This window comes from Arachis ipaensis, chromosome B8 (assembly GCF_059453495.1).
Source record: "Arachis ipaensis isolate K30076 ecotype BB chromosome B8, ASM5945349v1, whole genome shotgun sequence".
In the NCBI taxonomy this organism is placed as follows: domain Eukaryota; kingdom Viridiplantae; phylum Streptophyta; class Magnoliopsida; order Fabales; family Fabaceae; genus Arachis; species Arachis ipaensis.
This window is the reverse complement of record NC_142443.1, coordinates 137203513-137324009: the sequence shown is the minus strand read 5'-3', so window position 1 is coordinate 137324009 and position 120497 is coordinate 137203513. Positions and strand designations below refer to the sequence as shown.

The 120497-nt window shown below is 34.7% G+C and overlaps 11 protein-coding genes and 2 pseudogenes across 21 annotated transcripts; 3 read left to right on the top strand and 10 right to left on the bottom strand.

Annotated features, from left to right (window-relative positions):
- Positions 1-7238: 7238 nt before the first annotated feature.
- Positions 7239-45011, bottom strand: LOC148549988 (G-type lectin S-receptor-like serine/threonine-protein kinase At4g27290). Of its 6 annotated transcripts, none has more exons than XM_088497451.1 (8): positions 10000-11334; positions 9785-9898; positions 9286-9428; positions 8982-9192; positions 8646-8883; positions 8396-8546; positions 8083-8313; positions 7239-7452 (listed from the first exon to the last, which is right to left on the bottom strand). In XM_088497451.1, the coding sequence occupies exons 1-8, from the start codon at positions 11285-11287 to the stop codon at positions 7345-7347; spliced, it is 2484 nt and encodes an 827-aa protein (XP_088353577.1). In that variant the 5' UTR covers positions 11288-11334; the 3' UTR covers positions 7239-7344. The 6 variants fall into 6 exon arrangements, with proteins under 6 accessions (XP_088353577.1, XP_088353579.1, XP_088353582.1 ...); XM_088497453.1 differs by having other exon boundaries at positions 7294-7465; XM_088497456.1 differs by lacking the exon at positions 7239-7452 and adding an exon at positions 44637-45011 and having other exon boundaries at positions 7849-8313; positions 10000-11223.
- LOC107613101 (G-type lectin S-receptor-like serine/threonine-protein kinase At4g27290) lies at positions 30649-38026 on the top strand. Of its 2 annotated transcripts, XM_088497458.1 has the most exons (9): positions 30649-30956; positions 31022-31184; positions 34670-35870; positions 35972-36085; positions 36275-36420; positions 36523-36733; positions 36862-37099; positions 37182-37332; positions 37409-38026. In XM_088497458.1, exons 3-9 carry the CDS (start codon positions 34685-34687, stop codon positions 37712-37714), a joined length of 2352 nt encoding a protein of 783 aa, XP_088353584.1. In that variant the 5' UTR covers positions 30649-30956; positions 31022-31184; positions 34670-34684; the 3' UTR covers positions 37715-38026. The 2 variants fall into 2 exon arrangements, with proteins under 2 accessions (XP_088353584.1, XP_088353583.1); XM_088497457.1 differs by lacking the exons at positions 30649-30956; positions 31022-31184 and having other exon boundaries at positions 34426-35870.
- On the bottom strand, positions 40892-44468 carry LOC148549989 (G-type lectin S-receptor-like serine/threonine-protein kinase At4g27290). Its single transcript, XM_088497460.1, has 7 exons — positions 43126-44468; positions 42874-42984; positions 42375-42517; positions 42071-42281; positions 41735-41972; positions 41474-41624; positions 40892-41391 (listed from the first exon to the last, which is right to left on the bottom strand). The coding sequence occupies exons 1-7, from the start codon at positions 44399-44401 to the stop codon at positions 41083-41085; spliced, it is 2439 nt and encodes an 812-aa protein (XP_088353586.1). The 5' UTR covers positions 44402-44468; the 3' UTR covers positions 40892-41082.
- A 9628-nt stretch (positions 45012-54639) lies between the features above and the next one.
- On the bottom strand, positions 54640-58381 carry LOC148549987 (isoleucine N-monooxygenase 1-like). The gene is made up of 3 exons (XM_088497465.1): positions 57780-58381; positions 56470-56824; positions 54640-55296 (listed from the first exon to the last, which is right to left on the bottom strand). The coding sequence occupies exons 1-3, from the start codon at positions 58379-58381 to the stop codon at positions 54640-54642; spliced, it is 1614 nt and encodes a 537-aa protein (XP_088353591.1).
- Positions 58382-61378: 2997 nt separating this feature from the next.
- Positions 61379-62472, bottom strand: LOC148549986 (uncharacterized; annotated as a pseudogene).
- A 1116-nt stretch (positions 62473-63588) lies between these two features.
- On the top strand, positions 63589-66733 carry LOC107612696 (isoflavone 7-O-methyltransferase). Its single transcript, XM_016314399.3, has 3 exons — positions 63589-64108; positions 65881-66194; positions 66283-66733. The coding sequence occupies exons 1-3, from the start codon at positions 63631-63633 to the stop codon at positions 66592-66594; spliced, it is 1104 nt and encodes a 367-aa protein (XP_016169885.1). The 5' UTR covers positions 63589-63630; the 3' UTR covers positions 66595-66733.
- A 752-nt stretch (positions 66734-67485) lies between these two features.
- On the bottom strand, positions 67486-70967 carry LOC110266116 (G-type lectin S-receptor-like serine/threonine-protein kinase At4g27290). Its single transcript, XM_088497459.1, has 7 exons — positions 69519-70967; positions 69304-69417; positions 69071-69204; positions 68758-68968; positions 68388-68625; positions 68153-68303; positions 67486-68073 (listed from the first exon to the last, which is right to left on the bottom strand). Exons 1-7 carry the CDS (start codon positions 70810-70812, stop codon positions 67771-67773), a joined length of 2445 nt encoding a protein of 814 aa, XP_088353585.1. The 5' UTR covers positions 70813-70967; the 3' UTR covers positions 67486-67770.
- Positions 70968-71907: 940 nt separating this feature from the next.
- Positions 71908-75013, bottom strand: LOC107611704 (G-type lectin S-receptor-like serine/threonine-protein kinase At4g27290). 5 transcript variants are annotated; one of them, XM_021110056.2, is made up of 7 exons: positions 73709-75013; positions 73508-73628; positions 73241-73386; positions 72928-73138; positions 72558-72795; positions 72292-72442; positions 71908-72213 (listed from the first exon to the last, which is right to left on the bottom strand). In XM_021110056.2, exons 1-7 carry the CDS (start codon positions 75011-75013, stop codon positions 71908-71910), a joined length of 2478 nt encoding a protein of 825 aa, XP_020965715.2. The 5 variants fall into 5 exon arrangements, with proteins under 5 accessions (XP_020965715.2, XP_088353587.1, XP_088353588.1 ...); XM_088497461.1 differs by having other exon boundaries at positions 73508-73632; positions 73713-75013; XM_088497462.1 differs by having other exon boundaries at positions 73508-73612; positions 73714-75013.
- A 5421-nt stretch (positions 75014-80434) lies between these two features.
- On the bottom strand, positions 80435-84284 carry LOC107612694 (G-type lectin S-receptor-like serine/threonine-protein kinase At4g27290). Its single transcript, XM_016314396.3, has 7 exons — positions 82664-84284; positions 82287-82427; positions 81877-82022; positions 81573-81783; positions 81206-81443; positions 80973-81123; positions 80435-80897 (listed from the first exon to the last, which is right to left on the bottom strand). Exons 1-7 carry the CDS (start codon positions 84045-84047, stop codon positions 80592-80594), a joined length of 2577 nt encoding a protein of 858 aa, XP_016169882.1. The 5' UTR covers positions 84048-84284; the 3' UTR covers positions 80435-80591.
- Positions 84285-91076: 6792 nt separating this feature from the next.
- LOC110266119 (uncharacterized) lies at positions 91077-92961 on the bottom strand. Its single transcript, XM_088495891.1, has 7 exons — positions 92494-92961; positions 92321-92407; positions 91985-92114; positions 91702-91727; positions 91500-91612; positions 91336-91429; positions 91077-91250 (listed from the first exon to the last, which is right to left on the bottom strand). Exons 1-7 carry the CDS (start codon positions 92959-92961, stop codon positions 91077-91079), a joined length of 1092 nt encoding a protein of 363 aa, XP_088352017.1.
- A 10222-nt stretch (positions 92962-103183) lies between these two features.
- Positions 103184-105145, top strand: LOC148549985 (uncharacterized). The gene is made up of 2 exons (XM_088495890.1): positions 103184-104607; positions 104782-105145. Exons 1-2 carry the CDS (start codon positions 103184-103186, stop codon positions 105143-105145), a joined length of 1788 nt encoding a protein of 595 aa, XP_088352016.1.
- Positions 105146-112492: 7347 nt separating this feature from the next.
- On the bottom strand, positions 112493-114503 carry LOC110266117 (uncharacterized). The gene is made up of 5 exons (XM_088495889.1): positions 113936-114503; positions 113475-113866; positions 113241-113306; positions 113051-113158; positions 112493-112960 (listed from the first exon to the last, which is right to left on the bottom strand). Exons 1-5 carry the CDS (start codon positions 114501-114503, stop codon positions 112493-112495), a joined length of 1602 nt encoding a protein of 533 aa, XP_088352015.1.
- A 154-nt stretch (positions 114504-114657) lies between these two features.
- Positions 114658-116313, bottom strand: LOC148549984 (uncharacterized; annotated as a pseudogene).
- Between the last annotated feature and the right edge of the window lie 4184 nt (positions 116314-120497).

Genomic DNA, 120497 nt, shown 5'->3' with positions numbered 1-120497 from the left:
CTCAGTCGAATCAACCATGTGCACCCATTCCCAAACTCGGAACACTTGCCCACATACCGGCGGTGATCGGACTCCACCACCTTGTACTGTACCCCTCACCGGATGCTGTAAGTCTTCACACTTAACAGGGCCTCGTCTTTATCCTGGAATTGCTGACCAACCTGGAACTCTGTCAGACCAGCAGTCCCTTCCGCATCTCTAGCTCCGAATCCAACAGCGTGCCCTAAAACCCCCCTCATGCCTCATGGCGTCCAGGTCCAACGAGGAAAAATGTGGTGGATACTGCTGTGTGCCAGAGCTAGAACCACCGCCCGCCAATGCAGGACCAGTCGCTCCAACCTCGTCGCCGCTGTCATCCTCAATCGTATCCGGCTCGACGTCGTCCTCATCTGCATCACCCAAGACTCCGTCTCCGACGCCAACCGATGGAACGCCCTGTAAAGCGTTCGGCAGAATATCAAAGGATCCTACCTCGTCGCCTACGCCGTCATTCAGATCAACAGCAAAAGACGGGGAGGCGACAAGTTGGACCGCTGGCTCGTACACTGGGACGGAGGAAGAAGCCACGGCAGCCCTGAAACTGGAACCAGCTGCCGTGCCTACATTGGTGGCATTCCGGTTCGAACCCCCTGAGCTGGATACCACATCAATCAGCTTTGCCAGCAATTCTGGTGTCCTCACCTCCGGAAATTACCTCCGACAAAGAAACATGACTTGCAGGTCCTCATCACTACCAATCGTGAGACAATCATACTTCACCGTATCGTGCAGGATCGTGACTGGAATGCGATAGAAAAACTTCTTAACCCGCTTCGCACCTTCCAGGCCAAGTTTCATCAACACAGATCTAACAAGGTCATCATAGCTTGTCGTTGGATTCACGACAATACAGAGAGGATCCTTATCTGTGAACTTCACTCCGGAACGAGTTTTCCTCTTAATGGATCCTCTGTGGTGAACTAGAACAACAAAACTCTCCTCACTAGCCATCTTACTCCATCTAATGAGACCAACTCACGCTTAGAACGGTTATATAGAGGTCTCTCTCCCACTAATTCGAACCGGCCTGGTTCGAATTATGGTTTGTGTAATTCGAACCAGACCGGTTCGAATTACTAAGGCCGGACTCTCTCTATAATTCGAACCTCCTTGGTTCGAACTATGTGCACTCAAGGTTCGAACCTACCTGGTTCGATTTATGAAGAAAATTCAGGTTGTAGTTCGAACTGTCCTGGTTCGAATTACTCTCATATGCAGTTCGAACCATATCGGTTCGAATTATATATATACAAGATCCTGCGCATTATTGAAACGATTTTCAGTTTGGCTTATATACGTCAATTTGAGATGGCATTGGCTTATAATGGTTTTTTACCCTAAATTTTAATTGAATATTTTTATTATTTATAGTCTAATTTATGTATAAATTATTGATTTTATAATTATTAAATTTTGAATTAATTTTTATAATTAAATTGTCATTTATCATCAACCGTTATAAAAATTAAATCAATTTTAATACATCACTAAATAAAATTTTAAACTTTTTAATTAATTAAATTTAATACATATCATTACACTGTTGAATTATAAAGTAATGGATAAATATCATTATTATCTATATTAAAACTGTATACTTTTTCTTGGTATACCTTTTTTTTGTTGAATAATAATATTGAATCATATATAGATTGCTAAATAAATATATTATATAATATTTTTTATAAGTTAGCTTCTAAGTTTAACATTAACTTACGTATTATCTAATCTATGTTAGGAAATTATAATTTTTTAATATATTTATCGATAATATATATAATTGATTATAATCACGTTAGTTATATATATATATATATATATAGGTAATTTTATTTATTGTTATAAATATTAAATAAAATAAATTATTATTATTTTTTATTTTGATTTAAATGAGAATAAAATTAAATATTTTATTTTATTATGGTTTAATGAAAAATAATAGTCAAATATAAACATAAACAAAGTTTCAGGATTTTGGTTTCAATACACTAAAATCATCTTACAACTCTTATCCAATAAGAATTCATAGATTTTAGTTGAGGAAAATTAAAGAACTACAAAAGTCAAACTCTCTCAATTATGCTCACGAATTTTTAGGTATTATTTTTGCTCTCACATATCTTTTTTTAATAATTTAACACTAGCGGCTCAACAAGCACGTGCCTGTTTAGCTGCTTTTCTATTGAGTTAAAAAAATATTTTTATATTTTTATTTTTAAAATTATAAATTTAATATCAATAATGAAAAAATAAATTATAAAAAAATAAAATATTTTAAATTATTTAATATATGTAGAAAGTATAAAATAAATAAATTTAAATTAAAAAATAAAAAAAGAATTATGTTGTTATTATGTGTAACAAAATTAAGATAAAAATTTACTAATATTATTTACAAATTAGTTATTTATATATTGAATTTACTTATTTTCTCAATCCTATTTAATTTAGAATAAATTTACAAATTTATATTCATATTCAAAACAGTCTTTTAGAAGATACACAATTCTAATAGATAAATTTTTTTTTAATCTTATATTGAACATCTTTAATTATTTTAAATTTTATTATTATTTCAAAATTATTAATTTTTATTTTGATTATATCATCTCATTATACTATGCACTATTATTTTCTCTTATTATTTTTTTACATGTATAATTATTATTGTCTCACCGTCACTATTATGTTGCCTTGTTTTATTGTTCTTCCTTATTTTCTTCTTCTATTAACCCCAATCGCAATCAATTATCACCATACCATTATCACAGCTCTCATTTTTGTTTATCACTTTGATTCATACATATCTATTGTGTTAACTTTTGAGTTGTTAAAGATTTATTAAAAGAATTATTTTCTTGTTTGATTTAGATATCTAGATCTATAACTATTATATAAATAGTTAAATACTTATTTTTCATACTTACTTGTTAAGTCATATTTTATCATTTTAAAAAAAATTTAAGATATCGAGCATTTAAAAATTTTGTATAAAATAAAAAATAAAAAATTTATAAGTTATTTAATTTTTTTAATATATAGAATAATTGGATTTAAATTAATTTAGATATAATACTAAAACCATTACGTTGTTACTATGTATAACAATGAAGATATAAATTTATAAATATTTGTAAATTTATTCATTTCTCAATTATAAATTTATAAAAATTTATATTTAAATCAATCTTTCTTTCGCATAATTTTAATAGCTAAAAAAATTTTATTTCTTATAATTTTATATTCAATATTTTAAATTATCTTTAGTTTTATTATTCTTTTAGAATTTTTAATTTTTAGTTTCATTATTCTTTTTTCTTACCATTATCTATCTATATATGCCTCATCACCATTCTTATATTAGCTTGTTCTCTCTTTCTTCTTCCGTTTTTTATTCTCTTTCTATCTTCTCTTCAATCACAGTTAGTTACCATCATATATTAGTTCATAATTATTACACTCAAAAGTGAATACTAATTTAAAATAAAATTCAAAAAAAAAAAATCTCATAACTCTTATGTGAATCATCTACACTCCTATAAATATAACGAATGAGTAAATTTAACGTTTTTTTATTATGAATATTTTTTTATTATCTAATGCATACAAAGTCACATATTTTCATTTATGATAAAAGTTAAAAATTAAAATTAAATGACATTAGTACTTTTTGGTTTAATAAAGTTAAAATAAAGTACAAAAATAAGGATAAAAACTAAAAAAAATAGATGGCTCTAGAAAAGGATAATGTTAAATTTTATGTCATTAAGTATGAGAACAACGATTTATTTTATTATATTTATTTTTATATTAAATAACAAAAAAGTTAAATTTTATGTCCATTTTTTATTATTTATTTTACTTATATATAGTTGTTTAGATTAGACTTTATAGCTATCGAGTCATGTTTCGTTTCAACAAAAAAAATAATTATAAAATCATTTTCACTTTTTTTATTGGAGTACATCTATTATATCATCATGATTTTAATAATTGATGTAAAATTTAAAAAATTAAATAAACATATATTTATTTTGATTAAATCCAAGAGTGAATTATATATATTTCTATAGTCAAAAAATAGATTTAACTTTTTTTAAAATAAATAGTTTTTCAATCATCTAGTTTATTAAAAAAGCCTCATCTTTTTATTTATCCTAAAGGTTAAATATTAAAACTAATATTAATACTTTTTTATTAATAAAATTAAAATAAAACATAAAAATAAACTTTGAATAAAATTAAAAATACAAAACTTTGAATCTCAAAATATAAAATGATTATAAGATAAAAAAAATTACTTAACTTTTTTCAAGCAAATTATATTAGGTTTTACGGTATATTTAAGTGAAATGAGAAGGATGCAAGAGAAGATAGATACAATTTTTTTTTTGATTATGCAGTAACAATAATATGAGAGGATAGATAGTAAGGGAGGTAAGAGATAATGAAAGAGGTTCCGTGAATGTGAATTAATAAGATAAGAGAGAATGTGAATGTATGTGATAAGAGAGAATATGAAGTAGTGGAAGTTTTTTAACGTAGAATAACTGATATATAGTGGGGTAGATTATTAGAAAGGGAAAAATTGAAAAAAAAATTGGACATCAAAACAGGTTTTTCCATTATATATTGTTATAGATGAATTATCTAGGGTTAAATAATCCATAAATTCCAACAGTCTATCCCTGAAGAATATAACACTTTAAATCTATACTATACACTACAATAAATTATCAGAATAGCGACTAAAAAAATTAATTGTTAATAGCGATTGATTTAGCGACAGATATAAGATTTCTAGGACCAGAAAAAATTGGTCGCTAAATTATATTTAGTGACCGATTTTAGCGACCAAGAAAATTGGTCACTCATAGCAACCAAATTAGTGATTGATAAGTTTATTATACAACCAGAATAAAGTTGGTCACTAAATCGGTCGCTATCTTGTAATTTAGCGACCGAATTAGCAACCAAAACAAGAGAAGTAACGTCTTTGGGATTTTCAGTCACAAAATCGGTCGCTATTTTTTAATTTAGCGACCAATTTTGCAACCGATAGAGAAATAGGGTGAAAATTATTTGGTCGCTAATTTGATCGCTAAGGCAATAGTCGCTAAATTAGTTGTCAATGGTTAAGATAGCAACCGATTTTAGCGACTAACAAAATTGGCCACTAATAGCAACCGAATTAGCGACCGATAAATTTTTATACAACCAGAATAAGGTTGGTCGCTAAAATCGGTCGCTATTTTTTAATTTAGCGACTGAATTAGCAACGAAAACAAAGAAGCAACGTCTTTAAGACTCTTGGTCATAAAATCGGGCACAATTTTTTAATTTAGCGATCGCTTTGCAACTGATAGAGAAATGAAAAATTGTTTGGTCGGCCGCTAAGACTATGGTCTCTAAATCGGTTACTAATTATTAAGATAGTGACGAATTTTAGCGACCAACTAAAAAATATTGTTATAAACTAATCAGTTACTAAATTGGTCACTAATTTAAATAAAATAAAATAGTTACTGAGTTACCTCAATAACTCTAACTCAACTCACCTACACCATTCTCGTCTTTTCCAAATAATTACTGAGTTATCCACCGGAAGCACAGTACCATTTTCTGAGTTACCCACACCATTGTCGTCTTTTTTGTCGCAGTGCCGTCTTCGTCATCTTCTGTAATACAATGATAAATTTATTAGATGAAATACAATTATGAATATTTTGATAATTAAAAAATAATATTCAATTTTCTAATTTTATTTTTTATGAATCATGACATAATTTTATTTTTTATGAATCATGACATCATGTATTTTTAATAATATTATTACAATTAAATGATATTAAAAAAATTAAATATAAATTGTAAAAAAAAGTGATATATAAACGACAAAAAAATTATATAACTAATAAATATAATTAAAAAAATAAAAAAACTAATAAATACAATCACAAAATATCTAGTAAATTCGTTTAACAAATTAATAAAAATAAAAAAATATAGTCATTAACCAAATTCTAGTTGTGAAAAAAAATAACAAGACTTGTAGAGAGAGAAAAAGAAAAAGAGATATGAGATTAATCTCGAAGATAAAAAAAAATATGTAAAGTGAATGTTAATTTATATAGTAAATATAAAAAAAAAGAAGGAATTAGATTTTAGATAAATTTATATCTATTAAAAAATAAATATTAAATTAATATTAAAAACAATAGTATAATACCTACATAAAAATAAAATATTAGAGAATATAAAAAATTAAGATTAATCATCAATTTTATAATGAAAAATAAAAAGTAATAGACTTGATATAAGAATAATAAAAAAAAAACACAACGTGTTTTCACTTTTCAAAGTTGGAAAATTCTGCTTTTCTTTTTCTGTCGAATTTCTAATGCTGAATTTTATATGGCTATGCTTTATGACACATTTAGCTTTCATTCATACCATCAGAACCAAAATCGAAACAATGAAGTAACTCAAAAGCTGATATTCAATGGACATTCCTTCTTTCTCAGTGATGCTTGCTTACATACTTTCTTCTTCTCTTGCCATAGAACTTGATTCTATTCATGTTTCCCAGTCCCTCAGTGATGGCATGACCTTAGTGTCACAAGGTGCAAAATTTGAACTTGGTTTCTTCAACCCTGGTAATTCTTCACACAAGCGTTACTTGGGAATTTGGTACAAGAAAATTCCAATTCAGACAGTTGTTTGGGTTGCCAATAGGGCCAACCCCATCAATGATTTCTCAGGAATTTTAACAATGAATAGCACATGCCAAAGAAAAACGTGATAATTGCTAGCACCATTGCTGCAATTTGTGCAACACTTCTACTTTGTGTTTATGTTATATATAGAGTCCGAAGGAACAGTATTGGTAACTGCTTTTCTTCAATCTTATATTCCCATTATCTCTAAATGGCAGCATATTTCTCTGAGTTTTTAAATTGGAAATTTGTTGAAATACTGCTAATTTTTAACATGTACATAATATTTTTATATAATTTAATAATTTCAATAATGTACCAACTAACATTTGCTTAAATGCGTTAATAAAATAAGAAATCTTTAAGTATTAAAAGCAAGCTAAGAAATTTTTCTCGCCAATAAATAAACACTCAGTAATTTAATAATTTTTTTCGCTGCTCCAAATTCTTTTATGAGAATATTTTTACGTTTTTTTCTTAATTTTTAATTCTAACAATACACATTTTGTCTGCACTCCAAGTTTTTGCAATTTTTTTTTGCACTCCAAATTTTCGCGGTTATAATAAATGCATCCAAGTTTTTGTAATTTCATCTGCACCTCAAGTGTCTACAGCTCCCAATACACCCCGAGTTCCTGCAGTTTCTGCACCTCAAGTTTTTACCGCTCCGAATGCACCTGAGTTCCTGCAGTTTCGTCTGCACCGAAATTCTTGTAATTTCGTCAGTACTCTGATCCTAAGTTTACACAACTCGTAATAGTTCTAAATTTTTAATAATTTTATTTAGGTATTATTTTAATTTTTTTATTCCGTTTTTTTAAATAAGTTACAAATTGAAGTTGTCACATAAATTTGAGAATAGATATTAGAATATATTTAAAATATTATATATTAATATAATATCTAAATAAATATATTAATATTGATGTTATATTTATTTAGTTTGATATTATATTGATTTTGTAATTATAATTTGGTTATGTTTTTTGCCTATAAATAAGCCCCCTTCATTGTATATTTTATGATATCAGCACTTGATATTCATTCTTGAATTCTTATAAGACGATAAGTTATAGAAACCCTGATATCTAAGTAGCCCAAATAGTCATCATATTGCAGAGCAAGATTGACATCTGCAAAATGTGCTCTTCAGTGAAAAGTTATATGCAATTAAATTTCATTTGCATATTTAGTAACAGGACTTGAAAAATAAGCTAATCATGCAATCAGTGTAGCTAACAAAGTGATTTCACCGACCATCTAATGAGGTAATAGTTAATTCATCATTTAAAGACATGATGTTATGTTGATCTGAGTGTGAACTCACTTCAGTGGGGAGCTTGCAGGAAAAGAAGCCAGGCTCTTTAGGATCAACTAAGTCCATCTTACTTCCTAACATGACAAGTACTGAGGCCATTGTAGGCCGATCTTCAGGGTGTTGTTGCACACATAAGAGACTAACATGGATGCACCGCAATACTTCTGGGATGACACATGACTCCTTTATGTTTGGATCGATCAGCTCCAAAGGCCTGTCCTCTTTCCAAAGCATCCAAGCCTATATCATATAAGATGAAAAAAGCTTCAGAATATTTGGAACATCTTTGTTAAATAAAACAACTATTTGATTGCTTGCTTACATAGCCAACAAGATTAAGAGTCTCATTTGCATGACAAAGCGCTCTGTTTCTGTTCCCACTTATAATCTCCATCAATATTACACCAAAGCTGAAGACGTCGGATTTTACTGAAAACAGCCCATTGATAGCATACTCTGGTGCCATGTATCCACTGCATGAAACCATGAAAACAAGTGTATTCATATCGCATATTATAACGAAAATAAGAGAGGGGGGTGGGTGGATACTATAAAGTTACATAGATACTCACTAAGTCCCAATAACTCTATTTGTGTTTCCATGAGTCTGATCAACTCCAAAAGCTCTAGCAATTCCAAAGTCTGATATTTTAGGATTTAACTTATCATCAAGTAAAACGTTACTTAATTTGAGATCTCTGTGGATAATTCTCAATCTTGAATCATGGTGTAAATATAGAAGTCCCCTAGCAACTCCAAATATTATGAGGAAGCGTTGAGGCCACTCCAGCAACTTGCTTTTCATTCGATCTATGTTTAGAAAAACAAATTTGTTAATTAATAATGAATATTCAAGTGGTAATCTTAGCCAAATTTAGGTCTGATCTAAGCTTTCTTGAATCACACACCAAAAATGAAGTTGTCTAGGCTGCCATTAACCATGTATTCATAAACTAACAACTTTTCTTGTCCTCGAATGCAGCAACCAAGAAGTTTTACTAAATTTCGATGCTGAAGCTTTGCAATAAGCTTCACTTCAGTTAGAAATTCCGTCATTCCTTGGCCAGAACTCTGTGAAAGTCTCTTGACAGCAATTTCTTGCCCATCTGCTAATTTCCCCTGATTTATCGCATTTATGTAAGTAGATGTTCTTAATAATGTCAAATTCCTCTACTTGTTTCTTTGCAACCAACTATTCATAGACCGAATTACCTTATATACAGTTCCAAAACCACCTTGTCCAATCTTGTTATTCAAGGAGAAGTTGTCAGTGGCAGTAGTAACCATTAGTAGATCAAACATGGGTAGATCCGTGTCATTTACATATCCTTCAAACAATTCTGCTTTTGACCATTCTGAGAAGCAAGAAATAGGAAAGATATTCAGCAGTATTATTAACTTAAAATTATAAATTTAAAGATAATGATAATCAGCAACATTTGCTTTTTCTTTTCTCTGCCTTTTTGGTTTTCTGGGATTGAGGGGAGGACATGGAGCATTGGAGCTGTTAAGAAGATAAATGCACAAGAAAATCTAGATGGATCTCAAGCTACTAAATCTCTAGATTGACCTCAAATTCAATGCTATCATTACACCAAGATTGTTTCCAAAGAACTAGCTATATTTAAACAAAATTTCAATTAAGTAATAGAATACATATATAGAAAGAATTGCCTTTTAGAGATAATGTGAGCGAAAAGAAAGTAGTTACCAATATTGTTCCTTCGGACTCTGTATATAACATAAACACAAAGTAGAAGTGTTGCACAAATTGCAGCAATGGTGCTAGCAATTATCACTTTTTTCATGTTCCGATGTTGAAGTCCTTCATGGTTGAAATTCATCAAACATGTAAACAAAAATGAAAGATACAATAATAAGAAGAATGGAAGAATCTATAAAGCAAGATGCACTTTTGTCCCTTACCTGATTCCAAAGCAGGCATTCGGATGTACAGATCCTGTCCACCAGATTGAAATATTTTGATGTCAATTAGATCACCAAACCACATGACGCAGCCACTGCCTCCTCCTCTTATGTCTGAATTGGCATAAGCCATACAAGAGCAGTTCTTCAAACATAGATTTCTGCATTCATCTAAATTAATATTCTCAAGCAGCTTAGTATGCTGAGTATCCGGCACTTTCAAGCCTGTGTATTTGACAAAACCATCAGTGCTTGTGACATTATTGCAGCTTAATGGTTTGTCGCGAATGCATCCTTGTGAGGAGTTGTTTGAGTTCCATGCTTCTGGTGACTTTGGACTGAACCCTTTGAAGCATTGGCAGACATGCTGTGGTTCTGTTACACTGCAATAACTAAAGGCTCCACAAAGGTCATATTTATCACACACATCAACTGGCTTTGATCCAAAACTTTTCCAATTCTGAAGATTGTCATCCCATATATACTGTGTAATAGATTGACTTGTTTGGTTTATTACAGCTCTTGCAAGGATAGAATCAATCTTGGTGTTAGAGCTGTAGGATATCTCATCCTTGTTTTTGACATAAGTGGTTTCAAAGATATATGTATAGGATTGATCCGGGTAGCCACTTAAGTAAAGGCCATTCCAAGGTCCAGCCCGATATAATTTTTTTGTGCCATTCATAATGGAAAACTCAGGATAATCATTGAGAACTAAACCAAGAGAAAAGCCTACAGGGGATGGATCATTTCGACTCTTCCAAGAAGTTACGCACCAATCAAAACCGTTTTGGAGGTCCCTTCCTAACTTCATCGATGGCAAGTATGTATCTGAAGGATAATCAAAGCTTTGCCACAAATAGGCCTTTGGATTTGATTCCCCTTCATTTCTTAACACAAGATTGCCACTGTCCAAGAGCTCCAATACCGGATTCTTTGCTTGTTTTCGAGAGATTGTGCTCCAAAAAGTAGTTTCAGTACCATTTTCTGTGAGTGAAAGATTGCCCGTGCTCTTCACTGTTAAAGTTCCTGAGAAATCATTGATGGGGTTGGCCCTATTGGCAACCCAAACAACTGTCTGAACTGGAATTTTCTTGTACCAAATTCCCAAGTAACGCTTGTGTGAATTACCAGGGCTGAAGAAACCAAGTTCAAATTTTCCACCTTGTGACACTAAGGTCATGCCATCACTGAGGGACTGGGAAACATGAATATAATCAAGTTCTGTGGCAAGGGAAGAAGGAGAAAGTATGTAAGCAAGAATCACTATGAAAGAAAGAATGACCATTGCATAACAGCTTCTGAGGTACTTAATTGTTTGACTTTGGATATTGATGATATGTAACAAAACTAAATGAGTCAATCTTAAATAAAAATTTTATTTATTTATTTTAAATTTTCAGTTCAACTTCCAAATTAAAAGTAAACACATATGGGATATGGCCACACGTCACTATTGCTAGCTTGACTTTTGTTGCTCTTGACTTTTCTAATGGAATGTGACTAAATGGTAGATAACAAGGGAACCAATGTGAGATCACAAGTGATAAATTCCAGACCTCACCTAACTGTGGAACATATCTGTCACTCAAAGTAAGAGACAAAGCAAATATACCACTGTTGAGTTAAAAAATTAATTAATATAATTGATAATGATAAACATTTGATTATAAGGTTAATCATCCGATTAGTTTTTGATTATTTTGATTAAGTGATGCAGACTAAAAATAAGTGTTGCAGCAGCCCAACATTAAACAAAAGAAATCTGCTGATGGGCTGAATGATAAGTAAAAATAAACTAAGCCCAAGTCATCCATCTCAAGCTCAATTCTTCAAGAAGCAAAGGCAAGGAACCAACGGGCTGAACTTGAGCAAAACCCGATCCAAGCCCGAGTTGATTTCAAATCCCTCCATCTTGCTTTCAAAGCAACGTTCTTTTCTCTTTGTCCCAATCAAATCACAGAAGCAAGAGAAAGTGCTTAGTTCCTAAACTATTCAAAGAAGAGGAAAGAAAGAGAAGGTTAGGCAAGAAAGGCTGAGGTCAAATCAGCTAGATCAAACTAAATCAAGCTTAGATAAAGGTTAAAGGTAACCTATTTCCTTATACATGCATCATATTTTCTTCTCTTCATCTTCAACTCTCTGCCACTCCATTTTGGGTTATATGAAAAAGAGGATTTATGTTCCTCGCTGCTGTGCATCAACAGTTGAGAATATGTCTTGGGGACCAAGTTGTGTTTCAATGGTCAAGATCTGTGTTTACCATTGAAGAAATCACTTTCTACTGATGATGTGACTTTCGGTCAAGATAGAGAAGTCAGAAGCAAAGTTCCTATTTTGAGGATTACTGAAAAAAAGTGAACGGCTGGGTTGGTGAAGCTCAAGACTCAAGAAGTTAACCTAGGAAGAGCAACCAAGCAACATGCAAAGAGATAAAAGAAGCTTGCTGCTCATTCAGAACGCAAGGAGAGAAAACCAGAGTTTGGTGAGTTGTGTTCCGTGAAGAGTTCCCTGAAGAAGTTTTTCTACTTGGACAATGTTTTCTTTCAAAGAAGCATTCTACCAATATTGAAGAACCAAATCAGAGGCTTGCGAATCTGGTTTATCACATAGCAAAGAGGCTGTTGATGAAGTCAATCTCCTTCATGTTTTACAGATTGTAATGTACTTTTCAATGTTTATCTTTCTGTAATTTCTTGAGTGAAAAGGCATAGTGAGAGAGCTCAATTAAAAGCCATGAGTGGAAAAAGGCCGAGTGATACACTTGAGAGAAAAGCCTAGAGTTATTTCAGATTTCTTTAGGTTGATTAAGTGTCTTGTATCTTATACCTGTGAGGTATCCCTTTCTTAGTTGGGTTAGCCCTAAGAGTGAAGAGTTAGGTATTAGCATAGCCAATGTCAAGTTGGGTTAGAACTTGAGTGTGAAAGGATTATGTCAATCCTGTGGAATTGGTGTATGTAATACTTTTAACTATAGTGGAAATTCCTCCATTGTTGTGGAGGAGACTGGATGTAGGTTGCATAGCACAAGGCAACCGAACCAGGATACATGCTGGTGTTAGTTTTTCTCTTCTCTGTTGTGTTCTGTTTTCTGATATTCATGAGACAAAAATAAATTGTCTCATAAATTTTTGCTGCTGAGTACAAACAGAATCAAAATTGAAAGTTTGTTTTAAAGAGTCATATCAGTAACTGAAAAGGAAGGCATGGATTCAACCCCCTTCTCTAAGCCTACCACAACCTTCAATTGGTATCAGGAGCTAAGGTCTCAAGAATCAAGCTTCATCGCTTGGAGCAAAGATCCAATGGCGAACAACATGGGCACAACCACAGTTGCCTACACCCTCACTGAAGTCCAGTTAAACAACCGGCCATCTTTCTTCAACGGGAAGAATTATGCCTACTGGAAAGAAAGGATAAGGATCTTCATCCAATCCATTGACTACAACATATGGAAGATTGTTGTGAACGGTCCCAAGATCCCAACAAAAACAAGTGCTCATGGAGTGGTGATTCCAAAAGAAGAAGCTGAACGGAATGAACACTATAAGAAGAAGATGGAGCTGAATGCTAAAGCTAACAACCTTCTTCACTGTGCTATCAGCTATGAAGAGTACCGAAAGGTGTCTAGATGCAAGACAGTCAAAGAAATCTAGGAAAAACTCCAGGTTACACACGAAGGCACTAAACAAGTCAAAGAGACAAGGATTGATATGCTGCGAAAAGAGTACGAGATATTTAACATGAAGGATGGAGAAAGCATTAATAAAGCGTTTGAGAGATTCTCAATCATAATCAACAATCTTGATACTATGGGTACAAACTACTCAGAACAAACCTTGGTGAGAAAACTCCTTAGAAGCCTCACAAAAGAATGGGAAACCACTGCCACTGTCCTAACCGAGAGCAACAACCTAATCCCCATAACCTATGATGATATGAGAGGAAAATTCCTTGCCTATGAATCCACACACGCAAACCCAGACTCAAAGAAAAAGGGAATAACCCTCAAGTCAAAAGTAGAACCCAAAGAGAGTGAGTCTAGTGATGGTATTTCAAATGATGAGCTCATGTTTTTTGTTAGGAGATTTAGAAGAATGATGAAGAATAAGGGCAAGTACAAGGGTTCAAGCTCAAAGGAACACAAGATGGACTTGAGCAAAGTGACGTGTCATCATTGTAAAGAGGTTGGACACTTCAAGCTAAACTGTCCAAAGCTCAAGAAGGAGGACAAAGGAAAGAAAGAAAGGAAAAGAGTGCTCATGGTAGCTTGGGAGGATCTTGAAAACGACTCAAATGAAGAAGAAGAATTTGAAGGTGAAGATAAAGACTGCTTCATGGCTGGAAACAACAATCTTGATGAGGTAAATTATTATGATTTGACATTGATGATTTACATGTTATTATTGATGATCTCACTCTGAACACATCAAAATTGTTAGATAAATACAATAAGTCCAGATCTGAAAAAGATGTCTTGAAAGCTGAAAATAATTTTTTAAAAGAAAAGGTGAAGGAAACTGAATGTGCTTTAGACATTATTGAAGAAAACAGATTTCTAAAATCTGAACTTGATAAATTAAAAGGAAAGCACATTATGGATCCTTCTCAAGAGTTAATTGTTGAAAATGAAAGATTAAATGACATGATTAAAAGGCTGAATGGCGGTGACTTAGCAAAATTTGCTCAAAGTTCTAGTAACTTAGACAAATTACTTGCAAGTCAAAGACCATTATTTGAAAAATCTGGTTTAGGTTATGTAACAAGGGAAAGTGCAATTTTAATGATTCCTCTATAAAATTTGTGGCCTCTTCATCAAATACTAAAACCACATCTAACAATTCTGGTATTGGGTATGTTCCCATACTTGAGGAGAAGTTTGATAAAGCTGACACAAATGAAATTTAGCATTGCTCAAAAACCGAAACCACTTCAAATAGGCCAGGTCTGGGATATGCTTCGAATAAGGAGGTTGCTTTCAAAAATCCACCTTTCTACAACAAAACCTCATATTCGAAGAGTCCAAATGTTTCAAAAAATTCTGGTTGGAACAGCGTTGCAAAGAGGAACAATTTCAACAAAAATCAGTTTGTCAAAAGAAAAGCACCTCTCCCAAAAACCAGAAAATTTCAATCATTTAATCATTTTCTGCATGGTAGCTCATCTCAATTTCAGCAACATGCAGCAGAAAATCATTGTTTCAATTGCAAAAAATTTGGTCATTCATATTCACAATGCTTCATTGAAAAAAGAATTGTTGGAAATAAAATTTACAATGTTGTGTGTGATTTCAATGCACTTGGGCAACCAAGATGGATTAACTTCAAAGGATCCAAATTAATTTGGATACCTAAGGCTACTTGAAACTCTTCATGCAGATTTGCCTAGCATCCAAGAACAAAAAGGATATCTGGTACATGGATAGTGGATGCTCAAGGCACATGACTGGAAGGTCAACTTACTTCATCAAACTAAACAAGTATGATGGAGGTTTTATGACCTTTGGAGATGATGATAAAGGTAAAATTATTGCTGTTGGAAAAGTAGGTAATGAACAATCTACTTTCATTGATGATGTATTTTTGGTATATGGTTTGAAGCACAATCTTTTGAGTATAAGTCAACTGTGTGATTTAGGATATTTAGTGACTTTCAAAAGACTTGAATACTGTGTTGTAAATGAAAAGACCAATGAAGTGCTTTTTGTTGCCAAGCATTTTAATAATGTGTATGGACTTACCCTTGATGAACTAAAGGATCAAAATGTAGCTTGTTTTCATTCTAAAAATTCTGAAAAGTGGCTATGGCACAAGAGATTAGGCCATGCAAGTATGTTTCAAATAAACAAACTTGTAAAGAAAGGGTTAGTAAGAGGTCTTCCTTTGATAAGGTTTCACAAAGACATCACTTGTGATGCTTGCCAAATGGGAAAACAAACAAAAAGTTCATTTAAACCAAAGAAAGACATCTCTACTAAAATGCCACTTGAATTACTACATATTGATTTGTTTGGTCCAACAAGAACTCAAAGCCTAGGTAGTAAACATTATGGTTTAGTGATTACGGATGACTATTCTAGGTTTGGTTGGGTTTTATTTCTTGCACACAAAAATGAAGCTTTTTCGGCCTTTGAAATCTTTTGCAAGATAATTTAAAATAAAAAGGATTTAAAGATCTCTTCTATAAAGAGTGATCATGGAACTGAATTTGAAAATAATCTATTTGAATTCTTTTGTGAGGAATTTGGAATATCTTACAACTTCTCTTGTCCAAGGACACCACAACAAAATGGTGTTGTGGAAAGAAGAAATAGAAACATACAAGAGATGACAAGAGCTGTGCTTTGTGAGAGTAATGTTCCAAAATTCCTTTGGGCTGAAGCGGTTAACACGGCTTGCCACATTTTGAATAGAACAATCATAAGGAAATTTTTGAAGAAAACCCCTTTTGAACTTTGGAAAGGTTACCCACCAAACTTAGACTACTTGCACATCTTTGGATGCAAATATTTTGTTTTAAATAACAAGGATAATTTGGGTAAATTTGATCCAAAGGCGTATGAGTGTTTGTTTGTAGGATATTCCACAACTAGTAAAGCATATAGAGTTTATCATCAAGATGCTAGGATTATTGAAGAGTCCATACATATTACATTTTGTGATACTAACCTGGTGCAAAGTATGTTGGAAGATTGTGATGTAAGAAATCAAGTTCAAAAGGACAATGAAACTGCTCAAAATAATGAAAATGAAAATTCTGGACAAGCTGAACCAGAAACTGCAACTGCTGAAAATTCAAGAGACAATTCCATTTTGTCTCATGAATCTGAAGGAGATCTTGAAACCAGTAGTACCCAGATTCCCTTGGTGACTGAATCTGCCTCCAAGTCCACCAGACCTCGTGAATGGAGATTCTTGAAGAATTATCTTGAGGAATTTGTTATTGGAAACGTCTCTCATGGGGTTAGAACTCGGTCCTCAACTAGAAAGGCAAATGAAGAGACAGACATTGTCCTTCTCTCTCAAATGGAGCCTCAAAATGTCAAAGAAGCCCTTAGTGACCCCTCTTGGGTAAAAGCGATGGAGGATGAACTTCTTGAGTTTGAGAAGAACCAAGTGTGGACTTTGGTTCCAAGGCCGAATGGAAAGAAACTGACCGGCACCAAGTGGATTTTTCGGAATAAGTTAGGAGAAGATGGCAGCATTGCAAGAAACAAAGCAAGGCTAGTGGCACAAGGATATGATCAAGAAAAAGAAATAGACTTTGATGAATCCTTTGCCCCTTGTTGCCCGAATGGAAGCCATAAGACTTCTCTTAGCTTATGCTGCATTTTGTGGTTTTAAATTATATCAAATGGATGTGACATGTGCATTTTTGAATGGTGTGATAGATAGAGAAGTGTATATGGAGCAGCCACCTGGTTTTGAAAATAAAGAGCATCCTAACTATGTTTTCAAATTATCAAAGGCGCTCTATGGTTTAAGACAAGCTCCTTGAGCTTGGTATGAGAGACTTAGCTCTTTTCTTTTGAAAAATGGTTTTCAAAGAGGCACCACTGATACAACTCTATTTATCAAGAATTCTAATGATTCTTTCATTCTAGTCCAAATATATGTTGATGACATTATTTTTGGATCAGCCAATGAATCCCTTTGTTCTGAATTTGGAAAACTCATGACAAGTGAATTTGACATGAGTATGATGGGTGAACTTAATTTTTTCCTTGGGCTGCAAATTAAACAAACTGAAAATGGTATTTTCATTCATCAGGAGAAGTATGCCAAGGAACTAGTTAAGAAATTTGGTATGGAAAATGACAAACCGATGGGAACTCCCATGCACCCTAGTTCAAAATTAGATAAGGGAGAAACTGAGAAAGATATAGATGAGACTAGGTATAGAGGAATGATTGGTTCTCTTATGTACTTAACTTCCTCTAGACCCGACATTGTGCAAAGTGTTGGATTGTGTTCAAAGTTCCAATCCAAACCAAAAGAGTCACATCTTTCTGCATTTAAGAGGATCATTAGATATGTTCATGGCACATCCTATTTTGGTCTTTGGTATCCTAAGATTGATTATTTTTCTGCAGTTGGTTATTGTGATGCAGATTTTGCCGGAGATAGAGTTGATAGAAGGAGCACTTCAGGCTTATGTTGCTTCCTTGAAAAGTCCTTAAATGTTTGGTCAAGTAAGAAGCAGCCAACAGTGGCTTTATCCACTGCAGAGGCTAAGTATATAGCTACTTCTTCATGTTGTTCTCAGCTTATGTGGATAAAAACACAGCTTGCTGATTACAAGTTAAATGCTGAAAATATTCCGTTGCTGTGTGATAATATGAGTGCCATTAATATTTCTAAAAATTCAGTTTTGCACTCTAGGACTAAACATATTGAAGTGAAGTTTCACTCAATAAGAGAACATGTTCAAAAAGGGGATATTAGCATTCAATTTGTTAAATCAAAAGAGCAATTGGCAGATATTTTCACTAAACCACTGCCTGAGGACAGATTTCGCATGCTTAGGACTAGTCTGGAAATTTTAAGTTATGATTCTTTGTTTGAAAGTTGCTGATGTGTTTGTTGGAGTTTTTGTCTCATAAACAGGTATGAGACAATTCTGGGCATGTGAAGAAAGTTCCCTTCAATCAGCATGTTCTGGGATTACTGCAAATGAAAAATTGATCTGAGCCAACCTCAAAAATTTCAGATCTGGAGTGGTCCAATGTATTTCCTTAAATCCAACCATCTCTGGGCCCAATATGAATGTTACATGTTAATTTTTTTTAGCTTGTGTTTTTAAGTTTTTTTTGAAAGGGTTTTCATTCTGATTATTTTTTGGTCCAAAAAGGTTTTCAAAATTTGAAATTAATTTTCTGTTTTGTTTTAAAATAAAATAAAATCTTTCTTTTATGAGGTCATGTCTTTTCAAGTCATATAAAAAAATGATGCAGTTTCATGGTATGTAAAAAAAAAAAAACCTTCTTTTGGGTACGGTTACCAACACTCCCTCTTTACCCTCCATTAACATCTCCTCAACTCCTCGGTTTCCTCCACTATCTTTACTGCTTCTCTTCCCTCAAAAGCCTGAAACCAACCAAATGAGGAAGAAAGTTCTTGCTAAAAATCCTTCTCGTGAGAAAGTTTACAAGCTTCCTACGAAACCTTCAACTCGCTCCCAAGACCGAACCTTCACTCCATCTCCTTCTCCCCCAACCTCACCTCCTCGGTGTGATCCAATGGCGAGAACTAAAAATCCCTCTAGGGTTCCATCTTCAGCCAAGCCAACGCCTCCACCAAAGGCTCCTCCTTCAAAACCAAGCTCATCCAAAGGCAAACGTCCGACGGTTGTGGAACCAGTTTCCGAGCCAACTCAGCCTAAATCTAGGTCGGTTCCTGTGCGTTCTCAGCGAGGTAAAGCTCGAGTTCCTCTTAAATCTGTTAGAGAACCAGATATTGACCCATTTGCTCATAAATCCCACTTCATGAAATCACACTCAAATTATAATCCATATAGATTTAGGTCTGCCATGAACAATGATTTCTTTGAAGGAGTTGTTAAGTACCGTACCCTGTGTCCATCTTTTCTTGCCGACTTACCAACTTTGAAAAAGAAAGGCTTTCCTTTTGTTGAAAATCTGGAATTTTTGGATTGGAATCATCTCTTTAAAATCAAAAAGCCTATTTATCCTCTGTTGGTTCAAGAGTTTTATGCAAATCTGACATATCATGAAGGGACTGTTCACTCTTATGTTAAAGGCCGAGACATTGTCTTGAACAATGAAATAATCAGTGATGCATTGAAGTATATTGATGTTGGGCCTTGTGCTGACACTTCAGTTAAGTGGGATGAAGGTGTTGGTATTTCTTACAATGATGCATTGGCTCACATTTGTGAACATATTTCTTTAATTGATGGCATCACACCCACTCACAAAGCCCTAGGATATGAACGTGCTCAGTTGCACCGAATTGTCAACCACATCATACTTCCACAAAGCGGTTAATATCAAAGGGTTTCTTACACAGACACACTTGTTTTATATGCCCTTCTCACCAAAATGAAAATTTCATTTTCATATTTGATGGTTAGATACATGTTTGACTCTGTTAGTAGTGAAAAAGACAAAGCACTTCCATATGGCATGTTTCTAACTTGCATATTTGAGTATTTTGGTGTTGACTTGAACAATGAGGATTATCAAAATAGACATTCCTATCTAAAGGGAGGTGGTACAGTGAAACAGCAAAAAGGACCTACTCGATCTGAAAGAGTGGTTCTAGATGATGATGATGACGAGTTTGTTCCCAACGAATCTCTTCCTCCTTCCACCGAGGGTACTTCCATCTCTACAGGCCAAAAATCTGCTCTGCTGAATGTTGTAAAGGATGTTGTTCAGGAGTTTGTCTCCCAATCTAATCACATGGTTGTAATGAGCAAGGAGCAAAGAAAGCTAGCCAGCAAACATGAAAATTTTCTCCGAAAATCAAGGGATAGAGTGGCTGTGTTTATGACATTCATTGGCAACCTACAGAAGGATGAAGACCCTGCCACTGACGCTGATGAAGAAGTTGACTCCGAGGGAAACAGTTATGATGCCTAGGATTGCTACATGAAGCTGCTGCTATCTGTTTTTTGTCTCATGAATTCTGTTTATTTTGCTACATTTGAACTACTTTTGTTGTCTTGGATGACTGTAACTTTTAAACTACTGTTGCACTTAGATTAAATTTACTTCATACTTTGCACTGTGCTCTAACACATTCTTGCAAGATTTATGATGCTGTTTTTGTTGATCTTGCTTATTATTTGCCCTTGATGACAAAAGGGGGTGTAATAGGTGCTTAAGGAGTAATAGGTGCTGAATAGCTGCTAAATACTACTTTTGCTATTATTAATGTTTTTTAGCATAAAAAGTTTGTTTTGCAACTATGCTGCTGTAGGGAATATATTGACATTGGAAATTGCTTTCATATGTTGATAGATTGCCTTCGATTAATCTTGATGCTTAACTTTTGCTGCTGATATAATATGTTCGGCTGATTTTGTGGTTGTTTGTTTATACTCCCTTAGTCAAGATAAATGTGTGTAGCACTTTACTCTGTTCTCTATAAGCACAAATGTAAAACAGGAACAAAGAGGAGACCATAAATCTAGGGGGAGCTACTCCTGAAAAGGAAAGGGGGAGCAACACAAAAGCAAGTAACATCATTCAAAGGGAAGTTTCTCAACTTTACTAAAATTCAATTCCTTTGGTTAATGTTCAATCATGTTTGTCATCAACGGGGAGATTGTTGAGTTAAGAAATTAATTAATATAATTGATGATGACAAACATTTGATTATTGGGCTAATCACCCAATTAGTTTTTGATTATTTTGGTTAAGTGATGTAGGCCAAAAATAAGTGTTGCAGCAGCCCAACATTAAAGAAAAGAAATCTGCTGATGGGCTGAATGGTAAGTGAAAATAAACCAAACCCAAGTCATCCATCTCAAGCTCAATTCTTCAAGAAGCAAAGGCAAGGAACCAATGGGCTGAACTTGAGCAGAACTCGATCCAAGCCCGAGTTGATTTCAAATCCCTCCATCTTGCTTCCAAAGCAACGTTTTTTTCTCTCTGTCCCAATCAAATCTTAGAAGCAAGAGAAAGTGCTTAGTTCCTAAGCTATTCAAAGAAGAGGAAAGAAAGAGAAGGTTAGGCAAGAAACGCTGAGGTCAAATCAGCTAGATCAAACCAAATCAAGCTTAGGTAAAGGTTAAAGGTAACCCATTTCTTTATACATGCATCATATTTTCTTCTCTTCATCTTCAACTCTCTTTGCTATGTGATAAACTAGATTTGCAAGCCTCTGATTTGGTTCTTCAAAGAGAGTTGAAGATGAAGAGAAGAAAATATGATGCATGTATAAGGAAATGGGTTACCTTTAACCTTTACCTAAGCTTGATTTGGTTTGATCTAGCTGATTTGACCTTAGCCTTTCTTTCCTAACCTTTTCTTTCTTTCGTCTTCTTTGAATAGCTTAGGAACTAAGCACTTTCTCTTGCTTCTGTGATTTGGCTGGGACAAAGAGAAAAGAACGTTGCTTTGGAAGCAAGATGGAGGGTTTTGAAATCAACTCGGGCTTGGATTGAGTTCTGCTCAAGTTCATCCCGTTGGTTCCTTGCCTTTGCTTCTTGAAGAATTGAGCTTGAGATGGATGACTTGGGCTTGGTTTATTTTCACTTACCATTCGGCCCATCAACATATTTCTTTTGTTTAATGTTGGGCTGCTGCAACACTTATTTTTGGCCTACATCACTTAACCAAAATAATCAAAAACTAATTGGGTGATTAGCCCAAAAATCAAATGTTTGTCATCATCAATTATATTAATTAATTTCTTAACTCAACAATCTCCCCCTTGATGACAAACATGATTGAACATTAACCAAAGGAATTGAATTTTAGTAAAGTTGAGAAACTTCCCTTTGAATGATGTTACTTGCTTTTGTGTTGCTCCCCCTTTCATTTTCAGGAGTAGCTCTCCCTAGATTTATGGTCTCCTCTTTGTTCCTGTTTTACATTTATCTTGACTAAGGGAGTATAAACAAACAACCACAAAATCAGCCGAACATATTATATCAGCAGCAAAAGTTAAGCATCAAGATTAATCGAGGGCAATCTATCAACATATGAAAGCAATTTCCAATGTCAATATATTCCCTACAGCAGCACAGTTGCAAAACAAACTTTTTATGCTAGAAAACAATAATAGTAGCAAAAGTAGCATTTAGCAGCTATTCAGCACCTATTACTCCTTAAGCACCTATTACTCCCCCTTTTTGTCATCAAGGGCGGATAATAAGCAAGATCAACAAAAACACCACCATAAATCCTGCAAGAATGTGTTAGAGCACAGTGCAAAGTATGAAGTAAATTTAATCTAAGTGCTGCAGTAGTTTAAAAGTTACAATCATCCAAGACAACAAAAGTAGTTCAAATGTAGCAAAATAAACAGAATTCATGAGACAAAAAGCAGATAGCAGCAACTTCATGTAGCAATCCTAGGCATCAGAACCGTTTCCCTCGGAGTTAACTTTTTCATCAGCGTCAGTGGCAGGGTCTTCATCCTTCTGTAGGTTGTCAATGAATGTCATAAACACAGCCACTCTATCCCTTGATTTCCGGAGGAAATTTTCATATTTGCTGGCTAGCTTTCTTTGCTCCTTGCTCATTGCAACCATGTGATTAGATTGGGAGACAAACTCCTGAACAACATCCTTTACAACAGAGCATATTTTTAGCCTGTAGAGATGGAAGTACCCTCGGTGGAAGGAGGAAGAGATTCGTCGGGAACAAACTCGTCATCATCATCATCTAGAACCACTCTTTCAGACCGAGTAAGTCATTTTTGCTGTTTCACTGCAGGACCTCCCTTTAGATAGGAATGTCTATTTTGATAATCCTCATTGTTCAAGTCAACACCAAAATACTCAAATATGCAAGTTAGAAACATGCCATATGGAAGTGCTTTGTCTTTTTCACTACTAACAGAGTCAAACATGTATCTAACCATCAAATATGCAAATGAAATTTTCGTTTTGGTGAGAAGGGCATATAAAACAAGTGTGTCTGTGTAAGAAACCCTTTGATATGAACCGCTTTGTGGAAGTATGATGTGGTTGACAATTCGGTGCAACTGAGCACGTTCATATCCTAGGGCTTTGTGAGTGGGTGTGATGCCATCAATTAAAGAAATATGTTCACAAATGTGAGCCAATGCATCATTGTAAGAAATACCAACACCTTCATCCCACTTAACTGAAGTGTCAGCACAAGGCCCAACATCAATATACTTCAATGCATCACTGATTGTTTCATTGTTCAAGACAACGTCTCGGCTTTTAACATAAGAGTGAACAGTCCCTTCATGATATGTCAGATTTACATAAAACTCTTGAGCCAACAGAGGATAAACAGGCTTTTTGATTTTAAAGAGATGATTCCAATCCAAAAATTCCAGATTTTCAACAAAAGGAAAGTCTTTCTTTTTCAAAGTTGGTAAGTCAGCAAGAAAAGATGTACACAGGGTACGGTACTTAACAACTCCTTCAAAGAAATCATTGTTCATGGCAGACCTAAATCTATATGGATTATAATTTGAGTGTGATGTCATGAAGTGGGATTTATGAGCAAATGGGTCAATATCTGATTCTCTAACAGATTTAAGAGGAACTCGAGCTTTACCTCGCTGAGAACGCACATGAACCGACCTAGATTTAGGCTGACTTGGCTCGAAAACTGGTTCCTCAACCGCCAGACGTTTGCCTTTGGATGAGCTTGGTTTTGAAGGAGGAGCCTTTGGTGGAGGCGTTGGCTTGGCTGAAGATGGAACCCTAGAGGGATTTTTAGTTCTCGCCATTGGATCACACCGAGGAGGTGAGGTTGGAGGAGAAGGAGATGGAGTGAAGGTTCGGTCTTGGGAGCGAGTTGAAGGTTTCGTAGGAAGCTTGTAAACTTTCTCATGAGAAGGCTTTTTAGCAAGAACTTTCTTCCTCATTTGGTTGGTTTCAGGTTTTTGAGGGAAGAGAAGCAGTAAAGATAGTGGAGGAAACCGAGGAGTTGAGAAGATGTTAATGGAGGGAAGAGAGGGAGTGTTGGTAACTGTACCTAAAAGAAGTTTTTTTTTTTTTTTTTTTACAAACCATGCAACTGCATCACCTTTTGATATGACTTGAAAAGACATGACCTCATAAAAGAAAGATTTTATTTTATTTTAAAATAAAATAGGAAATTAATTTCAAAATTTGAAAACCTTTTTGGACAAAAAAATAATCAGAATGAAAACCCTTTCAAAAAAAACTTATAAACACAAGCTAAAAAAAATTAACATGTAACATTCATATTGGGCCTAGAAATGGTTGGATTTAAAGAAACATACTGGACCACTGCAGATCTGAAATTTTTGAGGTTGGCCCAGATCAATTTTTCATTTGCAGCAATCCCAGAACACGCTGATTGAAGGGAACTTTCTTCACATGCCCTGAATGGTCTCATACCTGTTTATGAGACAAAAACTCCAACAAACACATCAGCAACTTTCAAACAAAGAATCATAACTTAAAATTTTCAGACTAGTCCTAAGCATGCAAAATCTGTCCTCAAGCAGTGGTTTAGTGAAAATATATGCCAATTGCTCTTCTGATTTAATAAATTGAATGCTAATATTCCCTTTTTGAACATGTCCTCTTATTGAATGAAACTTCACTTCAATATGTTTAGTCCTAGAGTGCAAAACTATATTTTTAGAAATATTAATGGCACTCATATTATCACACAGCAAGGAAATATTTTCAGCATTTAACTTGTAATCAGCAAGTTGTGTTTTTAACCACATAAGATGAGAACAACATGAAGAAGCAGCTATATACTCAGCCTCTGCAGTGGATAAAGCCACTGTTGGCTGCTTCTTAGTTGACCAAACATTTAAGGACTTTCCAAGGAAGCAACATAAGCTTGAAGTGCTCCTTCTATCAACTCTATCACCGGCAAAATCTGCATCACAATAACCAACTACAGAAAAATCATCAATCTTAAGATACCAACGACCAAAATTGGATGTGCCATAAACATATCTAATGATCCTCTTAACTGCAGAAAGATGTGAATCTTTTGGTTTGGATTGGAACCTTGAACACAATCCAACACTTTGCACAATGTCGGGTCTAGAGGAAGTTAAGTACATAAGAGAACCAATCATTCCTCTATACCTAATCTCATCTACATCTTTCTCAGTTTCTCCCTTATCTAATTTTGAACTAGGGTGCATGGGAGTTTCCATGGGTTTGGCATTTTCCATACCAAATTTCCTAACTAGTTCCTTGGCATACTTCTCTTGATGAATGAAAATACCATTTTCAGTTTGTTTAATTTGCAGCCCAAGGAAAAAATTAAGTTCACCCATCATACTCATGTCAAATTCACTTGTCATGAGTTTTCCAAATTCAGAACAAAGGGATTCATTGGCTGATCTAAAAATAATGTGATCAACATATATTTGGACTAGAATGAAAGAATCATTAAAATTCTTGATAAATAGAGTTGTGTCAGTGGTACCTCTTTGAAAGCCATTTTTCAAAAGAAAATAGCTAAGTCTCTCATACCAAACTCTAGGAGCTTGTCTTAAAACATAGAGCGCCTTTGATAATTTGAAAACATAGTTAGGATGCTCTTTATTTTCAAAACCAGGTGGCTGCTCCACATACACTTCTCTATCTATCACACCATTCAAAAATGCACATTTCACATCCATTTGATATAATTTAAAACCACAAAATGCAGAATAAGCTAAGAGAAGTCTTATGGCTTCTATTCAGGCAATAGGGGCAAAGGATTCATCAAAGTCTATTCCTTCTTCTTGATCATATTCTTGTACCGCTAGCCTTGCTTTGTTTCTTGCAATGCTGCCATCTTCTCCTAACTTATTCGGAAAAATCCACTTGGTGCCGGTCACTTTCTTTCCATTTGGCCTTGGAACCAAAGTCCACACTTGGTTCTTCTCAAACTCAAGAAGCTCATCCTCCATCGCTTTTACCCAAGAGGGGTCACTAAGGGCATCTTTGATATTCTGAGGCTCCATTTGAGAGAGAAGGACAATGTTTGTCTCTTCATTTACCTTTTTAGTTGAGGACCGAGTTCTAACCCCATGAGAGACGTCTCCAATAACAAATTTCTCAGGATAATTCTTCAAAAATCTCCATTCACGAGGTCTGGTGGATTTTGTGGCAGATTCAATCACCAAGGGAATCTGGGTACTACTGGTTTCAGAATCTCCTTCAGATTCATGAGACAAAATGGAATTGTCTCTTAAATTTTCAGCAGTTGCAGTTTCTGGTTCACCTTGTCCAGAATTTTCATTTTCATGATTTTGAGCAGTTTCATTGTCCTTTTGAACTTGATTTCCTACATCACAATCTTCCAACATACTTTGCACTAGGTTAGAATCACAAAATGTAACATGTATGGATTCTTCAATAATCCTAGCATCTTGATGATAAACTCTATATGCTTTACTAGTTGTGGAATATCCTACAAACAAACATTCATACGCCTTTGGATCAAATTTACCCAAATTATCCTTGTTATTTAAAACAAAACATTTGCATCCAAAGATGTGCAAGTAGTCTAAGTTTGGTAGGTAACCTTTTCAAATTTCATAAGGGGGTTTCTTCAAAAATTTTCTTATGATTGTTCTATTCAAATTGTGGCAAGCCGTGCTAACCACTTCAGCCCAAAGAAATTTTGGAACATTACTCTCACAAAGCATAGCTCTTGTCATCTCTTGTATGCTTCTATTTCTTCTTTCCACAACACAATTTTGTTGTGGTGTCCTTGGACAAGAGAAGTTGTAAGATATTCCAAATTCTTCACAAAAGGATTCAAATAGATTATTTTCAAATTCAGTTCCATGATCACTTTTTATAGAAGAGATCTTTAAATCCTTTTTATTTTGAATTTTCTTGAAAAAAATTTCAAAGGCCGAAAAAGCTTCATTTTTGTGTGCAAGAAATAAAACCCAACCAAATCTAGAATAGTCATCCACAATCACTAAACCATAATGTTTACCACCTAGGCTTTGAGTTCTTGTTAGACCAAACAAATCAATATGTAGTAATTCAAGTGACCTTTTAGTAGAGATGTCTTCCTTTGGTTTAAATGAACTTTTTTTTTGTTTTCCAATTTTACAAGTATCACAAGTGATGTCTTTGTCAAACCTTATCAAAGGAAGACCTCTTACTAACCCTTTCTTTACAAGTTTGTTTATTTGAAACATACTTGCATAACCTAATCTCTTGTGCCATAGCCACTTTTCAGAATCTTTAGAATAAAAACAAGCTACATTTTGATCCTTTAGTTCATCAAGGGTAAGTCCATACACATTATTAAAATTCTTGGCAACAAAAATCACTTCATTAGTCTTTTCATTTACAACACAGCATTCAAGTCTTTTGAAAGTCAATAAATATCTTAAATCACACAGCTGACTTATACTCAAAAGATTGTACTTCAAACCATATACCAAAAATACATCATCAATGAAAGTAGATTGCTTATTACCTACTTTTTTCCAACAGCAATAATTTTACCTTTACCATCATCTCTAAAGGTCACAAAACCTCCATCATACTTGTTTAGTTTGATGAAGTAAGTTGACCTTCCAGTCATGTGCCTTGAGCATCCACTATCCATGTACCACATATCCTTTTTGTTCTTGGATGCTAGGCAAATCTGCATGAAGAGTTTCAAGTAGCCTTAGGTATCCAAATTAATTTGGATCCTTTGAAGTTAATCCATCTTGGTTGCCCAAGTGCATTGAAATCACACACAACATTGTAAATTTTATTTTCAACAATTCTTTTTTTAATGAAGCATTGTGAATATGAATGACCAAATTTTTTGCAATTGAAACAATGATTTTCTGCTGCATGTTGCTGAAATTGAGATGAGCTACCATGCTGGAAATGATTAAATGATTGAAATTTTCTGATTTTTGGGAGATGTGCTTTTCTTTTGACAAACTGATTTTTGTTGAAATTGTTCCTCTTTGCAACGTTGTTCCAACCAGAATTTTTTGAAACATTTGGACTCTTCGAATATGAGATTTTGTTGTAAAAAAGGTAGATTTTCGAAAACAACCTCCTTATTCGAAGCATATCCCAGACCTGGCCTATTTGAAGTGGTTTCAGATTTTGAGCAATGCTCAATTTCATTTGTGTCAGCTTCATCAAACTTCTCCTCAAGTATGGGAACATACCCAATACCAGAATTGTTAGATGTGGTTTTAGTATTTGATGAAGAGGCCACAAATTTTATAGAGAAAACATTAAAAATTGCACTTTTCCTGGTTACATAATCTAAACCAGATTTTTCAAATAATGGTCTTTGACTTGCAAATAATTTGTCTAAGTTACTAGAACTTTGAGCAAATTTTGCTAAATTACCATTCACCCTTTTAATCATGTCATTTAATCTTTCATTTTCAGCAATTAACTCTTGAGAAGGATCCATAATGTGCTTTCTTTTTAATTTATCAAGTTCATATTTTAGAAATCTGTTTTCTTCAATAATGTCCAAAGCACATTCAGTTTCTTTCACCTTTTCTTTTAAAAAAATCATTTTCAGCTTTCAAGACATCTTTTTCAAATCTGCACTTATTGTATTTATCTAACAATTTTGATGTGTTCAGAGTGAGATCATCAATAATAGCATATAAATCATCAATAGTCAAATCATAATAATTTACCCCATCAAGATTGTTGTTTTCAGCCATGAAGCAATCTTTATCTTCACCTTCAGATTCTTCTTCTTCATTTGAGTCGTTCTCAAGATCCTCCCAATCTGCCATGAGCACTCTTTTCCTTTCTTTCTTTCCTTTGTCCTCCTTCTTGAGTTTTGGATAGTTTAGCTTGAAGTGTCCAGCCTCCTTACAATGATGACACGTCACTTTGTTCAAATCCATCTTGTGTTCCGTTGAACTTGAACCCTTGTACTTGCTCTTATTATTCATCATTCTTCTAAATCTTTTAACAAAAAACATGAGCTCATCATCTGAAATACCATCACTAGACTCACTCTCTTTGGGTTCTACTTTTGACTTGAGGGTTATTCCCTTTTTCTTTGAGTCCGGGTTTGCGTGTGTGGTTTCATAGGCAAGGAGTTTTCCTCTCAACTCATTATAGGTTATGGGACTTAGGTTGTTGCTCTCGGTTAGGACAGTGGCAGTGGTTTTCCATTCTTTTGTGAGGCTTCTAAAGAGTTTTCTCACCAAGATTTGTTCTGAGTAGTTTGTACCCATAACATCAAAGTTGTTGATTATGATTCAGAATCTCTCAAACGCTTCATCAATGCTTTCTCCATCCTTCATGTTAAACATCTCGTACTCTTTTCGTAGCATATCAATCCTCGTCTCTTTGACTTGTTTAGTGCCTTCATGTGTAACCTGGAGTTTTTTCCAGATTTCTTTAGCTCTCTTGTATCTAGACATTTTTCGGTACTCTTCAAAGCTGATAGCACAGTGAAAAAGGTTGATGGCTTTAGTATTTAGCTCCATCTTCTTCTTATCGTCTTCATTCCATTCAGCTTTTTCTTTTGGAGTCACCACTCCATTCAACACTTATTTTTGTTGGGATCTTGAGACTGCTCACAACAATTTTTCATATGTTGTAGTCAATAGATTGGATGAAGATCCTTATCCTTTCTTTTCAGTAGACATAGTTCTTCCCGTTGAAGAAAAGTGGCCGATTGTTTGACTGGCTTTCAATGAGAGTGTAGACAACTGTAGTTGTGCCTATGCTATTCGTCATTGGATCTTTGCTCCAAGCGATAAACCTTGATTCTTGAGATCTTAGCTCCTTATACCAGTACTACCCAGATTCAGTCACCAAGAGAATCAATATTGCATGAACTCAGATGCCCAAATTTACACATCAAACTTAACCATAAAAAATATCACCCCCTATTCTACCTCCAACCCAACATACTCTTAGAAAAATTTAATCGTTACAAATAATAATAATAATAATAATACCGAGAATGTTAACCAACACATAAAATTTCAGGAAAGAAGAAAGCAAAAGATAAATAAAACTTAGTGCTTCAATAATTCATTCACTATTCCAGATACACACATTTTATACATGGTCCCTTGAATTATAACTAATTTCCCCTAATTGATGCAATAGAGAACTTTACATAAGGGAAAGTTACTACTGACTTGCCTCTTTGGAATTCGAGAGAGCCTCCATCGATAGAAGGGGCGGTGGGTGCACTCAAACCTCGCAAACCGAATCCTAACCGTCATTGTGTTAAACAGAGAACCCTTGTTACCGTTCGTCTTCGTCGCGGGAACAAGTGAAACCTCAAAAGAGGAATTAGGGCTTTATACGCTGCTTCGGTGACGCTCTCCTTCGAGTTGTTGGTAAGAATCTCTTGCACACTCCTCTTTATCCCTTCAAATATTTCTTCATTCCTAGCTTTCCACAGGTTTCAGCTTATGATTGCAAAGAGTTCCAAACGAAGGAGTTGAAGAGCTCCAAACTTCTCTGGCTCGTTGACATCGTTGGAGACAATTTGCAACTAGAACAGAGAGGTGAGGTGGCTGGAAATCTTTTGTGAAGGAGATTCAGTACTGACAATTTCTCACCAAGTGCTCTCCAAATCAAATTTTTTATTTTATGTAAAATTTTCAGGCTCTAGAGACTCCTTTAAATTTCACCTTACACCTCTCTATGAGGCAGGTTGATGACCTTTCTCTGTTATAAGAATTATTTTTATCAGACATAGATTATAATTTTAATAAAATTTTTAATATGAATATTTTATAAAATAATTAGATCTAAAATTTTTTAAAATTAATTTAAATGTTTACTATAAAAACCATTCGTAAAAAATTAAAAAAAAATTATCTTTTATATCATTAAAGAAAAAATGTACATGTGAGATGAATAAAATAATAATATAAATATTATTTTCCTAAGTTTTACGGAGTGCAATTCTTGGTTTTGATTTGTTTGAATTTTTTGGAAAGAATCTTTTTTTTAAATAGTTTTTTAATAAGATTTTTTAAAAAAATAAAAATAATTTTATATTTAAATATTTTATGTAAAAAAATTTTTTGTTTAACAATTACATTTGAGTATAATAGTATAAAAATATTTTTTGTTTATTTATCATGTTAAAAACGTTTTTTTTAAGTGAAAAGATATTTTAAAAAAATATATGAACTTTAGTTTTTAAATTTTTTATATATACTAAAAAATTATTAAAAAAATATTTTTTTAACAATTTAATAATAACTAACAAGTACTTTATCAACTTTTTGTAAGTGTGTGAAATACCTAAGTGTTGAATTGCATCTATAACAAACACATTTGTATTTTTGTCCCTTTAGAAATTGAAAGAAGCAAACAAAAATTTTTTATGCAATTTTTGTTGGAATAAAAATCAATTATTTATTATCAACGAGTATCAATGACTCTGTTTGTATTTCTTTGGTTTGATTTCCTCCAAGAATTCTGACCATTCCAAAATATTATGTTTTTTTGTTTAATTTGCCATGAATTTAAACACATATTGTTTATTTATTTGTTTGTTTTAATTCTCAATCCAACTTCCTTTTTTTTTATTTCCATACTCAATCCAACATCCAATTTAAAAGTAAACACATTTGGCCTTACGTTCCTGTTGGTAGCTTGACTCTTTGTTCATGATTACTTTGATGCTCTGTGATTTCATTATAGATAACTAGGAAAGAAATAAAAAAAAAGGAAGTGCAAAAAAAAACAAAAAAAAAAAAGAAGAACAATGCAAATTTGGTTTTATTCTTGTAAGTTGCTAATATAAGTGACAAAATTCAGAATTTAAGCAAGACATGAGTTAGGGACGAAATTAATAACACTTGTATGATCTCAAACAAACTTTTAAGAGCAAAGAAAAATTCAATATCAAGGCTCAAATAGTACTCGTCACAGGACAATAATCTTACTATTATATCAAGGCTCAAATAACTCGTTATATTTAAATACACTAACAATATGAGATGCTCACATTTATATAATTATAACATGAAAGGATAATTGCATGCTATTCCATCCCTTCATCTCAAGCAGAACATTATGTTCATCATCAACACCCTACAATATTGGAAGTTACCACTCACATAATTAAGTAGCAGAGTGTAACAAATTAGAGTACCTACCAAGAAAGAAAAGAAGTGTCATTCAGAAAGAACCACCACTTATTGTTAGCTTGGTTTTACTCCACTAGAATAATAATTATATATACATATATTATACATGAACTCACACCATTACAACAATAATACCAAACATATTGCAGACAGAATCACAAGTAAAAAAGTAATGCTTTCCTTGACAGCATCAGATCGAGTAGTTCTGCACAATATCATCAATGCATGTTAGAATGACTTGCTAATGTCAGAATATATTAGGATCATTTAGTTTTTATTAGAATTATTTAAATATTTTTTACAAATTAGCTTTCAAGTTTAATGTTGACTTACATATTATTTAATCTATTCCTAAACAATATAATATTCTAAATCTATATTATATATATAATATAATTAATTTGACTCTTTATTCATTGTGCAGGTCTTAGTCATAAGTATTAAAAAGAGAATATAATATCCTAATTTAACTCAAGTTGTCACTTAAGTATTAATAAGAGAATTAAAAATAAATAAAAATAAAAAAAATATTTTTTTTTAAGTTAATCCAAACTTACCCTAATACATAAATTGAAGACTTAAATATGGAACAAATTGGTTTAAATGTGTTTTGACCTTAAGACACCAAAAAAAAGGACGTGTTTTGACTTTTCAAGTTGGAAAATTCTGCTTTTCTGCTTCTGTCGAATTTCATGCTGATTTATTTTATTTTATTTTTCTAACAGTATGGATCTGCATCTAGTTTCTCATGCTGTATTGTTGCTTCTAATTTCGATATTATCTTTTTGTAAAGAGTATAGACTATAGACATCAACTGCACAAGATCTAATTTTTTTTATTTAAAAAAATCCACAATCCTTTTAATTGTTTTATTAAAATAACACACTATAACTAGAGTTTGTTCACTTAAATGTGCTTTAATGTTTATATTTATCTCATTGATGAATTGATAAAATTGTGAAAGAATAAAAAAAAAAGATGAAGAACTTTTATTATATGTTGATTGATTGAATTGAATTGTAAACTATGAACTAAAATTAAATATATATAGAATATTAGCCTATAAAAGATAAAAGTAAATAAATATAAGATAAGAACAAATAAAGAAAAGATAAAATAATAAAGACTAAAATTATAACTGAATTTATTTATTTTTGAGCTGAATTTGTGAGTCGCGAAATTTCTTTATTATTCTCATGGGCTAATGTGAAAGAATAGTTTAATATGAATAATTGTGCATTATTTAAAGTAACAATATCAAAATTGAGTGGCAATTCTCTGGTCATTGATGTTTCATGTAAATTCACTATATTTTTCTGTCATACATGGCGGCTGGACGGTTTAGAAAGATTGGACACATAAAAAGAAAATATAAGATGAGAATACACCACATCCAACTCAAAATCTTAAAATGTTACGTTAATGGGTCTCTCATCTTATAAACTCCTCACTCTTCCCTGTTTTCTTTGATGTGGGACTAACTTCGACACTCCTCACACTTGCAACACTAACAAAAGTAAGACCTGAAAAGATCTACATAAAGTGGTCAAGTGAGATTTATGTGCAAATAATCTTGTGATAAACATAATATATAACAGGAGGCAATTGTTTCGTTTGATCCATGTAGCCACCCTCACATTAGGCTTTGTTGTTGTTTTTTAATCTTGTTGAAATGACAGTTATAATAGATATGTTCCTAATTAACACTTTTTCTCCTTCCTATGTGGCCAATGTGTCCATTTCCATGTCTCAAATCATCTTGACTTACTATGTGTTTATGCTTTGAGACAAAATTAGCTTCCTTGCATATCATCAGTATCCAAACAATGAAGTAAGTCAAAAGCTGATATTCAATGGGCATTCCTTCTTTCACAGTGATGCTTGCATACATGCTTTATTCTTCTTCTCTTGCCATAGAACTTGATTCTCTTCATGTTTCTCAGTCCCTCAGTGATGGCATGACCTTAGTGTCACAAGGTGGAAAATTTGAACTTGGTTTCTTCAGCCCTGGTAATTCTTCACACAAGCGTTACTTGGGAATTTGGTACAAGAATATTCCAATTCAGACAGTTGTTTGGGTTGCCAATAGGGCCAACCCCATCATTGATTTCTCAGGAATTTTAACAGTTAACAGCACAGGCAATCTTTTACTCACAGAAAATGGCACTGAGATTACTTTTTGGAGCACAATCTCTCAAAAACAAGCAAAGAATCCGGTATTGAAGCTCTTGGACAGTGGCAATCTTGTGTTAAGAAATGAAGGGGAATCAAATCCAAAGGCCTATTTGTGGCAAAGCTTTGATTATCCTTCAGATACATACTTGCCAACGATGAAGTTAGGAAGGGACCTCCGAAATGGTTTGGATTGGCGCATAACTTGTTGGAAGAGTCCAAATGATCCATCCCCTGGAGACTTCTCTCTTGGTTTAGCTCTCAGTGATTATCCAGTCTATTACATGATGAATGGCACGCAAAAAGTATATCGGGCTGGACCTTGGAATGGCCTTTACTTCAGTGGATTCCCAGATCTGTCCTTTACATATGTTTTTGAAGTCACTTTTGTCACAAACAAGGATGAGATATCCTATAGTTATAACACCAAGGTTGATTCTATCATTACAAGAGCTTTAATAAGCCAAACAAGTCAATCTCTTACGCAGTATATATGGGATGACGATCTTCAGAATTGGAAAAGTTTTGGATCAAAGCCAGTTGATGTGTGTGATAAATATGACCTTTGTGGAGCCTTTAGTTATTGCAGTGTAGCAGAATCAAAGCATGTCTGCCAATGCTTTAAAGGGTTCAGTCCTAAGTCACCAGAAGCATGGAACTCAAACAACTCCTCACAAGGATGCATTCGCGACAAACCATTAAGCTGCAATAATGTCACAAGCACTGATGGTTTTGTCAAATACACAGGCTTGAAAGTGCCGGATACTCAGCATACTAAGCTGCATGAGAATATTAATTTAGATGAATGCAGAAATCTGTGTTTGAAGAACTGCTCTTGTATGGCTTATGCCAATTCAGACATAAGAGGAGGAGGCAGTGGCTGCGCCATGTGGTTCGGTGATCTAATTGACATCAAACTGTTTCAATCTGGTGGACAGGATCTGTACATTCGAATGCCTGCTTTGGAATCAGGTAAGGGACAAAAGTGCATCTTGCTTTATAGATTCTTCCATTCTTCTTATTATTGTATCTTTCATTTTTGTTTACATGTTTGATGAATTTCAACCATGAAGGACTTCAACATCGGCACAAGCAAAAAGTGATAATTGCTAGCACCATTGCTGCATCTTCTGCAACACTTCTACTTTGTGTTTACGTTATATACAGACTCCGAAGGAACAATATTGGTAACTACTTTCTTTTCAATCCTATATTCCTATTATCTCTAAATGGCAGCAAATTTCTATATAAGTTTTTAAATTGGAAATTTGTTGAAATACTGCTAATTATCAAGAACTACAGTATTCTGAAATTCCTTTTGTTTAGAAATATAATAACAATATCTGAATGGATTTTACATTTCTTTGCGTTCCTAGAAAAATCAAAGATAGAAGGATATATGGAAGGGTACGTAAATGATGCGGATCTACCACTGTTTGATCTACTAACAATTACTACTGCCACCCAAAAGTTCTCGTTGAATAACAAGATTGGACAAGGTGGTTTTGGACCTGTTTATAAGGTAATTCAATCTTTGAATACTTACTAGGTTGAGCCTTGAACAAGTAGAGAACATTTAACATTGTAAAGATCATGATCTACTTATAAAAATGTAATTGGGCAGGGAAGATTAGCAGATGGACTTGAAATTGCTGTGAAAAGACTCTCACATAGCTCTACACAAGGAATGACTGAATTCATAACTGAAGTAAAGCTAATTGCGAAACTTCAGCACCGTAATCTAGTAAAACTTCTTGGTTGCTGCATTCAAGGAGAAGAAATTTTGTTAGTTTATGAATATGTGGTTAATGGTAGCCTGGACACCTTCATCTTTGGTATGTAATATCAAAAAAAGTTAAATTAGATAAATTCTGTTTTCTAGTTTTCATTACAGTATAGTAAGCAGCTTATGAAACTTCAATATTTGATATTTTATTAACAGAATTGTTTTTTCGAAATATAGATCAAACAAAAAGTAAGTTGTTGGATTGGCCTCAACGCTTGGGCATAATATTTGGACTTACTAGGGGACTCTTATATCTTCATCAAGATTCAAGATTGAGGATTATCCATAGAGATCTCAAAGCAAGTAACGTTTTACTCGATGACAAATTAAATCCAAAAATATCAGATTTTGGAACGGCCAGAACTTTTGGAGGAGATCAAACTGAAGGAAACACAAATAGAGTCGTTGGGACTTAGTGAGTGTCTCTTTCTAATTTCATAACATTTTATTTATTTATCTTTTCTCAACTTAATCATTGTTTTAATGCTTTCATACAGTGGATACATGGCACCAGAGTATGCTATAGATGGATTGTATTCTATAAAATCGGATGTCTTTAGCTTTGGCATACTTATGATGGAGATTATATGTGGGACCAAAAATAGAGCTCTTTGCCATGCAAATCAGACTCTCAATCTCATTGGTTATGTAAGCACTAAGATAATTGTTATATTACTCAAATGTGCAATAAATTTTTCTGAAGGTTTTCATGTTTGTGATGTAGGCTTGGAGACTATGGAAAGAGGAGAAGGCTTTAGAGTTGATAGATTCAACTATAAAGGAGTCATGTATAATCTCAGAAGTAATGCGTTGCATCCATGTGAGTCTGTTGTGTGTACAACAATACCCTGAAGATAGGCCTACAATGGCTTCTGTGCTTCTCATGTTAGCAAGTGAGATGGATTTAGATGAGCCTAAAGAGCCTGGCTTCTTTCCCAAGTGGGTCTCTATCGAAGCGAATTCGCAGCCACATCAATGTGAAGTATCTACAAATGATGAATTAACCGTTACCTCATTAGATGGCCGGTGAAATCAATGAGTCTGCTGCACATATCACATGAACTCATGGTTAGACATTTTCCATTGCTGGATTAGTTTTAGTAACTGAATATTTGAAGCAACTGTTTATCCTGTTGCACAATATGATAATCGTTAAAGCTACAAACATGTGTTTTTTATTCCCTAGTGAGATAAGACTCTATTATTGTTGTTTAGAGTATTTTCCCTTCTCTATATGTAGTTTCACAAAACATCTAATATTTTATCATGAATTTTAGAATAAGAAATAATGATTCCCTTTCATAATATTTGTATATAATTGATATTAACTCCCTTAGTTAACTAAGATAGGAATTGTACTGCTAGATTATACACTAGGTAGTGTTCTAGATATTGATTTTTCCTTCTCTCATAAAAAGGCTTAGATCATCTCTTGCTTAAATTCTAAATTTTCTCACTTATATTAGCAACGTACAACACCACCAATATTTGCATTTCTTTTTTTCCTTATGATGTAATCAGAAAGCATAGAAAAGTAATGAGGAACAAAGAGTCAAGATAGCAACAGTAACATGCGCCAAATGTGTTTACTTTGAAATTGGATGTTGGACTCAGTAGTCAGTATGGAAAGAAAAATAAATAAATAAATAAATAATGTGCTTAAATCAAATATTAACTATTTAACTAATATATGTATTTTGGGAACAAATTACATTTTTATATTGTATTACATAATTTGTTTATAGTGTAAAGTAAACAAAAAAGGTATAGCATGTCCCATTTATACTAAAAACGAAATAAACAGTGGCAGAGCTTGAAACAAAATTTTGGGGGCCAAAAATTTAAGGTCAAACTCATCTGATGCAACTCTTTGAATTTTTGAAAGTTGTATCTCACTTTCTTCGTGATTTATTAAAGTAAAATAATTATTTATAGGTGTTGATATTTTAGAAGTTATATGTTCTCTTTTTTGAATATTAGTCTTCCTCTTAAAAAATCATCAATTCTTTGATTTTTCATCATTATTTTGTATAAAAATTTAAATATATATCCTGTAAAATATGTAAAAAAAATTAGAAAGATAAATATTAAAATTTATAATATTTATTGATTTTTTTATCAATTTATACAAATACAATAATATCAATACTTGTTGAATATTCTAATATTTTTTATCATATAAAAAATTAAATTAAATAAACAGTAATATATAAAATAATATTAAATTAAATAAATAAGAAATACCTAATTTTAAATAAAAACAAAGCAGATTTTTTTTAGATAACTTTTTTTTTTGTTAGATGTGTTGTGAAGCCAATAAAAGCCCACTCTAAAAATTATTATGCAATAAAAACATGAGATAGAAATTGAATATAGATACTTTAAATTATAATAAAGTATTTCAACCAACTGAACTACTCTTTAATTTTTGAAAAACTACTGCTAACTTTTTTATAAAATATTTGGGGAGCATGACCCCATTGCCCTAGTTAAGCTCCGCCACTGAAAAAAAGTAACAATTTTTTTACATACTCATTTACAAATGAAATATGTGGAAACCATGTTATCATGATATCTCAAAAAGTATTTTGATGATTTATAACTATGTTATATATCAATCAACAAATTAGTCATGTGTATAGAATACATATTAAAATATAAAATAACATTAAAAATAAACTAAATAATACATGTATTTATATACAAACATATAATGACTAATTTGATAATTTTTTGATATATACATAATATTTTTGTATAATTTAATAGTTTCAATAATATACCAACTAACATATGTTCAAATGTGTTAATGAGCTAAGAATTTTTTATGAAGTATCAAAAGTAAACTACAAAATTTTCTTGGCCTATAAATAAACCATTGTACATTTCATGTAAATAGCATTTGATATTTATTCTTTAATTATTTTCGTAAATTCTAACATGGTATTAAAACTATAATATCTTCTTTGAATTTTCGCTCCAAATTCTTTTATAAAAATATTTTTACTTTTCTTTCTTAGTTTTCAATTACAACAATAAACCTTACATTCTAAGCTCCTACGGTTTTGTTTGCACTTTGCACTCCGAGTTTTGGCAGTTCCGTCTGCATCACGTTTCTTAAGGTTTTGCGGCTCCAAATGCATTCCGAGTTTCTGCAGTTTTCTCTACACCCAAGTCCTTGTAGTTTTGTCCGCACTCTAAATTCCTGGAGTTCTGTCTGCATCATGAGCTCGCAATAGTTCAAAATTTTTTATAATTTTGTTTTACACTATTTTAATTTTCTTATTCCGCTTTTTTTTAATAAGTTACAAATTCAAGTTGTCATATGAATTTGAAGAAAGATATTAGAATATATTTAAAATATTATATGTTAATATACAAAAATATTATGTGTAACCAAATTCAATCATTATGTATTTGTATATAAATATATATGTTGTTTAACTTATTTTTAATGTTTATTTTATATTCTAACATGTATTTTATATTAATGATTAATTTTAATGTATATCTAGAATAATTGATTAATATAATATCTAGATATATCTCGTATTAATTTTATATTTATTTTAGTTTGATATTATATGATTAAATTATATTTTTTGTCGATAAATAAGCACCCCTCATTATACATTTCGTATTTTTATGAAAGATCTTCAAATTGGCTCTCTTTTTTTAATTAAATTCGTCCACCAAAAATTTGAAATTAGTCACGTTAGTTCTTCTGTCTCTTTCATTGTTCATGGTGTTAAAATTTGTTGATATGATACGTTAAGTGATATCGTCCTAATTGTCTATTAACATAATAACTTTATAAAATTAGATCAAATCAACTCCAAATTGAGAGATTTTCATGCCACACGATCTTCCTTAATTTAAAGTTGATTTGATCTAATTGCATAAATTTATCATGTTAGTAGCTAATTTACTAATTAGGACTAAGAAGTATGAAGTATGCGATATAGTCAGTGTAATATCACTTAACATGTCATATAGTAAATTTTAATACCATCAGTAAAGAAAATAATGAAATGACTAATGTGACTAACTTAATCTTTGAAAGATGAATTCTATTAAAAAAAATTTTGGGACTACTTTGGAGAACAAAAGATCTTTTAAAGACAATTTTAACCATTTACTCTTTGATATTTATTCTTGAATGAGTGTCATAAATTCTAACATGATGAATTATAGAAATCCTGATATCTAAGTAGCCCAAGTGGTCATCATATTGCAGAGCAAGATTGGCATCTGCGCAATGTGCTCTTCAGTTGAAAAGTTATTTGCAAATAAAGTACACAACACCAAAGCAGAACCTAGAAAAATAAACTAATCTATGAAAGCCAAATTGTAAGAAAACGACACACTCATGCAATTAGTGTAGCTAACAAAGTGATTTCACCGACCATCTAATGAGGTAATAGTTAATTCATCATTTAAAGTGATGATGTTATGTTGATCTGAGTGTGAATTCACTTCAGTGGGGAGCTTGCAGGAAAAGAAGCCAGGCTCTTTAGGCTCAACTAAATCCATCTTACTTCCTAACATGACAAGTACTGAGGCCATTGTTGGCCGATCTTCCGGGTGTTGTTGCACACATAAGAGACTTACATGGATGCACCGCAATACTTCTGCCACGACACACGACTCCTTAATGTTTGGATCAATCAGCTCCAAAGGTCTGTCCTCTTTCCAAAGCATCCAAGCCTATATCATATAAGATGAAAAAAACTTCAGAATATTTGCAACATCTTTGTTGAATAAAACAACTATTTGATTGCTTGCTTACATAGCCAACAAGATTAAGAGTCTCATTTGCATGACAAAGCGCTCTATTTCTGTTCCCACTTATAATCTCCATCAATATTACGCCAAAGCTGAAGACGTCGGATTTTACTGAAAATAGCCCATTGATAGCATACTCTGGTGCCATGTATCCACTGCATGAAACCATGAAAACAAGTGTATTCATATCGCATATTATAACGAAAATAAGAGAGAGAGAGAGAGGGGGGGGGGGGGGATACTATAAAGTTACATAGATACTCACTAAGTCCCAATAACTCTATTTGTGTTTCCATGAGTCTGATCAACTCCAAAAGCTCTAGCAATTCCAAAGTCTGATATTTTAGGATTTAACTTATCATCAAGTAAAACGTTACTTAATTTGAGATCTCTGTGGATAATTCTCAATCTTGAATCATGGTGTAAATATAGAAGTCCCCTAGCAACTCCAAATATTATGAGGAAGCGTTGAGGCCACTCCAGCAACTTGCTTTTCATTCGATCTATGTTTAGAAAAACAAATTTGTTAATTAATAATGAATATTCAAGTGGTAATCTTAGCCAAATTTAGGTCTGATCTAAGCTTTCTTGAATCACACACCAAAAATGAAGTTGTCTAGGCTGCCATTAACCATGTATTCATAAACTAACAACTTTTCTTGTCCTCGAATGCAGCAACCAAGAAGTTTTACTAAATTTCGATGCTGAAGCTTTGCAATAAGCTTCACTTCAGTTAGAAATTCCGTCATTCCTTGGCCAGAACTCTGTGAAAGTCTCTTGACAGCAATTTCTTGCCCATCTGCTAATTTCCCCTGATTTATCACATTTATGTAAGTAGATGTTCTTAATAATGTCAAATTCCTCTACTTGTTTCTTTGCAACCAACTATTCATAGACCGAATTACCTTATATACAGTTCCAAAACCACCTTGTCCAATCTTGCTATTCAGCGAGAAGTTATCAGTGGTATTACTAATCATTAGTAGATCAAACATTGGTAGATCTGTGTCGTTTACATATCCTTCAAAGTATTCTGCTTTTGACTTTTCTGGGAAGCAAGAGAAAGAAAAGATATACAGCAATATTATATTAACTTAAAAATTATAAGTTTTAAGATAATCAGCAACATTTTCTTTTTTTTTCTGCTTTTTTTGGTTTTCTGGGTTTGTGGGGAGGACATGGAGGATTACATGCAAGAGAGGGAGTTGGAAAATCTATATAGTGATTTCACTTTCTTCAATCTCAAGCTGCTAAAGCTCTAGCCTCAAATTCATTGCCATCATTACACCAAGATTGTTTTCTGAGAACTAGCTATATTCAAACAAAATTTCAATTCAGCAATAGAATACATATATAGAAAGTGTTGGCTTTTGGAGATAATGTGAGAGAAAAGACAGTAGTTACCAGCAATGTTCCGTCGGACTTTGTATATGACATAACAAAGTAGAAGCATCCCACAAGTTGCAGCAATGGTAGCAGAAATTATCACTTTTTTCTTATGTGATCTTGAAATTTCTTCATGGTTGAAATTCATGGCACATAAAACACAGTTAAATCCCAAATGAAAGTGTAATTTTGAGCTTTGTAGAATGTGAAGCAACCTGAAATGAGATGAATGATGGAAGCATTAACAAGAAATGCAACTTCATTCCATACCTAGCTCAGAAGCAGGCATTCTGATATATAGACTTTGTTTCCCGCCTTGAAGCAGTTTTAGGTCGATCAAATCACCAAACCACATGACACATCCTCTGCCCCCTTCTCTTATGTCAGAATTAGCATAAGCCATACAAGAGCAATTCTTCAAGCACAAAACTTCACAGTCCTCTAAAGTGATATTCTCAAACAACCTGGTGTGTTGAGTATCAGGTTCTTTGAAGCCGGTATATTTGAGAAAACCATCACTGCTTGTGACATTGCAACTTAGTGGTTCATTGCGGATACATCCTTGAGTCCAGATGGATAAGTTCCATGCTTTTGGTGACTTTGGACTGAACCCTTTCAAACATTGGCACACATGTGTGTCTGCTGCACTGCAATAACCAAAGGCTCCACAGCAGCCATAATAATCACAGACATCAGCTGGAAGTGATCCAAAAAGTTTCCAATGCTGAACTTTGTCATCCCAGACGTATTGAGTAAGAACATGTTCGCTTGTTTGGTTTATTACAACTCTTGTGATGAGAGAATCAATCTTGGTGCTAAAGCTGTAGAATATCTCGTCCTTGTTGGTGACATAACTGAGTTCATAAATATACTCATACTTCATATTTGGGACTCCCCCAAAGTATAGGCCATTCCAAGGTCCAATCCGACAGAACTTTTTCGTTCCATTCATAATGGAAAACTCAGCATAATCACTTAGTACTAGACCATAAGAAAGGTCTCCAGGGGATGGATCATCTGGACTCTTCCAAGAAGTTACTCGCCAATCAAAATCATTTTGCAGGTCCCTTCCTGTCTTCATCCCCGGCAATTGTGTATCGCATGGATAGTCGAAGCTTTGCCACAGATAGGCCTTTGGATTTGAATCTCCATCATTTCTTAGCACAAGATTTCCACCGTCCAAGAGCTCTAACACTGGATTCTTTGCTTGTTTTTGAGAGGCTGTGTTCCAAATAATAGTTTCATTTTCTTTGAGCACAAGATTGCCTGTGCTGTTCAATGTTAATATTCCCGAGGAACCATTAATGGGGTTAGCCCGATTGGCAACCCAAACAACTGTCTGAACTGGGATTTTCTTGTACCAAATCCCCAAGTAACGGTTCTGTGATTTACCAGGGCTGAAGAAACCGAGTTCAAAGGTTCCACCTTGAGACACTAAGGTCATGCCATCACTGAGGGACTTGGAAACATGAATATAATCAAGTTCTATGGCAAGGGAAGAAGAAAGTAGGTAAGCAAGAATCACTATGAAAGAAAGAATGGCCATTGCATAACAGCTTCAGAGGTACTTCATTGATTGAATTTGGATATTGATGATATGAAACAAAGCTAAATGTCTCAATCTTAAATAAAAATTTTATTTATTTATTTATTTTAAATTCTCAGTGCAACTTTCAACTTAAAAGTAAACACATATGGCACGTCCCTATTGCTAGCTTGACTTTTGTTGCTCATGACTTTTCTAATGCACTGATTAAAGGGTAGATAACTAGGGAACCAACCTGATATACATCTTCCACCATTGGATGCAATGTGAGATCACAAGTGATAAATTCCACACACCACCTAATTGTGGAACATATGTGTGACTCAAGGTATGAGACGAAACAAATACACCACAGTTCTATATTTTAATGCATTTAGGGCCCAAGAAGATTATATTCATCATTCAACATGAAAGACACTAATCAAGATTGCACAAACATATAAATCAACTATGGTAGACGCTAGACAGCAATACCAAAAATGTATCCATGATAAAATAGAAGAATAAATATGAAACCAAATGAGCTACTACTGTTAGTGTCCAAGCAACTTCCAAAATGCAAAAGTTCCATTAAAAACAGAATTAACATGAATTTCAACAACAAGATAAACTACGAGTTCAATTCGAGTACAATTTGACCGAGCGTACAATTTGATCAAAGTTTAATCCTTGGTCTAGGTGATGATACCTCCACAATTATAACCACATGGTTGAAACATACAGCAGATATTCCCTTCAGAAGCCAATCGAAAATATAGGTTCTGGAGTAGGGATGTCAGGGACCCGGGCGGGGATGACTCTCTACTCCCATCCCCGCCCCCAGATTTGCTCCCCGTCCCCGTTCCCGTTTTCCACTGTGGGGTAATATTGCTCCCCATTCCTATTTCTCATAGGTCCCATTTTTCATGGGATCTCATTCTCCATCTTTTTGACTAATTATTAATTTTCATAGAAATAGAGTTAAAAGTATTTATCCTATATAAAAACAACAAAATTTTATACAAAAAGTCTAAACGACAAGATGGTGAATTCTTTTAAAATGACGCAGTGGAAGACGCCACAGCGAGTCAGAGCACAATGGATGAGGTGGGGGACGCAGTAGAAAGGAGAATCGACACAATGACAGAATTGTGGAAAGAAACGCCACAAATATAGAGAACAACGTAGTGAGGGTGATAGAACGGTGAGAGGTGGCAATGCGGTGAGATGGGAGAGTGCCGAGGAGGTGGTTGCAGTATGGACGATGCTAGGGATCTATGAATTAAAGAAGGTTTATGCAAATGAGGATTAAGAATTTTGGGTCTCTCACTATATATATATATATATATATATGGCATGTAAAAGGACTAAAAACATATATGAAAAATAAACTATTAAAAACAATTAAGTAAATTTATGAATTTTGGAGATTAGCGAGAATGTGGCAGAGATTCCCGCTCGGGTCCCATGCCTGCCTCGGTAGAATTTTGCCCCGTCCCCATCCTGCGAAAAAAAATTCCCCACAGTTAGATTTTCATTTAAGACCGTCCCACAGAAATTTCCGTGTCTCGAAAAGTTTTGTCATTCCTATTCTGAAAATACACCTGAAATAAGTGGTACTGGAATTGATTGAGCCAAGATTTAACCTAAAAGACTAGCTCAAAAGGTGAGGATTGTCAAACGTTTATGACAATATCCAAAACAATGTGTGACTTCTGATAAATGGTTAATGAAATCTTGAAAAAAAGTAAAAAACATATCCCAGAAAATGCAACCAAGAGAGTTTCAAGCTCACCTCTTGGATGGATGTACCAACAGAGCTCGTAGTCTCGTACAACCAGGGCGGAGCTTAGTTCAGACAAGGGGGGTCATGACCCTTCCAAACTTTTTATAAAAAAAATTACTAGTATTTTTTCAAAAAATAAAAAATAGTTCAATTGACTTAAATACATTATTATGACTTAAAGTACCTAATAAGTTCAATAAGCAACACTCCCTCTATCTTTAAATTCAAATATAAAAAATTAGATATTTTTTATTTATTTAATTTAATATTATTTTATATTTTACTGTTTATTTAATTTAATTTTTTATATGATAAAAAATAATAGAATATTCAATAAGTATTAATATTATTATATTTGTATAAATTGATAAAAAAAATTCAATAAATATTATAAATTTTAATATTTGTCCTTCTAACTTCTTCTTTACATATTTTACAGGATATATATTCAAATTTTATATAAAATAATAATGAAAAATTAAAGAATGGCTAATATTTAAGAAGGAGAACATATAACTTTTACAATATCAACACCCGTAGATAGTTCTTCTACTTTAGTGAATCACGAAAAAAGTGAAATACAACCTTTAAAAGTTCAAAAAATTACATCTGATGAGTTTGACCTTAATTTTTTGGATCGAGATCCTGAAAAACGACTTTAAATTGGCAATATCACCCAAACCAGAGAGATGAGATTAAACGAGAATGGGTCCATATCAAAAGTATATTGACAATTATCCTCTATCTGCCCCCCAAAATTTTGTTTCAAGTTCCGCCACTGCGCACAACGTGGTCCATCTGCTGCCACTATTGGTGACGGAGGAAGCAACAGAAAGCCAATACCTTCAGTAGATAAGGCTAATATGATGGAGATATGTTTGGTTGCATGGTTAATTTGATATTGTGTAACAATAGATGCCTTTCATTCTTCGGCATTTTTGCTGAAAATCAATATTGCATGAACTCAGATGCCTAAATTTACATATCAAACTTGACCATAAAAAATACCATCCCTATTTTACCTCCAGCCAAACATACTCTTAGAGAAAATTTAATCCCTACAAATCAATGAAATCAAAGAAATACATGACATAAACCTACCGAGAATGTTAACAAATCCATAAAATTTCAGGAAAGAAGAAAGCAAAATATAACAATTAGTGCTTCAATTATTCATTCTACTCTATACACTCACATTTTGGCATGGTCCCTTGAATTATAACTAATTTCTCCTAAGTGATGCAATAGAGAACTTTACATAAGGGTAGAAAATCAGCTATTTTATATGAAGTTAATAATTGAAAATTATTAATATGTTAACTAAATTATCATCTAATAATTCTTAATCAATTATCAATTTCACTTCAGCTGAGTTTTCATCTTATATAAAAGAAAGTTACTGCAGACTTGACTCTTTGAAATTCGATAGAAGGGGCCGTGGGTGCACCAAAACCTCGCAAACAGAGAACCATTGTTACCGTTCGTCTCCGTCGCGGGAACAAGTGAGTACAACTGTACAAGTGAAGCCCCATTTCTAATAGATTATCCACTTATCTACTAAAAAGTAGAAAATTTTTGTATAAAAAATACTATTCTTACGGTAAAATTAGCTATTTAAATCAATTATTAATATATAAAATTTAATTTATATTTATATTTTAATATATTTTATATTAGTGATTAATTATGTATAATATAATTATTTTTATATTAAATATGTTGTGGAATCAACTTGTAAAGTACATTATCTTTGTATAGTTTGTTAAATTTTGTATTAAAAAAAGTTAGAATAAGCACTTAAATTTGGTCCAAAAAAATAAATATGGATGGTTTTTTAATAAAACTTTTAATATAATTGTTAGATAAAATAATTTTTTAACAACTTTTATTATTAAATAATTAAAAAATGGTGAATGCTACCCAACCCCTTCTAAAATAACATGTAAGTTACCCTTCATTATGTGTCACATTGTAATTGGTCCTTATTTTAACCATAGTTGGGGCGCCAACGTCATCGCCATCTACTGCCCTCCCACACAACCTCTCTTCCCAGTATAGTCAGCGTCTCTTTTTGCCATGGATCACTTCTTACCCACATAATTAATGGTTAATAATTTTTTTATTAAAAAAACATATCTTTATTTAATTACGTGATGAAATATGTATTTATATGTAAAATATAATTAAATAATAAAGTACGAATAAATTAAAAATTAAAAGAATAAAAATACTATAAAAAATACTTGTAAGAAAGTTAGATTTTATCAGTTTAAACTTGTGTTATTAATTTTAACAATTTATTTTTTTTTAAATAATTTATGTACGATAAAAAATATGTTTTTTCTGATTTTAATTAACTTTTAAGTACTCTAAATAGAGTTATTATATTATATTTTACATATGAATATATGTTCTATCGTATAATTAAATAAAGATTTGTTTTAATAAAAAAATTTAATAACCAAACTAAACATTACTTAGGTATGTATTTCATATTTATCTCTTAAATATTTATATAATTTATTTTTTAAAATGTTATATTGGTCTCTTCTCTAATATAATACAAAAAATAAATTTTCATAAAAATAATTTGTTTAATTATTAATTAAATAATAAAGTACTAATAAATTAAAAATTAAAAAAATAAAAATACTATAAAAATACGGTAAAAAAGTTGAATTTTATCATTTTAAATTTCTGTTATTAATTTTAATAATATATTTATTTTTTAAATAATATATGTATGATAAAAAAATATGTTTATTTGTTTGGAGTACAAATTTTATTATTATATTTATATGTTCATGATTTTAATTATACTTTTAAATACTTTGAATAGATTTATTTTATTATATTATATTTTACATATAAATATATGTTCCATCACGTAATTAAATAAAGATATGTTTTTTTAATAAAAAATTTAATAACCAAATTAACCATTAATTATGTGGGTAATAAGTGATTCATGGCAAAAAGAGACTCTGGCTATACTGGGAAGAGAGGTTGTGTGGGAGCGCAGTAGATGGCGATGACATTGGCGCCCCAACTATGGTTAAGATAAGGACCACAATGTGACACATAATGAAGGGTAACTTACATGTTATTTTAGAGGGGGTTGAATAGCATTCACCTTAAAAAATATTATTATAAAACCAATTAATCTTTTTATTGAGTGATCAATTTGTCTTAAAAAATTTTAAAATAATAAAAATTTGTTAAAATTAAAATATATGATCTGAAATTTTGTGGAGGCCAATTTAAGTATTTATTAAAAAAACTATTCATAAAAAATTATCCTTTATATCATTTACATGTTAAGTGAATACAACAATAATATGATTATTTCCTAAATTTTATGGAGCACATTCTTGGTTTTATCAACTTTTTGTAAGTGTGAAATACTTACGTGTTGAATTGTATTTGTATCTATAACAAACAAATTTGTGTTTTTCTCCTTTTAGAAATTGAAAAATGCAAGTAAAAAATATTTGTTACATGATAGAAGTGATTTATAGTAATTGTTATTTATGTTAGCTTGTTAACGGTTAGTTTCGTAAAGTTTTTACTTTTTAAAAGTAGTTTATAAAAATTTTTTAAAAAATGACTTTTTAAAAATTGTAACATTTATGTTTGGTAAATTAAATTAAAAATAGCTTTCAATAAACACAAGTAATATCAATTGCATTTGGTAAAATGGCTTTCAAAATTTAAAAATACTATAATATACATAAATGTAAGTATTAAATTTGAAAATTAGTTAACATATAAGGTTATATTAGACTTTTAAATTTTAAAAAGCAAAGTTAACTTTAAAGCAAAGTCAACATATAAACATGGGTGACGCTGGCCCCAAAATTTGTGGGTTCTAAGGAGATCAAGGATTTTCGGCCAATTAGTTTGGTGGGATGTGTGTATAAGGTGATTTCGAAGGTGCTGGTGAGAAGAATGAGATCGGTTATGCCGGGATTGGTAGGAGAGACTCAGATTGCATTTATGAAAGGCATAAAAATTCATGATGATGCTCTCAAGGCATGGAGAAAAAAGCGGCAATCATTAAGCTGGATTTTCATAAAGCTTATGATAGAGTCAGATGGAGTTTTGTGGATATAGTGTTACAGAAAATGGGATTTGGACAGCGTTGGAGGAATTGGGTGAAGGAGTGTGTCAGTACAGCCACCATGTCTGTCCTGGTAAATGGGTCATCATCCAATCCGTTTAACATGGAGAGAGGCCTCAGACAAGGGGATCCTCTTTCTCCATTTCTATTTGTGCTAGTGGTCGATGTGTTGCATCGGATGTTGGGAGAAGCTGTCAGGAACGGGCGAATTGATCCGCTACTAGTCGGAGGAGAGCATATCGAATTGTCACACTTACAATTTGCAGATGATACGATTTTGTTTTGTCCCCCGGTAACAGAGACAGTCGTGAATTATAATAGACTGTTGCTGTGTTTTGAGTTGATGTCAGGGCTGAGCATCAATTTTGATAAGTCAAATATGATATCAGTGAATTGTGAGCAGGAATGGATAGATCATGCATGTGGTCTGCTGGGGTGCAAGCAAGCGGTATTACCAGTTAGGTACCTCGGGATTTCCTTAGGTGCGAATCCGCGTATGGTGAAGACATGGAAACCGATAATAGATAAGGTGGAAGAGAAACTCAGCCTGTGAAAAGCGAAGGTCCTAAACAAAGCGGGCAAGCTTGTTCTCATTAAATCAGTGCTGAATAGCCTACTGATATACTACCTAAGTCTGTACAAGATGCCAAAGGCGGTTGCAGATAAGTTGATTGCGTTGCAAAGGAGATTTATGTGGTGTAAGGGGGATGGTAATGATGGTATCCCGTTAGTTAAGTGGGAGTTGGTTCAGGTACCGAAAAAGGCTGCGGGCTTGGGGATTGGGAATGCAATGCTTCGAAACACAGCGCTCTTGTTTAAGTGGTGGTGGCGATTTTCAAAAGAGGATTGTCCCTTGTGGAAGAAGATTGTATGCTCATGTAACAACCTGAACCCTGATGTAATGCTAGTAAATCAGCAGCTACCGGTTAAAGGAGGGCCCCGGAAAGACATCTGTCAATTAAATATAGAAGAACAGAGGATAAAAGAAAAAAATGCTTACTAGCCTGGTGATGGAGGTAGGGAATGGAAGGAGCACCCTGTTTTGGGAAGATAACTGGCTGCAAGGTAGATCCCTAAAAGTGACTTTTCCAATACTATTTTCTATTTCAAACCAACAAGGATCTATAATAGGGGATTGTGGATTTTGGAATGGGCTCCAGTGGATATGGAATTTTTAGTGGAGAAGAGAGTTGTTCCAATGGGAGCTGGAACTTGTCCACCAGTTTCATGAGAGGCTAAGGCCGGTGAAGTTGTCAGATGATAAAGAGGATAATATAGTGTGGAAGTTTGATAGTAAAGGGGTATTTTCTACCAAATCTGTTATGCAGGTCATACAATCGGAGATTTTGTCAGATGAGATAACAAGCTACAGTTTCACAAGTTCAGTTTGGAGAGGAGTGGTACCTCCGAGAATTGAGCTTTTTGGATGGTTTGTGCTTGTTGGTAGAGTTAATACCAAGAAAAGGTTGAGTAGGCTAGGCGTTATTATACCCAGTGATAATATCTGTGTATTATGTAAGAAGGAGATAGAATCGGTGCAACATTTGTTTCTTCTATGTGAACTAACATGGCAGGTGTGGTGCAGTTGGTTGAGGTCTTTTAGTGAAGTTTGGGCTATTCCTGGAACCAAAAGGGCACTATTTGAGACTTAGACTGGTAGGCATAAGTGAAAACAAGAGCAGAAGAAGTGGCTGACTGGGTTCTTTGCAGTGATTTGGAACATTTGGGTGGAACGTAATGCTAGAATTTTCAATAATAAGGAAGCATGTGTTGAGTTCGTAATAAGGAGGATGTTTCTAAGCTACAAAGAATGGGCCGATAGTGATCCTTTTGGTTGTTGATGGCAATGCCGGAAATGACAGGGATTTTATGTATTTCTATGTAGTATTTGTTGTTTGGTTCATTTGCTCCACTTTACTGTGTTGAGCTTCCTTTGGTTCAAAAAAAAAAAACTTTAAAAAGCTCTATTTTAGGTGCTTTCAAATGCACACTGATCTTTTGAAAGCTGCAAGTACAAGCACATGATCTTTTTTATTTACTAAACACAAAATGAGGAGCTTGAACTTTTAAAAAGCACAAGCACCTTTTCAAAAAGTTTTACCAAACCAAGCCTAAGTCTGTTACGTTTTCACTTGCCTTCCTTAGTTAGCTATAATTAGTTATGTCAAATTGTATAGCAATTAGTTAGAATTATCTAGCTATATATATCACGCAGTTAGCATTGTAATAGGTGTGATTTATCATTATTGCAAGTTTCATTTCTCATTCTCCTCTCAGTTTTCTCTTGTTTAGTATGTCCCTAACCGTGATCATACGCAACTTCTCGCATGATGCGATGAGCGTGAAGCGAGGAGCACAAGAATTCTGACTGAGGAGAGAGTAGCTTGTTCTTTGATTCACAAGCAATCGTTGTGATCGGAGAAGTAATGACGAGTCCAGCTTCGAAGTTGAAGCAAATTCAATATTCTCGGTTTCTCTAATTTATTTTCTTTGTCGATATTTCTTGATCCTTTCTTCATTCTTCTCAGAATTCATTTCTTTCTCATCTTTGATTCTTCTTCTCCTCTCTTGAACTCACACAACAGAATTTGATGAAAGGTCGATCACTTTGCGACCTTAATCGTTTCTCTAGAGTTAAGTGACGAGTTTCCGACATGAGGTCGACAAAGGAAGGCTCCAAATCTAATTATCAGGTTTGTCTGTTACAGATGCAAATTCAAATTCAAGTCCTAGATCAGGAGGCTTCAACCCTATCATGGACATGCAGCAGTTCACAGCATTCTTCAATCAAGTTGCACAAACTCAAGGCCACATCAACAAGCAGGCAAATCCAAGTCATGATCCTGCTAGCCTTTATTTCATTCTTCTTTCTGAAAATTCAGGTATACCTATCACTAATGTCACTCTCTAGGATGCAAATTATGGTACATGGAGTAGGGCTATGAAAATGGCTCTAAAGTCTAAGAACAAAATCAAGTTTATTTATGGTGCATCAAGAGACCTGAGAGCACATATTCAATTTTTGAGGCATGGGAGAGATGTAATATATATGTAGTGGCTTGGATAAATCTCTCACTCAGTCCGGACATTTATCAAAGTGTTCTTTGGGCCAACATAACATGAGTTATGGAATAATTTAAACCATAGATATTACCAAGGTGATTGTTTTAGAGTTGCTGAACTAAATGAGAAATTGTATGTCCTTAAACAAGGTGACCTCAATGTTACTACATATTTTGCCAAGCTCAAAACTATATGGGAGGAGATTGATAACTTTAGACCAGTTCCAATGTGTGCATGTGAGATGAAGTATGATTGTAGACTGCTGGAATTGATCAGAATGCAAAGGAAAGAAGATAGAGTTACAAAGTTCTTTAGATCTAGATGAATAATACTCCAATGTCAAGTCACAAATCATGTTGATAGAAGACAGTTCTTTGGCTTAGACACTACTTCAGAGTGTGTGTGCCGCGGTGAGGGTGAGGCAGAGGGGTAAGGAGCGCAGCTGAGTATAATAAAGGGGATTAGGATTTTGTTTTAAAAAATTAGGATTTTCGATTTTCAATTTGAAAATTAGGGTTAGAAATTAGAGATTTTACAAAGGAATAAAAATAAATATATAAATAGATATTTTAATAAAATTAGATGGTAGAATAATTTTAAAATCAAATATACTCTATATATATAAAAAAATATTTAAAAATATTATTTATCAACATATTGTGAAGTTCAACCTAATTTTGCTAGGGTTGCAAAGTCATCCTTATTTTCTCAAAATTGTGTGCGTCGTTGACTTTCATAAAAAAATATAGACATCTGTGATTTAGCTCTCGTATGGGAAGCCATGTTGATTCTACTCGGCAACAACAGCGTTGCAACCTTGAGGAAGAGGAGGAGGTAATTGCTTTTGGAGATGAGGACATTCAATCAGGGGTTGAAAAATGTTCTTGCAGTTTGATTGGGAGGTTCCTGGCTGTCGCTGATCGGCTGATTAGTTCTGGAACAATGGAGGCAGCTATGTTTTCAATTTGGGGGTAGCCATTAGGTTTTAAGGTTCAAAACCTTGGAGAAAAAATTGGATCCCTTTATTGGAAGTTAAAAATTAGAAACTGCAATTTGTCGCTGTCTTGGCAACACATCATTTCACTCCCCAAAGCTAGTTTAACATATGTTTTACATGATTACTGTCTTTGATTAATTAAAATTCAAATACAGTTAATTTTAAGTTGAAAATTCGTTAAATAATTTAATAGATTTGATTACATTATTACTTTCATTTATCAACTTCATATAAAATTAACTGCACCTAAATTTCTACTAATTAACAATTAAATATTCAAATTAAATAATATCTTAAAAAATTCCATAAGCCTCGGCTGGCAACCGCAGCGTTGCAAGTGCCACGAGTGGCTTTGCTTTTATGGTACCTCCTTTTATTTCGGAGAGGTCAATGGTTGTCTCATTGGGTGGCACACTCCAATTGAAACCATGCAACATCCTAGCAAATAACATAACCGTCATGGTAGAACCAAGATTGATCCCGGGACATGCACGTCTTCCAGTGCTAAACGTAATCAACTTCAAACTCGGTTCATTTAAACTCATATTCTTAAACCCATCAATATTATTGTTATCTTTTTCTAAATGGCGTTCGGGTTTAAACTTCAACGGATCTTCCCATATTCTTGGATTTTGTCCGATCCCTTGCCGTCTTAGAACGATGTGGCTACCCTTTGGAATGAAATAGGTGTTGTTGGCAACAAATGTGTCTTCCATGGAAACATGGGTGACGTTGATGTCATCAATAGGGTGGAGGCGAAATGCTTCTCTTGCACATGCTTTCACATAATTGAGTTTTGGAATGTCTGATTCTTGTACTTGTCTTTCCTTGCCAACCACGCTATCTAATTCCTCCGTCGCCTTTTCAAGCATCTCCGGCTGATTTAGCATCTCGGCGAGTCCCCATTCAAATGCATTTGATGGATTGTCCACGGTTGCAATCATCATATCCTGCAAATTTTCATTTATTAAAAGAAAAATATAGGTAGAGAACAAGAATACTAAACAATGTGAATAATAGATATGTCGGATGTTCAATTCAATAGGTATACAGATGACTATGTTCATTATTTTTAATTAGATGGTTATTTCTTTTGATTCGATTTACTCATACACAGTTAACAATGGCTGGATGTTCAATTTATTAGGTGTGCAGATGATTATCCTAATATTAATATTTAGGAGATAATTTGGAGTGGAGTATTTTTTTATTTTATTGGATCAATTCTAGAGCTCATTGTTCACATTGCGTACAAAAGTCATGGTATACCTAATAAAACTGTTTATTAAATGCTCTATAAAAGATATATGATTAAACTAGAAACAAATTCTCTCAATTTTTTTAAAATTATTTGATAAAATATGATCTTTCATCTTACAATCTTTAAGTGGAATGAAAAAAAATATATAAAAAATATTAAATGATAAAAAATTATATTTTATTAAATAATTAAAAAAATAATTAAGAGAATTTATTTCTAATTAAATAATTAATGAATTTTTCTCACTAATTGTATATTGTTTGGAAACTTAAAACTTTTTTCTCTTAATTTTGATCCAAAATGACACAATGTAAAGAATTTTATATAATAATTTAAATATATTTATATATTTAAATAAATTTTTAAAAAATTAATTTAAAAATTAATTTAACTATTTATGTAAAATTCTTTAACAAGTATATGAAAGTTATTTTTTTTTAGTAAAAAGCAGAACTCTTGTTTTATTTATGAATTAAAAATCACCGTCATATACTCATCCTTGCATTCAAAATGTAATTTTTAAAAGGGTTATACTAGGTAATTAATGAATTTTTTAAATAATATGAACAACCACCAATCAAATAAAAATACACTATACTTCTAAATTATCCACCTAAATCTTAATATTAGAATAACTATCCGTACACTTAGTAAAATAAACATCTGATATATTTTCTCTTAACTTGAATATATATTGTTCACATTGTTTAGTATTTTCATTGTCTACCTATACTTTTCCTTTTAAAAAATATTTTCTCTTAACTTATATCCACCGTTAATAATGTTCATTTAAAAAATGTATAACCTGAAAAGTTAAAGATATAATACATACAATATATAAAGATAGAGTATAAAGTGTTACCATAATTTGAGACTTAATTTCATCAAGAGTCAAAAGTGGATTGTCATTTGCATCTTTCAATGAGATTAGAACATCAAGCAAGTCCTCTTCACATGTCCTTTTACCATTCTTCCATTGCTGAACCCTATCTTCAATTAAGGGATCATGATACTTCATTATCAACTTAGTGGCCTTCTTCAAGTTCTTCTTATGACCATCCAAGTCAAGCCCTCTCAAGCATGCAACGTAATCAGAGATAGAGAATGCAAAGAGGTATCTCAAAACAGTGAAAATTGCATCAATATGTTCCACCTCCTCAAATCCGGGTCCTCCATCTTCCCTTCCTTTACCAAAGTGCCTCGCATTGAAAACCAACCTGTTGGAATATTAATAATACAATTCAATGAGTGTGAAGAATAAGTTAAAAAAAGTTCTCAAAATATTATAAGCTCTTTGTTATTAAAGTGTAATTTTGATGCACTCACTGTGTAACATTTTACACAGTCATACAATCACATCCGTTTTTTTAGATAATTATTTATACAGTTAATATAAAACGCGGTCAATATAAAAGATAATTATTTTTGTTAATGTGGCATTATTACATAATTAGATGCACGTGTAAAATTACCTTACTGTATGAAAATTAAATTCTTATTTTTAAAACCTCATGTTTCAATTTCCTAGTTTTTTTTTTTCTTTTGGATAAATTAAAAATGTAGAAACACTAAAGATAAAGTATTACAAATAAAAAAGTTATATTTCTATATGTATCTGCATTTTTTTATAATATTTTGGTTAACAAAAAATGAACAACTTTTTTTCTAGAATAGATAATATTTTTTCTGTTTCTATATTTGTCTCACTTTTAAATAATTTTTTATCTTCTAATATATTATTTCTGTATTTCCTTCATCAAATATAATCATTTCAGATAATCGACATGCAATGTACATTTTAATACACATGTGGTTTAAGCGGAATCAAATAATGCTAAAGATTGCCTTAAGAATAAGCATTGATATCTAACTTTTAATTAGTAAATATTATTTTAATTCTCACATTTTGAAAATTTTAGAATTTAAAATTAGTAGATTTAGAATTTAAAATCTACTGTTATTAATTAAAAAATTAATCAATTCTCTAATTGAACTTAAAAAAAAATTGGTAAAAACTCATGTGTGAAGTTGATAGTTGAAAGTTCATTAAATAATTTCACAAGTTTGACTAAATTATTATCTAACGCTCTCAATTATCAACTTCACATAAAATTAACTGCACTTTGAGAGGTTAATTTTTACCAAAAAAGTTTTGTTCAATTGATATCCCACCTTCTAATGATGTTCCCTGAATAATGTCGTGCAACAATCCTCACATCAACAAGGCCGCCGCCATTCTTATTACATTGATTGTAAACATAGCGAACGATATTGTCGGCTTCCTCCACCCTCTTGTCTTGTAGCCATTGAAGTCTTCTTGGAGAGACCAATTCATTGGCCATGACTCTCTTCATTTTCTTCCATTGTTCTCCATAGGGCACTACTATTGTACTCAAGTACCCAAACGAGACATGTTCACTAGACCAATTCGTAGGCCTCGACGCGAAAATTGAATCTTGTTTTGTCAATAATTCGCGAGCAATTTCAGGGCTAGTAATCGGAATAACATGAATGTTACCTAGTCGAATGCATGCGATTTCGGTGTTTAGGTCTCTCATGATCCTATGTATCCATCTAAATGTTGGTTTGTTTGCTAGCATTTCAGGTAGGTTACCAATTATAGGCCATGGTTTTGGTCCCGGAGGGAGTGATGTAGTTTGTTTGCATTTTGAAGTTATTTGGTGTTTGAGGAATTTGAGAAATGGTGTGATGAATCCAACAAGTAAGAGAAGGAGATACCAAAATGGTAGAGAGTTAATAAGAGAAGATTCCATGGCTTGGAAGTGATCAAGTGAAATAAATTGATGATGAAGTACAATTTTAGGTTTAAGCTAAGATATGTATGTGTATGTGATTATTAGGGTTGATGTGTTGTTTGGTGTAGTGCATGTCTTTCTTCATTTATAGATGCAAGATATGATATCATGTGGATGGAGTTCAACCTATTTAATAACTAGAATGTTTCATGTATGCTTGAAAGCGATGGAGTAAATTATATCATGAACAAGTTTGCATGCAATTAACACGTGAGTGATTAATAACACGTGAGATTATCTACAAGAATACATTATGACTCTTCACTAATAAATAATAACTTTAAACTTTTTCTACTTTTTAAGGTGAAAATTCAGTTGCAGTCAACTTCACGTGAAATTGATAGTTGATAGCTGAGAGTCGATGAAAATTTATTCAAATCAGTCAAATCATTTAATAATTTTCAGTTATCAATTTCACATGAAGTTAATTGCACCTGAGTTTCTACCTTTCAATATATATATATATATTTAATTTCCACACCTATCAACGTTTTTTTTCCTTATTATGATTTACACGTATCAAGTACACACATGAAAATAATTGACTAAACGGTAAACATACACGCGAAACGGGCTGACAACTTTGGACTAATTAATCTTTAATTTTTTTAAATGTTAGATGTAATTGTCTTTAATAAAACAAATAAACAAATTTAATTAGTTCTTATCTCTTAAAATTTCATACAGTTTAATATATATCTACCAAACTATTTTCTTAAAAAGGAAAATAGAGGCTCTGACTCTTAGATAGATGTATGTGACTTAATTAGTAGTTGATAATGTTTGAATAGGATTATGTTCTGCCTTGTTGGGGGTTGATATAATCTGGATCATGTGTTAGGATAGTGCTTTACCCTTGTGGTTTTGCCCTAAGACTGTTATTTGTCTCCGTTTGTCTTTGGAGAATATTAAGATATCTTTTATTCGGTGTCTAATTTATTTTTTATAATTAGTTTTAAATATTTAAATTTTATTAATTATTTAATTTTTTAATAATTAAACACCAAATTTTAGGTATCATAACAAATATCATTAATGTTTCTGCAATGCATGTGAAGGAGGAATGGAGACAGATTAACATACAAATTAAACCATACAACACATGAGATTGGTTCCCCATGTTTATGTCATAATATGGATCTAATTATTAGTGACAAGTTTCAATTTTGTGATTGAGGATTGAGGAATAGTGACAAGTGTCCATTTAAAGAATTTTAAATTTAATACTTTTTATCTTTAATAAATTTTTATTATTCTTCAAATTTTTTAGAATTATTTTTGTTAGGTGAATTAGTCTTTCTGTTATTTTGGATATGAACAATTTTATTTTATAATAATATTTTTTAAAATTTAATTATCTTATGATAAAGTTTGTTAAAAATTTATTTGTTTAATATAAATATTGAAAATTTTATTAAAAACGATAGAAAATTTAATTTATATTAGCATATTAGAGTAGTTATCAAAATTTTTTAGAAAAAAATGTTAGAAATAAAAACATTCAATCTAAAATTTATTGGAAACTAATTTTAGTATCTACTTTATATATCATTTGAAAGAATTGTTTTAAACACAAAAAATAATCTAAATTTGATGTGGCCTTTATATATCTTCAATTTGATCTACCTTCTCTAAGGTAGCGTTTGGTGGAGAGACAGAGACGGAAAGACCGAGACTGAGGAACAGAGACTAAGAGACAGAGATTGAAATAAATCTCAGTATTTTATTTGGTAAAAAATGGGAGACAGAAATTGAAATAAGAATGAAACTCTAATTTAATTTGCACAAAGGATAAAATTGAAATTAATTAATTGAAATGAAGATATTTTAGGTATAAAATATTATTAAAGTTTCAGTCTCTATCTCTAAAAATTTTAATCTCCTGTATCTCCACTTTTTGGAAGTACTAAAATACTGAAATTTTAAAGATAGAAATAGAAATTTTAGTACCAATCTCTGAACCAACAAACATAATACTAAATCTCAATCTCTCAGTCTCTGTCTCAATACCTCAAAACAAACACTACCTAAAACATCTGTCACGACCTTTTTCTTGCACCTCTATTGTTATATTGAAAGTTACTTTGTGTAAAATTTGATTAGATGGGAGCAAGATCAAGTTTTTAATATTTTTACTCAAGCATGCATGATTTCATGAGAAAGAAACTATGCTTTTGCTTGTATTGTCAGATTTGGACATCAAAAATTGTACATTACATATTCCTCACTCCATCTATATTAGTAATATCCTCAAAATATTAATCTAAAGTTAGGATATGATCTTCAGCAACTAAGGAATAAGCATTCTTATAAATTATCTTTAACTAATTAGTAGTAGAAGAACCTGCTATTTTGATATTTTTTAATCAATTTAACTAAATTTAATTAGATTTTATTAGATTTGACTATAGTTTAACCGATTCAAATGATGATCCAACTTAGATTGATGATCAGATATTCAAATTTTTAATTCGACCGTCCAAATTAAACCAAATTTGATAACTATGCTCTTAATTTTTGGACTATTCACCCCTCTTTATTATCACATGTAAACAGTTGAATGAAATAATAATAATAAAAAATGAGTTAATAGTCAAAATCATTCTTAAAAGATACATCGATCTCCATTTTTGTCCCCAAAAGATAAAATTAATCAAATTCGTCCCCGAAAGATAACAAACTTGGTCCCGTTAGTCCTTCCGTCATCTCCTGCGCTGAGGTGGCTAACGCTCGCTGACATGGCCCGTTAACTGCCAGCGTGGCACTTGCTTAGTGTACCCTCTTGTTGCTGATAAGATAAGTTTATTAGATCTATTCAAATCAGGCCCTAAGCCTATGAATCCTAATCCCAAATCCAAAGCAATCGAATCTCACCTCCATAGCAGATTTTATGTTCCCAGGTTGTCTCTGCTGCCACCCGTCACTACCTACGCCTTCAACGCCGCCAAGATGTACCTAAATGAATAGTGCCAGTGCTTGATATTCCTTCATAAGAGAGCAGTCTTCGAAAAATTGAATATTAAGATTGCCTAAAAGAATAAAGGGACAACCCATGTCCCAGCCACCACAGTCACAACTTCCACCATGTCTCAATCGATCAAGTAATGACGACGGACCTTGACTTTCAATGTCTGGTAAACCATGATTACCTATTGGTATCACCACCTTCAACTGTTCCTGGAATTTACTTTCATGAAGACTATTTCTACTCTGATCCCTAATGCTAGAGTACTCTTTAATACTTATTCTATCTCCTCTTCTGTACTTCAAGCTTTCTCTCCTAGAAAATACAATTTCTAAAACAATAGCAGCACTTTCAACGTTTGAATATGACCTAGTAGACAATGAATGATAAGAATCTGAGTAATCCAATTTGACAGCAATTGATAGAGGTTTGTATTGTCGTTTGTTTTTACTTGCAAAATTCTCTTCATCCAGCCTCAAAGTCTCTTTCTTGGAAGCTTTTCGTCTCTCAAAAGCATCTTACTCACAAAAAGACTTTGTTTCATGTGAAACACTTGGTATTGAGTGTGTAAAATCATACAACACAAATTCTGTCACCATAGAATAATTAGATACTTGGTTTTCTTGTTCGAAACCTAAATTGCTAGAAACTACCATGTGTGCTACTATGGAGCAATCTTTGTCAAATTTATGGGATTCTCACCCAGTTGCACTTGCACTACTCTTCTTTCTATTATCAATGGAGTGGAAAGTATATACCCAATTGAAAGCATTGTTTCCCTGTGTTAGATAAATCACTTAACAACGATTTTTTATGTTCTACTCCTTGTAATGTTTGCAGTCTTATTTGATCTGGCTTCATAGTTTCCACCTTATGGCTTGTTGGACTTCTCAAAGATTTTGACTTTGTGAATTGATTCATCCTTTTCTTAAGAGGGTTAAGTTCAACATAAAAAATCAAGAATGCTACTTGAGAAAGAGATGTCACTCCTCTAGGAAATTTCAATTTTCTTCCTTCCTTCCATGCCTATTTTCCTTACGGCTTTTCTGTCCTCTGAACTCTAATACATGGAGCCACGCCTCATTCCAATGTTCCCTTCCAATCCATGAGTGCTGGAGAAACAAGTAGCGGTGTTGATGATAGACTTTGTTCTACTTTAGGCGACGGCTACGATGCAGATGACGTCGTAGACGATGGCGGTGTTAAAGGGCGTAGGTAGTGACATGGGCAGTAACAGGGACAATTTGGAAACATGGAATCTGCTATAGAGATGAGGATCGGTTCTTTTGGATTTGGGATTAGGGTTTATGGAGTTAGGGACTGATTTGAATAGATCTAATAAACTTATAGGGTATACTAAGTGAATGCCACGCTGGCAGTTAGTGAGTCATGTCAGCGAGCGTTAGCCATCTCAGCGCAGGAGATGACGGAAGGACTAACGTGACGAGATTAATTTTTTTTGGAGACAAATTTGATTAATTTTATCTTTCGAAAACAAAAATAAAGATCGAAGTATTTTTCAAGGACGATTTTGACTATTAACTCAATAATAAATAAAGCAAGCATGTTCTCAATAGTTTTTCATTTTCCAATTTTCATTTAAATTTGATTCTCATCATGTGAGAAATTGGGAAAAAGGTTAATTTGCCCCACCTCGCTCGATTATTGATTTACTATTGATTAATTGTAAGTGGTTTGATGACTAATCCATTCCTAGAATAAAATATTTCGAAGTTAATTGTTATTATATTATAATTGTTACGTGATTGATTTAAAGTGGTTTACTAGCTAGCTAAGCGTGTTCACCTTTATACTGTAGTTAATTCCATATTTGGAACGTTTTAAGTGACATTAAACGTTTTATCTTTTAACGTTTCCAAATCACTTTTAGATTATCTTATTTAGTTAATTTTATCTAATGACTACGATTAAATAATTCATTCGTTTCTACTACAAGTTGATGTTTTGGAAGTATTATATTACATATCAAATCTACCATAGATTATACACTAATTATTAATTTATTCTTAATTAGACTCCCACGTGCTTTAATTTCAACCGTTAAAAATGAGTTTTTCATTTTACGTGATTCTCTTAATCATTTACTGTAGAGAGGAAAATAATTTGATTAATTAGTAAGAAGCCAAACTCTATATAAGGTGATTCAAATGCTAATAATTAATCATCACAAACACACAAACATACAATTCGTTTCACTTGCAATCATAAAAAATTAAAGATCATGGCTTCATCACACATAATTAACAATGATCTCAAAGCATCAAATGAGATCTTTGAAGGTCAAGTTCAGTTGTACAAACACATGTTTGCATTCTTAGACTCTCTTTGCCTTAAGTGGTGTGTGGATCTAAGCATACCAAACATAATCCACAACCATGGTCAACCTATGACTCTTCATGAGTTGGTTTCCAAGTTACAAGTTCCATTAACTAAGGTTAGTGGTGTGCACCGTTTAATGCGTTATCTTGCACACATTGGATTCTTTGACATAGTAAGAATTACCCAAGAATATCAAGAAGAAAAGGAAGCATATGCTCTTACGTATGTATCAAAGCTCCTTGTTAGAGGTAGTGATCATTGTTTAGCTCCAATGGTTGACCTTATTCTTGACCCAACTATCTCAAGTTCATACCAACAACTTGGGAAGTGGGTTCATGATGAGGGGAATCAAACACCATTTGCCATGGCATTGGGTACAGGTATGTATATATGTATTACAACAATGTTTTGTACGTTCGGATTTAAATTAGTGTTTATTTTTAATGTAGTAGTATACTCTTTTTCTTTTAGTAATTGAGTTTTACTAAAGATCAGAAAGTTTTTTTAATACAAAAATATGTGAAAAATAATAAAAAATCAGTTTAAAATAATTTAAAATTATATTATTTAATATTTTTAATTATTATTTATTTTATTTTACATTCTTAATTACTACTGATATAATTGAATTATCAATAATGTAACTTAGTTAATCTAACTAAAGTGGTTAATTAATAGGAGCTAACTAGGGTTAAAAATTTTTATAATTAACTAGTTAGGTGGTTAGATATTAATTAGTTTAATTTCTACCATCATACATAGGGTTGGAAGTGAGTCGAGCTGAGCCGAGCTAGACCAAGCTCAGGCTCGGCTCATGAAAATTGAGCTTGGCTCACGGCTTGACTCATTAACAATCGAGCTTATTTCTTAAGCTCAAGCTCGGCTCACCAAAAACTCACGAGCTGGCTCGAGCTCACGAGCTGGCTCAAATAAGAGAAACATAAATACATAATCTATAATTCTATATCAATAAATTATAACTTATATATTTTAAAAAATATTTAAAAAGATCAATTTTATATATTATTTATCTATCAATAAATTATAAATTTTTTATTTATGTCTTATATTAAAATTATATGTAAAAAATAAATATAAATATTAAATAATTAAAATTGTTATATATATAATCAAGCCAACTCACGAGCTAATGAGCTGAGCTTATCTAAGCTCAAGCTCGACTCATTTAATTTATGAGCTCAATTCCAAGCTCAAACTTGGCTTACCAGCTCATGACCTTAGCTTATCGAGCTGTTAACGAGTCGAGCTCGAGCTGGCTCATGAACTTGCTTGACTCACTTCCAACCCTAATCATACATACACTCTGCTAAAGTACAATTATATATAGTAAGAGAACTAATTAATATCTAACCACCTAATTAGTTAGTTATAACATATTACTAATTTTAATTAACTCTTATTAACCACTCTAGGTAAATTAACTAAGTTAAACCCTTGATACTAATATTAAACATAATATACATATTATAGATATTAAATTTTGATAATTTTCACTAATTGTATATAAGACCAGCTTTATTTTGTTAAAGTGTATGCAGGGGTTAATTATGTCTTTTCTATTGTTTGTTTTTTATTTTGTGATTTGTTGTTTATAATTCTTTTTTGGAAAAATACAGGTACTAACAATATTTTTGGACAATCTGTGAACAATGTGAATTAATAGGATTAAAAGAGTAAATTAATCTTAAATTTAATTAGTAACATTAAATTAGGATGTAGTGTATTTTTAACCTATGTTTTCTGTTTCATTCATTTATAAAGTATTTGTTAACTTTATTTAAAAAACGCTTATTTATAAAATTTTCTTTGACTTTAAATAAAATATTTAGTTTTACTATACTATTATTGCAAAACAATTTTCATATATATATATATATATATATATATAATTACGTAACTACACGACAATAAAAAATAATTATTTATCCAAAAATTTTAGTTTATATATTAAAAATTAAACTTTTAAATAAATATAATTTTATACAGTCAAGTTAATTTCTATAAAACCAACATGTTTTTAATATTTTTTAAAAATTAAGTTTATTCTAGCCATTTTTGACTAATTTTTTATTACTAAACATTACCGAATATTTAAATACTTGTTTTCTTGTTTTCTATATTTTCCTAACAGGTATTTGGGACTTCCTCAACAAAAACCCTACACATATGAAATACTTCAATGATGCAACTGCTAGTGACTCTCAAATCATAAACTTGGCATTGAGAGATCATGGTGTTGTCTTTGAAGGGTTGGAATCAATTGTAGATGTTGCTGGAGGAACTGGAATGGTAGCCAAGTATATCTCTGAAACTTTTCCACATTTGAAATGCATAGTTTTTGATCTTCCACAGGTTGTGAAAAATCTTAAAGGGACCAACAATTTGACTTATGTTGGTGGGGACATGTTTCAATCTATCCCTAAAGCTGATGCAGTTCTACTTAAGGTATATAATTATGTTTCATCAAATCTAAGAATAAATGGTGATAAAGATTATATATATATTTTTTAAATTGTTTTCTTTTTGTTTTCAGTGGATTTTACATGATTGGGATGATGATAATTGCATAAAGATATTGAAAAAATGCAAAGACGCTGTTTCTTCAAGTAATAATAAAAGAGGAAAAATAATTATCATAGATATTGTGATAGATGATGAAAAAAAAGATGAGCCTGAAATTACCCAAGCAAAGCTTCAATTGGATTTAGTGGTGACAGCATATTATAATGGAAAAGAAAGAACCAAAGAAGAATGGAAGAAACTCTTCATGGAAGCAGATTGTCATCAAGACTACAAAATTTCACCTTTAACTGGACATATGTCTCTTATTGAGATATATATTTAACCACTAAATGTTGTGATACATCATACATATAATCATGGTTAAATGAAATAAATAAAGTTGTAATGTCTTGATGAATAAGTTTTACATATAGATATTTGGTAACAAAAAAAAAATTAGCCAAAAAAGAATGATTTTAGATGCTATATACCGAATAAAGTTAAGGTGTATGTTATGCAACAATGTCATTTAATTTTGAATTGAGATCGCTTTGAGCTCCATGACTACTTTTTTGTTAATATTACAAGTATGAGGAGTATATGAAATTAGTCTTACATTAAAAAAAATAAAGAAGAGTGATGAGTTTATAAAATGATAGATAGATCCATTAACTTAAAATTTTTAGATTTTGAGTTGGATGTGGTGTTTTCTCATCCTATGTTTTCTTCTATGATGCACGGACACGAGGACACGCATACATATAAAATATAAAGTATTCTTTTAGATAAATCGTAATGATATTTTGATATTTTATTGATATTAAAATATAAATTAATTTGCCAATGAGTAATAGCTCAAATGGCATAGATTCTCCATACTCAATTAAGAGGTTGCGGGTTCGAGCGAGTCTCCTATCTTTGGTAAAAAAAAATATAAATTAATTTTTTTAATTATTTTTAATGTCTTATTTCAATTATATCAAGTATTTAAAATAATAATATATACTATATCTAAATTTATTTCAAGAATATATGTTAAGAATAAGAGTAAACACAACCGACACGCTGACACGTGATGGTTTTTAAGTGTGTCTAAGTGTGTCCGGAGAAGAATTTTTTATTTTTTATTAAGACACGGTTAGACATAACAGACATGCGTGTCGGACGAGTGTCGTATCCAAAATGTATTCAACATGCGGACACAACAACTCAATGAAGTGTCCGTGCTTCATACGTTTTCTTACTTATTTCTTATTTATTTGTGATTGTAGATGTACGATAAATATTCATCCCTAAATTTTTATTCTAACTAACTGTTGATACATTCTCTAATAATTCTATAAAAAATAATGAGCAAAGTCTTAGACAAGAATGCAATATAGTTTTTGTCACATTTGCCATTAGATCAATTCATAATATACGGCATAGTGATATACTCTATCATGGAGTGGTCTTAAATCTTAGCCATATGATCCAAGATTCCAGGCTGTGATATGTGTAGCAGACAGACTCATTGATTTCACCGGCCATCTAATGAAGTAACGGTTAATTCATCATAAGATAGTTCACATTGATGTGGCTGCGAATTCGCTTCCATAGAGACCCACTTGGGAAAGAAGCCAGGCTCTTTAGGCTCATCTAAATCCATCTCACTTGCTAACATGAGAAGCACAGAAGCCATTGTAGGCCTATCCTCAGGGTATTGTTGCACACACAACAGACTCACATGGATGCAACGCATTACTTCTGAGATTACACATGACTCCTTTATGCTTGAATCTATCAACTCTAAAGCTTTGTCCTCTTTCCATAGCCTCCAAGCCTACATCATAAGCATGAAAATTCATTAAAAAAACATTTGCTGCAACTTTGAGAAAGAAAATAATGATCAAAGAGCTTACATAGCCAATGAGGTTGAGAGTTTCATTTGCATGACAAAGAGCTCTGTTTTTAGTCCCACATATAATTTCCATCATAAGTATGCCAAAGCTGAAGACATCGGATTTTATAGAATACAAACCGTCGATAGCATATTCTGGAGCCATGTATCCACTGTATGAAAGCATTAAACCAATGGTTAATATGAGAAAGAATAAATAAATAAACAATGCTATGAAATTAGAAAGAGATACTCACTAAGTCCCCACGACTCTATTTGTGTTTCCTTCGGTTTGATCTCCTCCAAAAGTCCTGGCCATTCCAAAATCTGATATTTTTGGGTTTAATTTGTCATCAAGTAAAACATTACTTGCTTTAAGATCTCTATGAATAATTCTCAATCTTGAATCTTGATGAAGATACAAGAGTCCCCTAGTAATTCCAAATATTATGCCCAAGCGCTGAGACCAATCCAACATCTTGCTTTTTGTTTTATCTATTTTTTCAAAGAAAACAAATCTGTTATCAAATTATCACATATTCAAGTTTCATAAGCTGTGTTTTCTATACAGTAATGAAAATAAGAAAACACAATATATCTGATACAGTTTTTCTAGATATTACATACCAAAGATGAAGGTGTCTAGGCTCCCATTAACCACATATTCATAAACTAACAAAATTTCTTCTCCTTGAATGCAACAACCAAGAAGTTTTACTAGATTACGGTGCTGAAGTTTCGCTATTAGCTTTACTTCAGTTATGAATTCAGTCATTCCTTGTGTAGAGCTATGTGAGAGTCTCTTCACAGCAACTTCAAGTCCATCTTCTAATTTTCCCTGCCCAATTACAATTTTATAAGTAGATCATGATCTTTACAATGTTAAATGTTCCCTACTTGTTCAAGGCTCAAGCTAGTGAGTATTCAAAGATTGAATTACCTTATAAACAGGTCCAAAACCGCCTTGTCCAATCTTGTTATTCAACGAGAACTTGTGCGTGGCAGTAGTAATTGTTAGTAGATCAAATAATGGTAGATCTGTATCATTTACATATTCTTCTATATTTGATTTTTCTAGGAATGCAAAGAAATGTAAAATTCATTAGATACTGTTATTATATTTCTAAATAAAAGGAATTTAGGAATACTCTAGTTCTAAAAGAAAGTAGTTACCAATATTGTTCCTTCGGACTCTGTATATAACATAAACACAAAGTAGAAGTGTTGCACAAAATGCAACAATGGTGCTAGCAATGATCACTTTTTGCTTGTGCCGATGTTGAAGTCCTTCATGGTTGAAATTCATCAAAGATGTAAACAAAAACAAAAAATATAACAATAAGAAGCATGGAAGAAGCTATAAGGCAAAATGAAGTTTTGTCCCTTACCTGACTCAAAAGCAGGCATTCGGATGTATAGATCTTGTCCACCATTTTGAAACAGTTTGATGTCAATTAGATCGCCGAACCACATGGCGCAGCCACTGCCTCCTCCTCTTATGTCTGAATTGGCATAAGCCATACAAGAGCAGTTCTTCAAACACAGATTTCTGCATTCATCTAAATTAATATTCTCATGCAGCTTAGTATGCTGAGTATCTGGCACTTTCAAGCCTGTATATTTCACAAACACATCAGTGCTTGTGACATTGCAGCTTAATGGATCGTCGCGAATGCATCCTTGTGAGGAGTTGTTTGAGTTCCATTCTTCTGGTGACTTTGGACTAAACCCTTTAAAGCATTGGCAGAGATGCTGTGATTCTGCTACACTGCAATAAGCATAGGCTCCACAAAGGTCATATTTATCACACACATCACCTGGCGTTGATGCAGAAACTTTCCAATTCTGAAGATTGTCATCCCATAAATAACTTGTAAGAGATTGACTTGTTTGGCTTATTACACCTCTTCCAATGATAGAATCAACCTTGGTGTTATAACTATAGGATATCTCATCCTTGTTTGTGACAAAACTGTCTTCAAAAACATATGTAAAGGACAGATCTGGGAATCCACTGAAGTAAAGGCCATTCCAAGGTCCAGACCGATATACTTTTTGTGTGCCATTCATCATGTAATAGACTGGATAATCCCTTACAACTAAACCAAGAGAAAAGTCTCCAGGGGATGGATCATTTGGACTCTTCCAACAAGTTATGCGCCAATCCAAACCTTTTCGGAGGTCCCTTCCCAACTTCATGGTTGGCAAGAATGTATCTGTAGGATAATCAAAGCTTTGCCACAAATAGGCCTTTGGATTTGATTCCCCTTCATTTCTTAACACAAGATTGCCACTGTCCAAGAGCTTCAATACCGGATTCTTTGCTTGTTTTTGAGAGATTGTGCTTGTGCTCCAAACAGTAGTCTCAGTGCCATTTTCTGTGAGTAAAAGATTGCCTGTGCTGTTAATTGTTAAAGTTCCTAAGGAACCATTGATGGGGTTGACCCTATTGGCAACCCAAACAACTGTCTGAATTGGAATTTTCTTGTACCAAATTCCCAAGTAACGCTTGTGTGAAGAGTTACCAGGGCTGAAGAAACCAAGTTCAAATTTTCCACCTTGTGACACTAAGGTCATGCCATCACTGAAGGACTGGGAAACATGAAGAGAATCAAGTTCTATGGCAAGAGAAGAAGAAGAAAGCATGTAAGCAAGCATCACTGTGAAAGAAGGAATGCCCATTGAATATCAGCTTTTGAGTTACTTCATTGTTTGGATACTGATGATATGCAAGGAAGCTACATTTGTCTCAAAGCATAGACACATAAACCACAAGTCTCTGTTGCCAATTTAACAGGGTAAACGGGTAGGATTAGGAAGGGGAAAAAATCTTAACTAGAAACATTTCTAATATGATTGTCTTTTCAACAAGATTACAACAACTACAAAGCCTGAAGTCAACTGCATGATCAAATGATGCAACTGCGTTCTATCCTGCATGTATCATATCTACGGTGAGATCATTTATATATAAATCTCGCTTGACCACTTTATGCATAGTATGTTTAGATCTTTCTCTAATCACGAGTTTATCTTCTATCTGTTAATGTTGCAAGTATGAGTGTATGTAATTAGTCTCACATTGAAAAAAGCAAGGAAGAGTGACGAGTTTATAAGATAAGAGACCCATTAATTTACTATTTTAAGGTTTTTAGTTCGATGTGGTATTTTCTCATCTTATGTTATCAAACTCTAGTTAAATAAAGTTTTCCAACTTTGACTAAATCAATAGTCAAAACAAGTTTAAAAGTGAAGGAAAAATTGTCTAAGTAATATTATTAGATTCTTACTTAGGAACCAACCAGCAGCCTTGGTAATCTTTGTGCTAAGTAATATTGAGAGAAAGCTAAAAGTGAGGGAAAAATTGTCTAAACTTACAATTAATTACTTTTTAATACACAAGAGTGGTACGTGTATTATTTCTAAAAATATTAAAATTCGTATTATAACAAATGCTTCAATGTTTTGTGGAAATTGGCATTACAAGAGAAGAAAAAGTTGATTTTCAGTATCTCACAATAAATTTTAAAAGCAAGTGCTATTCCAACAGAGACGGCATCATAGCAGAACCTTCATATTGCAACTTGTATGTAGCTGTAATAATCATCAATTCAACATATGCCAGAATAAGATGGACATCTGCATCATGCATTTTCTCTTCATTTTAAGAAAATTCTATGATTAACTTTTTATGCATATTCAGTCACTAAAGCCTAGAACACTAGTGCAAATTTACAAAAATGCCTTCATAGAAGTTGCTCAGCAAAGTCAATGAATTCACCGGCCATCTAATGAGGTAATGGTTAAGTCATCATTTGTAGATACTTCACATTGATGTGGCTGCGAATTCGCTTCGATAGAAACCCTCTTGGGAAAGAAGCCAGGCTCTTTAGGGTCAACTAAATCCATCTCACTTGCTAACATGAGAAGCACAGAAGCCATTGTAGGCCTATCTTCAGGGTATTGTTGTACACACAACAGACTCAAATGGATGCATCGCAATACTTCTGAGATTACACATGACTCCTTTATGCTTGAATCTATCAACTCTAAAGCCTTCTCCTCTTTCCATAGCCTCCAAGCCTATATCATAAACATGAAAATTCATAAAAAAACATTTGCTGCAACTTTGAGAAAGAAAATAATGATCAAAGAGCTTACATAGCCAATGAGGTTAAGAGTTTGATTTGCATGGCAAAGAGCTCTATTTTTAGTCCCACATATAATTTCCATCATAAGTATGCCAAAGCTGAAGACATCGGATTTTATAGAATACAAACCGTCAATAGCATACTCTGGTGCCATGTATCCACTGAAAGGAAGAATTAAAGAAAGTATATTTATATTTATATGATCACGCTTAAAGTTTAGAAAAACATACAAATAAATAAATAAATGATGTTCTAAAATTAGAAAGAGACACTCACTAAGTCCCAACGACTCTATTTGTGTTTCCTTCAGTTTGATCTCCTCCAAAAGTTCTGGCCGTTCCAAAATCTGATATTTTTGGATTTAATTTGTCATCGAGTAAAACGTTACTTGCTTTGAGATCTCTATGAATAATCCTCAATCTTGAATCCTGATGAAGATATAAGAGTCCCCTAGTAATTCCAAATATTATGCCCAAGCGTTGAGGCCAATCCAACAACTTACCTTTTGTTTGATCTATTTTTCAAGAAAACAAATCTGTTATTAAAATATCAGACATTCAAGTTTCATAAGCTGCTTAAATATATACTGTAATGAAAATATGAAAACACAATATATCTAACTTAGATTTTTCCTGATATTACATACCAAAGATGAAGGTGTCCAGGCTACCATTAACCACATATTCATAAACTAACAAAATTTCTTCTCCTTGAATGCAGCAACCAAGAAGTTTTACTAGATTACGGTGCTGAAGTTTCGCAATTAGCTTTACTTCAGTTATGAATTCGGTCATTCCTTGTGTAGAGCTATGTGAGAGTCTCTTCACAGCAATTTCAAGACCATCTGCTAATTTTCCCTGCCCAATTACATTTTTATAAGTAGATCATGATCTTTACAATGTTAAATATTCCCTACTTGTTCAAGGCTCAAGCTAGTGAGTATTCAAAGATTGAATTACCTTATAAACAGGTCCAAAACCACCTTGTCCAATCTTGTTATTCAACGAGAACTTGTGTGTGGCAGTAGTAATTGTTAGTAGATCAAACAATGGTAGATCCGTATCATTTACATGCCCTTCCATATATTCTTCTATCTTTGATTTTTCTAGGAATGCAAAGAAATGCAAAATTCATTAGATACTGTTATTATATTTCTAAATAAAAGGAATTTAGGAATACTCTAGTTCATGATAATAGGAATATAGGATTGAAAAGAAAGTAGTTACCAATATTGTTCCTTCGGATTCTGTATATAACATAAACACAAAGTAGAAGTGTTGCACAAAATGCAGCAATAGTGCTAGCAATTATCACTTTTTTCTTGTGCCGTTGTTGAAATCCTTCATGGTTGAAATTCATCAAACATGTAAACAAAAATGAAAGATATAATAATAAGAAGAATGGAAGAAGAAGCTATAAAGCAAAATGAAATTTTGTCCCTTACCTGACTCAAAAGCAGGCATTCGGATATATAGATCTTGTCCACCAGATTGAATCATTTTGATGTCAATTAGATTGCCAAACCACATGGCGCAGCCACGGCCTCCTCCTCTTATGTCTGAATTGGTATAAGCCATGCAAGAGCAGTTCTTCAAACAAAGATTTCTACATTCATCTAAAGTAATATTCTCATCCACCTTAGTATGCTGAGTATCTGGCACTTTCAAGCCAGTATATTTGACAAACACATCACTAGTTGTGACATTGCAGCTTAGTGGTTTGTCGCGAATGCATCCTTGTGAGGAGTTGTTTGAGTTCCATTCTTCTGGTGACTTTGGACTGAATCCTTTAAAGCATTGGCAGACATGCTTTGATTCTGCTACACTGCAATAAGCATAGGCTCCACAAAGGTCATATTTATCACACACATCACCTGGCCATGATCCAGAAAATTTCCAATTCTTAAGATTGTCATCCCATAAATAGTGTGCAAGAGATTGACTTGTTTGGCTTATTACACCTCTTCCAGTGATAGAATCAACCTTGGTGTTAAAACTAAAGTATATCTCATCCTTGTTTGTGACAAAACTGACTTCAAAAATATATGTATGGGACAGATTTGGTTCTCCACTGAAGTATAGGCCATTCCAAGGTCCAGCCCTGAATAATTTTTTTGTGCCATTCATCATGTAATAGACTGGATAATCATTTAGAACTAAACCGATAGAAAGGTCTCCAGGGGATGGATCATTTGGACTCTTCCAAGAAGTTATGCGCCGATTGAAACCATTTCGGAGGTCCCTTCCCAACTTCATGGTTGGCAAGAACGTATCTGAAGGATAATCAAAGCTTTGCCACAAATAGGCCTTTGGATTTGATTCCTCTTCATTTCTTAACACAAGATTGCCACTTTCCAAGAGCTCCAATACTGGATTCTTTGCTTGTTTTCGAGAGATTGTGCTCCAAAAAGTAGTCTCCGTGCCATTTTTGGTGAGTAAAAGATTGCCTGTGCTATTCATTGTTAAAATTCCTGAGAAATCATTGATGGGGTTGGCCCTATTGGCAACCCAAACAACTGTCTGAATTGGAATTTTCTTGTACCAAATTCCCAAGTAACGCTTGTGTGAAGAATTACCAGGGCTGAAGAAACCAAGTTCAAATTTTCCACCTTGTGACACTAAGGTCATGCCATCACTGAGGGACTGGGAAACATGAATAGAATCAAGTTCTATGGCAAGAGAAGAAGAAGAAAGCATGTAAGCAAGCATCACTGTGAAAGAAGGAATGCCCATTGAATATCAGCTTTTGAGTTACTTCATTGTTTGGATACTCATGATATGCAAGGAAGCTAATTTTGTCTCTAAGCACAGACACATAAACCACAAGTCTATGTTGCCAATTTAACAGAGTAAACGGGTAGGATTAGGAAGGGGAAAAAAAAGTCTTAATTAGAAACATGTCTAATATGATTGTCTTTTCAACAATATTACAACTACAAAGCCTGAAGTCAACTGCATGATCAAATGATGCAACTGCGTTCTATCCTGCATGTATCATATCTACGGTGAGATCATTTATGTATAAATGTCGCTTGACCACTCCATGCATAGTCTGTTCAGATAAAATAAAATGAAAATAAAATAAAATAAATCAGCATAGAAATTGGACAGAAGCAGAAAGGCAAAGTTTTCCAACTTTGAATAAATCAAATGTCAAAATTAGTTTAAACTGCTTTGTCCCATATCTCAATCTTCAATTTATGTATTTGTTAATTATTTGTTTCTAGACTGCATTAAGTTTTTTTTTTATTATTGTTTCAGTTTGTTGTTTTAGTCAATTAGTGGTTCCTGCACTTTAGGAGAAAAGTAATTTTTGTTATTCCACTTCCTTATCTAGTGGGTATGTGGCAGTTTCTGTTCATCCCACTTCCTAGTTTAGTGGTGATGTGGTAGTGTCATGAATTAAAATCCTATAAATGTACTGCTTCAGTAAAGTAAAAAAGTGTGATTCCCATTTCTTTCACCTACGTATTTTTCTTATATCTCTGTCCTAAATATTTCTGGTTATACCATAAACCAACAAACTGGTATCACAGCATTCTTCTTACGGGGCCTGTGAAAATGGAAGGTGAAGCAAGTCTCTCACAAATTGCTCCGCCCACCTTTGATGGAGAAAACTATGACCTTTGGGCAGTTAAAATGGAGTCTTATTTGGAGGCATTGGACCTTTGGGAAGCCGTGGAAGAGGATTACGAAATTCCTCCGCTGCCAAACAATCCTACCATGGCTCAAATAAAATTGCACAAGGAGAAAAAAACAAGGAAGGCAAAGGCAAGATCATGTCTCTTTACTGGTGTTTCATCAATAATCTTCACCAGAATCATGACTCTCAAAACACCAAAAGCAATTTGGGACTATTTAAAGGAAGAATACGCAGGGGATGAGAGGATTCGAGGCATGCAAGTGCTCAACTTGATGAGGGAATTCGAGATGCAGAGAATGAAAGATTCTGAGACAATCAAAGAATACTCTGACAGGTTGCTTTCTATTGCAAACAAAGTTAGATTACTCGGCACTGAATTCACTGATTCTAGAATTGTGGAAAAAATTCTAGTTACAGTGCCAGAAAGATATGAAGCATCAATAACTACTTTGGAGAATACGAAGGATCTGTCCAAAATCACCTTAGCAGGAGTGTTACATGCCTTGCAGGCCCAAGAGCAGCGAAGGCTTATGAGACAAGATCACGTGGTTGAAGGTGCTTTACCAGCCAAGCATCATGAAGTTGGAAGTAGTCAAAGCAGCCAAAGCAAAGACAAAGGTAAAAAGAAAAATTACCCACCTTGTGAGCATTGTGGCAAAATGGGTCACCCACCCTTCAGATGTTGGAGAAGACCAGACGCAAAGTGCAACAAGTGCAATCAGCTTGGTCATGAAGCTGTAATTTGCAAAGGCAAATTTCAACAACATGAAGCTAATGCCAATGTTGTAGAGCAAAATGAAGAAGATCAAATCTTTGTGGCAACATGCTTCTCAGCAAGGAGTAGTTCTGAATGCTGGCTGATTGATAGTGGTTGTACAAACCACATGACATATGATAAAACTCTTTTCAAGGATTTGAAGCCTGCTAAATTCTCAAAAGTCAGAATTGGGAATGGTGACTATATTTCTGCAAAAGGAAAAGGAACAATTGTAATTTCAACTAGCTCAGGTATGAAAACCATTTCAGATGTTCTGTATGTGCCTGACATTGACCAAAATCTGCTTAGTGTGGGTCAATTGTTAGAAAAGGGATTTAAAGTTTTTTTCGAAAATCTACATTGTCTTATCTTTGACACTACCGGTCGGGAGATTTTAAGGGTTAAAATGAGAGGAAAAAGCTTCTCATTTGATCCAATTGTGGAGGAGCAGACAGCTTACATCACCCAAGTCAGTCCCACTGAACTCTGGCATAAGCGACTTGGTCACTGTCATATTCAAAGGATGCTGAACATGAAGAGGAAAGATATGATTGAAGGTCTACCAATACTCTCTGATCATTTGCCAAATTGTAATGCCTGTCAATTTGGTAAACAAAACAGAGTGTCATTCCCCAAAACAGTTTGGAGAGCCTCTCAAAAGCTGCAACTCATCCACACTGATGTGGCAGGACCTCAAAGAACTCCATCGTTACAAGGTAGTCTATACTTTATTCTTTTCATAGATGATTTTACAAGAATGTGCTGGATTTTTTTCTTGAAATTCAAGCATGAAGTGGCTGGAGTCTTTGTAAAGTTCAAGAATATGGTGGAAACTCAAAGTGGGTGCAAGATACAATTTCTAAGATCAGATAATGGGAAGGAGTACACCTCAACACAATTTGATCAATTTTGTGAAGAAGCTGGTATTGTACATCAACTCACAACCCCATACACTCCAGAGCAAAATGGAGTTAGTGAAAGGAGAAATAGATCAGTAATGGAGATGGCCAGATGCATGCTGCATGAGAAGGAATTGCCTAAAGAATTTTGGGCTGAAGCGGCCAACACAGCCGTTTTTCTTCAAAATCGACTTCCATCCAAGGCTTTGAAAGACAAAACTCCTTTTGAAGCTTGGTATGGATATAAGCCTTCACTAACCTTTCTTAAAGTGTTTGGTTGTGTTTGTTTTGCACATGTTCCACAGGTTAAGCGCGACAAGCTTGACAAGAAAGCAATTCCGGGTATTTTTGTGGGTTATAGTTCTGTTTCAAAAGCCTACAAAGTGTATCATCCTCAATCTGGAAAGTTGACTGTGTCTAGGGATGTGCATTTCAATGAAGATCAACAATGGGATTGGAAGAACCCACGAAAAACAATTGAACCTTGTAACAATATTGAAGATGATTATGGCGGAAACCAAACAACAGAGTTGTGTCAAAATGAATTAGAAGATGATCATCCCATCAGAGGCACAAGACTGCTGTCAGACATTTATCAAAGATGCAATGTAGCAGTATGCGAACCTAGTTGCTGTGAAGAAGCACTCAAGGATCCAAAATGGAAAAAGGCAATAGAGGATGAGATTTCAATGATTCAAAAAAACAACACATGGGAAAAGGTTGACAAGCCTCAAGACAGAAAAGTTATTGGAGTTAAATGGGTGTTCAGAACAAAGCTTAATGCGGATTGCTCTATCAATAAATACAAGGCCAGACTTGTAGTAAAAGGGTATGCACAAATTTTTGGTGTTGATTATTCTGACACGTTTGCACCAGTGTCCAGATTAGATACAATTAGATTGGTGTTAGCAGTTGCTGCTCAACAAGGCTGGAAAGTATTCCATTTAGATGTCAAATCAGCTTTTTTAAATGGAGTTTTACAAGAAGAGATATATGTGGAGCAGCCAGAGGGATTTGTTATGCATGGAGAAGAAGATAAAGTCTATCTACTAAAAAAAGCCCTTTATGGATTAAAACAAGCACCAAGAGCTTGGTATAGTAGGATAAATGAACACCTATTGAGCATAGGCTTTGTAAAAAGCTTGTCTGAGGCCACTCTTTATGTAAAACATAAGGGAAAAAATTTTCTCATAGTTTCCCTCTATGTTGATGATCTTTTAGTAACTGGAGATGATACAAGTTTGGTTGAAGAATTCAAGCAAGAAATGATGCAAGTTTTTGAAATGACTGATCTTGGTCTTATGTCTTATTTTCTTGGAATTGAGATCAAACAAAATGAGGATGATGTGTTCATATGTCAAAAAAAAATATGCTAAGGAAATCTTAAAAAAATTCCAGATGGAGGAGTGCAAAGCGGTTAGCACACCAATGAACCAAAAGGAGAAGCTGAGCAAAGAAGATGGTGCTGATAAAGTTGATGAAGGCTATTACAGGAGCTTGATTGGATGTTTAATGTATCTCACTGCAACAAGGCCGGACATTTTGTTTGCTGTAAGTCTTCTCTCTCGATTTATGCATTGTGCTAGTGAAATGCATTTAAAGGCAGCAAGAAGGGTATTGAGATATATTAAAGGTACTGTTGATTATGGTGTGAAGTTTGAGAGCTGTCAAAATTTCAAGTTGTGTGGATTCTCTGATAGTGACTGGGCTGGATCCATTGATGACATGAAGAGCACTTCCGGATATTGTTTCAGTTTAGGCTCAGGAGTTTTTTCATGGTGCACAAAGAAGCAGGAGACAGTAGCACAATCCACTGCAGAATCTGAATTCATAGCAGCAACAGCAGCTGTAAATCAAGTTTTGTGGCTGAAAAAGATCTTATGTGATTTACATCTCCAACAGAATCACAAGACAGAAGTGTTTATCGACAACCAGGCAGCAATTGCGATTTCAAAGGATCCAGTGTGTCATGGCAAGACTAAACATTTTAACATCAAGCTCTACTTCTTAAGAGAGATGCAGCAAAATGGAGAAATAACTTTGGTTTATTGCAGGTCAGAAGATCAATTGGCAGATTTGTTTACAAAGCCACTTCCTGTCAGCAAGTTTGAGCTATTGAGGCAAAAAATTGGAGTTTGCAGATCCTAAAGCAAGGAGGAGTGTTAATTATTTGCTTTTGGACTGCATTAAGTTTTTTTTTATTATTGTTTCAGTTTGTTGTTTTAGTCAATTAGTGGTTCCTGCACTTTAGGAGAAAAGTAGTTTTTGTTATTCCACTTCCTTATCTAGTGGGTATGTGGCAGTTTCTGTTCATCCCACTTCCTAGTTTAGTGGTGATGTGGTAGTGTCATGGATTAAAATCCTATAAATGTACTGCTTCAGTAAAGTAAAAAAGTGTGATTCCCATTCCTTTCACCTACGTATTTTTCTTATATCTCTGTCCTAAATATTTTTGGTTATACCATAAACCAACACTATTACTAGACTCTTACTTAGGAACCAACCAACAGTCTTCGTAATATTTGTGCTAAGTAATAATAATAGAGAAAGCCAAAAGTGAGGGAAAAATTGTCTAAGCTTACAATTAATTACTTTTTAATACACAACAGTTGTACGTGTATTATTTCTAAAAATATTAAAATTCGTATTATAACAAATGCTTCAATGTCTTGTAGAAATTGGCATTACAAGAGAAGAAAAAGTTGATTTTCAGTATCCCACAATAAATTTAAAAAGCAAGTACTATTCCAACAGAGACGGCATCATAGCAGAACCTTCATATTGCAACTTGTGTGTAGTTGTAATAATCATGAATTCAACATATGCCAGAATAAGATGGACATCTGCATCATGCATTTTCTCTTTATTTTAAGAAAATTCTATGATTAACTTTTTATGCATATTCAGTTAATAAACTCTACAACACCAAAACATTTTTTGGAAGACTAGTGTTCTTCAATTGCAAATTTACAAAAATGCCTTCATGTAACTTGCACAGCAAAGTTGATGAATTCACCGGCCATCTAATGAGGTAACAGTTAATTCATCATTTGTAGATACTTCACATTGATGTAGCTGCGAATTCGCTTCGATAGAAACCCTCTTGGGAAAGAAGCCGGGCTCTTTAGGCTCAACTAAATCTATCTCACTTCCTAACATGAGAATCACAGAAGCCATTGTAGGCCTATCTTCAGGGTATTGTTGCACACACAACAGACTCACATGGATGCCTCGCAATGCTTCTGAGATTACACATGACTCCTTTATGCTTGAATCTATCAACTCTAAAGCCTTCTCCTCTTTCCATAGCCTCCAAGCCTACATCATAAACATGAAAACCTTCAGAACATTTATTGCAAATTTGAGAAACATAGCAATTATCTTAGTGCTTACATAACCAATGAGATTAAGGGTCTGATTTGCATGGCAAAGAGCTCTATTTTTGGTTCCACATATAATTTCCATCATAAGTATGCCAAAGCTGAAGACATCGGATTTTATAGAATATAGCCCATCGATAGCATACTCTGGTGCCATGTACCCACTGCATGAAAGCATTAAAAGACATGATTAAGTTGAGAAAAGATAAATAAATATTGATTCCATGAAATCAGATAGACACTTACTAAGTTCCAACAACTCTATTTGTGTTTCCTTCCGTTTGATCTCCTCCAAAAGTTCTGGCCATTCCAAAATCTGATATTTTTGGATTTAATTTATCATCTAGTAAAATGTTACTTGCTTTAAGATCCCGATGGATAATCCTCAGTCTAGAATCTTGATGAAGATACAAGAGTCCCCTAGCAACTCCAAATATTATGAGGAAGCGACGAGGCCAATCCAACAAGTTACTTTTTGCTTGATCTATTTTAAAAGAAAAACAAATCTGTTATTTATATTGAATATTCAAGTTTTCATAGGTTGCTTGCTATGCTATAAGAAAAGTAAGAAAACATAATAGAACCAAAGTTAAGTTTTCTTGATAATCTGTACCAAAAATGAAGGTGTCTAGGCTACCATTAACCACATACTCATAAACTAGCAATTTTTCTTCTCCTTGAATGCAACAACCAAGAAGTTTTACTAGATTACGGTGCTGAAGTTTTGCAATTAGTTTTACTTCAGTTATGAATTCAGCCATTCCTTGCCTAGAGCTATGTGAGAGTCGCTTAACAGCAATTTCTTGTCCATGTTCTAATTTTCCCTGCAGAATTCAGATTTTTATAAGAAAACAGTCATTGCAATGTTAAAAATTCTTTACATATTCATGCTAGTAAGCATTCAGAGATTGAATTACCTTATACACAGGTCCAAAACCACCTTGTCCGATCTTATTATCGAGCGAGAACTTGTTAGTGGCAATATTAATAGTCAGTAGATCAAATAGTGGTAGATCCGTATCATTTACATAGCCTTCCATATACTCTTGTATCTTTGATTTTTCTGGGACATTCAAGTAAGGGAAAAGGTGTAAAGACATTTAAATGCCACATGCATCATACAGAAGAAAATAAAATCTTAAAATCATAAAATGTGATGTATAATTCTTAAAACTCTAAAGCATTATAGTGCCACTTTTCTCAAAGGCATTGTTCAGCAAAGATCATACTAAGAGTGTGTTGAGAATTAGCAGTATTTCCAATTTGAAAAGGATTTACATAGAAATGTGATGCCTTCAGAGATTGTAAATGAAAAGAAAGTAGTTACCATTACTGTTCCTTCGAAATCTATATATAACGAAAACACAAAGTAAGAACGTCCCACAAATTGCAGCAACGGTGCTAACAATGATCACTTTATTATTCTTGCTCCTGTGTTGAAGTTCATTGTTGGAATCTTGAAGTTCGTCTAACATAAAAAACAAAACTTAAATCCCAGTTCAAATAAGAATCTCGAAAATGTTTGTTAATAAAAAAGAATTAGCCAAAAACAGCTAGAATTTGTCTTATTTTAACAATTAATGAATGCTAAACAAAGACAAGTTCTTACTGTTTTTTTGTCATCCTAATATTACCGATCTTAATATGTATTTTAGAAGAACTGAAGAAAGTTGATAGAAAGAAAGTTGTACTTTTGTTCTGTACCTAACTCAGAAGCAGGCATTCGGATGTATAGATCTTGTCCACCAGATTGAAACAGTTTGATGTCAAATAGATCGCCGAACCACATGACACAGCCAACACCACCCATCCTTATGTCTGGATTAGTATAAGCCGTACAAGAGCAATTATTCAAGCACAAAGCCCTGCAGTCACCTATATCAAGAGTATCAATCAGCCTAGTACGTTCAGTATCTGGTAGTTTCAAGCCTGTGTATTTGACAAATCCATCAGTGCTTTCGGTAATGCCAGTGCAGCTTAATGGTTCATTGTGGACACATCCTTGAGCCCAGTTTGATGAGTTCCATGCTTCTGGTGACTTGGGCCTGAAACCTCTTAAACAACGGCAAATTTGAGCTGCTGTGGTCATACAACTCCCATAGGCTCCGCAAAGGTTATAATTATCACAGACATCATTAGGCAATGACTCAAAAACACTCCAAGTATGAGTCTTTTCCACCCAGACATACCGACTATACGCTTTACTTGTTTGGTTTATTACAACTCTGGAGATGATAGAATCATTCTTGGAGCTAGAGGTGTAGTATATCTCGTTCTGGTTGTCGACATCGATGAATATAATACCAGAGTTAGAATCAGCAATTAGGTTTGGCAATCCACTAAAATACAAGCCATTCCAAGGTCCAATCCGAGAGAACTTTTTGGTTCCATTCATGATGGCAAACTCAGGATAATCACTGAGGGCTAACCCCCAAGAGAAGTTACCTGGAGAAGGATCATCTACACTCTTCCAAGATGTTAATCGCCAATCCGAACCATTTTGGAGATTCCTTCCTATCTTCATGCCTGGCAAACATGTATCAGTTGGATAGTCAAAGCTTTGCCACAAAATTTCATTTGACTCTGCACCTCCACCATTCCATATCACAAGATTGCCACTGTCCATGAGCTGTGCCACCGGATTCCGTGGTTCTCTTTGAGAGGCCGTGCTCCAAACAACTGAGCCATTGTTTTTAAGGATAAGATTTCCGGTGTTGTCCATTGTTAAGTTTCCTGAGAAACCATTGATGGGGTTAACCCTGTTAGCAACCCAAACAACAGCATGCATGGCCATTTTCTTGTACCAGATCCCCAAGTAACACTTGGTCGAGTTGCCGGGTCTGAAGAATCCAAGCTCAAATAATCCATTTTTGGACACTAAGGTCTCACCATCAATCATGTACTGGGAAAGACCAATGGAATCATTAACTGCCATAGAAGTTGTGACAGAGGAAACAACTGCCGTAGAAGCTGTGACAGAGGAAACAACTGCGTTAGAAGCTGTGACAGAGGAAACAAGTATATAAGCAGCCATAACCATGGGATGAAGAACACCCATTGAATTCCAAGCTCTGTTTATTTTGGACATCAATCTAGCAAGAGCAGAACCACAGAAGCCCAAAATCAAACACGTTTAAGCTGTCCCACATTCTGGCATTCAATTGACAATGAATGAACTAGTAGACCAATGCCAAATTGCCAATCTACAAGAACTCCATAATTCAAAGTCTTGTTGACTTAGGAACCAACCATCAACCTTCATAATTTTGTCTGCTAACGTGGGTTTGATGAAGTTTGTATTTTTTAAGTTCTTTATCTTTCTTCCTTCATTTTTGTAGGTTTAATTATTGTGATGATCCTTATAATCTTGCAAAACTTTTAATTAGGTTTTTATACTTTTTTTTTCTTTTAATTGAATCCTTACATTAATTTTTTTTTAATTGGATCCCTATACTTTTTTTTTTTATTTGAGTCCCTGCACCAATTTTTTTTAATTGGATCCTTATACAATTAAACCAATTACTTTCAAAAGGGATCTAATTAAAAAAAAAAAATTAGTGCAGGGACCCAATTAAAAAATATATATATATATATAAAAAGACCTAATTAAAAATTTCGCGAAACTATAGGAGTAATAGAGTAATTAAACTTTTTTTTTAAATGAGTTTACAAAATTTGTAACAGTTTCGTTTCCTAAACTTTACAAAATAGAAGTAGATTTCATATGCATAGGGTACAATGGTAGTATGTGGTGAAATTACTCTGAAAATTTAGAAGACTTTAATAGATACTAAATGTTGACTCGCGGAGAATTTGAATTATAATTTTTACCTAATGTTCTTTTATTAGATTTTTAAAATAGTATATATTTATATGAAGAATTTAATCGAATAATTGTAATAAATGATATAGTAGTGTATTTTTTATTTAATCATGTATGAATATATTTGAAATTGTTTATATTAAGTAGTAAATTTAAAAAAGTTGCTCAGAATAATTTTCTACTTAATTTTTTTTTGCTTTTGGTATTTTCCTTTTTGTTGTGTTGCTACTTGTTGGTAATGCTTTTTTTATTTTTTTTATTTAAATGTTTGGACTAAAATGTTTATGTGATAATATTAGAAATTATCTAATATGGCAAGTGTTTATTGTATTATTATTTAATATTTTTTATACATTATAAATAAATGGATAAATAGATAGACAGATTAGATAAATAAAAAAAATTCATAAAATAAAATTTTTCTCCAAATAAAATATGCAATATTAGAATTTGGATCATTAATATGAATATTTTTTATACTATATTTTTTTTTTTGTAGAATTAGATCATTTAGTGTGTGAAATTATACTATCAATACTAAATTGATTATATAGATATTATTCTTTATGGTAGTATAAATGTTCTATATTATTGTAATAGATGACATAGAGTAACGGATCATTTTATTGGCGAAAGCTAGTGCACTCTAGGTAAAGTAGGGAGTGCAGAGTAGTAGAAAGTTAGAAAACTAACAATATATATAGAGACTACTTTAGACTCTGTTTTAAATTTTTAATATATTACTAATAGATAGATAGATTTACATTTCACTATCTTATTTTTGAGTTGGTATTCATGAAAATTAGAAGTTAAGTCATGAGTGATTTATCTTAAAACTTTCATTTTTTATAAGATAGCTTTCTTGCACCTTCCGTCCTATTAATTGAATACTATTAAAATACTATTATTAATATTATTAATAATATTATTAAATACTATAATACAATGATAAAATTATTAGATAAAACACAAATATAAATATTATTAATATTTTAATAATTAAAAAGAATATTCAATTTTCTAATTTTAATTTTCATGAATCATAACAATATATATTTTTAACAATGTTATTATAACTAAAAGATATTTAAAGAAAATATAAATTGTTGAAAAAAATAAGTAATATATAAACGATAAATACACTATATAACTTATTATGAATATAATTACACAAAGAAGTAGAAAAATTAATGAATACAATCACACAGTGACCTAATACATATGTTTAGCAAATTTAAAAAATGAAAATAAAAACTATGCTCATCAACCAAATTTCAATTGTGCAAAAAATTAGTAAGAATGGAGAGGAAGAAGGGGAAAGAGAAAGAGGTATAAGTTTATGTGAGAAGATAAAGAAAATGTGTGAAGTGAATATTGATTTATATAGTAAATATAAGAATGAAGGATGAACACGAAAAGAGAAAAGAAGAAATTAGATTTTAATCAAATTTATACCTATTAAAAAGAATTAACATTAACATTAAAAACAATATGTAACCTACATAAAATAAAGTATAAGAGAATATAAAAAATTAAGGTTAAAAAGAATCCTATAATAAGAATCCTTTGATATATATAATACAAAGACAGAAGATAAAAGATAGAAATTTAGGAAGTTAAGAATGAATTTGGAGCCACTTAAACTGACATGACATCATATTAGAAATTTAAGAAGCTAAGAATGAATTTAAAAGCTACCTTTCATATTTTTTTAAAAAAAGAAGAAGAATAAAACACAATAAGACTACAAAAATAAAAATATGTATTTAAATATAAATATATTTATATTGTTCTTTGTTATTTGTGACCGTTAAAATGACCGTTATAGTTATTATTATAATATCTTATTACATAATATATAATTATGTTATTTTTAATTATATTTAAAGTAGATTGATTATTCTAACTTTTGTGAAATCTTAAAAAACATTTAATTTTAGTTTCTTGTAATATTTGATAATTTTAGTGGCATGTTAAGAATTTTTTTTCCTTAGGATCAATGTAGGATATGGTAATTATACATTGAATTTTTTTTAAGATGTAACATTTCAAAAATTTAATGGGAGATTAAGATGAAATTATTACATTGATTTACATTGAATTTTATTCCTTGTAACAGTTTCATAATTTTAAGGGAGGTTTCATGATAATTTTTATAGTTTCTTTTTGTTTTTTATTGTAGTTGAAGAAAGAAGAATAAAAGTCTAAAAATGAATCTAGAACCACTAAATCTTACATAGTATCATGATAAAAAGCAAAAAGACTAACAATGCATCTAAAGACTGCTTTGTATTCTATTTTAATATACAGAAAAGCTCTGCATACAAGCCCTAATGACTTGTATGGTTTACAAGTTCATTAACAAATAAAATCCCAAAACGCGCTCTAAGGGTTATGTTGTATACACGTGCTATATAGAGATCCCGCGTATATCTAACTACCAAATTTAAAAGATTTGTTTCCTTCTTCGTTTTCGTTATTTGCAGATTTGCTCGTTCTTCTTCTCGCGAAGCTTCCCCTGGTTTCTTCGATCGTTCTTTTCCCCTCCTTTCTCACTCGTTTCTTCTTCGTCATTTACGTTAGTTCCTTTCTCTGTAACTCCATCTTCATTTTCTATTTGATTTTTTGTTTTCTAAAATCAAAGTTTGAACTTGTTTTGAAGATAATGGATGATTCAACCTCAGATTGTCAGCTGAATCCAGGCGAAGTGGATTATGAATTTGAATCTAACGAAGTTCCTGAGGTTTGATTTACATAGGATTACTATGAATTTTGTTGCAGTAATTTGTATAGCATTGTGTAGGTGAATAATTCGTGAACATTGACTGTCAAAATAATGCATGAAGATAAATCTGTGGATTGAATGTAATGTATTAGTTTTGATTAATTATCTGGAATTTATAGCAGACGATCAGGTATAGATCAGAACTTTTTTGGGTGTATTTTTGTGGGAAGTGTGGGTGTATTTACAGTTTACTGCTTTTTCTATTATTTTAATTGAGTTGTTGTTGTTCGGGTGTATTATATCAGACATGATTGGGTGTATTTTTAGTTTTTGACATGGTGTATTATGCAGCCTGTGTATTTACAGTTTATGGCTTTTATTGTCATTTTAGTTGAGTTGTTGTGGTTCGGGTGTATTATATCAGACATGATTGGGTGTATTTTTAGTTTTTGACATGGTGTATTCTGCAGCCTCTCTCTGTTGTTGATGACCAGTTTGTTCCGAAGGTTGGAATGACCTTTACCATCCTTGAAGATGCTGGAAAATTTTACAGGAACTACGCCAAGGCTGCAGGTTTTTCTACAAGAGTTCGGAGCACAAATAGAAAGGAAAACGAGATTAAGAATCAATTGATTACATGTAGCAGAGAGGGAAAATAGAAATCTAAAATATCTCCGACCGCGAAGACTAATCCGACAACCGTTTTAAACTGTCCTGCAAGAATTTATATACACACATTGAAGGATGTCGGTGCTTAGATCATTTCAAAGGTTGTGCTGGATCATTCACACCCCTGCTGTCCAAGTAAAGCAGAGATGCTCAAACAGCACAGAGAACTAAGCATGTCCATTCGTCGTACAATAGAGAATAACGAGGAGGCCGGTATCAGACCAAGCAAAACCTACCAATCATTTGTTGCAGCTGCCGAGGGTCACCGCGAGTTAAATTTTATCGAAAAGAATGTGAGAAATTACATTACCAGGAAAGTGCGGAATGTTTTCGAACAAGAAGATGCAAAGAAATTCGGAAAATATTTGTTAAGAATGAAAGAGAAGAATCATAATTTCTTTTTTGAGCTTGAACTCGAGGAGGATCAATCGATTAAGCTGGCTTTTTGGGCCGATGCAAGAAGTAGAGCTGCCTTTGAGTATTTCGGAGACGTTATTTCATTTGACACCACCTACAATACAAACAGGTAACAAACTGCCCCTGTTTATGATACTAAATTAATGTACTTTTATGAATCCGCAGCAGAGGTGTATATTGGCTGTTTTTTTGGGTGTATACGAAGCATTTGTTGGGTGTACCTAATGATTTTGCATTCTGCACTATGGTAATTTGTTTCAGGTATAATTTGGTTTGTGGTTCTTTTGTCGGGGTGAATCACCACGGTCAGTCAACACTTCTCGGATGCTCTTTGATGAAAAACGAAGAAATTGAATCATTCAAATGGTTATTTCAATGTTGGCTTCGTTGCATGGGAGGAAACGCTCTGAAAGGGTTTCTCACCGATCAATGCGCATCAATGAAAAGGGCTTTAGAGGCCTGTATGCCAACAACAATTCACCGTTGGTGTATTTGGCACATCATGAAGAAGATACCAAGCAAATTAAACGGGTACAAGGGACATGCAGATATTGAACAAGAAATGAGCCAAGTTGTTTGGAACTCTCATAGTAAAGACTCATTCGATAGGAATTTGAATGATTTTCTGCTGAATTTTTGTCTTGTGGACAACAAGTGGCTTTCAGGTAATGTTTGTTAAAAATCTGTAGCAGAGGTGTAAATTGCATGTTTTTTCGGGTGTATTTATAGTCTGTGTTTGGGTGTATTCTGCAGATCTGTATGAAGACCGTCATATATGGGTTCCTATCTATCTGGATCACCACTTCTGGGCAGGGATGAGAAGCACACAAAGGAGCGAGAGCATGCATTCATTTTTTAACAAGTTTATCACCCGGAACAGCTCGCTTATTCACTTCGTCAAACAATACGATAATTGCCTCGGAAGCAGGGAGCAAGCAGAGAGAGAATCAAATGCTGCAGATTTTCATACGGTCATACCGTGTGCAACCAAATCCTCCATTGAAGCTCAGTTTCAAGATGTGTACACTCATCAAAAGTTTAGGGAAGTCCAAGCGCAATTCAGAGGAAAGGCGAATTGCATCACCAGATTAACGAATTCTGCTCTAGGCTATTCAGTATACGAAGTCGGAGAACAAGTTTTCAGCTCAATATTCAACAAGTTTGTGGTTACTTACGACTCAGTAGCAGCCGAGGTAAAATGCCAATGCTTATTATTCGAGTCAAGAGGGATACTATGCCGTCACGCACTAAGCGTGTTAAGCTTTGAACGAGTAAGCCAAGTGTCACCTAGATATATACTGGAACGATGGAGCAAGAAGGTAAAGAGGCGACACACACACATCAAGAGCAGCCACGACGAGCCACTGTTGGAGCCAAGAAGCAAGAGGTTTGACCAATTGGTTTTTCGTTCGCAAAATATTTGCGAATTTGCATCCGAATCGGAGGAGCTGACTGCAATTCTGCACCGTGCGTACGATAACGTCATGGCTGAGATGGAATCATTAAAAGCCAAAAGGAAGGGGGCATGTTCTTTATCCCACGAAGATGCCAACTTGGAATCCGTTAACGAGCTTCAAAGCCCGCCAAGGATTCGAACAAGAGGACGTCCAAAAAATAGGCTAGGTTCAAAGTTGGACAAACAGATTGCAAATGCCACAAAAAAGAAGAAAACGAAAGTTTTAAGCGAGGTAAAAGTAATGTTCTTTAAATTTGTGGTGATTGAGTTTATTTTTCTCGTTAATAGTTTAGCTAATATGTGAGTTTGTTATATTCAGATAAACTTGTTTGATGCTGCATCAGTGGTGCATTCAAATTCCAGCCAATATCAAGGACATGTTATGAATTATCAGTTCAGGGTACCAGCAGCAGGGGATAACTCTTTGGGTGTATAGTTACAGAATATGGGTGTAAAAACACTGTTCTTTTGGGTGTATTTTTGTGAATTTTCTTGTGATTCACATTTTACATATAGATACATATATTTAGGGTTTAGGTTTTTAGGGTTTACAGGTTAGGGGTAAGGGTTTAGGTTTTAAGTGTTTAGGGTTCAGGGTTTTAGGCTCAAAGCATCAGGGGGTAGATCTCAGGGTGTATATTCAACTTTCTTTGGATGTAAAAAATCGCAGGTTATGGGTGTATATTTGATTTGATATTTTTCTTCATATTATAGTACCTGTAATTCATACATTTTAAATACAGCACAGACAATTTAACAGCACAGATAGTTTGGGTGTATATTTAAGCAATCTTGGGTGTATATTAAACTTCTGTTCGGTGTAAAAGTTTATAATTTGTGTTTAGATTTGCCTTGATGTTTTCCTTCATATTTTACCACCTGTAATACAGAGCTTTTGAATACAGCACAGACAGTTTAACAGCACAGACAGTTTAACTATGGAAAAAAATTTCATTGAATAGAAGTTGTTTATAAATGGCAAATTTTTACAGCATTTGTTCAATTTACAAACTAGCTAGCAGTTAGATTACTCAGTTTCCATATCAGTAGAATTTATCTGACAAAATGGACTCAATAATACTGAGGATGGCTTGGACAGTCTTATTGCATTACTCGCTCTAATTGTTTGATCTCTCTCTTTATTCATTTCACTGAATAGTATCCGCGAAGCATATTCTACTCTATAGTGGTCCACCTCGTCCTACAATTAAAAAGTATATTTTGTTTAAACAACAATATTAATTCAGTAAAGTAATACAGAGTTATATAGTTTTAAAGACAGTTACCTGTGGCCAATTATCCCATTCATATTTCGCCCTTTTAATGTTTTCGGGCTCAATTAACTCAAGCCACTTCATAACGTAAATAGCACAGTCATAGCTGAAAACGAAGAAAATAAATTACAAATCTCATTTAGGAAAGTTTAATGTTCAGAGTCACAAATTTATACCTTGATTTTTGGCCTGAGATATTAACGTATATTGCTTTAATTTCCAACTCATTCTCCTTTTTCTTCAGAGGTGCCCCGCCGGCATATGCTCTAATTCTTGAAATTACATATCCCTTAAAAAACAAAACAAATGAGTAATACACCCGAATGAAATACACCCAAAGGAGAACATACTTACACCCAAAGCAAAACATACATATACCTTATATTGAATTGAAATACACCTATCTATTAAAATAAAGAACACAGAGCCAAGTTACAGTGAATTTATTAAGCTGCTTTCTCTCATTGCTTGGAGCTTTCTTGTGTAGTGGGTCAAGTATATAAAATCTCCGCTTTGTTGTATCAATCACCTATAACCACCAATGGCCTGAGTAGCAAACAGGCACAAAAATCTGAAGGATTGCCACATTTCAATAGTGTGTTATTTTATTTGGCATATAAGTAAAGAACGGTACTAACAAATTTTACAAATAAAAACTTACATATCGATGCGAAGTTAATTTTTTTTGCATCTATGAAGGGAATAAACATTGGGTAGTCTTCCACCCTGAATTCTTTATTGGTTTTAGGTGATATGAATTCCCCGTTTGGGTGCTTCGAAATGGCCATGTTCTGCAACAATTGTGAAGCAACAAATGAAATACTGAAAATACATCCAAGTGAATACTTTAAATAAACCCAAATGACTACACAACTTATACCCAATTGAACGCAAAAAATACACCCAAATGAATACAAAAACAGACCCAGTTGGTCAGAGAATATATACCCTAAGGAATACAGAAAATACACCCAAAAATCGTAGAAGTAACACTTACCACAATATCAGGGGGGAGACAGTATACTTGTTCTCGAAACCTTTTATCATTTTTCTGGTTGAGGATGAGACACATGGCAGATACAATCTAGAAATATATGCCGAAATCAATTTACATTAATAAACAATGCAGTTAACTTTGGTGTAAAAATATTAATGTTATTCTAATATTACCTCAGCTTCTATATAGCTTCCTGCCTCGAGCGATGCAAGGTGCATTCTAGACAATATGTATTTATCTTGGGCAATTAGAGTGCACACATTGTCAAACTCGTTAGTTTTGCCATCTGCGTATGTCTTCACTCGCGTCGCCCAGATGTAGCACTTCTCTTTCATATCACCCGTATTCTGATTTATTCCGGCAGGAGTTTCAAACTTTCCAGAACTTTCTCCGCCAGTCTCCTTTTGAATTTGTGGACTTTTACTTTCTTCTTTCGCTGCACTGCTTGCTATTTTTTGTACCAAATTCTCTAATTGTTCTAGCAAATTTGCAGTTTCTGGAGTTTTTGCCCTGTCTGCCTCCTGCGTTGATGCTCCCTCCTGCGTTGCTGCTTCTTCTTGGCTTGAATCAGTCAAGCCAAGGCTGAATGATGGCATTGGATCTGTTTTAGGAACATATGATGTTGTCCGTGCCATCATCATCAGCGCAGCAGCGTCTTCTGCGGCTGGATAACTGCGTGATCATGTATAATGTATTATAAGAGTAATAATATACGGATGATAAGCAAAGATTGATTTTACTCTGATGAACTTACATTTTAGATGGAGCTGGGGGAGGCGTGGGTGTGCTTTCTTCAATTTGTTGGGGGGGGGGGTTCAGGAGTGCTGCACAGTTACACAAAATTAATCATGGCGTAAAAAAAACTATTCAGGAACAATATACACCCAAACTGTAACCAAATATACACCCGAACTGTAACCCAATATACACCCAAACTCTAAACAAATATACACCCAATACTATTTCTTACGTTTTTGTAGTTCCTTCAATTTGTAGCAGAGGGGTTGGTTCAAAATCTGTCTCAGGTGTTTCTTCAAATTCCGGCACAGTGGTTGTTTGGGACACTGGCACAAAAACTTGAATCGGAACTCTAAACAAGAAGAAAAATGAAAGGTTAACAACGCCTTTGAAAATAATAAGGTTATAAGGTTGAAATATTCTTGAAAAACTCACATTGCAAGCCCTTCCGACGGTGTCTCTTCCCTCACAACCATTATATTCGAATCAGCCGGCTCACTGGCTGACTCTTGAACCAGACTCAACCTAAAATACACCCAAAAAAATTCAAAAAATACACCCGAACAATTCAAAAGAAAGACAGGCTTTGTTTTTTGAGAACTTACATACTTGCAGTTTTTGCTTTTTTTTCCTACCTTTTTTTTCTCGAATAAAATAATAAAGGGATTTTTTTTTCTAAAAAAATGTATACATAATTAGAAGTAGAAGGTAATAAAAGAACAAAAGTAACGGTTATTTGAAAGAGAAATTACATGCTCTCTGCCGGCCTGTTTACACTACTTTGTTCTGTGTGTCCTTGAGAGGAAGGATCATCACTTCCCAAGTTCACGTCCGGTATTCTAAACAGATTTCATGTTATTCAGACAAAATATGATACAGGTAAATCATGATAACAAGATTTTATTAAATAATGCTTCTTACGTTTCAGAGGAGACATAGCGACCTTCTGTCGATCGCAGGTCAGCTTCCTTCTCCCTGCGAAACAAGAAACAATTATTAGCAAAGAAAACACACTAAAATCTGAAATATACACCCCAACAAGACATACCCCTCTGCAGCAGATTTTTCATTATTTTTCCTTAACAATTCATCTAGATCTTCACTTCCTATTTCATATCTGTCACTACATTCATAAAAGAAGATGTTAACAAAAATAATTATGATGATAGACGGTAATATAGCTTACGAAGTACTGTACCTATCATAGGATTGATCTTCTTCAGGAGATGAATGCTCAACAACAGCCTTTTGCTTTTTGGATTGTGTTCTGGGTGGAAAAAATAAGTATGAATCAGAAATAAAAAATTAATTTTATCACATAATATTATCCAAAGAAGTGCTCACTTTTTTGGTGTTCTTTGTGTCTTTTTCTTTTTTTTTTTTTTGCTTCTTCACCGGTGATGATTCTTCGCTTCTATAAGTTAATAAGAGACACTTCAGTTAATACATGAGATCTTGATAATTAAGCCAAAAGAAAGGAGTAATAATTTCAGAACATTACTCAAAAGTTGATTCAGATTCTGAATCAGAATCCTCTTGACTCTTCTTTTTTTTTTTGGAGTCCATTCTGGAAGGCAAACAATCATTATTTAGAACATACTAAAGATATAAAATACACCCAAATGAATGCACAAGATACAACCAACTGAATGGACAATATACACCCAACACAACAAACGAAATACACCCAACTTAATAAACAACATACACCCAACTTCATAAACAAAATACACCCAAATGGTTCCACAAAATACACCCAACTCGATAAAGAAAATACACCCAAGTATGGTACTTACTTTTTTCCTTTTTGCTGGGTTGTTTTCTTGGTGAATCCTCTGAGTCTTCTTGAGTCTCAGACTCAGAGGTAGAACTGCCACTATCAGTTGTTTCTTTCTCCGAAGACGATGTTGAACTTGCCTTCCTTTTTTTTGTTTTTTTTATTTCTTATTTTTTTTTCTTTTTTCTCTATTTTTTTCATTTTCTCTCTTGTTTGCGCCATCTTTACAATCTCCTGAAACATTAGATATTTTAGTTAGCAGCATTCAGGTAAATAAAATACACCCAACATATTATGTTCACTTACCATATTTTCCTCTCTTTCCGCCATCATTCTTTCGTCCAACTGCTCCTTACTCCAGTTGGCAATCCAGGGTTTTGGCGGTCTTTCAGCCCTCTTCTTGCCTTTATTTTTAGAAAGATGAAAGTAAATTATCATCAGGGCAAAGAGGCAGCTATCAATTGCCTTTTTCTTTTTCTCCTTGTAGTCGGTTATGCCCTTGACGATAAAACTCAAAACATGCCCTCCCCAGTTTCGCTCTGTTATGGTGTCCATCTCAAAAATTGGGGCCAGGTGCACAGGCGAGATTTTGTTTATTGTCGTTCGTAAAAGGAACGCCATCTGTATATAGAGGATGAAAATCCTCTTGAACATTAGGCGATCCTCTTCGTTACCAACGCCAATATCCATCATCTCATCTGTAAGACTTTTGAGGGTCTTACCCTGGAATCTTCTAAAAATTTCTTTGTCATCCTCAGAAAGTTTCTTATAATCGACTTTCTGAGAAAATAGATCTCCTATAAAAAGGAAAACAACATAGTATGAAAATCAGTTCAAATACACCCAAGCATCAACTAAAATACACCCAAGCATCAGTTAATATACAGTTATAATTTTTAGCGAGTTACCTGTTGCGTTGATGCCAAGCGCATCACCTATTTTTTTGGTGTTATTTTAAAAGAACCGTATCCGGTTTCAGTCTTTTCTCCCCTAATTTGAAGTTGTTAGCCAGCTCCCTTAACACTTGGTGATGCACCCTTAGTGGTGGGATGTGCATCAAGCCACCGAATCCCAAATCCCTCACAATTATTTTCTTCTCCTCACTCATGTTTCTGAATTTATCACTTAACAAATGTGTTGCACACTTAAGGTCTTTGGTTTGCTGTAAACAAGAATAAAATTATATAAAACTGATTTCTATTATATAAAACTGATTTCATCTAAGACATATATTTGTTCTTACATTTTTTCCAGCTTGGTTTCTCGCTGCCATTTTTTCTGAAATGAAAAATACACACATAGATATCAGTAAGATACACCCATAGATATGATTCAGATACACCCATATATATCAGTCAGATATCACTCAAACATGCATCAATATACAAGGTCAAGCAATATACATCCATGGACAAGCAAATATAAGAACAGTTGCAACTGCTGACTATTACAGTATATCAGTTCAGAAATATACACCCAACAATTTGTGCCATATACACCCAACAAATTACCTCATATACACCCACCAAACTACGGAATATACCCCCAAAAATCAGTTACCAGAAGAACTAGAACAACAAGAACAGTAACACCTAGAAGAACTAAGAAGAACAGTGTAACATAGAACCAAGAATAACATTAAAACCTAGAACAAGTAGAACATGATAAACTGTAAAATGAGACGTAGAGCAAGAAGAATAGTAAAACGTACAACAACGTAGAAGAACAGTAAAACCTAGTTCTTCAATTTCGAAATGTGGAAAATATACAGGAATGGTAATGTAACGTACCTTGAGTATTATAGCTTTGTTTTCTCTGGAGATTCTTGATCGAGAGTTCTATGTTGTGTTGATGGAATTTTCGAATCTTAGCGACGAGTTGTATATCTTCAGTATCGAATGATGCTCGAAAATGGAACATTTGCTTTTTCTCCGAATAGCTTTGAGAAGTGGAAGAAGTGGAAGAGTCTGCCATTAACGGGCGGTTTACGCGAAGCGTAACCGTTTGAGTGGAGCGCGTGAATGTTACGCTCCATTCAATATAATTCAGTGCACGTGTGGAATGTTTGTGGGTTGGGGGCTTGTATCACTTGTAAGGCCTTATTGCTTGTATGTGTAGTAGGCCCGTTTAATATATTACTAATAGATAGATAATAAATATAATAGAATAAATAAATTTTAAATATTTGTTAATATAAAAAATTATATTAAATTTTTTAATTTAAAAAAATCTTAATTATCTTTTAAAAGTATATATATAGGTGTTTTTAAAAATACTTCATAATTTTTAAAAACTAAAAATTCAAATACATAATTTTTTTTATTTACCAATTAAGTTAGTGTTAGAAGATCATATGCCATTAAGTGCTACAAGAGAGGAAGAAGGTAGGTATGTAAGCAAAAACGATGCAAAAGAAAGAATATCCGTTGAACAACAGCTTTTGTGGTAGTTTGATATTCGAATAAAGATAATATACAATGTAGCTAAATGTATCAACATGATCTGAAACACCGAAATAAACTTGATACAACGTCCAACTTCCAACTTCCAAATTGAACACATTTGGCCACAACTGTTTGAATTTCGGTTCCTGCTGAAATTTCTATGCAAAATGATTTTTGTTCTGCATTCATTATGAATGATTTTTTTTTTTATAGAACTAAAGAGAATGATAAATAAATATATTAATGCACTTCGTTTGATTTTATGTTTTTAGAATTGATATTTATTCTCTAAATTATCGACTTTGTTCTTATATTACTGTTATATAGGATATTTCCGTTAATTATTTAACTTTGACCTGTGAGACTATATTAAAGCTAAATTAAATTTTTTTAAATTCAAATAGGATATTTTAAATCTTAAAAACCAAAACAGAATTACACTCAAATGGAGAGGACCAATTTAATACTTTATCTTTTAAAATAAAAAGTTTTTTGTTATTCAAAAAAAGAAATCCAAACTAGTAGGAAAGGTCAATTTGAATTGACTTTTGAAAGAAATATTTATTTTTTATCTTTTTAAAAAAAATTATTTTTATTGAAAAAAATTATTGTGTATTTAGATAGATTTTAAAAAAAATTTAAATATTAAAAACATCTCTTATTTCTGTTTTTTTTTTAATAAATAATTTTTTTAATAAATTTTTTTTAAAAGACATATCTAAATAAGTTTTAAATTAAAAGTATTTTATTAAAAAAATATTTTTTTACTCAAAAAATCAATATAAACTAACACTAAACAATATATATAAAAGAAGAGTCTATCTTACTTGACAATCACTAGCTTTGGTTTTAAACTTTTAATGAGATAGAGAACAAAAAAACAAGTCAATCACTATTTGCGCAAATTTGGGCCATGTGAAATGCAGTGTAATTAAGAATAGTCAATAGATGCAACAAAGTGTAATTCTCTTAAAAGCACGGAACAACAATACGGTAGGGTATGTTTGATTTTACATTGCAAAAGAAAAAAGCACACTTATGATTCTTTATAGAAAACTTCATTTTTATGTTTGACAATTCTTTTATTTTCTAAAATTTAAGTTTATCAAAAGTTATAAATTTTATTTTTTGCGTTCACCTTTTTAAGTTTGACTAAAATTTATTTTTTATGATTGTATCCTTTATTATTTATATATTTGTTATCTTTTTATAATATATTTTTTTCAATATTCTCTTATGCATATTATTATTTTTTATAAAACTTTTTTTTTGTTTATGAGTTTTTTTATTGTTATTGCTATTTCTTTTTTTCTATGAAATATTTTTTTGCTTTATATTATGATTATATTAATACTATTAGAATACTAAAGAGTACTAAAGATAACATAAAATAATTATTTAAATTCATATTTTTTTCTGTAATTTTTATTGATTTTAAATAATATAATCCAAATAATATTTAATTTACTATAATCTATTTTAAATAAAAATTACTAAACATAAATTACATTAATATCAACTTACTTTTGATTAAGATTAATTTTATAAAATTAATTTTATACAAATCTCTGTTTAGAAACTTAATCCAAAAACACACATAATTCATCAATAATTTTCTTGAAAGCTAATCAAATGTATGGAACATTTATCAATTTCTTAGTTTTCCTAGTCAGAATGTCATCATATGCTTACCAACTTAAATAAAATAATATACTTACTAACTTAAAAATAAAAAGATATAAAATCAAAACCAATAAAAAAATCATTAATACATCTTGACTAAAACTAGATAAAAAGAATCCCACGTTAACAAGTCCCAAAGTTGGGATTTATATTCCTCTTCTCTTTTTTTATTTAACTTCCTCCATCTTCCTTGATCCTTGTCTTTCTTCTCGTCTTACTCTTTACCCTGTTCGTTATAAGGGAATTCTCAATGGAACTCTTTATCCCTCTTTTCTCTATCTTCTTCAAAAGAGTTACTCGGAGATGATCACTTATTGCCATTAGTGCAATTTTCTTACGGATTCTCAATACATCATTACTTGAATTACTTGACATCTTACCAAAATTTTTTACATAGTTATACAATAACAAAAATTAACTGCATAAATTTAAAAAAAATAACAGATTCTATTTACTTGACACTTAAATAACTTCACTTATAAATAATGAGAAGCGACACAGAAAAAGGTAAGAATAGTAAAAAAGAGACAAAAAAAATGTATTGTAAAAAATAAATTTTTAATTTTTTGTGTACTTTATGTACTCTCTATATGTTATCTTTTTTTCTTCTTATTATACTTAATATATATCTGTTACGGATCCAGCCCACAGATCCCGGACCCGAGGTTGGGCCCGAACCCGGCACCTCGGGTCCAACCCGCCTCTCTCTAGAAGGCCCAAAACCGGCCCTCTGGAACTCCTAAATCGACTTTCGAATTCAAATGTCTCCCTTATCTTAGCTAAGATAAGATAAGATAAGATAATTCACTATCACTTATAAATAGAGGACCCAGGTCCCTCCAGGTATTCATTCATTCCTGACACCTTCTACCTCTTAGGTCCATTCTGACTTGAGCGTCGGAGTGTCTTTGCAGGTACCTCCCCCCATTGCTCCAGTCAAGTGATCCGGCATCTGCCTCAACCCGCAAGTTCCCGATCCATCTCTCAACCCGTACCAGAGACATCTTGTACATTGGCGCCATCTGTGGGGACTTGCACCAGCCAAGCCGGATGGGGGACGTCCTGGAGGAAACCCTCTCAAGCCAGGATGACTCCCGACCGCTTAACCCAACCCCAGAACACCGGGAGGTCACAAACCAAGCAAGAATAGCAAGTACTGTCCACCACACGAACGACCACGTCGTCACGGACCAACGACATCCTGAGAAAGCTAGGGACAAAGCGGCACAGATCATCCAGGATCTCTGCCTCTGGGTCCAGGAGCTCGAAGGCAAACTGACTAATAGAGAAAAACACAACAACGAACGCGGAAGCCAGGCAACTTCCAGATCAAGATCTCGCCACGGCAGGTCACCAACCCGACGACGCGATAGGAGAGACGGTCGCAGTGCCTCACGCGACCACGGTCACGAGAAATCGCCGGAACGACGATACAACAAGAAACACAATCGCAGCGCCTCCCGAGATCTAAGTCGTCAACACGACTCAGACAAAGATCGGAGGTACCAAAATACCAAGCGCACAAGAAACGACCACACAATAATGGGAGCTACGCCTTTCACAGAAAGAATCTTAAGAGCGAAACTCCCCAAAGGTTTTGACAAACCTACCGACATGAAATACGACGGGACCAAGGACCTCCAGGAACATCTAACGGCCTTCGAGGCCAGGATGAACCTAGAAGGAGCGGCCGACGCGGTCCGATGCAGAGCCTTCCCGGTAACCCTTGCAGGGCCGGCAATCAAATGGTTCAACGCCCTCCCAAACGGATCCATAGCCAGTTTCCACGATATAACACGAAAGTTCATGGCCTAGTTTACAACTAGAATCACCAAAGCCAAACACCCCATCAGCTTGCTAGGGGTCACGCAAAAACAAGAAGAATCCACAAGGAAATACCTCGACTGCTTCAATGATGAATGCCTGACGGTCGACGGACTCACGGATTCCGTCGCAAGCCTTTGCTTAACCAACGGACTCATGAACGAAGATTTTCGCAAACACCTCACCACCAAACCAGTATGGACCATGCATGAGATCCAGAATGTCGCCAAAGATTACATCAATGACGAAGTCAGCCAGGTTGTCGCCGCCAATAAACGGCAGCACGGCAACACCCAACACGGTAACTCGGCTTCTCGCCAAAATCCACCACCCAGAGAGAATCAAAGGGACCACCCCAGGCTGACAAATACAAACCGACCACCAAGAATTGGCAAATTCTCTAATTACACGCCCCTGACAGCACCAATTACGGAAATATACCACCAAATAGCAGATCGAGGCATCATTCCGAAAGCCCGACAACTCAAAGAAAGGACGGGAGGCAACAAAACCCTCTACTGCGACTACCACCGAGGTTACGGTCACAAAACACAAGATTGTTTCGACCTTAAAGACGCCCTCGAACAGGCCATACGAGATGGCAAAATCCCAGAATTTGCCAAAATCATCAGAGAACCAAGATGTGCGGAAAGAGACAGGTCGCCGGAAAAAGATGGGCGTAACCCGAGAACCCAAAAGCAACCCCCCAGGGAAAGCCCAGAAGACGACCCGACCATCATCGTAAACGTCATCATGGGCAAGGACATATCGAGCAAGTCGAAGCTAACAATGAAAAAAGATCTCAAAGTAATGGCGGTCAGAAACCAAACTCCAACCATTGTGGCCGACAACACGATAACCTTCTTACCAGAGGATTGCCAGCACGGCACCTCGGCCGAAGATGCCCCCTTCGTCATCTCGGCTAGACTTGGAACAGGACTAGTACGAAGGATACTAGTAGACACCGGGGCAGACTCGAACATCCTCTTCCGAGGAGCCTTCGATAAGCTCGGGCTCCACAACGACAACCTCCAAACACACCGCAACGGTGTCACGGGACTCGGAGACAACTTTCTCAAACCAGATGGCTCAATCACCCTTCCCATCACCATAGGAACAAGCAACCAAAAGAAGACAATCTTATCCGAATTCGTAGTCCTAAAAGACTCCGCAGCCTATAACGTGATTCTCGGAAGAAAAACAATCAACGACTTCTCCGCAGTCATCTTTACCAAATACCTCCTCATGAAGTTTAGAACCGACGACGGCTCCGTCGGTACCATCCACGGGGACCAAGAAGTCACAGCCGAATGCGACAACACCAGCCTAGCCCTAAGGAAGAAATCCCGAGATGCGGCCGGGGTATTCCTAGCCGATCTGGATGCTCGGCAAGACGGCCAACCCAGGCCAGAGCCAGAAGGAGACATGGAAAAGCTACAAATAGGGCCAAGCAAAGAGGAATACACCTTCATTAATAGGAACCTCCCATATGATCTCAAAGAAGAACTCTCCCAACTCTTGAAGCAAAACAGAGATTTGTTCGCATTTACACCAGCCGACATGCCGGGAATAAACCCCGATCTAATGTCTCACCGGCTAACCGTGGACCCCAAAGCTAAACCAGTGGCACAAAGGAGGCAAAAAATGTCACCAGACCGAGCCGCCGAGGTCAAGAAGCAAGTCAAAGCCCTACTCGAAGCCAACTTCATCAGGGAACTCCCCTACACGACCTGGTTAGCAAACGTCGTGCTAGTGAAAAAATCTAACGAGAAATGGCGAATGTGTGTCGACTACACGGACCTCAACAAAGCCTGCCCGAAGGGCGCCTTTCCCCTAACAAACATCGACGGATTAGTAGATGCCGCATCCGGCCACCAATACCTCAGCTTCATGGACGCATATTCTGGCTACAACCAGATTCCGATGCACCGACCAGATGAAGAAAAAACAGCGTTCATCACCCCAGACGGGACATACTGCTACACAGTGATGCCCTTCGGCCTGAAAAACGCTGGAGCCACCTATCAAAGACTCGTCAACAAGATATTTCAAAACCTGTCCGGAAGCAAACTAGAAGTCTACATAGACGACATGCTCGCTAAGACTGAATCCGACGAATAACTCACTGGCGACCTCAAGGTCATAATGAACACCCTACGAAAGCACCAAATGCGACTCAATCCGGCAAAATGTGCCTTCGGGATGGAGGCAGGGAAATTTCTCGGCTTTATGATCACGCAACGCAGAGTTAAAGCAAACCCGGAGAAATGCCGCGCCGTCCTCGAAATGACGAGCCCAAAAAACCTTAAAGACATCCAAAATCTCACAGGCTGATTGACGGCATTATCATGCTTTCTCGGGGCATCAGCTCAAAAAGCGATCCCTTTCTTCAAACTAATGAAAAAAGGAGCCCTTTTTAAATGGGAGACGGAGTGTGAAGAAGCATTCCAGCATTTCAAGAAAGTCCTAGCGGAACCACCAATCCTTGCCAAACCCCAAACAGGGGAAACACTCTACCTGTACCTCTCCATTACGGAAGAGGCACTCGCAGCAGCACTCATCCGTGAAAACATGAGAAAGGAGCAAGAACCTATCTACTTCATAAGAAAAGTCTTGCAAGAAGCGGAAACTCACTACTCAAGACTAGAAAAATTAGCTTTTACACTCCTCACGGCCTCCCGGCACCTGCGACAATACTTCCAGGCCCACCCCTTGACGGTCCGAACCGACCAGGCGGTCAAACAAGTACTACAAAAACCCGACCTTGCGGGAAGAATGTTAGCGTGGTCCATCGAACTATCTCAATTCCAAATCAAGTTCGAACCCCGGTACGCGATCAAAGCACGGGCCATGACCGACTTTATCGCCGAGATGACCCCAGGAAACTCCACCCCCGAATCGTGGAAACTACATGTTGACGGCTCATCGAACGTCACCTATGGAGGTGCCGGAGTCATTCTCGAAAGTCAGAACAGAGTCGTAATCGAACAATCAGTACGATACGAATTCCCAGTCTCAAACAACCAGGCAGAATATGAGGCCCTCCTGGCAGGCCTAGCGCTAGCCCGGGAAGTCGGAGCAAAGGTCCTAGAGGTAAACACCGACTCACAGGTAGTCAGCTCCCAAATCAACGGAGACTACCAGACACGAGATCCCCTACTCCAACAATACCTCGTCAAGGTAAACAAACTAAAAGAAGGATTCGAGCGAGTTACCATACAGCATGTCCCTAGGGAACGAAATGCTAGGGCAGACCTACTTTCCAAACTAGCCAGTACCAAACCAAGACACGGTAACAAATCGCTAATCCAGGAAGTCGTCAAGTCACCTTCCGTGTCAACGACAACCAACGCTCATCTGACACTCTCGAACCAAGGATCTTGGACCTACCCTATCCTACAGTACCTCCTTGACGGAACACTCTCGCCGGATCCCAAAGAGGGAAAACGAATAAAACGGGAAGCCGCTAACTATACCGTTGTCGCAGGACAGCTATACAAACGCGGATTATCGCAACCCCTGCTCAAATGCGTTGAACCCGAGAACACGGAGTACATACTCCGCGAAATCCACGAAGGTTGCTGCGGCCACCACGTCGGAGGCAAAACATTAGCCCAAAAAGTCATTAGAGCAGGCTACTTCTGGCCCACGGTCATCCAGGATTCCATACAAATAGTTAAAAGCTGCGACAAATGCCAAAGGCACGCCAATATCCACCAAGCCGCGCCACACCAGCTCAGCATCATATCGGCAGAACGGCCATTCGGCACCTGGGGGATCGACCTTGTCGGACCCTTCCCTACGGCACCCGGTCAACTCAGGTATCTCATCGTCGCCATAGACTACTACACTAAGTGGATCGAAGCCGAACCCCTAGCCTCCATAACGGCAGCCCAATGCCATAAATTCCTCTGGCGACAGATCATCACCCGATTCGGGATCCCCGAGATCGTTATCTCGGACAACGGAACCCAATTTGCTGACAAAAAGTTCAGAGAATTCTTAGAAGGACTACGCATATCTCACCGTTTCAGTTCGGTAGAACACCCCCAAACAAACAGACAGGTGGAATCCGCAAACAAAATAATCGTCAAGGGACTCAAGAAACGGCTCGACGAAGCCAAAGGACTATGGGCCGACGAGCTCGGATCGGTCCTATGGTCATACCGAACCACACCGCAAACGACCACGGGAGAAACCCCCTTCCGATTAACATACGGCGTGGAGGCAGTCATCCCGATAGAAATCGAAGACCCAAGCCCCAGAAAAAAGGTCGACGGTAACGACGAGGAAGCAGAACGAGACCTCATTGACGAGGAAAGAAGCATAGCTCACATCAAAGAGATAGCCCTAAAATAGAGAATCAGCTTAAGATACAACCATGGCGTCGTCCGACGGGAATTCGCGACCGACGACTTCGTCCTACGACGAAACGACATCGGTCTCCCGACCCCAGGAGAAGGGAAACTCACCCCCAACTGGGAAGGACCATACAGAATCAAGGCGGTAATCGGAAAGGGAGCATATAAACTCGATCGACTTAACGGCGACGAAATCTCAAGGACCTGGAACGCCGCCAATTTACGGCGATACTACACTTAGGCCGACCTAACTAGGTCACCCCTTTTTATTTGTATTTTACAAATCCCGAATTTTAATTTTCGCTTAAGTATCTATCCCGGGTACTCTTTCCCCCCAAAGACGGAGGGTTTAACGAGGCCCAAGCTTAAATAAATATTTTGTTAAAAGCTATTTCCACCTTTCTAAACATCCCAAATACGGAACAAAGACACAGCCACGACTGGGGGACTAATCACCCCCAGGCCCAACACACGGATATCCACAAAAACCCGACCAAACGATGGTCCAAGAAAACAAACGGAATAGCTCAAAACAAAACATATAAAAAGGCCCGAACGGCTGAAAATACCATAAAACGGAATATACAAAGGCCCGAACGGCCAAAAATACCATTAAACGGAACCCAATGTCACGGCCCTTGGCCATCCAAAATATTCAAAAAATAAACAGTTCAAAATAAAATTACAGAGATAAAAAGCTACTCGAGGTCAACAATCTGGCCGTCACGAACAGTCTTGAAGGCTCCCATCACGGACACATCCACTCCCGGAGCCAGCACTAAAGCCTGAGCCTTCATTGTCTCCTTGGTAGCCGTAATCGCATCCTTTGTATCACCCAACAACTCCGTCGTCTCCCTCTTCAAGGCAGCAATCTCAGCCTTCAGAGCCTCTGACTCAGTAAGAAGCACGGCAGCTTGAGAACCTGCATCCGAAGCCCGCTGCCGCTCCTCTGCCAATTGGGAAAGAAGCGAAGTCTCAACCTCGGAAAGTCGGAGAATCTCCGCCCTGGCTTCTTCAGAAGACTTCACTGCCCTCTCCTTCGCAGCCTCGGCAGCCTCAAGTTCCTCCTTCAACTTAGCCACCTCAGCCTGAGAATGGCGAAGCTTCTTATCCAACAAACCAACCTGAGCCATCACGGGCTCAGCCTTCCGAACGACAACGGCAGACCGGAGGAGGGCACGATACACCGACTTGGCCTGGAACGAAACATCGCAGCCATCGAAAAACGGCTCCGTACCAGGCATCAAGTGTTGATCAATGAACCCCGGGGCATCAAAGCGTCGGTCCATCACGCTAGGCACAAGACCCTCTTCCTCAAAAGTCTCGCTGCTCGGCTCCTCAGGCCTTTTTCTCTTCCGAGAAGCCTCGACAGCCGTCACCACGACGACTTCAGGCGAATTCGCAGGGCCAGGGGAAACCTGAGCATCGGCCCGCACGCCCGAAGAAATCACCTCTTGAGAAACAGCCTGCGACCCCACGGCAGGGTTAGAAACAGGAGTAGCCAGAGACGACGACCCCTCCTCCTGGGCCATCGCTGCCTTCAACCGTGCCAAGGAAGTCAAACCACCAGCCATCTCAACTAAAAGAAAACAAAAATCCCAAGTTACAAAAACGGGAAAACAAACATAAAAACCAAGAAAAGAACAGACATACACCAACATACGACCAACAAGCAACCGGATCACCCATCACATCCCGATGATTAAGAGGGCACTCTCCAAACAACTGCCACAGAACAAGAGCAATATCCCGCTCCTCCGGGGACAAGAACTCCTTCGAAATCCGAGTAAACACGGACGGCCCCGCCTTAAAGTTCCAATAAGTGGGGAACCGACGCTCACCCTCCAACGTCAGCTAAAAAGGATGATGTCCCCTTACGGGACGAACCTTAAAATACCCGCTCTTAAAACCATGAAAAGAGTCTTCATACAACCCGAAGACCCGACGATGCGGTGGAGCTTTAAAAGACACATACCCCTTCTTGTGCTTCCGCTCCTTAGTTGGAAGGGTACACAAGAAGAGAAAAAGGAAGACGTTCACCGAGACAGGAAGCTCCAAATATTCACAAACAAGCTCGAAAGACCGTATCGCCGCCCAGCTATTCGGATGCAGCTGGGATGGCGCCACGGAGCACCGGCTCAATAACTGCTGAACAAACGGGGAAAAGGGAAGCCGAACGCCAAGCCGGGTAAACATCGCCTCATACACCCACATCCAATCCGGCACAGTCGGGGAGTCAAGATTGGCGTAGCAAACCCTCTCATCAACCCCGGGAAGAGAAAGCTCGTAATGGCGTTCAGCGTCACCACCCCCACAAACAGCTCCTTGATCGCGGAGCCGTTGGAGGTCCGCCTCTGTTATCCGCGATGGCGTCCCCCACACATCACTAGTAACCCAAGAGAAAAGACCAGGGACACCCCCCGCCGGGGCCACCGGAGCCCTCACACCCTCAGTCCTTCGATGAGCCATACCTAAAATAGTGACGAGCACCACCGTCAGCCAAACTCCGCGGCAGAAAACGGCGGATGAAACCAAAAATAGACACCACCATACACCACCAATTGTACGATGGCGCTCGCCCCCCTTACGGAATCCACTACCCCAACAGAACTATCTACCACTATACAATACCATCATATACCATAAAACAATCCTAAATCTACACAAAGCAGAGACGAAACAAAAATGCAAAGAAAGACAAAACAGAGGAAACAAAAGGAAACAGAAGAACACCAACCTGATGATCCGAAGGAAGTAAATCCAAAGAGAAAATGCCGCAGCAGAAGACCAACCAAAATCACAGAGTGCAAAAGAAAAGCAGAAGATGTTCTTTCGGAAGAAGAAAGCAAATAGAGAAATGAAGCAAACGAGGGAACTGAAGGAAGAAAACCAAAACAGTTTTGAAAAAGTGAAATAACGCAAATACCCCTGGAAAGCAAAACAAACGTAAGGGCAAAAGAGAAAAATGCCCCCTCACAATAAATGCCCCCTTGGAAAAAGTAATTAATAAATCACGCCTCGAAGAACGCAACGGGCGCAGCAGACACGGAAGAGTCACGTCAGACCAAAACGGTCAGACGAATCTTCCACGAGACGAAACCGAGGCGCCGACCTCATCTTAAAAGAACCAAACGGCCACCCTAGAAAAACTAAAGGCCTAAACCCGCAGTAAAAACAGTATCTCCCAGCGACAGACCGACCTCGCTCGCTCTCCCGCTGCGGGGGCAACTGTTACGGATCCAGCCCACGGATCCCGGACCCGAGGTTGGGCCCGAACCCGGCACCTCGGGTCCAACCCGCCTCTCTCTAGAAGGTCCAAAACCGGCCCTCTAGAACTCCTAAACCGACTTTCGAATTCAAACGTCTCCCTTATCTTAGCTAAGATAAGATAAGATAAGATAATTCACCATCACTTATAAATAGAGGACCCAGGTCCCTCCAGGTATTCATTCATTCCTGACACCTTCTACCTCTTAGGTCTATTCTGACTTGAGCGTCGGAATGTCTTTGCAGGTACCTCCCCCCATTGCTCCAGTCAAGTGATCTGGCATCTGCCTCAACCCGCAAGTTCCCGATCCATCTCTCAACCCGTACCAGAGACATCTTGTACAATATCCATCCTTTTGTATTGAATTTTAGAAGCGGTTGTGTTATATATATTTTCTTTCTATTTTGATTTATTACCAAAATCAACAGTAATACCTATCAATACATTATTTATTTTTAGATTAAATAATTTTTTTTTGTTGCAAACAAATTTTTAATTTTCAAAAATATTGCCTTCAATAAAATGTCCTTCTTCTTCACAACAAATTTTAACCCACATATCACATCAAGCCTAATCACTAACCTTAACCCACCACACACATAATATTTGATATTTCTCTTTCTCATGGCTTTGATTCATTATCTATTGATCCAATTAAAACCCAACTTTCTCACTAGCTGGGTGACCTACTCTACCTCTATATTATTGGTAGTGTCCAATTCATTGGAGTACCTAAGATCGAGAGTTATCCAATCTATCGACAAAAAAAAAACATTGCCACATCCTTCACCTAAAGAATTCATTCTTTCCATTCTTTCTCCTATTATTTCTGTAATAACTTCCTTCACACACTTTAGTTTACTCTTGATGATAACTTATAAGACTTATAATGTCTATTCTAAACTCATTTTTTATGGTTTTTTGACATTTAATTAAGACTTGTACATTTTTATGTTAGATTAAGTTAGGATAAGAAAAGTAATTAAAAAATTTTGAATAATTTTATTATTATTGGAATAGTATTATGTATTGGAGCCTGTTTTGTACGAGTATCACATTAAATTTATTTTTTATATATATAAATTTATTAGTATTTTAAATATTTATAGGTATAAATTATAATTTATTTAATTTGAAATTTGTAATTTAGTAAATATTTATAGGTATAAATTATAATTTCAATTTACACATAACATCATGAGTAAATAGACAAATTACTCATGAGAGATTTTTAGAGATACAAAATACTAATCGATTTAGTCTTGAAGTTCCTAAAATTTTATTAAACCTGAAAATAAATTTCTATGTTCTAAAATTTGTAAATGATTTTATATTTTTAAAAAGTTTTTAATTAGAAATATTTTGTTACTTCAATTTTTTTAATCAAATATTGTGAAATTTCTTTCGTTTTTTTTTTTGTAGAAAAAAACAATAAGTAGGAGAAGTCCTATGAGTATAATTCCATGGTTGTTGAAGGGGATATAACAAGTATTGTTGACTGAAGAATACAAGGAGAATTTGACAATGGTTCTGCATGGAGAGTGGTTGAAATTGCAATGGCTTCTGTGTCTGCCAGTTCTATGGAAAGGCCATTAGCCATACATGAGTTATATAGTGAAAGAGCTAAAGGAGTGTTTAGCTCGAAAACATAATAATAATTGTGACCTTCAAAATGAAGATTTAGTTGGGCACGTCAGTGTCAATTTGATTAGTACTGATATGACTCCCTTGGCTAGATAAGTTTGTACTTCATTCCTAATTAGTATAGACAAGTATTAGAAATAAAATAGCTTGGAAATTGTATTGCAATTTTAAGTTAAATTTATCGTAATGACGTATTCTACATTCTAGCTAGCTAGCAACTAGCAAGTTAGTTATTTTCTCTTATTTTGTTGTTTTGTATTTGTATTTTAATTCAGTATAAGAGATAGAGTGGCCCAAAAAGTTTGATATGAATTCATTTTTGGAGTAATGTCTAAAGATGGGGTTGGAAGGTGATATATTTTGATATGGTGGTCTCGGTCTTCTTTCAGTTAGCGAGAAGATTTAAAAAAAAATAATGTGAAATTCATATACTTCGTTTATAGCGAGATGTGTTATTAAAAAACTAAAAAAAAAAATTCTCGCTAATGACAAATGAATTTTATTTTATTTTTTTTAGAAAAGTTATTTCGTTACTTGAAAAAAGTCAGTAGAAATTTATTTTTTTAAAGAAAGAACTAAAGAAGGTGACGGATTTAGATTCAGAAGCCAGCCAATGAGCCTCGGCTCTAATGGTATTTCTTCTCCTCCTCACCTCAAGGTCTAGGGTTCAAACTCTAGAGAATGTAATTGAGGAAAAATATGATAAAATATGTGAGGAGTGTGTGAGTGTGTTGTGTATTTAGGATTGGGAGTTGTCCAATCCACCAATCAAAAAAAAAAAAAAAAGATTCAGAAGCCAGAAAGGGTGAGAATTGAGAAATTAAAAAACATTAGATGACTATTAATTCTTTTTTGTGTTTTAGGTACAATTGAACTCCTATTGTTAAGGAACATTGAGAAATTTTAAGAGGTTAGCATTTTTATTAAAATTTGGCCAGTATTTAATCAATAAAAAAAGATAAGTAATTCTACTATTAGATGCAATCTCACACCATTAAAAATATTAATGATGACTAATTAATAACTATAAAACACAAAATTTGTTGGTCTCCTAACACTCTTCTTATAGAATTGCATATCACCACAAATAAAGTAAGAGAAAGTATTGAAAACCAATACTAATTAGAGTAAAACCCCTCACCGGTCCCTAACCATTTACGAAATTGACCTGGCGCCCCCTCACGATTGGAAATTAACAACGCGGTCCTTAACCATTCTCTCCGTGTGACCAAAAGGACCCTATTATCGGTTTACAGGTAAAAAATAACCGGAAGATCCTACCTGTACCGGTAGCTGTTATACGTGGACTGAGTGTTGTTGATAGGATAGAATCCATGTACACAGTCATCAAAAACGCTGCAGTTTTGATTCCAGTTCTTAATAAGAGTAATCCCAAATGTTAATGTGAACCCTAGATATCAAATCTTACCTTGCCTTTAGTGATGAACATGGAAGAACATTCATCAGATTCAATCCGTCGCTCATGGAAAGAGAAGTCGATCGGAGCTTCAAGCAACAACTCTGGCAATGTTGGCATGGCAAGGAAGAAGTTCACACATCCAAGCTGTTATTGTGGAGCTCATGCGATTCTCTTTGAATCCACCACATCAAATAATCCAAATAGGTTATTCTTTGGTTGCAGTTATTTCAAGGTACATTAGGGTTTATTCTATCTTACAATCTTTTCTATAATTAGGTTGATTAATTTTTTTTTTTTCATAATTGTAGACTCCTTCAACGCATTGCAAATATTTTAAGTGGCTGGATGAGCTGATAACTGAGTCTGGCTATACAGTGGTAGAAGTCCAAAAAACGAAAGTTCATGGGAGATTGAAGGAGTTGGAGGACAAAGTTAAAGAGATGGAGATTAAGCTATATAATGGAGTTCATGGAAGAAGATACACTAGACATAATAGATGTATTATCATGGCATTTTTTATTGTTGTTGTTGGTGGAATTTTTGTTACTGCACTTCAGCCTAATAGGATGTAAAAAAATTGTAACTTATTTTAGATGTTGATGTTATGAACTAGATGCACATTAAGGATGATGACTGTGATGTTAAATTGTTGAATTTCAATGATAGAAATGTTGTTGTGATTTAAATTGTAAGTAACCTTGTGACAATTTCTGAGTATTTAATCATTTGAAGTATATTTTCATACAATCTCATTGAATGAAGAATAAACCAAATCTAGTGTGCAACCAAAATCTTTAGACTGAAACACAATATCATAATATATAAAAAGTTGCAGAACATCTACATGGCATTACACCTACATGGCATTACATGTTATGCCTGGGTAAGTATATAAAACACATAATCTAAAGTGTTCATGTACTAGAAGTTCCAAAATACTAGACCAATGTTAGGCAGAGTTTCCAATCAGATATAAGTCACAAAATAATATCCAAAATACTAGCCATAACTATCTAATCTTCATTTTTTCCGTGGAGCTTTAAAAAGGGTGCAGTGGAGCCAAATTCTTTAATGCTTAGTGGTGCTCCGAAGCTTGGTGCCTTGATTCCTTGTTTGAGTCCTGGTGTTGGGATGAATTGGAACAACCTAGCTGCCGTGCCAGCACTAGTTGCTGCCTGTGTCTCGAGAGAAATGCCAATGGATGTAGTTGATCTTGTAGCCATCCTTGATTGGATTGGTGGGGCTTGGTTTGTGGGCATAGTGGGTGGAAGTAACGGCCCATGAACCTGAGATGTCAATGGCTTACGAATTGGCTGTTTCTTCCGGAAGGGTGCAGGAATTTGTGGACCATTCACCATATTTTGCAAGACATGGTTGGTTGCAGTTGTGGTTGGGCCTAGGGCAGTTGGACTAGGTACAGCTGAGTTTGGTGCAAGTGATCCATCACCATTTTCACCAGTTTGTCCATTGATGTCTTGAGCCTGCTTTTTTGACCAACAATCATGAAAATTAGATTTCTTTTTGGTACACTAAAATTTCAGCCACAATGTTATATTGATCACTACTATTACCTCATTCGTAGGAGCAGATTGTGACACTGGAATTTCTACTCCTGCCTGTTGAAGGGTCACTGGAGTAACATTTCTTGGTATCTTCTTCTTATGCTTTCTTGCTTTAGCCTATAATTTGTGTACAAGTTAAGGGTTATCCTATTTTATGCCACACCATAAACAAGATAACACATATTAGTCATCAACTTACGATAGGATCTATGACCGCAGAGGGAGCAGCACCAGATTTAGGTATAACAATAGCTTGGTTATCACCCTGTAATCAATTGTAAGAAATTTAGGACACATAAACCCCTCATTAAACCATTTATAAGACACATAAACCCCTCATTAAACCATTTTCTAGACACATAAACCCCTTCGATACTCACATTAACAGACATTTAAATCCCTATAACTCCTAATACTACCCTACGTATTGTACCTTTGCATTTCTTGCCTTCTTCTTCTTTGGCTGCCAATTGGGATCCCTTGGAGATCCCTTACATGTCTTGTAATAGTGACCCTTTTTCTCGCACTTGCTGCATGTCACCTCGAAGGCCTTTTTTACCTTGTTCCCTGTTAGTTGGCTCTCAGACACAGGATCAGTAGTTCTTCTCTTCCTAGGACGACCAGGAGGTCTCTTGATGGCAGGTGCCACTGGCCTAAGAGCATCTGATGTCTCCCAAAATTCCTCACTGTTGACAGGTTGAATTGTAATACCATAAGTGGCACGCATGGCATCCATGGTAAGCCACTCATGCACAAAATCTTCAGGCTTCAAGTTAAGCGTCCATAACCTTGAGATTGCAGCAACTGCATGTTTACATGGCATGCCTGCAACAGATTACATTATTACATGTCTACTTAATAGAAACAACTAAGTGGAGTTTACTAGAGAATTACCAGTAAGTTGCCATTGATTACAAGTGCAGGTCTTTTCCCTTAGATTAACCCCAAGCTTACTTTGGCGTCTTTGAACCTCAAAGATAACTCGTTCATCATCTCCAGTCCACTCAGCTGTCCACTTACAGCTTTCAGGCTTAATGAATTCATCCAACCTTTGCTGTTGAACAGGAGCCAGTTTTCCATGATAGTTACTTAACCTCTTCTTATGTCCAGCCATTTTCCTCATTATGTAACACCTCAAATCCTCACACATTGTCAATATCGGCTTGCTCCTATACTCCACAATCTTTGCATTCCAAACCTCACACATATTGTTGGTGATGTTATCAACCTTCGAATAGTGAGAGAATTGACTCTTAGTCCATGCGGATTCACGAAATTTGGAGAGATACTCCCAAGCAGGCGGGTTCACTAATTTCAACTTGTCCATTTTTGCACAAAATTCTGGAGTTGTTGTACTCCTTGCACATTGCCATACCAAACCCTTCGATTGTTTGTCTTTCCATTGCTTAACAAAGTTTTTCCAAATGTGGAGGACGCAGTTCCTGTGGTGCGCCCGTGGCATAACTTCTTGAAGAGCAACCTCCAGTCCCTTCCACACAATAGGCACACAATCATTTGATTACTAATTCAGATGAGCATCAATTCACTAATCAACAAAAAATCAACTACCAGCACAAAAGTAATTATCAACACACCATCAATTAACACATTAATAATTAACATACCTTCTGCTGATCCGAAATAAAATTCCATCCATATTCAGTGCAAGAGCCTAGGTCCTCCTGGAGGAGAGTTAGGAACCACCTCCATGTGTCAGTACATTCACTATCAACCACAGCGTAAGCAATGATGAAAAAGTGGTTGTTAGCGTCTTGAGCAATGGCTGAAAGGAGATGTCCACCAAAATAACCCTTTAGGTGACAGCCATCTAGCCCAATTAAAGGACGACATCCTGACTTGAACCCACGCTTGCATGCATCCAATGATATGTATAGCTTGTCAAACACAGGTGGTGACTCAGGTTGGGGGATCACATCTACTATAGCTGTTGACCCTGTATTACTCCTATGAAGCTCAGACAAGTAATCTCTAACCTTCCCAAATTGCTCATTTTCATTTCCTATAACCTCCTCTCTGGCTGCCTTCAAAGCTCTCAGTATCATTTTATAGTGGATATGCACATTATAGTCCTCTTTCATGTGCTCTAAAGCCTCCTTAGGTGATAGCTGCGGCTGTGTGAGCAACCTCTTCACTAGCTTGCTTGTAACCCATTATCTACTTGCCATGTTGCTTGTCAAATTTCTCCCACAAGTGTGCTCCTTAACATATGTTTTGACTTGAAAACACAGTTCCTGGCTGTTCCAGGAAGTTAGGATTAGCCAAGGACAGCCCTCTTCTGCACACTTTGCTCTCACTCTATGCTTTTCATTTTTTAAATACTCTAACTCTTTTCCTTCAAAAACAAACATGTCCTTTAATGTTTGCTTGAATTGTGCCATGGTGTCAAACATTTCTCCAATCTCGAAATCCACATCACCATAACCAGTGTCATCATCAAATTCATGAAATTTAGGCTTTCTACCCTCACCATCAGAAGAAATTGGAGAGTTGAATGCTTCTGATTCATACTGATATGGCTTGTCAATGTCAGAATCTAGCTCTTCCACAATGGGCTCATCATTGTCACCTGCTCCGTGCACTACATTTAGGCTTTCATCCTCTCCAGCCTGTTGCCCTTGCCTTGGCCCATTAAGACCCCCATCCCTATCCAGTATATGCCTTCTTGTCCTCCCCACATATCTCTTATTCTTTTTCTTCTTTGTTTTAGGAGATAGGCCATCATCATCATTAACTTTTTCCTTCACAGGTGTCACAGTTTTCTTCTTAGGTGTTGCTCTCTTCTTCTTAGGTGTCATTTTCTTCTTTTTGGGTGTGTCCTTCTTACTATTTTTCCTTGACCTTAACTCCTCACTACTACTGCTGCTTAGTGTCTCATAACCAGGTGGGGGAGGCTTATAAACCTCATCTTCAGCGCTCTCATAGCCATCATCAGTGGAGAAATCATTCAAGTCTACAGGAGCAGCCCCTGCTTCATCCACATCTGGCTGCCTCATATGATGCTCAAAATACACATGCAACTCATCAGTTTCTAAATTTTTCATCTTGTTATCACACATCTGGTTAATTTCTTTGTCACCTTTTAAAATGTGGAGGTCAGCCTCTAGGTAAGGGGCACTGGGGTCTTGCCAATACATAGCCTTGTACTCTGTATATCCTAACCCTTTGAACATCTCCTCAAAATCCTCAAAATTAACAAAGTCAATGTTCAACTTGGGGAATTTCTCCACCTTACCACCAAGGTAGCTGAGCATAAAATTATCGTCTCTCTCAAACCACCCCCCATGGTGAAATACTAGTATAATCTCAACAGCCATCTGCAATATATAAACTTCACTCAGTAACCCATAAATAAATTGTTATTAACAGACATTAATATACTCAAAACAAACAAAAAAACTTTACTCCAAGTGATGACCCAACCCTAGTGAAAGTGACTGTTCTTCACAAATGTAAAAAAGTATGCATATCATACTTTATGGTGGTCCATGGTAACAATATTTCCTTCGGATAAACAAATGAAGGACCACAGTGATGTCGTTAACAAACGGTAGTACAAACTCACCTCTAAAAACGGAAGTGCGGATCCGTCAGTAGCACGTCACCACCTCCGTCAGCAAACGCCACGTTACTGCACAGTTACGTCGTCCTCGCCGGCTCTCTTTCGTCGTCGTTTCTGACGGGAAGACTAACAATCTCTAGGGTTTACGATAATTCTTTATGTGGATGAAGGCAAAGAGTGAGAGCGTGTGATACTTCAGGGAGAGAATGAGGAATGTATGTTAGAATCTGAATCCATTGTGCATCAAAACGGCAACATTTTTTATGACTGTGCAAGGACCCAATTGTCTCATCAAATCGTTTGAATCCACATCAGATAGTTACCGTTACATGTAGAATTTCTCGGTTACATTTCACGGAGAGGGTCCTTTTGGTCACACGGAGAGAATGGTTAAGGGGCGCGTTGTTAATTTCCAATGGTGAGGGGGCGCCAGGTCAATTTCGTAAATGGTTAGGGACTGAGGAGGGATTTTACTCTACTAATTATGTACAATATGTACAATTGATTAAAAAAAATAAAATTATAATTAAAAATTAAATTATTAATTAATTATTTAATTTCAAATTTTAAATTTTAAAAAATTAGAATCCCTTAGCAAATTTTGTGATATTGTGAGAGTAAGTTGGTTATCACTATCATGTAAAATAAAACAAGAATACTATTCCAAGATAGCCTGCACCCTGCATAATAATAGAACATTAGAACATTTAAAGACCATTAGAAGCTGAACTACAGAGATCATCCGATTGGGATTCCCCTATGATGAGTTTGGAAAACTCTTAATTAATATTTGTGATGACTAAACATTATTTAAAATAATTAACTGCAAAATTAATAATCTGATTTGATTAAATAATTTTTGTTGCAGGTTTTAATATTGGGCTGAAAAATGAGTTTCTGGCTTAAGCCCAATAACCAGCCTTGTTGCATGTTTTTATACTAAGTGGCTGAAATTTTATATTGTTGGGCCAAGCTTAATGTTGATTACAACCAAGCCCATGATTAATTTTTTGATGAGAACCTTCTATGCTTGATCCGAAACAAATCTCATCAAGAAAGCAAATGTTAACCAAATGGGCCAGTTTTAATTTCAATGTTATAAGCCCAAATTTTATTTGTGATGTATGGTTCCAAACTTGGTCCGAAACCAAGGAAAAATGAAAGCAAAGTGCTTCCAACGGAACCAAGCCTTTAACCATGTGATGGATTTCAAAATCTATTACATTGTTAATTAATGCATGGGGAACATGAGAGAGAAAAGTTCAGCTGAATTGATTGATGGGTGTAATGACTACACGCCACTTTAAGCTAGGGAAGTAAAAGCAACTTTCACCAACTAATTGGTTTATTACATTTGAATTGCTTTTGTTTCAAGTTGTTTATTTTCTCTCATCTCTCTCTCTTCTTTTCGGTCAATATCCAGAAAATAAAGGAAGCCATGGAAGCTACATGGAGCTACCGAAATGAAGTTGCATGCATCAAGACCATCAAGCTAATGATGGCAAGAAAACATACTAAAATAAAAATGAGCTGTGGCTGAGATATTCACTATATTTGGTTAAGATTTGGTGATGTATCTTGAGCCTCTCATGCTCAAAAATGGAAGGTAAAGATTCGGCCAGCAAGGGAGATTCTTGAAGCATGGCTTGTCTTTGATTCTGCTCAACCACCACAGGAAGTAGCTAGAGTGACGAAGTGATGGTTGAAGGCAGAGATTGAAGCAGATGAAGTCATCATCATCATGAAGCATCAAGGGCCAGAATTCTATCTTGGAGAGCAAGCCAAGGATGGAGAGCTCGGATTGATGAAGGGTGATGATCAAGAAAGGTCCAGAGGTAATTGCATGTTGAGTTTTGCATGGTTATCTCTTCTCTCTCTATGTGGCCGAACCGGTTCTGTTTGTTGAAGGAGGAAGAAGTTGGTTCGGTTTTGGCTTCAATAAGTGGAGGCTCCCCTCTTCTATAATAAGGGTGGACAGCCACTGTTTGAGGCAAGGAGAGAATTTGAGCGTGCAAGGCACAGAGTTCTCAGAGCTACCTGAGCTAACAGTTTTCTCTTCTCCTTCAATGTTTTCTGTTTTGTATTTTTCTGTTTAATTTTGTCATGTCTTGAGTCTCATGGTAAAAGGCAAACAGTGAGGTTTGTAATGAAAAAGCCATAGAGCGGAAAAAGGCAGAGAGTGCAAAATTAAAAGAAAAAGCCATAGATGTCTTAGAGTTCCTTTGTTCATCTATGTTGTGTTTCATGATTCTGTGGGAATCCCCTTGTAAGTTGGGTTAGCACTTTACAAGTTCTAATCAGATTGATTATAGTGAAATTCCATCATGTTTGTGATGGAGACTGGATGTAGGCTGCACTGCACTTAGCAGCTGAACCAGGATATATCTAGGTGTAATCTTTCTTCTCTCCATTTCTGTTTTCTACTGCACAGGAGCAAAAACTAAAATGTCTCGTGCCAAGTGACGAGACAAAACAAAAAGTCTCGTGGCAAGTGACGAGCAAAAACAAAAAGTCTCGTATCCAGAGACGAGCCAAAACTGAAAAGTCTCCTCTGAGTTCAGCAAGTATTAAGCAACAAAAAGGGGGCTAAGATTCAACCCCCCCTTCTCTTAGCCACTGAAACCATCAATTGGTATTAGAGCTTGGTCTCAAAGAGATCAAGCTTTGCAGCTTGGAGTAAAGATCCTCATGGCAGAAAACAGTGGCGCAAATGTGGTGTCATATAATCTAACTGAAGGTCAATCAAGCAATAGACCCCCTCTTTTCAATGGGAAGAATTACACCTATTGGAAGAAGAGGATGAAGATATTTGTACAAGCAGTGGATTACATACTATGGAAAATCATCTTGGAAGGACCACAATATCCGACTGTCACAAGTGCTGAAGGAGTTGTTTCTCTCAAACCAGAAGCAAGATGGACAGAAGAAGATAGGAAGAAGATAGAGTTAAATGCCAAAGCAATAAATCTGCTCAACTGTGCTATAAGCTTCGAGGAGTACCGACGGGTATCAAGATGCACAACGGCAAAGGGAATCTAGGATAAATTGCAAATCACCCATGAAGGAACCACCATTGTCAAGAAGACTCGGGCAGATATGCTAAACAGAGAGTATGAAACGTTTGCAATGAAGGAAGGAGAGTCCATTGATGAACTGTTCGAACGGTTCAATGCTATCATTGTTGGCTTAGATGCTCTGGGAATTACACATTCCAATTCTGTGCTAGTGAGAAGAGTGTTGAGATGTCTCACAAAAGAGTGAGAAACTAAAGCTTTAATTATTTCTGAGAGCAGTAGCTTAGACTCCATGACACTTGATAATTTGAGAGGAAATCTTCTTGCTTTTGAAAATACCTATTTGAAAAAGGATACAAAAAAGAAAGGAATTGCATTTTCTTCTGTGACTAACCCTCTGGATGATGAATCCAGTGATAACTCTTCTAAAAATGAGTTTGTTTTATTTGCAAAAAAATTCAGGAAAATGGCTAAGCTCAAAGGCAAAGGCAGCAGCACAAGGAGAGTAAAGAAAGACCTTAGCAAGGTAACTTGCTATAATTGCAAGGAAATTGGGCATTTCAAATCTGATTGTCCCAAGCTGAAGAAGGAGGAAAAGCCGAAAAGAGGAAAGAAGAAAGGACTGATGGCCACATGGGAAGACTTGGAGAATGACTCTGATGATGATGATGAAGAAACCGAGACCAAGTCACAAATATGTCTCATGGCAGATCACATAGATCAGGTAGTCTTTCATAACCCTAACACTGAAGATCTTCATCTTATGATAGACCACCTTTCTGAAAAAATAAGATGTTTTCTGCTAGAAAATCAAGAACTTGAACAGCAAATTACCATTCTTAAGGCCGAAAACAGTTTTCTA

Bases quoted from the DNA above. Each gene is read 5' to 3' on its own strand.
- LOC148549988 (XM_088497451.1), bottom strand. From the start codon at position 11,287: ATGGTCATTCTTTCTTTCATAGTGATTCTTGCTTACATACTTTCTCCT. The intron at 9,429-9,784 runs GTAACTACTTTC...CTTGCTTCTCAG, and splicing joins AGTCCGAAGGAACAATATTG to AATGGTCAAAAGCAGAATTG. The intron at 8,547-8,645 runs GTGAGTATCTAT...GGTTTCATGCAG, and splicing joins AATAGAGTTATTGGGACTTA to TGGATACATGGCACCAGAGT.
- LOC107613101 (XM_088497457.1), top strand. From the start codon at position 34,580: ATGGGCATTCCTTCTTTCACAGTGATGCTTGCATACATGCTTTATTCT. The intron at 36,421-36,522 runs GTAATTCAATCT...GTAATTGGGCAG, and splicing joins GTTTTGGACCTGTTTATAAG to GGAAGATTAGCAGATGGACT. The intron at 37,100-37,181 runs GTGAGTGTCTCT...GCTTTCATACAG, and splicing joins AATAGAGTCGTTGGGACTTA to TGGATACATGGCACCAGAGT.
- LOC148549989 (XM_088497460.1), bottom strand. From the start codon at position 44,401: ATGGCCATTCTTTCTTTCATAGTGATTCTTGCTTACCTACTTTCTTCT. The intron at 42,518-42,873 runs GTAACTACTGTC...CTTGCTTCCCAG, and splicing joins AGTCCGACGGAACATTGCTG to AAAAGTCAAAAGCAGAATAC. The intron at 41,392-41,473 runs GTAAGCAAGCAA...TATATGATATAG, and splicing joins CTCTTAATCTTGTTGGCTAT to GCTTGGATGCTTTGGAAAGA.
- LOC148549987 (XM_088497465.1), bottom strand. From the start codon at position 58,381: ATGGAATCTTCTCTTATTAACTCTCTACCATTTTGGTATCTCCTTCTC. The intron at 56,825-57,779 runs GTGGGATATCAA...ATATTCCAACAG, and splicing joins TCAGGGAACATCATTAGAAG to GTTGGTTTTCAATGCGAGGC. The intron at 55,297-56,469 runs GTAACACTTTAT...GAAAATTTGCAG, and splicing joins AAATTAAGTCTCAAATTATG to GATATGATGATTGCAACCGT.
- LOC107612696 (XM_016314399.3), top strand. From the start codon at position 63,631: ATGGCTTCATCACACATAATTAACAATGATCTCAAAGCATCAAATGAG. The intron at 64,109-65,880 runs GTATGTATATAT...TTTTCCTAACAG, and splicing joins TGCCATGGCATTGGGTACAG to GTATTTGGGACTTCCTCAAC. The intron at 66,195-66,282 runs GTATATAATTAT...TTTTGTTTTCAG, and splicing joins CTGATGCAGTTCTACTTAAG to TGGATTTTACATGATTGGGA.
- LOC110266116 (XM_088497459.1), bottom strand. From the start codon at position 70,812: ATGGGCATTCCTTCTTTCACAGTGATGCTTGCTTACATGCTTTCTTCT. The intron at 69,205-69,303 runs GTAACTACTTTC...TTGCATTCCTAG, and splicing joins AGTCCGAAGGAACAATATTG to AAAAATCAAATATAGAAGAA. The intron at 68,626-68,757 runs GTATGTAATATC...TTGAAAAAATAG, and splicing joins CCTAGACACCTTCATCTTTG to ATAAAACAAAAAGCAAGATG.
- LOC107611704 (XM_021110056.2), bottom strand. From the start codon at position 75,013: ATGGGCATTCCTTCTTTCACAGTGATGCTTGCTTACATGCTTTCTTCT. The intron at 73,387-73,507 runs GTAACTACTTTC...TTGCATTCCTAG, and splicing joins AATCCGAAGGAACAATATTG to AAAAATCAAAGATAGAAGAA. The intron at 72,796-72,927 runs GTATGTAATATC...CTTGAAAAATAG, and splicing joins CCTGGACACCTTCATCTTTG to ATCAAACAAAAGGTAAGTTG.
- LOC107612694 (XM_016314396.3), bottom strand. From the start codon at position 84,047: ATGTCCAAAATAAACAGAGCTTGGAATTCAATGGGTGTTCTTCATCCC. The intron at 82,428-82,663 runs GTACAGAACAAA...TTTTTATGTTAG, and splicing joins AATGCCTGCTTCTGAGTTAG to ACGAACTTCAAGATTCCAAC. The intron at 81,124-81,205 runs GTAAGTGTCTAT...GCTTTCATGCAG, and splicing joins AATAGAGTTGTTGGAACTTA to TGGGTACATGGCACCAGAGT.
- LOC110266119 (XM_088495891.1), bottom strand. From the start codon at position 92,961: ATGATGATGGCACGGACAACATCATATGTTCCTAAAACAGATCCAATG. The intron at 91,728-91,984 runs GTAAGTTTTTAT...TTATTTTAATAG, and splicing joins AATTAACTTCGCATCGATAT to ATAGGTGTATTTCAATTCAA. The intron at 91,430-91,499 runs GTATAAATTTGT...CTTCGTTTTCAG, and splicing joins ATCTCAGGCCAAAAATCAAG to CTATGACTGTGCTATTTACG.
- LOC148549985 (XM_088495890.1), top strand. From the start codon at position 103,184: ATGAAAAAAGGAGCCCTTTTTAAATGGGAGACGGAGTGTGAAGAAGCA. The intron at 104,608-104,781 runs GTATCTCATCGT...CAAAAAGTTCAG, and splicing joins ACGGCACCCGGTCAACTCAG to AGAATTCTTAGAAGGACTAC.
- LOC110266117 (XM_088495889.1), bottom strand. From the start codon at position 114,503: ATGCCACGGGCGCACCACAGGAACTGCGTCCTCCACATTTGGAAAAAC. The intron at 113,159-113,240 runs GTAAGTTGATGA...CACAAATTATAG, and splicing joins CTGCGGTCATAGATCCTATC to GCTAAAGCAAGAAAGCATAA. The intron at 112,961-113,050 runs GTAATAGTAGTG...TCAAAAAAGCAG, and splicing joins AATCTGCTCCTACGAATGAG to GCTCAAGACATCAATGGACA.